A 144,179-nucleotide genomic window follows, 5' to 3' on the forward strand; every position below is an offset into this window, starting at 1 on the left:
ATCCTTTTACGGACGGAACCGTGAAACGAGGTCAAGATGTGTCGAAGGAAGGAGTGAGTACTTCGACGACGGTAGGAGGCGCGTCTGAGAAAAATGTTAGAAAGATGTCTATGGCGGTAAGAGCTACATGTAAGGAAAACATTAGTAAGAGGTTGATGAGTCCCACAAAGGAATGGTGTAAACGTTGCTGCATAGAAGGAGAAGATAGTTAACGGAAAAATTTGACTAAAAGAAGCGATCGGTTGACATGACATACCTTGATGAATCAAGGAATCATTAATTTAGTGTTGGAGGGAAAAATTGGGGGGGGGCTGAAGTGGGAGACCAAGAGATGAAGACAGCAAGCAGATTCAGGAGGATGGAGGCTGCAGTAGTTATGTCGAGAAACAGGTTTTCACAGCATAGAATACTGTGGACAGCTTCATCAGACCAATCTGCAGACGAAAGACAACAAGTGGTGCTACGAAATGGAGCAATAACCTACTACTGGCGAATTACAAACCAATGAGAGATGCGATGAACAATTGTTACTTGAAGAAATGTTGCATTTAGTCATTTTTGGTACTGCTTTATTTGATGCAAGCATTTCGGACTTTTATTCATCTGCAAATTACATAATACATTTAGGATTTCACCACTATGAAGTTTTTCTTGGCTACATTTTGAATTCTGCAGGCTGCCTTGTGCAAAACAGCATTTTGTTCAGATTCCAGGCTTTACTAATTGTCTATTTGTGTTTACTTACTAGGCAGATGCATTTTCTTTTGTTGTGTAAGAAGTGGCTCCACTGATGCAATGACACAACACAGCATTCGGCATGTGGATGATGAAGATCTAAATGTATTACGCAACTTAAAGATGGCTAAAAATCTGAAACCTATCTTTGCATAAAACTAAATATAAATAAGAGGCTACTTGCTGTAGTTCTTGAAGTAATTCAGCCCTCAACCAACCATCATTAACACTGGTTATTTAATAATCTATGTAACCAACTACCTAATTAAAATATTAAATTATAACTGCGAATCTAAATGTCTGATTTCAAGATCAATGAAAGTGGGGATCCTGTATGCTAGAGATGACGCAGCTTTGCATGTAAGTAGATGTAAGGGGCAACTTCAAAAGAATGCAAAACAATGAGGATATAAATTAATAAGGGATCTTATAGAAATTATTCAGCTGGCATTTACTGGAAAGAAGAAAACGCCTTCTTTCCTCTTACTGGCAACCAACCCCAGATTAACATCGGTCTACTGTTGCAACACGAAGTGTTACTTAAGGCTGGGTTGCCTACAACACTGTGTAATAAAGGAAAGTAGCGCTAGAAACAAACTATGCAGGAACTGCTAGTGTTTTTGGGTGGATATTCAGAGACGACGCTTTGAAGGGTACTGCTCTGAAGGTGAGTAATGTTTCCACTAATAACTCAATCAATTCATAATGAATTTTGTTATATATTCAACAATTGTTACATTCCATCCTGGATTTTCCATTGTTTGTTATATATTCCAATTTCATACGTTAATGACTGTGTGCGAAGGTTGTTTCGCCAAAATTTGCAGGCCAGAATCTGCTTTTGGTCACGCTGAGTTAGAAAACCCTCACTAGATAGTATTACTGCATACTTTCGTCAAAAGCTCTTTTTCTGCATTAAATGCCCAAAATATCGTCAATCTCAAGCACCTCCTACAAAAGTGAACAGGCACTGCTTTACTTAAATAAAACTTGTTCTGAAGTGTATAATGTTAGATACGTCTTGCGACGACCATTTTGTTTAAATTCTACAGCGTGGAGTGATTCTGTCACACCTAGCGCTGACCCACAGGCGCATAGTGAAAAGCACAAGGAGTGAACTACTCAAAAGGCCAAATTCTATGTGGCTGGTCTCAAATTTGGTCAGACCATAAGTGCTTATGTTTCTTTCAGTTTGGGGTTAAACCAGCAATGCCACATTAGCAACACACTGTATTCTGTTGCAAAATAAAGATGAACTTATTGTACATCAGACTACTTTGAATGGCATGTAAACAAAGGAAAATTCACTTTGTTGTCAGTAGAAACGAAATATACAAGAGCTACAAGTGTTTTTGGGAATCTATTGGCTGATGAATAAAGTAAAAAGTAAAAATAAGCAGATTACAATATAACTGGAAAAATCTTTGCTCCATAAAAATGGCAAAAAAAAAAAAAATTCTCGTCGAGAACTCGCTTCCAAAGTGCTGCCCCTGAAGCTTAAAGTGACAATAAACAAACTGAAGCCGCTCCAAATCGGTGGAAGAGGAGCTGTCGTTCAGTATTAATGTTTACCCAGACGGTGGCAATGAACTCGTTAATCTGTCGTATGTAACTATCTAACTAAGCTGGCCAGGAACTGCTCGACTCAGTTACGATGCAGAACCCTCACTACAAAACTGCATGTTTATTTCAGAAGAACTGTAATCGAAACTTCTTTCTCAACTACACAATGCTCGAGCTTATCGCTAATCTCACGCACAGTTTACAGTTCTGAATAGACAATGTGCTACTTAAAAATAAGTAGTTTTTATGGGTACAATATTATAGATGTCTTACAAGGACCATGTTCTTTTGTTTTAAATCCCACAACGTTAGATGTTTTGCTGTACCTAGCGCTTACCTGCAGGCGGCTACTCAAAAGCCCAAAGAAGACCTCCTTGAAATGTCTGCTTTTTGCAGCTATCAGTAACAAAAAAGAGCACGGAGCATTTACTATAGTTAGATGACTTCAATGACAATCTGATACTTGCGTACATACATATGTAGCTTCCTGTTAGTTGGGATCAAATTTAGATCTATGGTTAAATGAGCTAGCAACACTGTTTAGAGGCAAGACGTTGCACGCTGGAAACGACTGAAGGATCAACCGCACGATTTTCAAGAAATAGAGTAATCTGTAATGGCGAATTGAAGTGTAACAGCCATTAACCAACAGGCTCTTCTGCTACCAAACGGCTCATCTCGACGACGATTTCGGCGTGATTGCTAACAGCTGTCGCCCAGCCTTCGCTGCCCATGATGGGTACGAGATGGCGCTTCACGAAGCTGATGACCGACCGCTTGAGGACGTCGCAAGAGTGGCTCAAGGCGATGACAGCGGTAGCGGCAGCGTTGTCCACGGTGAGGTTCTTGGCCAACTCCACCTCGCAGAGTTCCTTCAGTTGGGGCAAATCGTATTTATCAGCCGCCACCAGCAGCCTGTCAGCCATCTTCTCCAGGAGAGGGGTGCTGTCGGTGTAGATGAACCGCAGGACCTCACTCAGGACGTCCGCCTCGACATCCTTGACGTGGACGCTGCCCGTGCGGGCCTCCTGGGTGTCATGCCGCAGCATGGCGGAGAAGACGGGGCTGCGCGCGCACAGCACGGCCCTGTGCGCTTGGAACTCGGCGTCACCCGCCCACAGCTTCACGTCAGACAGCTGGCCCGACTCCAGCAGCGCTGCCAGGTCGTCTGTGACGCTGCGCCGAGGCCTCTGCAGGGCAACGCTGCGGTACGGCTCTGTTATCACGCACGGCGTGCTCACCTCTCCCAGGAACTTCAGCACGTTATTGAAGCCGTTCTCCGCTTCGAAGCAACCACTCACGCACCTCCACACCGTCTTCTTCGGGGCATCGAGACAGACGAATTCCGACGGGTAAACCTCGTACTTTTTACCCCTGCTCGAAACTAGCGACGCTTTTAGCCTCGCTCGCACGGTAGCGTCTTTCTGAGAAGACAGCAGCTGGAAGCAGAGGTACCAGGCGCCTCTCTCTTTCGACAGCACCATACACCACTCGCTGGAACTGCAGTGCCAGAACTTGGGTGACTTCACTTCGTCCACCCCTTGAGGCCAATTGTTGTAGTCCAAGATGGTCCAGCTGCAGACGACTTTGTCGGTTCCGAACCTCACGCTGCCCAAGTCGCAGACTGTGTCCTCGCCTGCGGCCAGCGTCGGAGACGGTGGGATGTTGTCGGCAGACAAAGGAGACAAGTCCGTACTCATCTCCCTTTCTTCGAATCGACTCAGCCTGAAAACAGAATAAAAGGACATGTATAATGTTGTTCATAATTAGTTAGTATAGGTACGGCTATAGCCGTAACTTAGACTGTCTGCCGTATAAACAAGCATTACGAATGGGATGTGTAATGAGGATCTGCAGAAATGAAATTAGTAATAAACTTAACAAACAAATCGGAGGTCAAGAAGTAGACGAAGAAAAGTAATCCTGCTAGCTTGGAGGTCAAATAACACTTTACAGACGAAGCAAAGTGGACATAAACAGCAGGCTAGCACATACAAAGAGAGCATTTCTGACCAAAGAAGTCTACTACTATCAAACACAGACGATAATTTGAGGAAGAAATCTCTGAGAATATATGTTTGGAGCAGAGCATTGTTTTAAAGTGATCCTGGACTGTGGGGAAAGCGGAAAAGAAGAGGATCGAAGTGTCTGAGATGTGCTGTTATAGAAGAACGTTTATAATAAGGTGGGCTGATAAGACAAGGATGCAGAGGTTCTCCGAAGAATCGTCTAAAATACGAACATACGTAAAACATTGACTAAAAGAAGTGACAGGACGTGCAATAATCCCGGGATAAAAGCTTTAGAGGAAGGCAGAGACTGGAATACATCTTACAACACTGAGGACATTGGGGGCAGATGAAGAGGTTGTCGCAGAGGACAATTCGTGATGGGCTACATCAAACGTATACATATTAGCAAGAGAAGAATGCACCCAACGAGTCACCAGTTTTATTCATCTTTCACGCGGTTATAGTACATACTGAGATGTAACTGATGCCGCTGTAGTGCGATATGCGTCTCAAGGGCTTTCGACGTTCAAACTTATTGAATATTATGCGAACGTGCTAGCCGTCGGGCAGTGGCGTTAGGGCAACAGGGTAAGACTAGACACTAGTGTTGCAACCTTCCACGTTTGAGCGGTTAGGATTCGTCTGCTGAAGCGGTAGACAGAGCTGCCATTGGCCGATCCCATATGACTGCTCGGTCCCATACTACCTCCATGTCTGCTATCGGGACTACGAATATGCGAATAACCGAGTGTGAGCGGTCTTCGCCGTGGTCACACTGAGCACCAATTCTGATTGACGCTTTATTGTGTCACGACCGATTTCGTTCTTTAGAGCATCACAGGCTGCCTACGAGTTGTGCCAATGTCATCGCATAAACAACTCGCAGGCATCCTGATGATGTTCATAAGAACTAAAACTATCTTGACACAATAAAAATGCAATAGTACAGCTGCGGTGGTTTCCATTAATCATTAATATTTTATCTTTTCCTCGCCAGCCCGTACTGCACGTCGAACGACTCTCTCATCCTCCCTTCCTTCTCCCCCTCTTTTTCTTTACTACTTTTCCTGAATCTCTCTTTTTTTGACACAAATATAACGTTTCCATGAACACTTCGACATTTAAGTACAAACACAAAAAAATATAGGACTCGTTTACAAACATACGATTTATTTTGTTTGTCATTAATATAAAATTACTTATACATTAAATAAACACTAACACTGAAATCTGGGAAATGACTTCGTTATAAAGACAACACTTGTTTGTAAGAGAAGAAAGTTAATGTTGTTCAGCAGTAGTTCGCTGGCGCGCATTGAGGTTTATTGGTTACGGCGATTTGTTAAGAACATGCCACTTTTACTAAAGCATCGTTCACTGGGTGCGCCTGTTGTTCAGATGCATAAAATTCTTTTTGCAGTTGCAGTCAGACCTGGTACATCCTTCACATGTGTCCACCACCACTTCAAGATACGGTAATCATCTCCGGGAAGCATGTGCTGCGGAGAATTTGTTATTCTTCCAATCCTTGAAACAATCTCTCTATGTGGTGTCATCTGCGCTTGAAGGTTCTAATTTAACGAGCAAAGGAGCGAGAGAGGGAGAGAAGTCATACAGAACTGACCTGGAAATCATGAAGGCTTACCTCGAAAACATGCAGTAACTGTGTGAAAACTATTACATTAATTATTGCATGTTGTACGTCCATACTTTGTACACAATTGTAGCACACAGCTAAGAATTCTCCGATTTTCATATTCTCCGATTTTCGTTTATGCCAAGCTTACTGAGATCGCGGGAAGACGGCTGAAGGAACGCAGGAATTTTGTTTGGAAGTAATTACATCTCTGTTACATAGAAAAGTAAGTCAGATGTCTATCTTTAATCCTTTGCACCTCCTGTTGAACAATACTTATTTAATACTACACTTCTATTACGGTATCTTTTCTTCACATCAAAATGATACCGTATTTTTACCTTTAGTAATTGAACTCGCTACACAATCATTTCTATTGACACTGCAGATTTGCTGACGCTTGTTAAAGCCAAAAAAACTAACTAGATTGTAGATTCTTTTTCGCCTATTAATCAGGTGTAGCCACTTAAATGGTTTAAAGAAATCCACAATTCTTCCTGGAAGTTCATTGTCAGATCGCTGCTGTCTGTAATTGGAATTCCGTTCCGTCAGTAAAGCAGACCTCTCGTGGACCAAAGTTGAATTCAAACACGAGCAGAAGCCATTTTTCTTCATGTACTGCACAGCGCATTTTGCTGTAGTTATTGTTTCTGCGATATTCGGGGCGTCATTTAACAAGAAGCTATCTTCATGGAAAATGTGACTAAGCGCTATATTAATACAATGAGAAGCGCAAGGAATCCGTCCGCGATTTTCCAAAGCTTTTATTATATTGTTATCCTGGTCGGAGACAAAAACAGAATTATTCAACATGTCTTGCGAAATGCTCCGGTCAGTTATCCTCTACTTCAATCTCTTTTATAATATTTACTGGCACTTTGATTGTCATGAGGGTCTTCGGCCCGGTGTGGTGCGGAAGCACTAAGCGGTTGGTTTGAGGAGTGCGGAGTGACTGTGAAAGGGGGGGAGGGGGGGGGGGAACGGCGGTCTGCCACGAGCTCATGAACAAGAAAAGCCTGGACTACCTGTCTACCGCCTGCTAAGGTTAGCTGAAGGGAAGACGGGAAGTATCCCGTGGTAGTGATCTGACTACTGGCCACGTTTTCTGCAGCGGCTTCCTGGGTGGGAATCCCGATTAGCGCCTACTGCTGTATGAATTGTTTTTATCTGGGACACATTGGAATATTACAATCATCAGCCAGTACATTTGACCACCAACCTAACAGCCGGTACGTCCACATTTGGCACGGATAACAGCGGCGAGGTCGTGCGGTAGCGTTCTCGCTTCCCACGCCCGGGTTCCCGGGTTCGATTCCCGGCGGGGTCAGGGATTTTCTCTGCCTCGTGATGGCTGGGTGTTGTGTTAGTTAGGTTTAAGTAGTTCTAAGTTCTAGGGGACTGATGACCATAGATGTTAAGTCCCATAGTGCTCAGAGCCATTTGAACCATTTGAACAGCGGCGATGAGTCGTGACATGGAAGTAATGAGGTCTCAGAAGGTCGCTGGAGGTCGTTGGCACTATATCTGCACACAGAAGTTTTCTAATTCCTATAAATTCCGGGGAGGGGGGGGGGGGAGATGAAGTCTGCCGCCACGTTCAATCACATCCCAGATGTGTTCGATTGGGTTCAGATCTGGCGAGTTGGGAGGCCAGCACATCAACTCAAGCTCGTCGCTGTGTTCCTCAAACCACTTAATCACACTCTTGGCCTTATGATGGCGCATTATCTTATCGAAAAATACCACTGCCGTCGGGAAGCATAATCTTCATGAAAGGGTGTACGTGGTGTGCAACAAGTGTACGATACTCCTTGGCCGTCATAGAGCCTTGGACGAGCTCCACTGGATCCACAGATGCTGACGCGAATGTTTCCCAGAACATAATGGAGCGCCGCCAGCTTGTTTCTGTCCTGCAGTACAGATGCCAAGGAGCGAATTCGCGCCCCCCGTAGGCTTAATGAAGAAGATATCGGAACTCATCAGACCCTATAACATTCTGCCACTGCACCAATGTCCTGTGCCGATGGTCATGTGTCCATTTCCGTCGCAGTTGCCGATATCGTGGTGTTACCATTGGCACATGCATGGGTCGTCGGCTGCGGAGGCCCATCGTTAGGAGAGTTCTGTGTACACACACACACACACACACACACACACACACACACACACACACACACACTACTTGTGCTGTACCCAGTATTAAAGTCTCACCGAGCGGGGTGGCGCAGTGGTTAGACACTGGACTCGCATTCGGGAGGACGACGGTTCAATCCCGCGTCCGGCCATCCTGATTTAGGTTTTCCGTGATTTCCCTAAATCACTCCAGGCCAATGCCGGGATGGTTCCTCTGAAAGGGCACGGCCGACTTCCTTCCCAATCCTTCCCTAATCCGATGAGACTGAAGACCACGCTGTCTGGTCTCCTTCCCCAAACAAACCAACCAACCAACCAACCAACCAGTATTAAAGTCTGATGTTAGTTCCGCCACAGTTCGCCGCCTATCCTGTATTACCGTTCTGCCTAGCCTGCGACATCCGACATCTGTAATGAGCGATGCTCGCCCAACCCCACGACAGACCACACGCTTTCCCCATTGTACACATGGACAGCACGCTCACTGACACTACATGCACCGTGCGTGTGTCTGACTAGCAGTCATTCCTCGCCAGGTGACGCTGCTATCGCCTGGACGGGTCTATATTGATACCAGGTCGATGGTCATAATGTTCTGGCTGATCAGTGCATATGAGTACGACTGAACTTCCAGGCGGCGACTGGCGTATTTCCTTTGGTGTTTCGGCAGATATTTGCAACTTAACTTATGCAACATGTAGCTGGTGTCACCCCAAACGAATCCTGTTCGCAACGTCTTTCATGAGACAGCTAGCGTCGACGGAAAGCGTGGGTTTGTTTCCCGTTGCAAACAATATTACTTTTAAAACGGAATTTTACATGAGTATTCTATAGAGCGCTCCCAGATTAGTCTGGAGCGCTATTCATTTGATCGAGATCTGTTAAGAAGAGCAGTAGAACACGAAGGATAAGCAATATTCCAGCAGCGTCTGAGCAGCGCGCTTCTGTATGTTGGTAGCAGTAAGCACAGGCCAGGACGGTGTTGTCGCTGCTAGAGTACTCCTTATTCCTCAGATATTACTCCTCCCGTTAACCTATATCGGTAAAACGAATAGCTCTCTGGACTAATCTGGGAGCGCTCTGTCGAGTGGACACGTAAGATTCTTATTTCAAAATCATTTTGCGTGTAACGAGAAACAAACCGATGGTTTCCCTCGATGGTGAGAGTCAGATGAAAGGCGTGATGAGCAGCATTTGTTTGCGCTGACTACAGATACACGTTGCAGGAACAAAATTTCAAATATCTGCCGAAACAATAGAGGGGCATCGCCTGACGACACTTATGAGTGACACCCTTTATAGCGATTCTCAGTATGAAATGAACGAAAGACAGAAAAATAGAAAACGTTTCGGTGTTTGCAGATGTCAAGCTGTAGAAATGTATGGTAAACAATAGAACTACCAGCATACACAAATAATAGCGTCATGTCAGGTAATGAACAAAGAGACAGGGTGATTCTAAATTCCTATTACAGGTATCTAGGCGCTGTAGAAGGGTTAGACGAAGTTTCGATACGAATCCCATGCCCCGAAATGTACCGTTTGGATGTCAAATCAGACGGAGAATCGGATCACTTTCAAATCCCCAGCTTCACAGTAAACACACAGCGAATCAGTGAGATTTGACTTGTGGGCTGTAGCTACACACTGTAGTGTCACAGGCTATTTTGTAGGAAATACCATGTCACAGTCAGTGTTTAACTTAGCCGACGAAATATGTCGGAAGTATTCTTAAAGTGTACGTTTCGCAAAAAGATCGGCCAGCCCACAGTGTGGCAAATGTGGGAAATGCTGTGCAGAGACGGAATAATCCATGGATGCCATGTTGTATTGGTACGGGTCTCCAAACATTGCCACCTGCTGTGCTGTGTGGCCGATTACTCCGTGCTGGTGCCGCGGCAGAGACGAGCTCGGCTCACGGAATAGCACTGCGGACGACAATGCGCGACCGGCTTCTTCTCTGTGCAGAGATATCAAATGGTGTTGATCTGGACCTCGGGTGACGATCTGTCACATAGAGAACATTGTCTGCTCTGGCAGCTGTTGTATTAATCTGGTATTCTGCAATATGTTAATGTGAACTGTTGTTGAAGAATATATCAGTTACACAGAAGTCCGAGTATTTGTTGATTTGGTGAAGTTAGTTGGAGAACAGCCTCCACACATAACTGCCAGCTGAGGAAGAACAATTAGCACGGCACACCGGAACAGAGTAGCGCGTCCGATCCCTACTGCAAACGGGAAATCGTGAGTATTCAGAACACCAGACGAGACGGCGTACGCACTGGTGCGCTCTACATACGTAAGTACAAGCATTAGTCAGGCCCTCGCGACACCGCAACATGGCATGAGCAATGTATCTCTTCCACGTGATGACGGACGTCCGCTTCGAAGTCGAGAGGGCTGCGCGTCCGTGGAGCACCAAAGCAAACTCTTCTAGTTTCGAACGTGCCAGTTTCTTGCTGTCACTGGCGTAGTCGGAAATAAGAGTTACACAGTGTCATAAATACAACAGGAGCATACTACGACGGTGACCTCTTCTCAGCTTGTGTGCGTTCCCGGATGTGGGAGATTTGAAAGTGATCTGCATCTGATCTTCAAACTTATTTTATATTGAGACGGCACATTTTCGGACATGGGTTCCTTGTGAAAATTCATCTCGCTCCCTCTGCAACGCCTAGAAATCTGTAATAGGAATTTTGAAACACCCTACATATCTGTGTTGACTCCAAATTTAGAATCCTAGACCTAAATCTTTAAGCATAGCGCAAGTGGACAACTTACAATGTCTCAACTCGGTGACATATGCCTTACTGTTTACCGAATGTAAACTAATGTAACGTATTTGACACCTCATAGTCGTTCCCTTTGAAAATGTAAATACTTTTGAGTCAAAAAGTTGTGCCACTACACAAGAGGCTGACATGTAACAACAATTTTGTGCGGTCTAACGCACGGCTTTCCGGGCGGGAAGGAGCGCCTGGTCCCCGCCACGAATCTGCTCGGCGGATTTGTGTAGAGGTCCGGTGAACTGGCCAGTCTGTGGATGGTTTTTAGGCGGTTTTCCATCTGCCTCGGCGAATGCGGGCTGGTTCCCCTTATTCTGCCTCAGTTAAACTATGTCGGCGATTGCTGCACAAACAAGTTCTCCACGTACGTGTACACCACCATTACTCTACCACTCAAACATAGGGGCTACACCCGTCTGGTGAAAGACGTTCCCTGGGGGGTCCACCGGGAGCCGAACCGCACAATAACCCCGGGTTCGGTTCGGGGCGGCGGAGGTGTGAAGTGGACTGCGGTAGTGGTAGTGGGGTTGTGGACCACTGCGGCTGCGGCGGAGATGGAGCCTCTCCGTCGTTTCTACGTCCCCGGTTAACATACAGTACAATACAATACAACAACAATTTTTCAGAAAGAAAACAAAAAATAAAATCTCACTGAAGATTGCACATAAAGTGTTGAAACATATTTGGGTAACAGCAGAACTACAAAACGCTGTCTTCCATGAGATGATTTGGGTAACAGCAGAACTACAAAACGCTATCTTCCACGAGATGAAATTCCTTTCCTGCTTTTCTTAGCAAGCACAGAAAATAAGAAGAGCTATGATATCCAAAAGAGATTATTGCCAAACATTTGACACAACAATTATCTTTTCACCGAGCGAAACGATGTAGTAGTTTAAAGCATGGGAGTGGATTTAGGCTCTCCGTGGTGCCCTGCAATCATTTCATGTGAACGCTGTCTGTCAATAATGGTACTTACGTCTTCTTGATCTACCTTTGTTCATCTTAGCTAGTACCTCATCTTGTCTCCGCTGTCGAAGAGACATGAAATCAGAACCTTTTTTGTTATCATCTGAGGTAACGCAGCCGCCCAATAGAGTGCCGAACTTAGTTTCATCTGTACGATTATACACCGTATAGCCACAACGTTATGACCACATACCTAATCGCCAGTATGTCCACCTTTGGCACGTATAATAGTGGCGACGAGTCGTGGCATGGAAGCAGTGGGGCCTTGGTAGGTAGCTGAAGGGGGTTGACACATCTCACGCACAAGTCACCAACTCCCGCAAATTCCGGGGATGGGGGGCGATGAACTCTGACGCCAAGTTCAATCACATCCCAGATATATTCGATAAGGTTGAGATCTGGCGAGTTGGGGGGGGGGGGGGGCAGCATATCAATTGGAACTCCCCACTGTGTTCCTCGAACCACTCCATCACACACCTGACCTTGTGACATGGGGCATTATCTTGATGAAAAATGCCACTGCCTTCGGGAATCGTGATCATCATGAAGGGATGTGCGTGTTCTGCAACCGGTGTGCGATACCCCTTAGCCGTCACGCTGCCTTGCATGAGCTCCACTGGAAACATGAATACCCACGTGAATGTTCCCCAGAGGATAATGGAGCTGCCACCAGATTGTGTCCTGCAATACAGGAGTCAAGAAGATTCCCCTGGAAGACGAAGGATTCGTGCCCTCCCATCGGCATGATGAATGAGATATCGGGATTCACCAGACAATGCAACGTTCTGCCACTGCGCGAATGTTCACTGCCGATGGTCAAGTGCCCGTTTCAGTCGTAGCTGCAGATGTAGTGGTGTTAACACTGGCACTTGCATCCGGGTCATCGGCTACGGAGGCCCATCGTTAGTGGTGTTCGGTGCACTGTGTATCCAGACACACTTGTACTGTGCCCACCATTAAAGTCTGATGTTAGTTCCGCCACAGATCGCCGCCTGTCCTGTTTTACCGGCCTGCCCAGCCTACGACGTCTGACATTTGTAATGTGGGATGGCCACCCCACCCCACGACGTCTGGACGTGGTTTCTCCTCGAACACCCGACGAGTTGGCCATTTCGGAAATGCTCGTGCCGAGCCTCCGTTCAAATGGTTCAAATGGCTCTGAGCACTATGGGACTCAACTGCTGAGGTCATTAGTCCCCTAGAACTTAGAACTAGTTAAACCTAACTAACCTAAGGACATCACAAACATCCATGCCCGAGGCAGGATTCGAACCTGCGACCGTAGCGGTCTTGCGGTTCCAGACTGCAGCGCCTTTAACCGCACGGCCACTTCGGCCGGCCGAGCCTCCGTGCCACCTCAATCTGCCTTCAGTCAAACTAAGATATGTCGCGCGCCTTACCCATTCTTCACACGGACAGACGGACAGCACGATCACTGTTAGTACATGCAGCGCGCGTGTGTGTCTGACTAGCAGTGATTTGCTGCCAGGTAACGCTACTATCGCCTGGATCGGTTTATAACGATAGTAGGTCGGTGGTCATAATATTCTGGCTGATCAGTGTATTGTGAGGAAACGTTAGCGACATTTGCACAAGCCCCGACCATTTACCCCCTTCCCCCCCCCCCCCCTACTCCCCGCAACACCAGCCAAGAGCGCATCAATATGATCTTTGGTAGTCCTCGTCAATGTCGTTTTTTTGTTCGTCGTTTTTTGTTTTACCGCGGTTGTTCATACTAGCAGTGTTGTGCTGTTAGTATTTCTTAGCAGTTTGTGTAATACTGTCAAAATGAAACATAGATATGCACGCTCAATAAAGTTATCATACACAAGCTACCTAATCTTGACTGTTGTGGCCAACTGTTGTCAAAACTGATATCTAACAGACATTAAAGTACGATAAGATGTGTTGGAATGACACTGACGAAATTATGTACATATGTTTAACAATAGGCAGCTCTAAAGCTCTCAAACACTGAAGAAGAACTCAAAGTAATCTCGTGTCTGCTATAAGCAAGCAGTCGTAAGAGTTCACAAGCAAAAATTCACCCATTACACAGGCAAATATTAATCAAGAATGTCATTGTATAAATATCTGACTGCTTGCATTACGCATTTCTACATTGTCCCACTCTTATATTCTTTAGTCTTAATGAGGTAATTAGAAACAAACCAAGACATCGACTTTGCCTTGTTTATGCACAACATTGACTTTAGACAATCGAGATAATGGACAGCATCCTTCGCGATACCACCAATTAATATTTCCCAACAGAATTTCTTACACTACGCGATGTGAAGGAAATTTGCGCTCACTGCAGTTAACAAATATAAGACTTTTTGATATAGTGCAGATGAAAGCTCATGAAATAAAAAAGGCAGTGTGGATACCATTTTTATTTTTCTTTCTTATTGATGATTTTTCAACTCGCATATTCAATGAACATATTTCTAATTCTTTTCACAATGGTACCGGAAAAACTGTATTTCGTACTAACAACTGATTTTCTCCCTTGTTTTGACTGGCATATCTGTGATACGAACAACTTTGATGTTGGAACATGCGGCATATCATGGGCGGAGCTTAGGATATGGATTGGTGTGCAGGAGGGTGATTGGGCGGGACTTGTGCACCGTTCGGGGCTGTCGCTAACGTTACGTGTATTGTGCTGCCTTCGAAAAGAGTCTGTGAGAGAAGATTATGAGTAGTAAGCAGTATGATGATAAACCAGAAAGCTCTGTCTGGTATCACCTTCAAGAACGAATTTCCCAGTCTGCTGCTCAATGTTCTGATAAAAACATTTGACAGATCAATATTTTGAGCCGGACCGGCAAATGGTATTTGACTGGGCACTGCTGCAATCGACTGACACACAAGCACACGACATAAATGTCTCAGAAAGTTTAGAGAACTTTGCCTGACCTATCCGCTGAGTTAAGGCTTGTCAAAATTTGAATCTGCATTTACGATATGGAGCCAATATTTCCTTGATAATGTCCAAATTGTTTAAGTTAGATAAGTGTTCCAGGCTTATCGCAGAAGAGTGTTGCGTTGCGAGTAAACATTTGTTCTCTCATTATGGCAATCAGCCGGTACTGCGCCTCAAGGGAAGATGAGGCTTACGCAAAAGACGAGACTGAGCTGTTCTGGCTATTTTACGGATATTTCTGATTCAGCATTTTTGTTTAAATGTATCTGCCTTCCCCTATTGTTTTTAGACTTTTTACCTGCGACGTCGGTTGACATACGCCGCGCTTACGAAGTTTTTCGCACCGTGGAAGGAACGCGAAATAGTATCTGGCTTCAGTCATGTCATAACACAGGAAAACTGCCAGCATATGTAATTAACTCGGCGGAAGAGAGAGTAAAAGACATTAGTGGGTGACTGGGTGTCACATTTGGCATGAGCATGAGAAAAGTTAGACACGAAATAAAAGCTTACTCTGGCTAGGATGGAGCAGAAAATCTGCTACGACCTTCCTGGAAAGCACCCCGTATTCGCCTAAGTGATCCCGGGCACTGAAACAAGAATGGTCGGCGAAGCATTTGAACCATGTTCCTCTACAATAAAACTTCTAATGGCATAACCACTGCGGTAAATGAAGTACCAGCTAAGCTAAAATTAACAGAAAACGTAAAAAGAATAAAGAAAGAAAAATGCAGCCGTAAGATATTTTTATCAGCAAAGAAAAAATGCCGGTATAGCGCATTTTCACGACACGCAAGCACATCAGTTCAATATAAACATTAAATGCAGTTAGTTTAACTTAATGATGGAAAAACTAATTCACTGTTGCTAGTTGTGAATTTCAACCACCTCGCTCGGTCAAAAAGATAGTTGTCATATCAGATACAGAACCGAGCAAGGTGCCGCAGTGGTTAGCGTACTGGTCTCGCATTTGGGAGGAGGATGGTTCAATCCCGCGTCCGGCCATCCTGATTTCGGTTTTCAGTGATTTCCCTAAATCGTTTCAGGCAAATGCCGGGATGGTTCCTTTGATGGGGCACGGCCGACTTCCTTCCCCATCCTCCCCTAATCCAATGAGACCGATGACCTCGCTGTTTGGTCTCTTCCCCTAAATCAATTGAATCCAAAAAAGTCAGATACACAGCTCAAATCGAATATCGTAACAAGTACAATACCTCAGTACAAACTGCGCATTACTGGACTTGCATTCGGGAGGACAACGGTTCAAACCCACATCCTGTTATCCTGATACAGTTTTATTGTGGCTTCCCAAAATCGCTTCTGGCAAATGGTTCTTTTGAAAGGGCACGGCCGATTTCCTTCCCATTACAAAACAGAGGCGTGTTCCAAACTTTTACTGACCTTCAAAGTAGCGTTGCCACCGATGTGGAAGTCGTAGGATACTCTTAGCAGTGCCCGTTGTGTTGACAGAGCGGGGCGGTCTATTGCCCTACGAATTTGTAGCAGATCTGAAGCGAATGTCGTGATGTGTTTCCTTCAGTTTAGAAATCAAGTTAAACTCACGAGGGCTTAGATCAGGGGAGTGCAGTAGATGGTATAGCACTTAGCAGCCCCATCAGTCAAACAAATCAGAAACAGCTTACACTGTACGAGCTTGAGTACTGTCCTGCAAAATGATGGAGAGGTCGGGTTCGATTCCTGGCTAGGTCGGAGATTTTCTCCGGTCACGGACTGGGTGTTGCGAGGTCCTAATAATCATCATTTCATCCCCATCGACGCGCCAAGTCGAGGAATTGGCGTCAAATCGAAAACTTGCACCTGGCGAACGGTCTACCCAACGGGAGGCCGTAGTCACGTGACATTTACATTTTTATGACCAGGTCCTGCAAAAAGTGTCATCACTTCTGTCTCTATGCTGGAACACAACCAACGACTAGCTTAGAGACAGAAGTGATGACACTTTTCTGCAGGACCTGACCATCATTCCGTAGGACAATGCTCAAGCACGCTCAGTGCAAGCTGCTACTAATTTGTTTAACTGATGGGGCTGCTAAGTGCTATACCACCTACTGCACTCCCCTGATTTAAGCCCTTGCGAGTTCAACTCGCTTTCAAAACTGAAGGAAACACTTCATTCCACGTTATTCGCTTCAGAACCGCTACAAATTCGTCAGGCGATAGTCCGCGCCGTTCGAACTCTCAACACAACTGTCGCTGTTAAGAAATGGCAAATGGCTCTGAGCACTATGGGACTCAACTGCTGAGGTCATTAGTCCCCTAGAACTTAGAACTAGTTAAACCTAACTAACCTAAGGACATCACAAACATCCATGCCCGAGGCAGGATTCGAACCTGCGACCGTAGCGGTCTTGCGGTTCCAGACTGCAGCGCCTTTAACCGCACGGCCACTTCGGCCGGCCCGCTGTTAAGAGTATCCTTGGACTTCCACATCGCTGGCTACGGGTTATACACAATGCTGGTGCCTGCTTTGAAGGTTAGTAAAACCTTGAAACACGTATCTATTTTGTACTAGATGTAAATAAATAATTGCCAGTATTAAAGTTGCAACCCACGTATAACGTTAGAGAAGGGGACCTAATCAGCATCTTTCTACTGGTCCACGGAAGGAGCTGCGATTCAGCAGCGAACACGCAGTTAACCACAACATTTTTAAATTCATGTGATAAATGGGAAATGTGTCTCATGTATCAACTTTCGCTGTATTTGAAAGCCACATACTGCCGCACTTTCAGCTGTGCCAACAAAACATTTTCACGAGCTGCCATAGTGGTCCCATCTACCTCTGTTGAAATTCTGTCCATTAGAAAGGTGTTAGTAGTGACTAGAAATGCACGACGTGCGACCGTGTTCCTGCAATTGCCCTCACTGTACTGAACCTGTGTTCCCAGAAACCTTCATACGATTTGACCCCCTGCGAACAAACAAATAACAAATGGCTCTGAGCACTATGGGACTTAACATCTATGGTCATCAGTCCCCTAGAACATAGAACTACTTAAACTTAACTAACTTTCGGACATCACACAACACCCAGTCATCACGAGGCAGAGAAAATCCCTGACCCCGCCGGGGGTCGAACCCGGGAACCCAGGCGCGGGAAGTGAGAACGGTACCGCACGACCACGAGCTGCGGACAACAAAAAACATACGAACGACCTGTATCTTGTGGGGAGTCCATGTGAACAGTGTAAAACATATATGTAATGGGATTCTTCATTCATAAATGTAGAAGTTCAGCTATGATATGAGTTTAAACACTTTTATAAACATCGTAGAACATTACCAAAGTAGCCGCTACTTTTGGAGTCACAAGGCACGTGGTATGTGTAGCAAGAAAAGTTAAAGACCGTAGCGGTGCAGCTGCTTCTCCAGAACGCATGAGACTTCAGAACAAATTAACCTGGAAATGTGAAACAAGACGTAGTACAGAAATGACAATTTTTAAAACTTTGCGTAGGAAGGAAAGATTATGTTTACGTCATGATAGATAACAAGAAGAATCTCATACAAAAAAGACCTATTTTAATTCGTCTGAAAGCGTTTTATACAAAATACAGGGCGTTAATATGTTCTTTGTTTCTTCGCTGGTGATCAGATACGAATGCACAATGTATTTCTAGTCACTGCTATACACCCTTCTAATGAAGAGACTTTCAGCAGATGCAAATGGGACTACTGTTGCTACGGCCGCTCGTGAATATGCTTTATCGGGACAGCTGCAAGTGGGCAGTATGTGGCTTTCAAATACGACGAAACTGGCACATAGGACACATTTCCCAGTTATTAAATGAATTTAAAAATGTTGAGATTGACTACATGCCTCCTGCTGAATCACAATTCCTTCCACGGCCTAATAGGAATGATGCTTTTTGGGTCCCCTTCTCCAGTGTTATATGTAAGGTGTATGCCGTATCATTAATAAGCCACAAAGCACACTTGTATAAACTCCACAATAAGTGTCATGAAAAGATCCTATCTCTTACATTAAGTGAACTTGTTACGTTTTTTGGTCAAGATGTCACAGAAAAAAATGTTTCTCGCAAGGTGGAAGAGTTTTAAAAATATAATTTACTTCTTTACATTTGAATTTGTTTATGAAACTGTTCTTCACAGAATTTTTATGTCTATATACACCGGAGTATATGTAAAACAGGCATAGATGTAAACGCGCCCTCATGAACCTCGGATCTTGCCGTCTGCGGGGTGGCTTGCGTGCCTCAGCGATACTGATAGCCGTACCGTAGGTAAAATTACTACGGAGGGGGTATCCTTTGAGAGGCCAAACAAACGTGTGGTTCCTGAAGAGGGGCACCAGCTTCTCACTAATTGCAGGACAACAGTCTGGGTGATTGACTTACTGGCCTTGTAACATCATCCAAAATGGCCTTGCTGTGCTGGTTCCGCGAACGGCTGACAGCAAGGGGTAACTAAAGTTGTAATTTTTCCCGAGGACACGCAGCTCTACTGTATGGTTAAGTGATGATGCTGTCCTCTTGGGTAAAATATTCCGGAGGTAAAATAGTTCCCCATTCGTATCTCCGCGCGGGGAAAAAATGTTCAAATGTGTGTGAAATCACGTGGGACTTAACTGCTACGGTCATCAGTCCCTAAGCTTACACACTACTTAACCTACATTATCCTAAGGACGAACACACACACCCATGCCCGAGGGAGGACTCGAACCTCTGCCGGGACCATCCGCGCGGGGACTGCTCAGGAGGATGTCGTAATCAGTAGAAACAAAACTGGCATTCTACGGATCGGAGTTTGTAATGTTACATCCCTTAATCGGGCAGGTAGGTTAGGAAATTTAAAAACGGAAATTGATAGATTTAAGTTAGATATAATGGGAATTAATGAAATTCGGTGGGGTGCGTGACAGGTACCTCCACGAAGATTGCAATAAAAGAGCAAGTAATGAGTAGCAATCGAGTTTATCTCGGACAAAGTCACAAGACGCTAAGAAGTGCGCTGACGTCAGATCCTTTCACAATCGGTCTCCATTCAAACGGACTGCATTCCGCCCGGTCTTTCTCAAGACCGTTTGTTCTTATTTCCATAAACATGAACGGATTTTCTCGAGAGAAAGAAGTTTTAGTAGCAAATTTATGTCAAAAATATACATGTGACATTCCGTTAGTCCAGGAAACACACGGGGAAGTACTAAAAAACGTCCAAGAATTGCTGGTGTGGAATTAACACTGGAAAGGCCTCACGACAAATACGGCAGAGTCATCTTTGCCAGACCTAACGTGAATATCACATTCTTCTGTATAATGTAGGTCTACAAACCACCCGATGCCAATTTCAGCATTAAAACACCAGCCAACTTCAACGATGTGGACGTGAACTTTGTCATAGGTGATTACAATCGCAGAAGCACATCATGGGGATACCCAGATACCGACACAAACGGAACGAGTTAAGAAACGTGGAATGAGGCTAATGACCTACATATGATCCATATCCGAAGCTCCCACCTTCTTTTAACAGTGGTAGGTGGAAAAGAGGGCACAACCCAGACAACATCTTTGTTTCTTCAAAGGTAGCTGTACAATGTATGAAGACTGTAGGAGAGCCCATCCCCCGTACAAATACAGACCACCTGTCATATGCGCTGAATCCTGTAGTAGCGACTGAAGAGGTATCATTCAAAAGGAGATTTAACTTCAAGAAGGCTGACTGACAGAAGTTCAGCGAAGAGCTTGACTCAAAAGTGATGAACATTTCACCGCAACCTGAAATGTACGAAACCTTCAACAAACGTGTCCAACAAGCTTCGAGGAAAACTGTTCCGAGAGGATGCTGAACTCAGTATGTTCCAGGCATGTCCAGTGACGAAAACTCTTCTTATTAAGATACCAAACTCTCTATGAAGAGGATCCATTCGCAGGAGAAACGAGTCAAGCTGGTGAAATATTGCTGAAAGCCATTTCAGCAACTCGCAAGGCCAAGTGGAGTACCTGTTAGAGAACCTCGACATGAAGCTGAATAGTAGACAAGCCTGGAAACTGCATACAAACCTGAGCCGCGACCTTGGAAAATGACAACTTTGCGAGTGTGACTCCCGATAAAGTGGCAACCCAGCTCCTGCAGAGCAGCAAAATAAAAGGAAGGACGCCCAAAAAAGCTCTTCAGGGCGACCCAGAAACAGAGCATTATTTCCTTAGGGATCCCTTCTCCATGGCTGAACTCGAAGCTGCCATCTTCAGTTTGAAGATGGATAAGGCTGCAGGTGTCGATGACAGTTGAACAGATAAAGAACTTCGGCTGTAAAACGATGGAGTGGCTACTAAGCCTAATGAAAACGTGTCGCCAAACTACACATCCCCAAAATGTGGCGGAAATCTCGCATCATTTCAATACTTAAACCTGGAAAGGAACCAAACGATCCAAACAATTTTCGACCAATCTCCCTTTTATGCCCCAAAAAAAAAGGCAAATGGCTCTGAGCACTATGGGACTTAACATCTGAGGTCGTCAGTCCCCTAGAACTTAGGACTACTTAAACCTAACTAACCTAAGGACGTCACACACATCCATGCCCGAGGCAGGATTCGAACCTGCGACCGTAGCGGTCGCGCGGTTCCAGACTGAAGCGCCTAGAACCGCTCGGCCACCCCGGCCAGCTTTTATGCCACACCTTCAAGGTATGAGAACGGTTGGTACTTAACCGAATCAGTGCCACCCGATAAGTGAAGTATATCCCACAACAAGCAGGCTTTTATGCTGGAAAATCATGCGGTAGTCAGATCTTGAATCTAACCCAGCACATCGAGGACGATTTTGAGCGTGGTGAGATTACTGGAGTCGCTTTTGTTGCTCAAACAGCTGTATACGACACTGTGAATCATAGGAAACTGCTAAAGAAAGTGTATGACCTTGCTAAGGACTACAACTAACATCCCTTATTAGCACCTTCCTTCAGAACAGAAGATTCCAAGTTTCGTTACAGGATAAGAGGAGTAGATGGCGAACGCAGAAGAACAGTCTCCCCCAAGGCACTGTACAATATCTAAACAAATGATCAGCCAATACTAGCAATTACTAGGCTCTTCATCTATGCCAATGACACAGCAGTAGCTGTTCAGAGGCCAACCTTTAAAGAAATAGAGGGAAATCTGTCTCTAGCAATGGATGAACTCTCCAAGTACTATGATGCCAACCACCTGAAGCCCAATCCCAGTAAAACTCACGTGAGCGCCTTCCACTTACGAAACAGGGAAGCGCAGCAAAAGCTCGACATCACATGCCGAGGAGAGCAATTGAAACAATATCCAACACCAGTCTACTTAGGTGTCACACTGGACAGGGCACTAACGTACAGGCAGCAATGTCTAAACGTGAAACAGAAAATTATTGTTCGCAGTGGGATACTTAAGAAGCTTGCAATTGTGTTTTGTGTATCAGCCGCTGAGTACGCTTCTCCTGTGTGGAACGCTTCAACTCATGCTAAGCAAGTCGATATTGCGGTCACGATACACCAAGGATCATCTCAGGATGCTTGAAGCCAACACCAGCGAAGAAATTGTATCCGATTGTTGGAACAGCCCCACCCAATATCCGGAGGGCCACTGCTGCTGACAATGACAGATACAAGCAGGAGAATGACCTTAGACATCCTCTGTATGGTCATCAGGCAGCAAGATCCCGCCTTAAATCCTGCAAGAGTTTCCATGCTAGGACTGCGCCACTGGAGGGAGCCCCAGAGGCAATTTGTCCTGCAACATGGAAGAGCTCACTGCCCGTAGACATACCACCAAGAGAAGAACTAGTTCCTGGCGCAAACCTACAGTACCCTGTATGGAGCTCCATCAAACGCCTAAGAGTGGGCGTCACCCTATGCAAGACCAGCCTGAAGGAATGGGGAATCCTTCCAGCGAATGCAGACACTTCTTGTGACTGCAGGGCTGAAGAAGATCCAAGCCACCTACTCGTATGCCCCCTCCTGGACAACCCGCGCGCAATACAAGATGTTTACGAAGGAAATGACAAAGCTATCGCAGCTGCTATTTTTTGGAAGTGCTGACCGGACATGGTAATGAAATGAATGAATGAAATTCGGTGGCAGGCGAACAGGGCTTCTGGTCAGGGAATACAGGCTTATCAATACTAAATCAGGCAGGGGTAAAATAGGAGTAGGTTTAATAATGAATAAGAAAATAGGAATGCAGGTAAGCTCCTACAAACAGCATAGTCAACGCATTATCGTAGACAAGACAGACACGAGGCCCACGTGTACCGTAGTAGTAAAAGTTTACGTGCCAACTAGCTCCGCAGATGATGAGATGCAAGAAATGTATGATGCGATATAATAAATTATTCAGGTAGTTAAAGGAGACGAAAATTTAATCGTGATGGGTGACTGGAATTGGACAATAGGGAAAGGAAGAGAAGGAAAAATAGTAGGTGAATATGGACTGGGGGAAAGAAATGAAAGAGGAAGCTGCCAGGTAGGATTTTGCACAGAGCATAAATTAATCATAGCTAACACCAGGTTTAAGAATCAAGAAAGAAGGTTATATACGTGGAGACCTGGAAACACTAAGGAGGTTTCAGATTGATTATATAGTGGTAAGGTACAGATTTCGGAACGAGATTTAAAGACATTTCCAGGGGCAGATGTGACTGTGACCACAATTTATTGGTTATGAACTGTAGATTACAACTGAAGGAATTGGGAAAAGATAGGAAATTAGGGAGATGGGACCTGGATAAGTTGAAAGAACCAGAGGTTGTTGAGAACTTCACAGGGAGCATTATGCAACGGTTGACTAGTATAGGGTGAAAGAATACAGTAGAATACGGATGGATAGCTTTAAGAAATAAAATAATGAAGACAGCTGAGGATGAAATAATGAGATAGTGAATTTAACTGATGAAAGGAGAAAATTTAAAAATGGAGTAAATGAAGCAGCGAAAAAGAATACAAACGATTAAAATATGAGGTTAACAGAAAGTGCAAAATTGCTAAACAGGAATGGTTAAAGGACAAACGTAAGGATTTAGAAGCATATTTCACTACGGGAAAGATAGATACAGCCTACAGGAAAATTAAAGAGGCCTTTTGAGAAAAGAAGTTGTATGAATATCATCACCTCAGATGGAAAACCAATCCTAAGCAGAGAAGGAAAAGCTGAAAAGTGTATAGAGCGTCTGTACAAGAGAGATAAATTTGAAAGCAGTATTATAGAAAGGAAAATGGTAGATGAAGATGATATGGGAGATTTGATACTGCGAGAACAGTTTGACAATGCTCTGAAAGATATAAATCGAAACAAGGCCCCGGGAGTAGACGAGATTTCGTCAGAACTACTGATAGCCTTGGGAGAGCCAGCCATGACAAAACTCTTCCATATTGTATGCAAGATGTATGAGACAGGTGAAATACCCTCAGATTTCAAGAAGATTGTAGTAATTCCAATTCCAAAGAAAGCAGTTTCTGACAGGTGTGAAAATTACCGAACAGTCAGTTTATTAAGTCATGGTTGCAAAATAATAACACGAATTTTTTTATAGAAGAATGGAAAAACTGTGAGAAGCAGACGTCGGGGAAGATCAGTTTGGATTCCAGGGAAATGTAGGAACACTTGAGGCAATACTGACCCTACTTCTCACCTTAGAAAACAGATTAAGAAAGGCAAACCTACACTTTTAGCATTTGTACACTAAGAGAAAGCTTTTGGTAATTGTGGTGTCACCGCCAGACACCACACTTGCTAGGTGGTAGCTTTAAATCGGCCGCGGTCCATTAGTACATGTCGGACCCGCGTGTCGCCACTGTCAGTAATTGCAGACCTAGCGCCACCACATGGCAGGTCTAGAGAGACGGACTAGCACTCGCCCTAATTGTACGACGACTTGGCTAGCGACTACACTGACGAAGCCTTCTCTCATTTGCCGAGAGACAGTTAGAATAGCCTTCAGCTAAGTCCATGGCTACGACCTAGCAAGGCGCCATTAACCATATCTGGAGAGAGTCTCATTTGTATAGTCAAGAGCGATGTACCACAAGGATGAATTAAAGTTAAGTAAACAGACGCTACGTACTTTTCTTTAGTGCATTAATAACGTATCCTGTTCCAGACCTCACGCCCGTCTGCGTTAGATTATAGCGTGCATTTAGGCCTCCTCTATCTACAAGGTGTTGGCACATTTGCTAACACATCATTGGCGACGAGGATAAAGCATTCGATTCTTCCGAACTTGATTGCATGTTCATTGATGCGGAAACCGATGACGTGGTCGAATCGTTTCCGATTGATTTTCGTCGTGTAGCTACAGCCACAGCTGCTGACCCTGTCCTTGCTACCGTTTTGCGTTTTGTTGCTACGCAATGGCCCTTGTCGAAGTCACGGATCGAGGATCCGTTGGTTCGCCGATTTTTTGCTCACAAGGAGAGACTTTTTGTACGACGTGGTGTTTTGCTGTTGCGTTCTGATATTGATCAGTCTACGGTCGTGGTCCCACGTTCGTTACAGTCCTCTGTCTTAAAGCTTCTCCGTCAAGGACATTGGGGTATAGTGCGTACGAAACAACTTGCTCGTCAGCACTGTACTTGGTTCGGAATCGATGCTGCGATTACGCATATGTGCTCTTCTTGCATGGCGTGTGCCGAACAACAATCCGCACCACCGCGGAAATTCTTTGCATGGCCAAAAGCCACTTCCCCTTGGCAACGCTTACACATCGATTTTGCTGGTCCATTCTGGAATGCTCGATGGTTGGTACTGGTCGATTCCTTCATTAATTTTCCTTTTGTTGTCCGGATGTCTTCCACGACGTCATCTGCCACAATCCAAGCGTTGTCCGCTATCTTTTGCATTGAAGGTCTACCACAGACTATTGTTTCCGACAATGGCCCACAATTCATGTCCGCAGAATTTCAGTCATTCTGCAAGGCCAATGGTATTCAACATCTGACATCCGCGCCGTTTTCGCCTCAGTCAAACGGTGCCGCTGAACGTTTGGCCCGGACTTTCAAGTCACAGATGTTGAAGTTGAAAGAGTCACATTCTCGGGAGGACGCGTTATTGCTCTTTTTGTCCTCGTATCGCTCTCATCCCCGGGATGGTCGCTCGCCGGCTGAGTTACTCCATGGTCGTCCTCATCGAACCTTGATGTCTTTGCTGCATCCGCCGCATCAGGTTCCTGTGCAGCGGCAGACTCCTGCTTTTGCTCCAGGCGACGTTGTATTCTATCGCAACTATCGCGGTTCACGGCGTTGGCTCGCAAGGCGCATTCTTCGCTGCCTCGGTCGCGCGGTGTATTTGGTTTTGGGGGCCTCTGGTGAGGTGCGTCGGCATCTCAATCAGCTGCGCCTCTGTCGTCGCACGGGTTCTGCCGCTCCCCGTCTGCTTTCAGCGACGGAGCCGTCCGGTCAGCGCCCTGGGGACTCATCTACTGGCTCGCCTCATCCCCAGGTGTTACCGACGATGCCTTCCATTTTGCCCCATGGCGTCGCGCCGCCGCCGCAGCCGCCGCCGGCGCAGCCCGCAGAGGACGCTTCGCTGCAGCCGCCAAGCGCCTCCCTGGGTCACGCGCCGCCGATCGCTTCCCGTGACCAGCTGTCCTCCGCCATGGAACTCTTGCCCGCTCCGGACCACATGGCGTCAACGCGCGTCGGATACCCCGACGCAATGGAGGCCCCTCCTGTCTCTTTACGGGCGCATTCACCGCATGTTGACGTGCACCCTGGAGTAGGTTTCCAGGCGTTTCCTAGCTCCCCTCGGACCGAATGGCCGGGTGCGGGTGGCACAGCCTCGCCTGTTGTTAGGCTCCCCACCTCATCGCATACGTCAACATGGGGCCCTCCCCACGGCGGGCGGAAGCCTTATAACACGACCGTTCACCGATTTGCGGGGGAGGAATGTGGTGTCACCGCCAGACACCACACTTGCTAGGTGGTAGCTTTAAATCGGCCGCGGTCCATTAGTACATGTCGGACCCGCGTGTCGCCACTGTCAGTAATTGCAGACCTAGCGCCACCACATGGCAGGTCTAGAGAGACGGACTAGCACTCGCCCCAGTTGTACGACGACTTTGCTAGCGACTACACTGACGAAGCCTTCTCTCATTTGCCGAGAGACAGTTAGAATAGCCTTCAGCTAAGTCCATGGCTACGACCTAGCAAGGCGCCATTAACCATATCTGGAGAGAGTCTCATTTGTATAGTCAAGGGCGATGTACCACAAGGATGAATTAAAGTTAAGTAAACAGAGGCTACGTACTTTTCTTTAGTGCATTAATAACGTATCCTGTTCCAGACCTCACGCCCGTCAGCGTTAGATTATAGCGTGCATTTAGGCCTCCTCTATCTACAAGGTGTTGGCACATTTGCCAACACATCAGTAATATTGACTGGAATACTCTGTTTGAAATTCTGAAGGTAGCAAGGGTAAAATACAGGAAGCGAAAGGCTATACACAGCTTTTACAGAAACCAGACGGCAGTTATAAGAATCAAGGGGCATGAAAGAAGGAAAGCAGAGGTTGAGAAGGGAGTGAGACTGGGTTGCAGCCTATCTCCGATGTTATTCAATATGTAACTGAACAAACATTAAAGGAAACCAAAGAAAAATTTGGAGTAGGAATTAAAGTTCAGGGAGAAGAAATAAAAAATTTAAGATTTACCGGTGACATTGTAATTCTGTCAGATACAGCAACGGACTTGGATGAGCACTTGAACGGAATGGATAGTGTCCTGAAGGAAGCATACACGATGAACATCAACAAAAGCAAAAGAAGGATAATGTAATGTAACCGAATTAAATCAAATGACGCTACGGGAATCAGATTAGGAAACGAGACACTTTAAGTAGTAGATGAGTTTTGCTACTTGTGTGATGGTCGAGGTAGAGGGGATATAATATGAAGAGTGGCAATGGCAAGAAAATCGTTGCTGATGAAGAGAAATTTGTTAACATCGAATATACACTCCTGGAAATGGAAAAAAGAACACATTGACACCGGTGTGTCAGACCCACCATACTTGCTCCGGACACTGCGAGAGGGCTGCACAAGCAATGATCACACGCACGGCACAGCGGACACACCAGGAACCGCGGTGTTGGCCGTCGAATGGCGCTAGCTGCGCAGCATTTGTGCACCGCCGCCGTCAGTGTCAGCCAGTTTGCCGTGGCATACGGAGCTCCATCGCAGTCTTTAACACTGGTAGCATGCCGCGACAGCGTGGACGTGAACCGTATGTGCAGTTGACGGACTTTGAGCGAGGGCGTACAGTGGGCATGCGGGAGGCCGGGTGGACGTACCGCCGAATTGCTCAACACGTGGGGCGTGAGGTCTCCACAGTACATCGATGTTGTCGCCAGTGGTCGGCGGAAGGTGCACGTGCCCGTCGACCTGGGACCGGACCGCAGCGACGCACGGATGCACGCCAAGACCGTAGGATCCTACGCAGTGCCGTAGGGGACCGCACCGCCACTTCCCAGCAAATTAGGGACACTGTTGCTCCTGGGGTATCGGCGAGGACCATTCGCAACCGTCTCCATGAAGCTGGGCTACGGTCCCGCACACCGTTAGGCCGTCTTCCGCTCACGCCCCAACATCGTGCAGCCCGCCTCCAGTGGTGTCGCGACAGGCGTGAATGGAGGGACGAATGGAGACGTGTCGTCTTCAGCGATGAGAGTCGCTTCTGCCTTGGTGCCAATGATGGTCGTATGCGTGTTTGGCGCCGTGCAGGTGAGCGCCACAATCAGGACTGCATACGACCGAGGCACACAGGGCCAACACCCGGCATCATGGTGTGGGGAGCGATCTCCTACACTGGCCGTACACCACTGGTGATCGTCGAGGGGACACTGAATAGTGCACGGTACATCCAAACCGTCATCGAACCCATCGTTCTACCATTCCTAGACCGGCAAGGGAACTTGCTGTTCCAACAGGACAATGCACGTCCGCATGTATCCCGTGCCACCCAACGTGCTCTAGAAGGTGTAAGTCAACTACCCTGGCCAGCAACATCTCCGGATCTGTCCCCCATTGAGCATGTTTGGGACTGGATGAAGCGTCGTCTCACGCGGTCTGCACGTCCAGCACGAACGCTGGTCCAACTGAGGCGCCAGGTGGAAATGGCATGGTAAGCCGTTCCACAGGACTACATCCAGCATCTCTACGATCGTCTCCATGGGAGAATAGCAGCCTGCATTGCTGCGAAAGGTGGATATACACTGTACTAGTGCCGACATTGTGCATGCTCTGTTGCCTGTGTCTATGTGCCTGTGGTTCTGTCAGTGTGATCATGTGATGTATCTGACCCCAGGAATGTGTCAATAAAGTTTCCGCTTCCTGGGACAATGAATTCACGGTGTTCTTATTTCAATTTCCAGGAGTGTAGATTTAAGTGTTAGGAAATCTTTTCTGAAGGTATTTGTCTGGAGTGTAGTATGGAAGTGAAACATGGACAATAAACAGATTAGATTAAAAAAAAAGGATAGAAGCTTACGAAATGTGGTGATACAGAAGAATGCTGAAGATTAGGTGGGTCGATAACGTTACTTCTGAATAGAATTGGGGATACAAGGAATTTGTGGCAAAACTTGACCATAAGAAGTGATCAGTTGATAGGACACATTCTGAGACATCAAGAGATGATCGATTTAGTTGGTTGGTTGGTGGGTTGGTTTGGGGAAGGAGACCAGACAGCGTGGTCATCGGTCTCATCGGATTAGGGAAGGATGGGGAAGGAAGTCGGCCGTGCCCTTTCAGAGGAACCATCCCGGCATTTGCCTGGAGTGATGTAGGGAAATCACGGAAAACCTAAATCAGGATGGCCGGACGCGGGATTGAACCGTCGTCCTTCCGAATGCGAGTCCAGTGTCTAACCACTGCGCCACCTCGCTCGGTGATCGATTTAGCATTGCAGGGAAGTGCGGGTGGTAAAAATCGTAGAGGGGAACCAAGAGATGAATACAGTAAGCAGATTCAGGAAGATGTAGGTTACAGCAGTTATTCGGGTATGAAGAGGATCGCGCAAGATAGAGTAGCATGGAGAGCTGCATCAACCAGTCTTCCTACTGAAGACCATAACAACAACATATGTAAAAGCGCCTGCCGGTGTGGCCGAGCGGTTCTAGGCGCTACAGTCTGGAACCGCGCGACCGCTACGGTCGCAGGTTAGAATCCTGCCTCGGGCATGGATGTGTGTGATGTCCTTAGGTTAGTTAGGTATAAAATGTTCTAAGTTCAGAATTTAAGTCCCATAGTGCTCAGAGCCATTTGAACCATTTGTCCGAACAACATCGCTTTTGTTCACTCCGAGACGCCTGGGCACTTCTCTTGTTGAGAGCCCTTCCTGGCACGAAGTAGAATGCGGACGCGGTCGAACCGCGGCATTGACCGTCTAGGCATGGTTGAACTACAAACACGAGCCGTGTACCTCCTGGTGGAATGACTGGAACTGATGGGCTGTCGGGCCCTCTACGTCTAATGGGCGCTGTTCATGCATGTTTGTTTACTTCTTTGGGCGGTTTTAGTGACATCTCTAAACAGTCAAATGGACCGTGTCTGTGATACAATACCTACAGACAACCTTCAGGAGTTCTGGAAACCGGGGCGATGCAAAACTTTTTTGATGTGTGTATATCCTTACATTTAATCTGTAGCCATTCCCGCTTGGCCATTTTGCCCTCGTCTTTTTACCTACTTGATCCTCTGATGCTTTCATTATTTTATCTCTCAAAGCTACCCATTCTCCTCCTACTATATTCCTTTCCCCTGGTATTGTCAGTCGTTCCCTAGTGCTGCCTCTGAAACTCTCTTAAACATCTGGTTCTTTCAGTTTATCCAGGTCCCATCTCCTTAAATTCCTACCTTTTTGCAATTTCTTCAGTTTCAATCTACAGTTCATAACCAGTAAATGGTTATAAACAAAAGTGATAAAGTAAACAAAATGTATACTACCAAATTAAATAATAAAAGCAACAAAATAGACAAAGAAATCAACAAGAAAAGAAGAACTAGAAGAAACGAAATACATTACTCTACCTTATTATAGCGCCATAGCAAACAGAACAGCTGACAATTGTTGTAAAACTAATGTACGAATCGGGTTCCGCACGAACGACAAAATAGGGTCAATAATCAAACACACAACCCACAAAGCAAAACCATTTACACAATCAGGGAATTATAAAATTAAATTTAATGAATGTGAAAATTTCTATGTGGGGCAAACAAATACACGTTTCTCCACCAGATTCAGAGAGCACACAAACACCATCGCAAACTGTAAATCCCCATTTAGTGCGCATCTGTGAAACTACAATCATAGCACCAACAGCAGCGAGGAATCTATAGATGTACTACACAGAGAAACGCAGATTAACGGACGCTCCACAAGAAATTGAAATTTATAGCGTCTTCAAAGAAGAACATCAATAGATACTCAATGGAGAAACAGCCCTCAGAAATAAAAATTTTATCGACTGGTTTAGGCATTTACCCCAATGTATTGCTAAGTGCACACTTATAAATGTGTGATGTATACAATACACTCATAACCGCAGCACATAAAATGGAATACCGAATAATATCGCCTACTAGTTGTTCTTTAGTGTACAGCTGTGCGTATTACATTGTTACCTATGCTTACATGCCAAAAATCTTGCAAATGCGGTATATGCATGTCAGAAAACTATAAAATTGAATATACGTACTGTTAATGTAAAACTATTATGTTTTGGAGATGCTTGAAAATGGCTTTTTAAGGCCGAAACTGTAACCGCAAAATAAAGTTCTATCAGCTGAAAGCAAGATGAATTCCTTTAACAAATTTGTAGAAGCTCTGCACCCATTCTATAAGAAAATAATTTACTAACGTCTGTGTTCCGTTCCTGATTCTTTTTACGAAAAATAAATTTTGGTAAGTCTATTTTAGAGCTACTCTCCCCAGAGACGATGTACTTATATTTCAGTACTGTAGTTATGTAGCACATTTTAATCCATAATTAAACTTTGAAACATATATGCATATACAGACTAAAAAGTTGCCACGCAATTTAAATTTTTGTGCGATTCAGATGTATCCATATACATACACAAGAACGTCTTGCCATTTTCAACTGCTATGATAATCACATCCGTATGAATATGACGATTACATGGAAGGTGCTGTCGTCATTCATTAGTGCACAGAAACGAAATGGCAGGGAAATTTTAATGATTTGAAGCTAAAGCTGTAATTATATCACAGGTAGGGTTACTTACATGTGTGCAATATATCCTGGCTCGTAGAAGCCCCTCCCGCTTTCTGAACACATCCTTTTTAGAAGTTTTTGCTCCAGATAGACACAAATATCACAAAGATGTTATATACTTGAGTAAAGAGCATAAATAAATAGTGACTCCAAGGATATGGGTCAACTGAAGAATATAGTACTGATGGTAACGAAGACGAAAAAATCGACGCATATTGTACCTCAGTTGAACTACACGAAGGCGAAAAAAAAGCGACATACATAAAATTTGTATCAGGTCAACTGAAGTATGGGATACACATTGTTTTTCGCCTTCGATACTAAAAGTATCGACTGAAAATTATCGTAGTAGTACTAGCGACGGCGAAAAAACCTACAACAGTAAAATTTGTATCCCGCACCTTGATACTAGTGCTAGCGAAGTCGAAAAACTCGGCATAGGTAAAATTTGTATCCCGTTCTTCAGTTGACCTATATAGGTACACTGAAGAAAGGGATACTAGTGCTAGCGAAGGCGAAAAATAGCGACATATGTGTCCCATACTTCGGCTGGCCTGTACAGGGTGTTACAAAAAGGTACGGCCAAACTTTCAGGAAACATTCCTCACACACAAATAAAGAAAAGATGTTATGTTGACATGGGTCCGGAAACGCTTAATTTCCATGTTAGAGCTCATTTTAGTTTCGTCCACCTACGATCAATGGAGCACGTTATCATGATTTCATACGGGATACTCTACCTGTGCTGCTAGAACATGTGCCTTTACAACTACGACACAACATGTGGTTCATGCGGGATGGAGCTCCTGCACATTTCAGTCGAAGTGTTCGTACGCTTCTCAACAACAGATTCGGTGATCGATGGATTGGTAGAGGCGGACCAATTCCATGGCCTCCACGCTCTCCTGACCTCAGCCCTCTTGACTTTCATTTATGGGGGCATTTGAAAGCTCTTGTCTACGCAACCCCGGTAGAGACTCTTCGTGCTCGTATTGTGGATGGCTGTGATACAATACGCCATTCTTCAGGGCTGCATCAGCGCATCAGGGATTCCATGCGACGGAGGGTGGATGCATGTATCCTCGCAAACGGAGATCATTTTGAACATTTCCTGTAACAAATTGTTTGAAGTCACGCTGGTACGTTCTGTTGCTGTGTGTTTCCACTCCACGATTAATGTGATTTGAAGAGAAGTAACAGAATGAGCTCTAACATGGAAAGTAAGCGTTTCCGGACACATGTCCACATAACATATTTTCTTTCTTTCTTTGTGTGTAAGGATTGTTTCCTGAAAATTTGGCCGTACCTTTTTGTAACACCCTGTATAGGTCGACTGAACAACCTTTTTAGTTTAACTGGGCTACAGGATTCCAATGTTACATATGTTGCTTTTTTCGTCTTTGCTAGCACTAGTGTCCTATTTTCAGTTGATCTATATAGGTCGACTTAAGTAAGGGGTACAAACATTTCGTTAGTCGATCTTTTCGCCTTCGATAGTACTAGTATCGACTGAACAGTAACAGTATTGCTAGGAATGACGAAAAACGCGAGAACTGTAAAATTTGTATCCCATACTGCAGGTTACAAACCCTGCTTCAAGTCTTCCACATTCATACGAATAGATGAATCCATAGAAGACAGATAACATAGACTGCGCCTGACGTCATTACACTGAAACCAACATCTAAGTCACGTGACTCGAGGTAGGACGCCGAGTTTCTGTTATTACGCACTGTGTGGGGTGGGGTTGACACAGTTTTTCTCATTTATAACTGAAATGAAGCACTGATTTGAACAAGAAAATAATCTGCCATATTGCTATTACACATGTAAAGTGCAGTTAATCTGGTTCCTCCGAAATTCCTAACATTAATGCGATGTTTACCCTTTTTACGTGTGGCTAGTTGAAACGTACTGGCAGTTCTGTTTACAAGCAACAAAATAACAGTTACAAACGTAGGCTTCCGCGGATATTTTTACATTCAATAAAAATTTTCTGGGTTTGTGACGGCATTGTCAATATATATAAAACTACCGACGTTTCGGTCCCTGTTACAAGGTACCCTGAAGAATGCACCTTGCAACAGGGACCGAAACGTTGGTAGTTTATATATATTGACAATGCGGTAACAAACCCAGAAAAATTTTATTGAAAATATTAGTCCTTCAATGAATATATGTCCAGAGAAGTCTTGTTTTGACCCTACACACTTCACAAACTGATGAAAATCTCATTTGTGAAAGGGAACTATTTCAAAATACTTGCAGAGGAATTTCCGTGAGTTGAAAGTTAGGATAGCTGCAGGTCCTTGGACGCAAAACTTGATGAATGACTAAGATTTAAAGACGACATACTGTTAACATGTAGCTCACTACACAAGTATAATCAACGTTTTGTAATATATTACGCTTTCTATCTTGATATCGTTTCGGTATCTGTACTGAATTGAGAAAGAGTCAGAAGATCTATATGCCTAAATACCTAAAATTATTCACATAAACAAATTTCCTTTCTTACAAAAGCATATAACATTTCACACGCATTCTTGTGGAATAGCTACAAAACTAATGCAGCGTGCGGAATTATTATGTTCTCTTCTACTCCTGTGGAAGTGTTGAACTACAAGAATTAACAGTGCCAAAAAAAGAGTATTCACTTAACAATAATTAGCCTGTCGCTTGTTAAAAAGAACTGTCAATACGTTTCAACCTGACCACATGTAAAAACAATAGCTTTATTACCAGGAATTTCGGAGAAACTACGTTTAGTTGAATTGTCAAAATCAGTACTTGATTTCAGCTATAAATGGGAAAAACTGTAACTGTCAGCTCCACTTCACACACGGCTAAAGACAGGAAGTCTGCTTTCTGCCCCGAGTCACGTGACTTAGATGTTGGTTTGAAGCCTTAACACGCCAGAGATAGAGGCATACACGGTCTATGGATACATCCATACCTACGTAAAAAAAAAAAAAAAAATCGAAAAGTAAAGACCGTCCAGAATGAAAAACAATTCTTTCAAAATGCCTCAAACTCACTATGAATGAAAATAAGTACCGAATGAATTGGAACGAACAAATGATTTAACACAAGCGACAAAAATCGTGCACAATGTCTAGCCCTGTCTTTTTAAAACATTTTCATTTATTTCAGTTTACAATAATCACGCTACGTCAAAGAGGATAACACCTTTATTATCTACGGCTCGAAAATAAAGGCGTTAATATCTATGACATCATTGGTCAAACACGACGTGTTGTATCCCATTCTTCAGTTCACATTTGATTCAATGTGCAGCTGTTTTAATTTGTTTTTTTTTTTTTTAAGAAAAAGCTGATAGGGAATATAACGGTTATATATTCAAGTATCTTTTTCGGGATAATGTATTTACTTGAGCAATAATTATTGTATCTCATTTTGGGAATTTTATAATCACTAAGATTCGAGCCTGTTACCTCTGAGCGAAGCACCCTTGTATTAATGTGCCTCAAATGGTTCAAATGGCTCTGAGCACTATGCGACTTATGAGGTCATCAGTCACCTAGAACTTAGAACTAATTAAACCTAACTAACCTAAGGACATCACACACATCCATGTCCGAGGCAGGATTCGAATCTGCGACCCTAGCGGTCGCCCGGTTCCGGACTGTAACGCCTAGAACCGCACCGCCACTCCGGCCGGCTAATATGCTTCATCTAACTAGGCTACACCGAGCGAGATGGCGCAGTGATAGAAGACACTATGCTACACGGTCCAGTCACGTTAGTGTGGCCATAGCCTGTGTGCGAAGTCAACGTGCAATAACCACTCACAGGCGGCGGGTGGTAGTATTGGCAGTGGAGGGTATGTAAAGCATGTCTGGGGTACGCGGAAAATAGTGCAAATGTACCGAAACGGAGCGATTTACCTGATGTCCAAAAAGGCATGGTTATTGGTTTTCGGGCGGAGGATGGAAGCATTTCCGTAACGTCTAAGTTTGCAAACCTTTCGCGTGCCGCTGTGGTTCAACTTTATCGTGGATGGCAACATGGCGCTATCCAAAGCTGACGCTGAGGTAACTGTGGTACATTGGATTGGATTGGATTGTTTGGGGGAAGAGACCTAACAGCGAGGTCATCGGTCTCATCGGATTGGGGAAGGACGGGGAAGGAAATTGGCCGTGCCCTTTCAAAGGAACCATCCCGACATTTGCCTGGAGCGATTTAGGGAAATGACGGAAAACCCAAATCACGATGGCCGGATGCGGGATTTAACCGTCGTCCAGTGTGCTAACCACTGCGCCACCTCGCTCGGTAACTGGTACACCATGGGCCATAGATGAAGGGGATGAACGACGGCTGCAGAGATGTGTGCGGGCGAATAGGGGTGTAACTGTTGAGCAGTTATTGGCCAGATGAACCAAAAACGTTGCTGCGTATGGGCTTCTGCAGCAGACGTCTGGTTCATGCACCCATGCTGACCGCTGTTTATCGGCGACGAAGGCTGGAATTTGCACGCCAACACTGCAACTGGACGTCAACCAGTGGCGAGAAGTGGCCTTTTCGCAGTCACGTTTTATAATTCATCTGACAGATGGCCGTTGGCGTGTACGGCGTGAAACGTCTAAAAGCAGACACCCCGCGTGGTTTATGGCCTGGAGAATGTTTTCGTGGCATTCCCTGGGTGATCTCATCATTCTGGAAGGTACAATGGATCAATACAAGTATGCATATATCTTTGGGGACAATGTCCACTCCTGCATGTAGTCTGTTTTCCTTGGCACGCAGCTCACAGTGTACTTGCGTGATTCGAAGACCCCAAGATTACCGTATTCCACTGGCCATCAGACACCCCTAATTTAATCCCAGTCGAGAATGTGTGGGATTACCTCGATCGGGCTGTTTGCGTCATGGATCCTTGACCGAGAAACCTACCTCAGCTGGCCACGGCAGTGAGATCGCCATGGCTACACATCCCTGTCGGTACATTCCACAACCTCTTCCTGCACGTCCCGCTGCGGTCCGATTTGCAAAGAGTGGTTCTTCATGGTTTTTTCGCGTGGACGACATCTTTACAAACCCCGTGCGTCCACAACAACAGAAAACCAACGGTAATTGATTGTAGTCAAATCAGGCGACGCTGAGAGAAATAGATCAGAAAATGATACACCGAAAGTAGTAGACAGGCTTTGCTAATCAGATAGAAAGATAACTGAAGGTGATGAAAGTAATGAGAAAATAAAACGAGGCTGGTAATAACAAAAAAGCGTTTCTGAAAATGAGGATTTATTTAATATCGAACATAAACTTAACTGACAGGGAAGTCTTGTTGTTGTTGTTGTTGTTGTTGTGGTTCTCAGTCCTGAGACTGGTTTGATGCAGCTCTCCATGCTACTCTATCCTGTGCAAGCTTCTTCATCTCCCAGTACCTACTGCAACCTACATCCTTCTGAATCTGCTTAGTGTATTCATCTCTTGGTCTCCCTCTACGATTTTTACCCTCCACGCTGCCCTCCAATACTAAATTGGTGATCCCTCGATGTCTCGGAACATGTCCTACCAACCGATCCCTTCTTATAGTCAAGTTGTGCCACAAGTTCCTCTTCTCCCCAATTCTATTCAATACCTCCTCATTAGTTATGTGATCAACCCATCTAATCTTCAGCATTCTTTTGTAGCACCACATTTCGAAAGCTTTTATTCTCTTCTTGTCTAAGCTATTTATCGTCCACGTTTCACTTCCATACATGGCTACACTCCATACAAATACTTTGAGAAACGACTTCCTGACACTTAAATCAATACTCGATGTTAACAAATTTCTCTTTTTCAGAAACGCTTTCCTTGCCATTGCCAGTCTACATTTTATATCCTCTCTACTTCGACCATCATCAGTTATTTTGCTCCCCAAATAGCAAAACTCCTTTACTACTTTAAGTGTCTCATTTCCTAATCTAATACCCTCAACATCACCCGACTTAATTCGACTACATTCCATTATCCTCGTTTTGCTTTTGTTGATGTTCATCTTATATCCTCCTTTCAAGACACTATCCATTCCATTCAACTCCTCTTCCAAGTCCTTTGCTGTCTCTGACGACAGAATTACAATGTCAACGGCGAACCTCAAAGTTTTTATTTCTTCTCCATGGATTTTAATACCTACTCCGAACTTTTCTTTTGTTTCCTTTATTGCTTGCTCAATATACAGATTGAATAACATCGGGGATAGGCTACAACCCTGTTACACTCCGTTCCCAACCACTGCTTCCCTTTCATACCCCTCGACTCTTACAACTGCCATCTGGTTTCTGTATAAATTGTAAATAGACTTTCGCTCTCTGTATTTTACCCCTGCCACCTTCAGAATTTGAAAGAGAGTATTCCAATCAACATTGTCAAAAGCTATCTCTAAGTCTACAAATGCTATAAACGTAGGTTTGCCTTCCTTAATCTTTCTTCTAAGATAAGTCGTATGGTCAGTATTGCCTCACGTGTTCCAACATTTCTACGGAATCCTAACTGATCTGAAGGTATTTGTCTTGAGTGTAGTCTTGCAATGAAGCGAAACATGAACAGTGGACTAAGAAGAGTATAAATTTCTAAATCTGCTGATACAGAGAACTGTTGAAAATTGCGTGACTAGATCAGGCAAGTAATGAAGCGGTACTGAATCAAAGCGGGAAGAAAAGAAATATATGACACAGTTTGCCTAAAAGGTGGCACTGACTCATAGCACACGTGCTGAGATGTCAAGAGACCGTTAATTTGGTAACGGCGGGACTTTGGGTGGGGGGTGGGGGAGGGGGGAAGGGTGAATTATTGAGAAAGACCAAGGCTTCATTACTACTTGCACCCTTTTACATGGCCCTTGCCGATCGGTAAAAGTTGGATAGCTTCCGACCGCTCCGGAATATTTGTAGTCACTGCAAATGTAAGCTACGTAACAATATTGTGCGCCGTATGGCAACAATAAGGAGCCATTGTATGAATAGTGTTGTATCGAGCGCGGTGTTGTGCCTAGTGTTTGTCACCATTATTTACAAAAATGAATGGAAAGGCTTTAACGATACTTGGTCCTCCTAGCGACTCATCATCAACTTGAGCCTCCGTACAGGGGCCAAGTAGAAGTGTGTGGTTAGTACAGAAAGCAGTTTTGAACTGATGTAACCCGCGGTAGTTTTGCAGAGAAGCAAAACTACAACAGCAGCGACATATTTAGAGCAATACTTATTAGTTCATCTAGCGAAAGCTTTAATACTGCACTCGGTGCCTCCAAAATAACTGCTTCACTGGAAAAGCTAGAATTGATAATTGTTACGGACGCAGATTAATTTTTGCGCTAATGTACATGACATTCATGCACTGCATTTAATTATTCTTGCTTATGAGTCTCGACGAGAGCCTGTCTATTAAGAGCACTGGAATAAACACCCAGCTATTAGTCAAATCACATGCCCTTGCGTAATAAAGGAAGAAAGGAGTGTAGTTTAACGCACCATCGGCTAGGGACGAATCTCACTCGAGGTTCACCCAGAGAACGTCGACAGTGCTACGTTCTCTGAACGTGAAGACTGTACTGCTAAAGATCACAAACATGAAATCAAAGTAATCTCTCAGTTTAAGCCCATACGCCTGCCTGAGATAGGACTCGAATCAGCGATCTTTCATGGTATGCGTTGGCGGCCTTACCCCGAGATGACTTGAGGCCAGCGTCCAGACACTTCTTAAAAGTCTGATAACTTGCTATAAAATCTTCTCGTGTTACTGTTTAGTATAAACTCCAGTTTATGTGGAATAATTTATACTGCTGCAGTAACTTTTTAATAATATTTTATTAGCACAATGCATCTCGGCAGCATGCTGCCATCATCAGGTGCATAATACAGTTACTTCGGCTGATAGGTTATGTACATTAGCTGTGTGTGCCAATGGGGTTAGGAATCGAAAAATAGACCTGTGTCGAAGGATAAATCTGTTACAGTGTGTACATTATGTGAATAGCATGATTACGTAATATATTACATGTTTGTAAAAATGCTAAGTTGTGATTTACCTGTTGCTGTGCTCTGTGTGCCAGAAAATGAGATCGCCAATGGAAATGTAAGTAAACGTATTAATATATTACCTAATCATGCTATTCACATAATGTACACACAGGTTTATTTTTCGATTCGTAACACCACTGGCACACACAGCTAATGTACATAACCTATCAGCTGATGTATAAGTAATTGTATAACGCACACGATGAAGTCAGAATGCTGCCGAAATGTATTGTGCTAATAAAATATTAGTAAAAAGTGACTTTAGCAGTATAAACTATTCCACATAATTTAGTAATACAGTCACAGATCTCAAACAACATCCATATAACATGGATAAATTTAAATTCCAGTTTACCATCAAATCCGTCGTCTTTGAACACTGATGTATCGACATGGTGACTATCTGCAATATGTATATAACTGATACGATGATAATGTCATATTGTAATGAATGTTAAAAACCTGCAAAATACCGAGGTGGCGTGCAAAATAAGAGAATTTTTTATGCTTAGATTGCTCTCGTTAAACATAAAATGCTGTGAACCATGATGGTGGTTGATTTGAGGGAGGGGACCAAACAGCTAAGTCATCAGTCCCATTGCGTTAGGGAAGGATTGGGAAGGAAGTTGACCGTGTCTTTTCAAAGGAACCACCCTGGCATTTGTCTGAAGCGATTCAGCAAAATCATGGAAAACCTAAATCAGGATGGCTGGAAACGGATTTGAAAAGTCGTCCTTCCAAATGCGAACCATGATATATACAGTATACTACACAGTATAACTCTTTAATTACTGTAATTCTCGCGGGGAAATAGGGGTTCGCGGTGGAGAGATTATTGTTACTTGCAAATAAAAAGAAAATGAAATACAAACAAAACAAATAATTTCGGCTGAGAAACTGAAGCTGTGTCCCAGAAATGTCGTGGTAGACTTCGAAGGGTTTAAGAGCGTGTCTTGAGGAACAAGTTGAGGATAGGAACCTGTGTGTGGAAACGTCATCCAACGACGAAGGGTCGAAGTTACAGGCTCTACCACTACACCACCCCATCGCAGAAAATGACTTTGTACGCTGACGGACCGTGGGCGAAACGTCTCGCAGTGTTGTTTGTTATTTAATGATAGCTAGCTTCTACGTAGACAGGCCTAGTCTGCTGTCACTGAGAAGTCCTGTTGCCTCGGTGGATGACGGTTTCAGACACATGTTTCCATTTGCAGTTAATTTTCCCCTGTAACCCTACTCCAATGCTATTCGGTGTAAAGAAGAAAAATAAACAGCATACGGAAGCCAATGTAACAGAGTATCGCATTTATAGAAGGCGACATCTGTCTACACACTAGTTAGCACTGGTGATTCTGGCAATCAGTCGCGATCGCTAAATAACGCAAAACATTATGAGACGTTCCGTCTAAGGTCCATTACCGTACAAAGTCATGTTTGCCACCTAGGGGTGCCTAGTAGAGATGGGCAAAACTGTTCTTTTCAGAGATCGGATCAGAACTGTTCACTCCCTGAAATGAATTAGCTCTTTTTCATGACTCACCACTCATTTACAATAGAAAATAAATGGAAGGCACATTGCCCTTTAAACTTGGTTTATTCCAGTACTATACCTGTATTTTGATCTTATTTGATCCTATTTTGAAGTAACACAGATAATGAGTAAGAATTTTGTATTGTTTATTGAAATTTCCACGATATGACAAAGTTTTTGATTATTGATTTATTTTGCACTATCGTGGTTTTTTGGGTGATCGGAAAATGTTGTAACTTGAGATTTACATTAACAATGTATTTGGCTATAATGTATTAAAATTTCATTAACCTCATACAAATACATCGCAAGCCATATATTTTTAAAGTGAACGTTTCCTTCCGAAGACGCCTAAAATCGCAAAATCCGTACCAGAATAAGAAAAAAAAATATAAATTTGACTGTAAAACGAAAGTGCTGCATATAGCCTTACGCAGAATAAAACAAGGAAAATATTGGTGTATCACATTTTGCGATACGTTTATCGGTTCGCTCGTAATTAAAGCGTAAATTCGAGTGTCCATAATAAAAATTTTATAGTAAGAGGAGTCATCAGGAACCTAATCTGATCAGTTTAAACAAATAAAAATAAAATAAAAACAAATGATGTATACATAACATAATAATGTAATATACATAGTGGTATTACTACGAAGAACAATATCCAGTAGAGACAAACTCCGAGGCAGAAGCACTGAGTCGAGCAGGTCGAGCCGCGAGCTGTATTACTGTGTGAGCTAAGACCGCAGAGACCAGAGTGACACCTGAGTTGCTTTGCTCAAAGCTCTGGCTAGAGTCGAGAACGGTGGGGTGAGCGTTGAGCGGGCGAGTTCCGAGGGTGGGGGGAGCAGTGAACGGCCACCACTCACCCGCTCCGAGACAAATCGTCCGTTCCCTTGCGAGCGGGTTGTTGCAAGTAGTTCCTATGTTATCCGCTAGGTGGCTCTCTGTCCTGTTGCTCGCATCAACTGCCCAGAGGGCAGGACGTGCAACTGAAACGATCGCCAACAGAGTGCGATGCGAAGTTGAGCTGCACCAGACACTGCACGCGGCAGACGATGCACAGAGACGGCACGGCATATGTGAAACACAAAATCCAATGGGGCACTGCACAATGCAGGCAGCCAAGGTAGAAGCAGGGCAGAGGCCGGCGCTGGCTGTGTTGTGTGGCGTGCACTGTGCTGTGACCAGCAGAGGCGCTGCTGATATGCTCCGTCTCTCTCTCTCTCTCTCTCTCTCTCTCTCTGCCGTGGGAAATGTTTGGAGCTACCGTTCTTTTTTTCTGAATCACTGATTGTTCACTCCTTTGAAAGATTCAACTCTATGAATCAGTTCAAGAGTGGATCCCCCATCTCTAGTGCCTAGTGGCAAGCGCCGGCTGCTATAACATCGACGCTCTGTAGCGTCGTTGGATGATGTTTCCGGACACGGGTTCCTATCCTCGATTTGTTCCTCAAAGCACTCACTACAACGCCTCAAAGAAGTTTATCGCACCATTTCTGGGGTACTCTCTATAGCTCAAATACATAATGTGACACACGTCAACTTACTGAAAAATCAGGTTAGATTAGTTGCACGAGGGTCACTCCAAAACAAATGCACACAATTTTTTTAAATCCATCTTTTATTCTACATGTTTGAAAGTTTTACAGTGTGTAGATACATCCTTTAGGAACAATATTTTCATTTCTCCACATAATTCCCATCCCTCTCAAATGCCTTACGCCATCTTGGAACCAGCGCCTGTATACCCACACGCTAAAATTCTGGACCAACCTGTTGGGAGCCACTGTTTGGCAGCATGCACAAGGGAGTCATCATCTTCAAACCTTGTTCCACGAAGACAGTCTTTCAGTTTCCCAGAGATTCAAAATGGTTCAGATGGTTCTGAGCACTAGGCGACTTAACTTCTGAGGTCATCAGTCGCCTAGAACTCAGAACTAATTAAACCTAACTAACCTAAGGACATCACACACATCCATGCCCGAGGCAAGATTCGAACCTGCGACTGCTACGGTCGCTCGGTTCCAGACTGTAGCGCCTAGAACCGCATGGCCTTTCCCAAAGAGATGATAGTCACATGGAGCCAGGTCAGGACTGTAAGCCAGGTGTTTCAGTGTTGTCTATCCGAGTTTTGTGATCGATTCCATGGATTTTTGACTGACATGTGGCCGTGCATTGTCATGCAACAGCAAAACACCCTGCTTTTGCCGATGTGGTCGAACACGACTCAATCGAGCTTGAAGTTTCTTCAGTATCGTCACATATGCATCAGAATTTATGGTGGTTCCACTTGACGTGATGTCCACAAGCAAGAGTCCTTCGGAATCGAAAACACAGTAGCCATAAATCTTCAGATCGACAGCAGTATCTCCATACACATTTTTCAATCTCTTGTGGAGGTGGAGGGGTGTTTCCCACTGTCTCGTTTCACAGCACAGGAATTCTATGACAGCACGTTGCTTCTGACGAAAGTCAAGTGTAGCAGCCACCTTGAAGACATGCTGTGACGGCGCCACTCCCGGGAACAGGTTGAACTAAGTTTGAAAACAAGCGGGAAGGATGTATCTACACACTGTAAAACTTTCACACATGCAGAATGAAAACTGTATTTTTACAAAAATAGTGTGCATTTCTTTTGGAGTGACCCTCGTACTTCTTGTTCCACGGATCCATCGCTAGGAGATTCTCAAGAATGTCGAACATGTCACTGAACAAGAATACGTAATACATATTTACAACAACAAAAAATATGGTGTGTGATAACTTTTGGGCTACGGAAGCCACGTATTATCGAAGAGGAAATCAGTCTACGACACTTATTTACAATGATCATATTACTCTGCTGAAGATACACGGAAATTTGATTTTACATAACAATCACATTATTTGATACTTTCGGTAATATATCCACAACAATCGGTCATTCCAAGACACTGGATAATATAGTAGAAGCGTATTAACCACTTTCTAGGAATGACCGTTTGTTGCGGATATATGGTACAAAGTACAAGGGTCCCCCCCCCCCCCTCCTCCCAGCCCGTGAACCATTGACTTTGCCGTTGGTGGGGAGGCTTGTATGCCTCAGCGATAAAGGTAGCTGCACCGAAAGTGCAACCACAACGGAGGGGTATTTGTTGAGGGGTCAGACAAACGTGTTGTTCCTGAATAGGGGCAGCAGCCTTTTCAGTAGTTGCGGGGATGATTGATTGATCTGGCCTTGTAACTTTAACCAAAACGGCCTTGCTGTGGTGTTACTGCGAACAGCTGAAAGCAAGGGGGAACTACAGCCGTCATTTTTCCCGAGGGCATGCACCCCTCCTGTATGGTAAAACCATGATGGTGTCCTCTTGAGTAAAATATTCCGGAGGTAAAATAGTCTCCCATTCGTATCTTCGGGCGGAGCTAATCGGGAGGACCTCGTTATCAGGTGAACGAAAGAAAAATGGTGCAAATGGTTCTAAGCACTATGGGACATAACATCTGAGGTCATCTGTCTCCTTGACTTAGAACTACTTAAACCTAACTAACCTAAGGACATCACACACATCCATACCCGAGACAGGATTCGAACCTGCGACCGTAGTAGCAGCGCGGTTCCGGACTGAAGCGCCTAGAACCGCTCGGTCAAACGGCCGACGGTGAAAGAAAACTGGCGTTCTGCAGATCAGAGCGTGGAATGTCAGATCGCTTAATCGGGCAGGTAAGTTAGAAAATTTAAAAAGGGAAATGGATACGTTGAAGTTAGATATAGTGGGAATTAGTGAAGTTCGGTGGCAGGAGGAACAAGACTTCTGCTCAGGTGAATATTGAGTTAAAAATCCAAAATCAACTAGGGGTAATGCAGGAGTAGGTTTTTAATGAATAAAACATATAGGAGCGCAGGTCAGCTACTACAAACAGCATAGAGAACGCATTACTGTTGCCACGATAGACACGACGACCACGCCTACCACAGTAGTATAAGTTTATATGCCAACTATCTCCGCAGATGATCAAGAGATTGAAGAAATGTATGATGCGATAAAAAAAATTATTCAGATAGTTAAGAGAGACGAAATTTTAATAGCCATGGGGGACTGGAATTCAATAGTAGGAAAAAGAAGACAAGGAAAAATAGTAGGTGAATATGGACTGGGGGTACAGAATGAAAGAGGAAGCCGCCTGGTAGAATTTGGCACAGAGCATAACTTAATCATAGCTAACACTTGGTTTAAGAATCATGAAAGAAGGCTGAATACGTGGAAGAGGCCTCCAGACACTGGAAGATTTCAGATAGATTACATAATGGTAAGACAGAGATTTAGGAACAAGGTTTTAAATCGTATAACATTTCCAGGGGCAGATGTGGACTCTGCCCAAAATTTATCGGTTATGAACTGTAGACTGAAACTGAAGAAACTGTGAAAAGGTAGGAACTTAAGGAGATGGGACCTGGATAAACTGAAAGAACCAGAGGCTGTAGAGAGTTTGAGAGAGAGCACCAGGGAACGATTGACAAATACAGGGGAAAGAAATACAGCAGAAGGAGAATGGGTAGCTTTGAAAGATGAAACAGTGAAGACAGCAGACGGTCAAGTAGGTAAAACACGAGGGTTCGTAGAAATCCTTGGGTAACAGAAGAGATATTGAATTTAACTGATGAAACGAGAAAATATAAAAATGCAACAAATGAAGCAGGCGAAAAGGAATACAAACGTCTCAAAAATGAGATCGTCAGGAAGTGGAAAATGGCTAAACAAGGATGGCTAGAGGACAAATGTAAGCATGTAGAGCCATATATCACTAGGGCTGAGATAGATACTGCCTATAGGAAAATTAAAGATACCTTTGGAGAAAAGAGAACAAACTGCGTGAATATCAAGAGCGCGGACGGAAAACCAGTCCTAAGCAAAGAAGGGAAAGCGGAAAGGTGGATGGGGTATATAGAGGGTCTACACAAAGGAGAGGTACTTGACCAAATTATGGAAATGGAAGAGGACGTAGATGAAGATGAAATTGAAGATATGATACTGCGTGGAAAATTTGCCAGAGCACTGGAAGATGTAAGTCAAAATGGGCCCTGGGAGTAGACAACGTTCCATTAGAACTACTGATAGCCTTGGGAGAGCCAGCCCTGACAAAATTCTAGCATCTAGTGAGGAAAATCAAGCACAGTCAGGTCAAAAATTCTCAGATTTCAAGAAGAATATAATAATTCCAATCCAAAAGAGAGAAGGTGTCGACAGGTGTGAAAATTACCACGAATTCTTTACAGACGAATGGAAAATCTGGTAGAAGCTAACCTCGGGGAAGATCAGTTTGGATTCCGTAGAAATTTTGGAACACGCGAGGCAAAACTGACCCTACGACTTATCTTAGATTGAGGAAAGGCAAACCTCCGTTTATAACATCTGTAGACTTAGAGAAAACTGTTGACAGTGTTGACTGGAATACTCTCTTTCAAATTCTGAAGGTGACAGGGGTAAAATTCAGGGAGTGTAAGTCTACTTACAATTTGTACAGAGACCAAATGGCAGTTATAAGAGTCGGGGCCCCCCCATGAACCATGGACCTTGCCGTTGGTGGGGAGGCTTGCGTGCCTCAGCGATACAGATAGCTGTACCGTAGGTACAACCACAACGGAGGGGTATCTGTTGAGAGGCCAGACAAACGTGTGGTTCCTGAAGAGGGGCAGCAGCCTTTTCAGTAGTTGCATGGGCAACAGTCTGGATGACTGACTGATCTGGCCTTGTAACAATAACCAAAACGGCCTTGCTGTGCTGGTACTGCGAACGGCTGAAAGCAAGGGGAAACTACAGCCGTAATTTTTCCCGACGGCATGCAGATTTACTGTATGATTAAATGATGATGGCGTCCTCTTGGATAAAATATTCCGGAGGTAAAATAGTCCCCATTCGGATCTCCGGGCGGGGACTACTCAAGAGGATGTCGTTATCAGGAGAAAGATAACTGACGTTCTACGGATCGGAGCGTGGAATGTCAGATCCCTTAATCGGGTAGGTAGGTTAGAAAATTTAAAAAGGGAAATGGATAGGTTAAAGTTAGATATAGTGGGAATAAGTGAAGTTCGGTGGCAGGAGGAACAAGACTTCTGGTCAGGTGACTACAAGGTTATAAACACAAAGTCAAATAGGGGTAATGCAGGAGTAGGTTTAATAATGAATAGGAAAATAGGAATGCGGGTAAGCTACTACAAACACCATAGTAAACGCATTATTGTGGCCAAGAAAGATACGAAGCCCACACCTACTACAGTAGTATAAGTTTATATGCCAACTAGCTCTGCAGATGACGAAGAAATTGAAGAAATGTATGATGAAATAAAAGAAATTATTCAGATAGTGAAGGGAGACGAAAATTTAATAGTCATGGGTGATTGGAACTCGAGTGTAGGAAAAGGCAGAGAAGGAAACGTAGTAGGTGAATATGGATTGGGGCTAAGAAATGAAAGAGGAAGCCGCCTGGTAGAATTTTGCACAGAGCACAACTTAATCATAGCTAACACTTGGTTTAAGAATCATGATAGAAGGTTGTATACATGGAAGAACCCTGGAGATACTAAAAGGTATCAGATAGATTATATAATGGTAAGACAGATATTTAGGAACCAGGTTTTAAATTGTAAGACATTTCCAGGGGCAGATGTGGACTCTGACCACAATCTATTGGTTATGACCTGTAGATTAAAACTGAAGAAACTGCAAAAAGGTGGGAATTTAAGGAGATGGGACCCGGATAAACTGAAAGAACTAGAGGATGTACAGAGTTTCAGGGAGAGCATAAGGGAACAATTGTCACAAATGGGGGAAAGAAATACAGTAGAAGAAGAATGGGTAGCTTTGAGGGATGAAATAGTGAAGGCAACAGAGGATCAAGTAGGTAAAAAGACGAGGGCTAGTAGAAATCCTTGGGTAACAGAAGAAATATTGAATTTAATTGATGAAAGGAGAAAATATAAAAATGCAGTAAATGAAGCAGGCTAAAAGGAATACAAACGTCTCAAAAATGAGATCGACAGGAAGTGCAAAATAGCTAAGCAGGAATGGCTAGAGGACAAATGTAAGGATGTAGAGGCTTATCTCACTAGGGGTAAGATAGATACTGCCTACAGGAAACTTAAAGAGACCTTTGGAGATAAGAGAACCATTTGTATGAACATCAAGAGCTCAGATGGAAACCGAGTTCTACGCAAAGACGGGAAAGCAGAAAGGTGGAGGGAGTATATAGAGGGTCTGTTCAATGGCGATGTACTTGAGGACAATATTATGGAAATGGGAGAGGATGTAGATGAAGATGAAATGGGAGATACGATACTGCGTGAAGAGTTTGACAGAGCACTGAAAGACCTGAGTCGAAACAAGGCCCCCGGAGTATACAACATTCCATTGGAACTACTGACAGCCTTGGGAGAGCCAGTCCTGACTAAACTCTACCATCTGGTGAGCAAGATGTATGAAACAGGCGAAATATCCTCAGACTTCAAGAAGAATATAATAATTCCAATCCCAAAGAAAGCAGGTGTTGACAGATGTGAAAATTACCGAACAATCAGTTTAATAAGCCACGGCTGCAAAATACTAACACGAATTCTTTACAGACGAATGGAAAAACTAGTAGAAGCCGACCTCGGGGAAGATCAGTTTGGATTCCGTAGAAATACTGGAACACGTGAGGCAATACTGACCTGACGACTTATCTTAGAAGAAAGATTATGGAAAGGCAAACCTACGTTTCTAGCATTTGTAGACATAGAGAAAGCTTTTGACAATGTTACTGGAATACTCTCTTTCAAATTCTAAAGGTGGCAGGGGTCAAATACGGGGAGCGAAAGGCTATTTACAATTTGTACAGAAACCAGATGGCAGTTATAAGAGTCGAGGGACATGAAAGGGAAGCAGTGGTTGGGAGGGGAGTGAGACAGGGTTGTACCCTCTCCCCGATGTTATTCAATCTGTATATTGAGCAAGCAGTAAAGGAAACAAAAGAAAAATTCGGAGTAGGTATTAAAATCCATGGAGAAGAAATAAAAACTTTGAGATTCGCCGATGACATTGTAATTCTGTCAGAGACAGCAAAGGACTTGGAAGAGCAGTTGAACGGAATGGATGGTGTCTTGAAGGGAGGATATAAGATGAACATCAACAAAAGCAAAACAAGGATAATGGAATGTAGTCGAATTAAGTCGGGTGATGTTGAGGGTATTAGATTAGGAAATGAGACACTTAAAGTGGTAAAGGAGTTTTGCTATTTGGGGAACAAAATAACTGATGATGGTCGAAGTAGAGAGGATATAAAATGTAGACTGGCAATGGCAAGGAAAGCGTTTCTGAAGAAGAGAAATTTGTTAACATCGAGTATTGATTTAAGTGTCAGGAAGTCATTTCTGAAAGTATTTGTATGGAGTGTAGCCATGTATGGAAGTGAAAGATGGACGGTAAATAGTTTGGACAAGAAGAGAATAGAAGCTTTCGAAATATGGTGCTACAGAAGAATGCTGATGATTAGATGGATAGACCACATAACTAATGAGAAAGTATTGAATAGGATTGGGAAAAAGAGAAGTTTGTGGCACAACTTGACCAGAAGAAGGGATCGGTTGATAGGACATGCTCTGCGGCATCAAGGGACTACCAATTTAGTATTGGAGGGCAGCGTGGAGGGTAAAAATCGTAGGGGGAGACCAAGAGATGAATACACTAAGCAGATTCAGAAGGATGTAGGTAGGAGTAGGTACTGGGAGATGAAGAAGCTTGCACTGGATAGAGTAGCATGGAGAGCTGCATCAAACCAGTCTCAGGACTGAAGACCACAACAACAACAAGAGTTGGGGGGACGAAAGAGAAGAATTGAGTGAAAAGGGAGTGAGGCAGGGTTGCAGCCTATCCCTGATGTTATTCAATTTGTATATTGAGCAAGCAGCGAAGGAAACAAAAGAAAATTTTTTAATTGGAATTAAAATCCATGGAGAAAAAATAAAAGCTTTGAGGTTTGCCGGTGACATTGTAATTCTGTCGGAGACATTAAAGGACATGGAAGAGCAGTTAAACGGAATGGACAGTGTCTTGAAAGGAGGATATAAGATGAGCATCAAGAAAAGCAAAACGAGGCTAATGGAAGGTAGTCGAATAAAATGAGGTGATGCTGAGGGTATTAGAATAGGAAACGGGACTCTTAAGGTAGTAGATGATTTTTACAATTTGGGGAGCAAAATAACTGATGATGGTCGAAGTTTAGAGAATATAAAATGTCGACTGGCGATGGCAAGGAAAGCGTTTCTGAAGAAGAGAAATTTGTTAATATCAAGCACAGATTTAAGTGTCAGGAAGACTTTTCTCAAAGTATTTCTATGGAGTGTGGCGATGTATGGAAGCAAAACATGGGCAATAAATGGTTTAGACAAGAAGAGAATAGAATCTTTCGAAATGTGCTGCTACAGAAGAATGCTGATGATTAGATGGGTAGGTCACCTAACTAATGAGGAGTTGCTGAACAGAATTGGGGAGAAGAAGAATTTGTGGCATAACCTGACTAAAAGAAGGGATCGGTTGGTAGGACACGTTCTGAGGCATCAAGAGGTCACAAATTTAGTATTGGAGGGATGTTTGGAGGGTAAAAGTCGTAGAGGGAGACCAAGAGATGAATACACTAAGCAAATTCAGGATGTAGGTTGCAGTAGTTACTCGGAGATGAAGAAGCTTGTACAGTATAGAGTAGCATGGAGAGCTGCACCAAACCAGTCTCTGGACTAAAGTTCACAACAACAGTAGAAAGGTGCTGGCTGCCAATAAATCCTTTAGGCTCATTTTACGTTGCACTTTATTAGTAGTTGAACTTTTGATGCCTTTTCGCAAGTTAACTGAAAATTTGTGTTCCTGAATAACGAACATCTTTATGGGCCGAAACAAGTGACTTTCAGTCATTATGAAGATTATTCTTTCTTATGGTGTTGATTCCATGAACTGAACTGTTAGCTCGACTTTGTCGTAAATATCATATGACAAATATCACAGAGGAAAAAATGTATTGAGGAACAGTAGTCAGAACTCTCACTTCCTTGAACAGGCCGCTGCAGGACGATCTTAAGTGTTCACCACAAATAATTCGTGTTACACGCTCCTGGAGCCGGCAAACTTTACTTTGGATTGATGCATTACTCAAAAATGATCCCGTATGTCACTGTAGTGTGAAAAGTAGCGAAATATGCAAGCCTTTATTTTTTTTAAAAAAGTAATCTATGTCTGCAATACAATTAAAGATTCATGCAGGTGCTTCAGCGGTTGTTTGGTATCCTCATTTAAGTTGACCCGACAGAGTACATCCCTGTCTTCTATGCTTCCTAATCGAGCATTTCATTCTTGGTCTTCCGTTCTCATTTGTCCCTAACTGTTTTGTACATATTGTACAGTACCCCTTTTTTCCCTATAGCTTCACCTATTTTCCTGAAAATTTTGAACATCTGCACCATCTTACAGAATTGAATGTTTTTTCTACATCGACAGATCTTGTTAACCTGCTTTCGTTCTTCTTGATTCCTGCTTCCCTTATCAAGTGTTCCCTTATCAAGTGTTCTTTTCTTTTCTAAAACCAAACTGTCATCTAACAGATACTCAAGTTTCTTTTCCATTCTTCTGTAAATTATTCCAGTCAGCAACTTGTATGCGAGAGATGTTAAACTGACTGTGTGATGGTTCTCGCACTCACAACAGACAATTCCTCTCTCTCGCAGAGACCTTCAGTGTACTCTTTCGATATATCTGCTCTCTCCCCTGCGTTTAACAGCTGTATTCCTCTTGTGCTCATAATGTTGACGCCTTCCGCCGGCCATTTATTTTCTAATTTCTTTGGATTTTTCCTGAAGCATTTAGCCTTGAGTTCCTTGTACTTATTATTTATTTCATTCCTAAATGATCTAACTTTTCCCAGATCTATTCGCAGTTATCTTTCTTGTAATAACATTTGTCAGTCCAAATTCTGTGATAGGCGTTTATCGCGATATTCATTTTTCTTTAGCTGAATTGTTTGTCTGTTGCGGTATTTATTACCGCAGTATCTACATCCCTGGAGAATTTCAAACGCACCGCTTGATTCCTCAGTATTGCAGTACCCCATTTCTTTCCACACTGAGTCTTCCGGACGATTTTCTACTGTCCATCGTTACTAGAATGTGATCTGAGTCCATATCTGCTCCTGGGGAGCGTTACTATCCAGTTTCGAAATCTGTTTTCGACTATGAAGTAATTCACCTGAAATCTTCCTGTGTTCCCAGGTTTTTCCAAACATACCTTCTCCTCTTGTGAATTTTTTAACAGTATCCGATGTTACTAGCCATAATTTATTGCAGAGCTCAATTAGTCTTTCTTCTCTCTCATTCGTACTCCCTAGCCCAAATAGTCCCGTAACTCTGTCTTCTATTCCTTCCTCCGATCCAGCGTTCCAATCGACCATGATTATTATATTTTCATCTCCTTTTAAGTACTGTACTATACGTAATTATCCTCATATGCTTTCACTATATCTTCATCCTCTGCGTGTGACGTCTGCAGGACTGCAATACACCCTTACCTCAACCAGTAAATTTTGTTCACCAATACTGTACAGTATACAGTAATCTGAACTTGAGCAGCAGATCTAAAGTTCAGGATAAGATGCGCAGGTTGATACTACAAAAGAGAATAATATACTTCGAGAATAATTCGAGATATGCTATCAGGTCCCAAACTAAACACAATCTCAGAATAAGCGACCTTTCTGAAGGAACCACAAAAGGACACGGCATTCATCATACTAATTACCAATCCATGCAATGCTAAAAGATCCATATACAACATCCATGAAGGAAATTTCCACGTATTCGAAGGAACTATTTAAACACGCCTTCTTTTGAAGCGAATACTGTACCAGCACACAATGCCGGTCCGTAAATTTTGCTCATCACGAAGCATTTAGGACTTCGGCAAGAAAAGACAGAAAATCTCAATCCTGAATATGAAAACATTCAAAAATAATTACACAAAATACAAAACAAACAAAAAATATAAACCAACAAAAACAAGAAAATAGAAGTGGAAGAAACTCTTTTCCGATGCATCCCCCTGCCCCTCCCCGACATTTTCAGAAAAATAACAGTGAATTAGTCGGCTACAAGATTATTGCACCGGGGAGTGAAGGTGCTTCGGCCAGCTCATCGTTGAGTTTCAATCGTGATATCTCACGATGACACGCTGAAACACTTAATGATATACGCACAGCTGTCTTGAAATCCTTCACAGTGCGGTGTGGTTTCGTTAGTCTCCGCTGCATTCGTTTACTGTAGCGTCCTCGCATGTTCCCGACATCGGCCAATACGCGTGTTTCCGACAACGACCGTACGAGATTTAAGTCCAACACTACCGTTGCGGAGTAGTACTTCTTTTCCGTTTTTTCCCAACTGTTCCAAAAATACTACGGATAAACGACGATTAGCTGGTACACTCCATCTCCACTGTATTCGTCGAAATGAGACAGTAAATAACTCAGCCGCTGTCCATCTCTTCCAATTACACAGTGAGGTAACAAAAGTAAGCGGTTCCTCCTAATATTGAGTCGGACCTCCTTTTGATTGGCTTAGTGCAGCAGCTCAATGTGGCATGAACTCAACAGCTCATTGGAAGTTTTGAATCTGTCTTGTGACTGGTTTGATGCGGCCCGCCACGAATTCCTCTCCTGTGCCAATCTCAGAGTACCACTTGCAACCTACGACCTCAATTATTTCCTGGATGTGTTCCAGTCCCCGTCTTCCTCTACAGTTTTTGCCTCTACAGCTCCCTCTAGTACCACTGATGTCTTAACGGATGTCCCATCATTTTGTCCCTACTCCTTCTCAGTGTTTTCCACATATTTCTTTCTTCTCCGATTCTGCGCAAAACATCCTCATTCTTTACTATGTCAGTCCACCTAATTTTCTACATTCGTCTGTAGCACCACACCTCAAATGCTTCATTCTCTCCTGTTCCGGCTTTCTCACAGTCCATGTTTCAATACCATACAACGCTGTGCTCCAAACGTGCATTCTCAGAAATTTCTTCCTCAAATTAAGGCCTATGTTTGATACTAGTAGACTTCCCTTGGCCAGGAATGCCCATTTTGCCAGGTCTAGTTTGCTTTTGATGTCCTCCTTACTCCGTCCGTCATTAGTTATTTTGCTGCCTTGTTGGCAGAATACCTTAACTTCATCTACTTCGTGACCATCAGTCCTGATGTTAAATTTCTCAATGTTCTCATTCCTGCTACTTCTCATTACTTTCGTCTTTCTTCGATTTACTCTCAATACATATTCTGTACTCATTAGACCGTTCACTCCATTCAGCAGAACTGGTAATTCTCCTTCAGTTTCACACAGGATAGCAACGCCATCAGTGAATCGTATCATTGATATCCTTTCGCTTTGAATTTTAATCCCACTCCTGAACCTTTCTTTTATTTCCATCATTTCTTCTTCGATGTGCAGATGAAGAGTAGGGGCGCAAGACTACATCCCTGTCAATACACTTTTTAATCCGAGCAATTCGTTCTTGTCGTCAACTGTTATTATTCCCTCTTGGCTCTTGCACATACTGTGTATTACTCTTCTCTCCCTGTAGCTTAGCCCTATTTTTCTCAGAATTTCGAACACCTTGCACCATCTGTCACTGTCGAAAGCTTTCTCCAGGTCGACATGTGCAATGAACGTGTCTTAATTTTTCTTTAGTCTTGCTTCCATTATTAACAGCAACTTCAGAACTGCCTCTCTCGTGCCTTCACCTTTCCTAAAGCCAAACTGGTCGTCGTCTAACACATCATCAATTTTCTTTTCCATTATTCTGTATATTATTCCTGCACGTAACTTTGAAGCATGAGCTGTTAAGCTGATTATGCGACAATTCTCGCACTTGTCAGCTCCTACAGTGTTCGGAATTGTGTGGATTAAATTCTTCCGAAAGTCAGACTCATACATTCTACACACCAACTTGAATAGTCGGTTTGTTGCCACTTCCCTCAATTATTTAAGAAATTCTGATGGATTATTATTGATCCCTGCTGCCTTATTTGATCTTTTAAGTCCGCCAAAGCTCTTTTATATTTTGATTCTAATACTGGATCCCCACTCTTCTAAACAGACTCCTGTTTCTTCTCCTACATCAGACAAATCTTCTCCCTTGTAGAGGACTTCAGTATACTTTTTCCTTCTATCTGCTCTCTCCAATGCATTTAACAGTGGAATTGCCGTTGTATTCTTAATGTTAACACCCTTGCTTTTCATATCACCGAAGTTCTTTTGTCTTTCGTGTACGCTGAGTCAGTCCTTCCGACAAACTTTTCTTTTTCGATTTCTTCACATTTTCATGCAGCCATTGCGTCTTAGCTTCCCTGCACTTCCTATTTATTTCATTCCTCAGCTACTTGTGTTTCTGTGTTCCTGAATTTTCCTGAACATTTCTATACTTTCTTCTTTCATCGATCATCTGAAGTATTCCTTCTGTTACCCATGGTTTCTTCGCAGTTACCTTCTTTGTACCTGCGTTTTCCTTTCCAACGTCTGTGATTGCCCCTTTTAGAGATCTCCATTCCTCTTCATCTGTACTGCCTACTGAGCTCGTCTTTATTGCTGCGTCTATAGCCTTAGAGAACTTCAAGTGTATCTCGTCATTTATTAGTTCTTCCGCATCCCAATTCTTTGCGTATTGATTTTTCCGTATAATCTCTCAAACGTCAGCCTACTCCTCATAAAAAAAAATGGTTCAAATGGCTCAGAGCACTATGGGACTTAACATCTGTGGTCATCAGTCCCCTAGAACTTAGAACTACTTAAACGTAACCAACCTAAGGACATCACACACATTCATGCTCGAGGCTGGATTCGAACCTGCGACCATAGCGGTCACGCAGTTCCAGACTGAAGCGCCTAGAACCGCACGGCCACACCGGCCGGCTACTCTTTATCACTACTACATTGTGATCTGAGTTTGTATCTGCTCCTGGGTACACCTTACAATCCAATATCTAGCTGCGGAATTTCTGTCTGACCATGATGTAATCGAACTGAAATCATGCCGTATACCCGGCCTTTTCCAAGTATACCTCTTCCTCTTGTGATTCTTGAACAGAGTATTCGCTATTACTAAATGTAATTTATTACAGAACTCAGTTAGTCGTTCTCCTCTCTCGTTTCTTGTGACAAGTCCTTATTCTCCTGCTACTTTTTCTTCTAGCCCTTCCCCTACAATCTGCGTTCCAGTCCCCATGACTAAGATTTTTATATCCCTTTACGTACTGTATTACCCTTTCTATGTCCTCATATACTTTCTCTATCTCTTCATCTTCAGCTTTCGACGTCAGCATGAGTGCCAGAACTGTGGACCAGTGACACGGCATATTGTCATCCATAAAAAAATGGCTCTGGGCACTATGGGACTTAACTTCTGAGGTCATCAGTCCCCTAGAACTTAGAACTACTTAAACCTAACCAACCTAAGGACATCACACACATCCATGCCCGAGGCAGGATTCGAACCTGCGACCGTAGCTGTCGCAGACTGTAGCGCCTAGAACCGCTCGGCCACTCCGGCCGTCCATCCATAAAAAATCCGTAGTTTTTTGGCAACATGGAGTCCATAAATGGCTGCAAATGGTCTCCAAGTAGCGATTTCCGCTCAATAACCGGTACAGTTGGACCAGAGGACTCAGTCCATTGCATGGGGGCTAAATTAAATATTAATGAAAATATTTTTAGTAGCTGTATGTCCGATTACGCAAGTCTCGTAAACGGCTGGCCCTGACAACTAATTGTTACGCTATCTGACTGCATAGAATGACAACAAAGAATGTAAGAAAATTTCTGTTAACACAATTAACTAATTAAGTCCCCAGCAACTATAAAATCTACGAATCCAACAAAGCACAAGTGTAGCTGTTCTGTATGTGGTAGTATGACTCAACGCACATCTGGCACGGTTCTTCTTCAACAAGACAAGAATTTTTAAATATCATTTATACTGACGTGATAAAAGAAAATTAGAAATACTATAATTGTGCAAGAAACCCAGAATTACACTCTAATACAAGAACACAAGTCAGATGCTTTGTTGACTGAACCTGTAATGACACATTATTCAGGACACACAAATAAATAGACAACATAATATTTATTACCTTCATATATATTGACGAAAAGCACTCTGACCATTACAATATCTCCATTGGAATAACATCTGCTATCTCTCCCATCACATAGCTGCATAAAACATCGAACAAACACTCACTACTACCCCATCTCATTCCAACTTTAGCTACAAGCAGTGTCCACCACAACTTCTCGGCAAGAACTGCCTGTCGCTGCGTCTCAATAATCACTGCCAGTGGAGGCGGCGGAACAATACTCTCTGGCGCGATTTTTGGCGCTGTGGCTCAGTGTAGCTACCTTTCATATGCCCTTCCTCCACGGGCTAGAATTTGATGGTATTTTTGCCAGCATTGGTGGTGAAAATACCACCAAATTCGTCAAAAAAAAATACAGACAAAAATAAAAGATAATATTAATACGTAAATATCATATAACTAGATAAAATTTTGGCTTTGCACTGACCTTTCAATAGCCTAATATACAAAATACACTAAGCAATACAAATTCGTTCATACATGTGACTTTACATAATACACTCCTGGAAATTGAAATAAGAACACCGTGAATTCATTGTCCCAGGAAGGGGAAACTTTATTGACACATTCCTGGGGTCAGATACATCACATGATCACACTGACAGAACCACAGGCACATAGACACAGGCAACAGAGCATGCACAATGTCGGCACTAGTACAGTGTATATCCACCTTTCGCAGCAATACAGGCTGCTATTCGCCCATGGAGACGATCGTAGAGATGCTGGATGTAGTCCTGTGGAACGGCTTGCCATGCCATTTCCACCTGGCGCCTCAGTTGGACCAGCGTTCGTGCTGGACGTGCAGACCGCGTGAGACGACGCTTCATCCAGTCCCAAACATGCTCAATGGGGGACAGATCCGGAGATCTTGCTGGCCAGGGTAGTTGACTTACACCTTCTAGAGCACGTTGGGTGGCACGGGATACATGCGGACGTGCATTGTCCTGTTGGAACAGCAAGTTCCCTTGCCGGTCTAGGAATGGTAGAACGATGGGTTCGATTACGGTTTGGATGTACCGTGCACTATTCAGTGTCCCCTCGACGATCACCAGTGGTGTACGGCCAGTGTAGGAGATCGCTCCCCACACCATGATGCCGGGTGTTGGCCCTGTGTGCCTCGGTCGTATGCAGTCCTGATTGTGGCGCTCACCTGCACGGCGCCAAACACGCATACGACCATCATTGGCACCAAGGCAGAAGCGACTCTCATCGCTGAAGACGACACGTCTCCATTCGTCCCTCCATTCACGCCTGTCGCGACACCACTGGAGGCGGGCTGCACGATGTTGGGGCGTGAGCGGAAGACGGCCTAACGGTGTGCGGGACCGTAGCCCAGCTTCATGGAGACGGTTGCGAATGGTCCTCGCCGATACCCCAGGAGCAACAGTGTCCCTAATTTGCTGGGAAGTGGCGGTGCGGTCCCCTACGGCACTGCGTAGGATCCTACGGTCTTGGCGTGCATCCGTGCGTCGCTGCGGTCCGGTCCCAGGTCGACGGGCACGTGCACCTTCCGCCGACCACTGGCGACAACATCGATGTACTGTGGAGACCTCACGCCCCACGTGTTGAGCAATTCGGCGGTACGTCCACCCGGCCTCCCGCATGCCCACTATACGCCCTCGCTCAAAGTCCGTCAACTGCACATACGGTTCACGTCCACGCTGTCGCGGCATGCTACCAGTGTTAAAGACTGCGATGGAGCTCCGTATGCCACGGCAAACTGGCTGACACTGACGGCGGCGGTGCACAAATGCTGCGCAGCTAGCGCCATTCGACGGCCAACACCGCGGTTCCTGGTGTGTCCGCTGTGCCGTGCGTGTGATCATTGCTTGTACAGCCCTCTCGCAGTGTCCGAAGCAAGTATGGTGGGTCTGACACACCGGTGTCAATGTGTTCTTTTTTCCATTTCCAGGAGTGTAGTTTACACAAGTATTATGTCGTTAAACAGTTCAATCAATAGCGTCAGCAATGACGAATATGTACAGGTAAGAGTCTCATAACTTTTCACAAACAGTAATACACAAAAAATCAGTTTATACAAATATTCACTTAAAATGTTTACACAACAAGTGGTTGACAGTTCCAGCAGTAGCACCCAGCAATGTTGAGTAGGTGCAGACTCCAACAGGTGACATCATTTCAGTAGAAGCAGTCCATCAGTGGCACCCAGCATTGTGGAATAGGTGCAGACTCCAACAGATGACATCATTTCAGTAGAAGCAGTCCCTCAGTGGCACCCAGCATTGTGGAACAGGTGCAGACTCCAACAGGTGACATCATTTCAGTAGAAGCAGTCCATCAGTGGCACCCAGCATTGTGGAATAGGTGCAGACTCCAACAGATGACATCATTTCAGTAGAAGCAGTCCCTCAGTGGCACCCAGCATTGTGGAACAGGTGCAGACTCCAACAGGTGACATCATTTCAGTAGAAGCAGTCCATCAGTGGCACCCAGCAATGTTGAAGAGGTACAGACAGCAAGAAGTAACATCATTTCAGTAGAAGCAGTTCCATTTGTGGTACCCAGCAATGTTGAAGAGGTACACACAGCAACAAGTCACATTTCTCAGTAGAAGCAGTTCATCAATGGCACCCAGCATTGTTGAGTAGGTGCAGACAGCAAGAAGTAACATCATTTCAGTAGAAGCAGTTCCATTTGTGGTACCCAGCAATGTTGAAGAGGTACAGACAGCAAGAAGTAACATCATTTCAGTAGAAGCAGTTCCATCTGTGGTACCCAGCAATGTTGAAGAGGTACAGACAGCAAGAAGTAACATCATTTCAGTAGAAGCAGTCCATCAGTGGCACCCAGCAATGTTGAACAGGTGCTACAGCAACAAGTGACACCATTTCAGTAGAAGCAGTTCCATCAGTGGCACCCAGCAATCTTGAACAGGTGCAGACACCAACAAGTGACATTATTTCAATACATGCAGTCCATCAGTGGCACCCAGTAATGTTGAACAGGTGCAGACACCAACAAGTGACATCATCTCAGTAGAAACAGTCCATCAGTGGCACCCAACAATGTTGAACAGGTGCTACAGCAACAAGTGACATTATTTCAATAGATGCAGTCATCAGTGGCACCCAGCAATGTTGAGCAGGTGGAGACATCAGTCCATAATATTCACTATCACTAATCACACTGTTGATCAGAGTTTATCAGCAGAAATGAAACATGTCCTAGTGATACCAATCACGTAGAAAATGTGCAAGTAACAGTCCATAATATTCACTATCACTAATTAGACAGTTCATCAGCAGTAATTAAACATTTCCAGGTGGCACCCATTATGTTGAACAAGTGCAGGTAACAGTCCATAATATTCACTATCACTAATCAGACAGTTCATCAGCAGAAATTAAACATTTCTAAGTGTCACACGTCAATTTGAACAGGTGCAGGTGTGAACAACAGTTTGAATGCACACACAATCGCTTTTACAAAATTATTATCAATGCTCTTACACTAAACATACAAATCATAACAAACACATATGATGTCAGATAATTGTCATATTAACTATTACAAGTACACAAACATCAGTAACCTATAATATTTATGGGTGTCAGTGCAAGCCACTACAAACAAATAAAATAATATTTAGGAGATAGGTGGGTAGGATTAGGAAAGGAAAACGCACAAAACACACTCACTCATCTTTCATCCACATTAAGTACTACTGTGTAATTGAACAGTGTTAACTGTGTACATGCACTTCTGTCAAAATTTCATGTTCATCATGTGTATCAAGTAATAGTGGCAGCAATGTATAACAGTCAATAATAGTTAAGTCAACGTCATAGTCATCATGTCAAGACCAATGTTTGCCGAGCCAGATCAAAATGTACGGTTGCTGAACAACTGTCAGTGTGCCAAGATATGCAACTTCCTCTCTCCAAAAAAAAAAAAAAAAAAAAAATACATACTGCTTAGTGATTTAACAAAGTGTGTGTAGACAATCTTCCTTCCATTTTAGTGTTCTAGTCTGCTATCTTCATCCTCCTTGTTCCATATAGACCAACAACAAAACAAAACAAAAAATATATGCACCTCACTTATTTTACCTCTTATACACCATAACTCCAATCAACTTCATATAATCTCAATACCTCCATAATATCTCTTCAATACGTCGATACATATAAACCTTATTGCCAGTATCATTTCACTTCCATAACAACTCTTTCCTCTAGTCAGTCTCCTCGATCGAGTACAGATAAAATCCTAATGCAAACCTCCTCATCCCATACAATCCGAAGACACACTGTCAACACACAACCTCTGTGTAATCCATTTGACCAAAATCTACTCATTATGAATTATAAACAAAGAATGCATACATGACCTCTAACAGACTTAGTTCGAATAACTCTCAGTAATTAAGTACGATTACGGAGTGTGAATGATCCTAATATTTCACAGTGTGTACACCACTTCAAGAATTATGGCAAACAGAAGCAAACATGTGGAGTATTTCTTGTCAAGTGTCACTTCCTATTTCAATTGCTCACGAAAAATGCAGTGTAATAACTGTGTTGGTATGTCATGTCGTTAGCTTCCTTCCTATTGGCATACATTTATACAGCTTTCATAAAACCTCCAGCTCATGTGACTTCTATGAAGTTTCTTGTACTAATGTCGTTCGTCGAATTATAGCAGTTCATTTTCTTATCTTAAAAATATAAGGCACTGAGCGTAAGCAAGGCCAGCAATAGCGAGTAAATATACCAGTAGTGAACAGAATGTCAACAAGTGGATGCAGCACAATTCTTACAACGAGGCTCTGCCAAGCGAACAATCTGTAACTAGTACCATAGTGTAACCTAAACTCTATGTTTGTACACTGTACATCAGCATTGCTATATACCAAATTAAAGTATAGTTGTGACAACAAGCAGAAATGTGTAAATGTGCAATCCATACGCATAGCAGTAAACATATATCTTATGTACTAAACAGGTCATTAGCATCGTATCTTAATAAGTAAACATGAAGGCGCAAGCAGATAAATCACAAAGTATAACTTACATACCTAACCACATCAGCACAATTAATCAGGTGACAATTATAATTTAAATAAATAGGCACAGCAGGCACATAATTAAAAATATGACATCAGTGAAAAAGCAGTGCAGCCAAGCGATGCATAATATACACAAGTAACAATCCAGTTCATTAATAATCATTGTCAAAATCAGTTAACGTACGCAAGCACGTCGCTTCACAAGTAATTTCATAGAACATGTAATTAGCACAAAGTATGAATCACGTAATCGCGAGCAGCAAATTACGTCTAAAGTACGTACCTAAGTGGAAATATGTTACCTGAAAAATAAACTCAATTAATAATTACCTTTTTAGTTTATTACTTTCTTCTTCGAAATGACATTTTTCCTGAAATTTTCTCGATAGCAAGTCGTCTTAACATCGGATACACACAGAATTTACCTGAAGTTCTTAAATATTTTATAGAACCGTATCCTGAAAAATACTGAATGTTAATAACAGAATTCATCAAGTCACTATAGCTTTATACTGAATTTAGTCGGAGAAATTAGACTGTGTATTTATTTACGGCTGTCAGTGCATTCGCACTGAGCGCTCAATCAGCTGTACGCGCGTGACGTAGGAAGTGATTGTTTGCGGTCAACGACTGCCTTGTGCGGCGCGCAGACTTGACTGTTGCTTTGAGTATATGCCGCCGCCAAAACACAGCGCGGTATCCTTGTACTCTCCGTGTGTTTACATACAACTGTTAGTTTCTCAAAAGTATGTCATTCCTAAAAAATTTTTCAAAAGTATATCATTTCACAAAAATTTTAACGTTAGATATATGACGTATTCCCTTAGAGCGTCGTGATTTAAGAGTTTCTACTTCGACAGTGTTATCATGAATAATTTTGCGAATTCTATATGGACCGTTATAAAGCAGAAAAAATTTCCGACACAAGCCTTTTCCTTTGTGAGACAAACGATGAGCCTTAATTAACACCTTCTGACCAACTGACAAGATTTTTAAACGACCAGGACGCTTAGCTGATTTCTCTCTTCTAGCATCCGCAGATGCAATATTTTGTAGAGCCAGGTTGACAACTTCAGAATGCCGCAGTTTCCGTGTAGGCGGAAAAGGAACGATTTCAGAAATGCGATTTGTCGGTGCTTGGTTTTTTAATATGAGTATAGGTGGTAAAGAAGTTGAGTCGTTAGGAAGTTCATTCAGAATGTTTTGAAAAATATGAAGATACTGATCCCAAGTTCTGTGATTCTGATGACAATAGAGACGACACAATTTATTGATTTCCTTCATCCATCTCTCTGAAGCGTTAGATTGAGGGTGAAAAAGTGAAATGAAAATTGGTTTAATTTTACGACGTCGTAGAGTACGAAGCCAAATTTTAGAACGAAACTGTGATCCATTATCTGATATAACCTTATCAACATGACCCACTTCTTTAAGAAAATGTTTGATGAAAGCGTTAGATACTGAACGAGCTGTTGCTTTGCGTAACGGTGTAAAACACACATATTTTGATGTCAACTCCACTGCTACGAAAATGTACGCAAAACCATTAGTAGATCGAACCACTGGACCGAACAAATCGACTGCAGCCATGTCCTTTAATTTTGCTGGAATGGTAGGAAACAATGGTGCTCTGTGAGAAACTGTCGGCGGCTCAGCCTTTTGACATAATTTGCATTTGGCAAGAACAAATCGAATACGTTTTTCCATATTATTGAAGTAGCAATTTTCTCGTAATTTATCAAAGCATTTTCTGGGACCAAAGTGTGCATAACTGAAATGCGTATAGCAAATCAGCTTATTAACCCACTCATCAGGAATACAAACTAACCAAACAGAGTTGTCGACCGATTTTCGTTTAAAAAGAATGTCATTGCGAACTAAATAATGCTGTCTAATCGCTACGCTTTCCTTTCTCTTCCACTTCTCCTTAATGTCTTTCCAGATTGGATCCTTATTTTGCTCCTTAGCAATGTCCTGGAGCGAAGACGAAATAAAGTTCTCAAACGCAACACCTTGAATATACATCAAACAATAATTGTTTTCCTTGCAGTCCTCTTCAGCACTTTGTTTCAAACCCATAGGTGCACGTGATAAAGCATCAGCAACAATATTTGAAGAACCCTGTATGTAAACAATACTAAAGTCAAATTCCTGTAAGTACAACGCCCATCGTGACAATCTGCCATGAGTTAATTTTGTCGACATAAGAAACTCAAGAGCTCGATGATCGGTGAAAACCTTAGTATGTCTGCCAAACAAAAATGTGCGAAATTTTGTAAAAGCCCAAACAACAGCCAAAGCTTCAAGTTCCGTAATCGAATAATTCTTTTCTGATTTAGAGAGAACACGACTTCCAAATGCAATAGTCTTTTGTACTACAACGCCGTTTTCTTCTATCTCTTGAAATAAATGTGCACCTAGTCCTTTGTATGATGAGTCCGTCGCCAAACAAAAATCTTTAGATAAATCCGGGTGTGAAAGAAGTGGAGCACCAACTAAAGCATCACGGAGTTGTTCAAATTCTGACTGAGCTTCCTCATCCCAACACCAATTAGATTTCTTTCCAGATAGTTCACATAAACGAGGTGTGGCCAAATCGTCCAATCTAACAAAGCGTCTAAGAAAATTACAGACACCAAGAAAACTACGAACATCACGTTTTGTGGTTAGGTAGGAACAGCATAGTAACGAATAGCGTCTAATTTCTCTGGATCAGGAAGAATACCTTCTGTAGAAATAATATGACCGAGAAATTTCACCTGTGAACGACCAAATTCAGATTTCTCCAAGTTCACAGTAATGCCAACTCTTGCAAAGATACGTAACAATGAATCCAAAATTTTGTTGTGCTCACTCCAAGAATGTTTAGCAATAAGAATGTCGTCAACATATGAAGTAATATTGTCACGAAGATAAACAGGTAAAATTTCGTTTAAACTACGAATGAATGCTGCTGAAGATACCGTAAGTCCAAACGGTAATTTCCGAAACTGGTAACAGTTACCAAAGGCTAAAAAGGCAGTATATTTTCTACAGTCAGGGTGGAGTTCTATTTGCCAAAAACTTGCGCGCATATCAATCGTGGATAAGACTTTAATTCCATGGAAATTTTGAAGAAGTTCATCTAAATTTTGTGGACGGTCAGTTTCAGGAATGATGATATTATTTATCTGTCTGGAATCCAGAACCAAACGAATTGATCCATCCTTTTTAAGAACAACGTGTAATGGGCTAGTATAAGGACTGACTGCAGGCTCAATAATGCCCTGATCTAACATGTACTGAAGTTCATTCTTAACCTTGTCTCTCTAAGCCAAAGGAATAGCGTACGTTTTCCCGCGAAATGGTGTGTGTTCCTTTACTTTAAATAAATATTGTAAGCCTTGTATAGTTCCTGTGTGATGACTAAATACTGTAGCATGTGAAGTCAAAATGTGGTGCAGCTCTTCTCTTGCAACGTCATCTGGCACTTCAGCTTTCTTAACCTTTTCATTAATTAATTCTTCGCTATTAATTATATCATCCATCGCGTCTCTGTATCTATTGTCATTGTCATGAATAAACACATTGTCGTCATAATGCTCAACGAAAACATCAGAAGTAAGAAACCTTAAACATTTTGTATCTGACTCGGATATTGTTAAACACTCGAAAAATTTCAAACTTTTCGGCATTCCGGCAATAGTCAAATTCACACTTCCTTCTTTAAAGTTCAAAATTGCCTTATGTGCGTTAAGAAACTCCATACCTAATATACTTTGTGTATTGAGTAATGGAACAATAATAAAATTAGCAGAAAATTCGTATCCTTGACAATTGAAATTTAGGTTGGTCTGTTGTTTAACTTCTACACCTTTTCCAGAAATCGCTCCTCGAATTGTAGTTTTAGAAATAGGTAACACAGGACAGGCAATAGTCATTTCACATATACGAAAAACTGATTCACTAATGACGTTCAATGGGCTCCCAGAATCTAAAACTGCAGTGAACTTATTCTTACCCACACATACTTCAATAACAGGATGTAAAAATGCGTCTACATTATTTTCCTTTTCGTCTAACAAAATGTCTCTCATGCCTTCCAGGCGTACGTAGTGTAAAGCCGTAGTGTCATTACTTTCTGAACCGTCTATATTGCTGCCAGAAGCCGAAGCTGCTAGTCATTGTCGATTGTTTGCGTCACGTCTTTGATTATTCGCGTCATTTCGCGGATCCATTTCTACGATTTGCACTTGTCTCTCTGAAGTTCTGTCACGTGGAGGATGCCAATGAGGTCCCTCCCTGCTATCTGTTAGATACAAATTCTTGGTTGTGTCTGTTATTAAAATTTCTGTTTTCCTGTCTGTCTGCATAACTACTTCTTGTGTAATTTCGACTGTCACTTCTGAAATTATTGTGGTATCTACTACCCTGATTATTTCTGTAGTAAGAATTTCTATTACTGTTTGAACAATTTCTGTCTTGATAATACCGATTACTGTTTCCGTATGATTGATCATTCCGGTACGAATTACCGTTATTATAATTGTCTGTGTAATTTCTGTTAGAACGTCTGTTATGCTGGTATCTATTGTCCTGTCTGTTACGTCTGTCATTGTCAAAATTACCCATATAACGCCCGTTCCGATCACTATCTCTTTTCTCTGAAAATCTATTGTAATTACTGTTACTGAAAAAGTTACAAGAAGTCCCGTCGTCGTTGTCATACTCAAGTTCTTGCAACAAAGTCTTAAAAGTCTCGATGTCGTCTTTACATCTTCCAGCTAAAGCAATTTGTCTTATGGATTGTGGCAGCTTAGTTAAACAAATGCGAATTAATTCAGTCGTGCTATAAGGGTTGGAAAGGAACTGATTCTTTCGAATCATGTCTTCAAAATATTCTGCTGGCGTGCGGAACTCAGACTGTTTGAAATTACGCTGCATAATAAGACTGTGTTTGACTCTGTCTTGCGTGTTTTCGGACCAATATGCCGATAGAAATGCATGATAAAAATCATTTAGGCTATTACAATCTCTAATGAGTGCGCGCATCCGCGTCGCCGGTTCGTTTTCTAAATATCCACACATAAATTCCAGTTTGTGACTTAGTGGCCAATTTGGTGGGAGTGCGTACATAAATTGATCTAACCAAGAACATGGATGTATGTCATTCTTAGAATTGCGGAAGATCTTAAATTTCCGAACAGTCAAAAAGTGTTTATAGTCAAAGTTTTCGCCTCTTGGCGACAAAGACCTACCGCGTCTGTCCCAGTCCGAATGTCGATTATTGTAAAGTTCGCGCGCCTGGCGCTCTCTTCTTGCATCCCGTAAATGAAACAAATTATTTTCTTCAAAGCCCTCTGCTATCTGTGATTCTAGATTTCTTCTGCTGTCTTTTCCTACGATTTCGCCTTCAATTTGTTTGACTTGCTTTTTTAATGCCTCAAATTCCCTTTTCACGCGTTCATTAAATTTTCCTTGATTTTCAACATGCTTATTTATATTCTGGTACTCTTCGGTTTCTGCAAATGGTAATGGTGCTGTATCATCTGAATCTCTGTCCTCATTTAAACTAAGATTTGTCAATTTGTCAGAAATCTCCTCAACTCTTTCCGATAAATCACCTATTTGTTCTTTCTGTTTATTTACGTCTTCCGTAAGTGTCGCGATTCGGGTTTCAGTATTAACACATTTAGTAGTTAATTGTTCATACTGTTGTGTTAGGTTATTTAGTCTGTCATTTGGTACGGATTCCTCGATTCTCTCAAATATTTCTTCCTTATCTTTTGCACGTTGTAAATTTAACTCTGAAAATTTCTGTACTATCACGCGATCTCTTTCTTCCTGTTCTCTATCCTCTTCCCTTTGTCTAATCTCTACTGCAACTAATCTATTATTGTGAGCATTCAAAATCGGTTGTACTTCTTCTCGAATTTCTTTCTTTAATTCATCTTTCATGTTTTTGAAACATGTCCCTATTCGTGAGTCTAACCGTGTTTCCAAAGTTCCAATCTCTGTTTTAAATTCAGATCCTAACTGTGATCCCAATGAGTCTAACCGTGTTTCCATTGTTTCCCTATCTGTTTTTAATTCAGATCGTAACTGTGATCCCATTGTTCCCATCTCAGTTTTAATTGTTACTATTTGTGAGTCTAACCGTGTTGCCACTGTTTTTAATTCAGATCCCAAATTTAATATTGCACTCATCAACTGCTCCGTGTTAAGTTGTTCGAAATTCTTTTCGCCCCTAACATTTCCCACAAAACTAACTTCCTTCTGCATAGCCATAAAGCTATCTGTATTCGATACTATTCCAGAATCTTCTGTCGTTAATCTCGGGTTCTGTGAATTTTCTGATTGAGAAAAATTTTGAAATGGTTCTGGACTATTTTCCCGACTTATTACATTGTTTTCCACTTCATTATCCATCATACTGTTTTCCTCTGTTGGCGAGTTCGCCATGTTAACAATTTCGTCATTCTCACTATTCATCATTTTTGCCTTTTTCATCGATCACGTAATCATTTACAAAACATACAAAACTCGTCACTATATGAAAATTACACACAATGACACTTTATCACCAACAATATCAATCACACGAAATGCTTCCTTCAAACACGATTAACGAACAATAGAAGAATGACAATTACCAATCTACACATGCAAAATAGACTACAATTACTAAACTACAAATTACAACTACAATACTACTGTCTACTATTTTTACAATCAGAAGATTCCAAGGGACGATCCGAAGCAGCGGTCGCCACGTGCATGGGGGCTAAATTAAAATTAAATATAAATGCAAATATTTTTAGTAGCTGTATGTCCGATTACGCAAGTCTCGTAAACGGCTGGCCCTGACAACTAATTGTTACGCTATCTGACTGCATAGAATGACAAAGAATGTAAGAAAATTTCTGTTAACACAATTAACTAATTAAGTCCCCAGCAACTATAAAATCTACGAATCCAACAAAGCACAAGTGTAGCTGTTCTGTATGTGGTAGTATGACTCAACGCACATCTGGCACGGTTCTTCTTCAACAAGACAAGAATTTTTAAATATCATTTATACTGACGTGATAAAAGAAAATTAGAAATACTATAATTGTGCAAGAAACCCAGAATTACACTCTAATACAAGAACACAAGTCAGATGCTTTGTTGACTGAACCTGTAATGACACATTATTCAGGACACACAAATAAATAGACAACATAATATTTATTACCTTCATATATATTGACGAAAAGCACTCTGACCATTACAATATCTCCATTGGAATAACATCTGCAATCTCTCCCATCACATAGCTGCATAAAACATCGAACACTCACTACTACCCCATCTCATTCCAACTTCAGCTACAAGCAGTGTCCACCACAACTTCTCGGCAAGAACTGCCTGTCGCTGCGTCTCAATAATCACTGCCAGTGGAGGCGGCGGAACAATACTCTCTGGCGCGATTTTTGGCGCTGTGGCTCAGTGTAGCCACCTTTCACCATTCCATGTAAACACAGCACATACCATTATGGAGCCACCACCAGTTTGCACATTGACTTGTTGACAACCTGAGTGCATGACTTCGTGGGGTCTGCGCCACACTCGAACCCTACCATCGATTCTTACCAGCCGAAATCGGGACTCATCTGACCAGGCCGCGGTTTTCCAGTCGCCTAGGGTCCAACCGATATGGTCACGAGCCCAGGAGCGCCGCTGCTGGCGATGTCGTGCTGTTAGCAAAGGCACTCACGTCGGTCGTCTGCTGCCGTACTCCATTAACACCAGATTTTGCCGCACTGTCCGAGAGGATACGTTCGTCACACGTCCCACACTGGTTTCTGCGATTATTTCTCGCACTGCTGCTTGTCTGTTAGCACTAACAACTTCACGCAAATGCCGATGGTCTCGGTAGTTAAATGGAGGCCGTCGGCCATTGTGTTGTACGTGGTGAGAGGTAATGCCTGATATATTCTCGGCACGCTCTTGACACTGTGGATCTCGGAATATTGAATTGCCGAACGATTTCCGAAATGGAATGTCCCATGTGTCTAGCTCCAAGTACCATTCCTCGTTCAAAGTATATTAAACCCGATCACATCGGAAACCTTTCAGCATAAATCACCTAAGTAAAAATGACAACTCTGTCAGTGGACTGCGCTTTTATACCTTATGTACGCGATACTGCCGCAACCTCTATATGTACTTATCGTTATCCCATCACTTTTGTCACCTCAGTGTACTTTTAACTGCGCGTCATGATTCCTATTCAGTGTTCGCACAGGTATCAATTTCCATACCGTGGTTTATGTGTCAATGATTGGAACCCATTCTGTCTAGACCAGTGGATCCCAATCTGAGGGTAATTACCCCCTGACGGAAAAATGAAATTTTCTGAGAGCTACAATCAAAAGCGTTCCATTGTGTTTCGGTTACGAAATTAAATTATTTTTAAATGATCATTACAGGGTGATTCTTATTAATGTTTAAAAAACCGCGAAGCGGCGGTGATGACGCTAAGACAAGTAATTTAAGACACAAGGGACCGCAAATGTCTGGAAGTACCTCAGAAGTGGATGGCAAATGTTGAACATCTGACGTCACCAGATGACACTCAGCAACACGAACAGCGGTTGAGACTACTGGCATGATGCACATTATCTTCCCAACCCAAGTCTTCACTTTGGTGTTCCTCCGGCCCTATGTGCTAGACTTCAGCCTGTGGGGTTCAGGGTTCGAGTCTTGTATCTGACAGGCAGTGTATTTTTTCATTCCATTACACAGTAAAGTGTTTACATGGAGGTAAGATTTGTTACTCTGTTTACCGGTCTCGCGGTCACCGCTGGTTATTTGCAAAGTACAGTACAACAAGAACCTACCGTACTGTGTCACAAGTAAATGACTAACAGCTTCCTAATTGCGTCGTTACCAGTAAATGGCCAATGTTTTCTTTGCCGTATAATGTCTGTAAACAAAAACAAAAGGGACAAAAAGAAAAACACACAAAATAAGAACAGCTCTTCCTTGGGTACAGCGAGGACAATAATTTTGTAACTTCTACGTTTACAACAGATCACAATTACAAAAGGTGTTCGAAATTTGCACTATTTGGTTGAATGGAAGTATTGTATTACTCAAACAACCCTTCACGCAGTTACTCGAAAACACCCTCCATATTTTGGATTTCTGCAGTGACAATGGCTTATGGGCTATGTGGTCCATTTTCTCTCTAATGGGGTGCTGTAAACTAACTCCTTCATACGCCACCTAGCGGGGCGATGTGTAGCACTGCCCCCAACGGGCGGTGTAGGATCGACATTCCCAGCCACTGCACGTGCGGCGGGGTACCTCATCTGGTTGCGTCACATGTTCAGCATTTGTCATACACTTTTGGGGTATTTACCAAATTTGCTGCCTCACGTGTCTTTCGCTAAATTACTTGTCTCAGCGTCACCTACGTCCCTTCGAGGATGTTTGAACGTTAACAAAAATCACCCTGTGCAACTATTACATAAGACTTTAATAATGATTACGTAAGTTACCAATAATTACATTTTTCCCAAATTCTAGCATTAATGTGTGACACAACTTGCTGGAGATTACAGCTTGTGTAACGAATGTATGAGCAACATCTCCTTCACATAATCCACCAATTACACACAACTTTGTACCACAGATCTATGACAGTAAAATTGAGGCATATACGTCACGAGTGATTGAATGTCCCACGAAAATGCATTCTCCGAGTTGTAGGGAGTTCCCGCAGCTGACCATATATTGTTTCATTATTCACTTCGCAAGCGAACTAATCGACAGCACAACACAACAGTAAGTATGTAGTGGCTTCTAATGCCACAAACTGTGCGGCCCCTCCCGCCGGAGGTTCGAGTCCTCCCTCGGGCATGGGTGTGTGTGTCGTTCTTAGCGTAAGTTAGTTTAAGTAGCGTGTAAGTTTAGGGACCGATGACCTCAGCAGTTTGGTCCCTTGGGAATTCACACACATTTGAACATTTTTGAGTGGCTTCTACACTTCTGTAGGGCCTACACAGATATTATTGTTATTAGTTGCAGCGGTCAGACACAAAGCATTGGCTACCTGAAGTCTTCCAACTTCTGTCAGTTCAGAAGTAAGGAGTCCAGCAACCAAGTGATTTACTAACAATAAGTAAAGTGCACATATTTTAACTTGTTTGATTTTAGAAGGCGGTGCAGGGTACGGGTGAAACAAGAGTCTCTATTCAAAGATGCGCTACAGAGGAAGCATATTTTGTAACATGCGTCTACCTCAATGTGGATAATCAGCTTTTTTTTCTGAGAAGGAATCGTATTTAGCACTCACGACGCAACAAAAGCTGCTTAATCATTCTACGATGCGTGTTTTTTAAGTAAGGTCCGTTTGAATATACGTACACAACGAAAGGTTATTTCAAAAAGGTAAATTTATTTTCAGAAAGCACATACTTCACTCTAGTTTTCGACATAGCTGCCAAGTTTGTTCAAACACGTATCATACCTCTCAACCAATTTTAAAATACCCTCTTCAGCAAAACTTGCCGCCTGCTCCGATAACCAAGAGTTCACTGCTGTTTTCACGTCCTCGTCATCATTGTAACAATGGCCACTGAGGTGTTGTTTGAGGTGGAGGAACAGATGGTAATCGCTCGGCGCAAGACCAGGACTGTAGGGTGGGTAGTCTAAAACTTCCCAGCCAAAACTGTCCAATAAATCGCGGGTCTGACCTGCAGTGTGAGGTCTTGCATTGTCATGTATAAGGACAATTCCCTTTGTCAGCATGCCGCATCTTTTGTTTTGAATCACTCTGCGTAGCTTTCTCAGGGTTTGGCAATATGCTTCTGCATCGAGAGTGGGTCCTCGTTGCATGAAGTCGACCAACAAAATACCATGCCTATCCAAAATCATCGACGCCATGATTTTGCGCTGGGACAGAGTCTGTTTGGCCTTCACCTTTACAGATGAGTGTGTGTGTCTCCATTCCATGCTCCGTTGCTTCGATTCGGGCGTGATATGCGAAACCAATGTTTCGTCTCTAGTTACGATCTGACTGAAAAATCCGCCACCTTCTTCGTGATAACGAGTCAAGAACTTCATCGCACACTCAAATCTTTGGTTTTCCTGGTTCTCTGTTAGGAGTTTTGGGACCCAACGGGAGCACAGTTTCCTAAACTTTAGGTAGTCAGAAACAATGTTGTAAAGCACTGATCTCCACACGTCAGGAAATTCGCCTGAGAGACCTGTTACTGTGAAGCGCCTGTTCTCACGAATCATCGCTTCAACTGAAGCCACCAAATCGTCTATAATCAAAGAAGGGCGACCGGAGCGGTCCTCATCATGGACGTTGTCACGGCCATCTTTCAATTCTCGTACCCACTTATGCACTTTCCTTTCAATCATGACAGTATCACCTTACACTTCGCAAATCTGTCGATGAATTTCTGCAGCAGACAGGTCCTTGCTGACAAAAACCGTACTACTGAGCGAACCTCACACTCGGCGGGCGAGTTGATAGTCTTAAACGTTTTGAAAGCACAGAACAGAATCGTATAGGTTAGCTACATAGCTGAAACTGAGCACAATTTATCCCGACGGACGCGGGTACACGACGCACGCGCTCGTTGCGGTATGTGCGCGAACTACTAGTGTCTACAAGGAAACGGACCTTACTTAAAAACACGCCTCGTATACAGGGTGAGTCGCGGAAGACGTAACACCCCCATTATTCCGTTGGCGATTGCACGAATCGACAAGCGGTGTTCGGCGAATCATAGCCGACTATGCGGCACATACTTTGGTACATGCACAATAATCACAACGTTTATATTGACCGAGATAATGAGGCAAGTACATGTTTTTTTTTAAATGGGACGCTATACTTTATTACCATCACTCGAACGCTCCGGAAAAGACGCGTATAGTGATGTAACGCATGTTGCTATTGTGATTCAAACTTCGCTTAAAAGACGCTGTGAAATATTGTACGATTGAAGGTCGAGGCGGTCGGAAGCGACTGCAGACTGTAAACACGCCTCGCGCGACCCGCAGGCCAAGTTGCCGCGCTCTATGCAGCCTGCACGGCCTACGCTACGTAGGTAAATCCTCATCCACCCTCTTTTAAGCAAAGTTTGAATCACAATAGCTACATGCGTTACATCACTATACGCGTCTTTTCCAGAGTGTTCGAATGATGGTAAAAAAAGTATGGCGTCCCATTTAAAAAACATGTACTTGCCTCATTATCTCGGTCAATATAAAAGTTGTGATTATTTTGCATGTACTAACATATGTGCCCCATAGTCCGCTATGATTCGCCGAAAACCGCATGCCGATACGTGCAATCGCCCCCGGAATAAAGGGGGTGTTCCGTCTTACGCGACTCAACCTGTATATAAAAAAAAAAGCTGTTAGAAATAAGCAGTACCGACTGTCTCATTGACTGATTAGATGGCTGTTAAATAAAACACCTACAAATATAAATACACTCCTGGAAATGGAAAAAAGAACACATTGACACCGGTGTGTCAGACCCACCATACTTGCTCCGGACACTGCGAGAGGGCTGTACAAGCAATGATCACACGCACGGCACAGCGGACACACCAGACACCAGGAACCGCGGTGTTGGCCGTCGAATGGCGCTAGCTGCGCAGCATTTGTGCACCGCCGCCGTCAGTGTCAGCCAGTTTGCCGTGGCATACGGAGCTCCATCGCAGTCTTTAACACTGGTAGCATGCCGCGACAGCGTGGACGTGAACCGTATGTGCAGTTGACGAACTTTGAGCGAGGGCGTATAGTGGGCATGCGGGAGGCCGGGTGGACGTACCGCCGAATTGCTCAACACGTGGGGCGTGAGATCTCCACAGTACATCGATGTTGTCGCCAGTGGTCGGCGGAAGGTGCACGTGCCCGTCGACCTGGGACCGGACCGCAGCGACGCACGGATGCACGCCAAGACCGTAGGATCCTACGCAGTGCCGTAGGGGACCGCACCGCCACTTCCCAGCAAATTAGGGACACTGTTGCTCCTGGGGTATCGGCGAGGACCATTCGCAACCGTCTCCATGAAGCTGGGCTACGGTCCCGCACACCGTTAGGCCGTCTTCCGCTCGCGCCCCAACATCGTGCAGCCCGCCTCCAGTGGTGTCGCGACAGGCGTGAATGGAGGGACGAATGGAGACGTGTCGTCTTCAGCGATGAGAGTCGCTTCTGCCTTGGTGCCAATGATGGTCGTATGCGTGTTTGGCGCCGTGCAGGTGAGCGCCACAATCAGGACTGCATACGACCGAGGCACACAGGGCCAACACCCGGCATCATGGTGTGGGGAGCGATCTCCTACACTGGCCGTACACCACTGGTGATCGTCGAGGGGACACTGAATAGTGCACGGTACATCCAAACCGTCATCGAACCCATCGTTCTACCATTCCTAGACCGGCAAGGGAACTTGCTGTTCCAACAGGACAATGCACGTCCGCATGTATCCCGTGCCACCCAACGTGCTCTAGAAGGTGTAAGTCAACTACCCTGGCCAGCAAGATCTCCGGATCTGTCCCCATTGAGCATGTTTGGGACTGGATGAAACGTCGTCTCACGCGGTCTGCACGTCCAGCACGAACGCTGGTCCAACTGAGGCGCCAGGTGGAAATGGCATGGCAAGCCGTTCCACAGGACTACATCCAGCATCTCTACGATCGTCTCCATGGGAGAATAGCAGCCTGCATTGCTGCGAAAGGTGGATATACACTGTACTAGTGCCGACATTGTGCATGCTCTGTTGCCTGTGTCTATGTGCCTGTGGTTCTGTCAGTGTGATCATGTGATGTATCTGACCCCAGGAATGTGTCAATAAAGTTTCCCCTTCCTGGGACAATGAATTCACGGTGTTCTTATTTCAATTTCCAGGAGTGTATAATTCACGCATGTATGCATGGCAGAAAGAACACTGCTACGCACTTCTGAACATGGACACTGCAATACTCTTTATCCACCGACACTGGGCATGCGACTTTCCGTTAAAATGTCTCCACTGTACGGAAATGTACTTAATGGATGAGCGAGTGCAAGTTGTACACACACGGTTGACGACATACTGAAAGTCTGCGTCTGGCCGTGGGGCGTACTCGGATAGCGTAATACTAAGGCGGGAAATCCGGGTTTGAGTCTCAATCCGGCACAAATTTTCATTGTCGTCATTCCATTATACAGCTGATAGTTGTCATATTCGCAACTACGAATGCATTTCATAAAGGTGAATAATGTCGTCTGTTTCATCCAAACTGTGTTAATTAGCACTCTCAGGTGAAATACAGGATGCGTCAAAAAATGTATACACACTTTGAACTGTCACAGACAATTTATTTCCCGTTCTACAAAGTTAAATATTTGTGAGAAAGTAATGTTATGTTTCTTCAACAGGTGGTAGCAGTGGCAAGGAAGTAACTGCAACATGGCGGACGTGCGTTTGAGCTTTGAAGCGCGGAAGCAGATAATTAAGTGGTACTGGAAGTTTGAGAATGTAGCTGCGGTTCGAAGACAGTGGAGAAGTAAGTATGGTACAGAACCACCTTCAAGGTTAACAATTACACGTCTACGAGACAAATTCGAAATTCATGGAACAGTGTGTGATGTGCATAAAGGTCGATCAGGGTGACCTCGTACAGCTACAAGTGATGATTCCACAACTGCGATCTTGGAACTATTTCAGCGTTCGCCTCAAAAAACGTACCTAACAGTGCTTGTTGACTCCATATTCCCTGCCATTCGTGCATCATAAGGTAATGATGAGTTTTATTTCCAACAAGATGGCGCCCCGCCGCACTATCTAGGGACGTACTAGCATACCTGGATCACAATGTGCCAGGCCAGTGGATAGGACGCAGGGAACCAATCGAGTTTCTGCACGCTCTCCAGACCTCACGCCGCTGGATTTCTTCTTATGGGGCACAGTAAAAGTTGAGGTGTATAAACGTAAACCACGTAATCTGGACACACTTTGGAATGAGATTCAGGCGGTGTGCGCAGAAATCTCATTGGACACTTTGGTACGATGTACGGAATCAGTGGTGACTCGTACTCAGAAATGTATTGATGCTGAAGGCCACCAGATTGAACATTAATCACATTTTCAAAGTACATTTATTTTTCCAATTGGACTTTAAGCTTTCCATTTCCAGAAATTTAACATTGTAGAACGGGAAATAAATTTTCTATGACGCTTCAAAGTGTGTATACATTTTTTTGACGCACCCTGTGTGTTTTTTTCTTAATTTTAAAAATAAAAGTGTTCAAAGTGAATTCTTTTTCGTTCTAAAGCTTAGTCTGGCACTTATGTTGACGATAGTGGGGAGGGGGGGGGAGGGGGGGGGTGGAAAGGGGACGTACAGTAGCTAATTTCTGATTACACCCATGGGTAACGGTTTCACAAACATTGAACAACCACTGATGTTCACACTCTTAACGCACACAACCATCTAAAGTAATAGTGGTCCTTTGTGCAATATATTTATCATAAACATATACATAGTTATATCTGCAGTTTTCCGGCCGTGGTGGCCGTGCGGTTCTGGGCGCTTCAGTCCGGAACCGCGGGACTGCTACGGTCGCAGGTTCGAATCCTGCCTCGGGCATGGATGTGTGTGATGTCCTTAGGTTAGTTAGGTTTAAGTAGTTCTAAGTTCTAGGGGACTGATGATCTAAGATGTTAAGTCCCATAGTGCTCAGAGCCATTTGAACCATATCTGCAGTTTTCCAACAAAACAAACATATCACAAACGTCAGTGGACCCTACTAACTGATGCGGTTAGAAACCCGAGAAACCTGTGTGCAACGACGTACCACGTACACCATCTGCTCACGTTTAATACTCGCTTTGGCAGGGAAAGTGTTTTGCCGGCACGTCTAGGGTAAAAATGGGTGAATAGTGCCTGGAAAAGATGTAATGTGATGAACACCAATACAAATATAGCCAGGGTAACGTAAAGCAGGCGAATTAAATTCGATGATGCTGAGGGATCTGGTCGAGGAAATGCGACAGTAAAAATAAAAGTTGAATTTTGCTATTTGGGCTGCAAAGTAATTGAAGATGGCCGAAGTAGTGAGGAGATAAAATGCAGTCTGGCAATAGGGAGAGAAATCATATCTCGGAAAAAGAAATTATTAACACTGAATATAAATCCAAGTGTTATGAAAGCTTTTCTGAAGGTATTTTTCTGGAATGTAGTCTTGTAAACAAGTGAAACGTCGACGATAAACAGTTCAGACTGAGGGTGTGATGCTTAGATGGATAAATAGAATAATTTATGAGAAGGTGCTGAAGCAATCTGGGGAAAAAAGATGTTTATGCCACGACTTTACTAATAGCGGAGATCGATTGATAGGACACATTCCGAGAGATCAAGGAATCGTCGGTTTGGTAACAGAGTTAAGATAAAAACTGTGCAGTTTGCAGCAGTTGTGCAAAGAGGAAGACTCTCGTACAAGAAAAACTAGGGTGGAGAGCTGCATCAAATCAATCTTCGGATTGAAGACAACGACGTGTTAATTTTGCTGCCATAAACCAGCGTTTAACTTAAATTCGGTGGTATTCTCTATTAGTTTCGATCGAATATACCAACGCACTTAGACGTTAACAAAAATAAAATCATCAACCAACTTAGCCGTATCTGATAATAAGACTTCAGGCGCACCGGTGTAACATCACATACGCTCGGCTATCTCACCGCTACGTAATTTGGCCCCATTTTAACGTATAGTAAGTACAATAACTCATTCCTTTCATTTCCGTCAATTAAATTTGTCGTTTTTTTTTAATTGCCAGAATAAACTACTTATCACATACGAACGAGACAACATTAAAAAAAAGCGAACTATACTCGATTTTCACGCAAAAATGAGACATAAGAGTTTAAACGCCCACTTGTTTGTTTCGACGAAATATGGACGGCGATGACACGTGTATTTTCAAATAAAAGTGATGGTCGGTTGTTTAATTGTTGTGTAATGCAGGACTTTGGCGTATGGACGTGTAGCATTGTGGCCTCTATCTGAACGAAGTCTATGGAGGAGTAATTTCTCTTTGTCTTGTCTCTGGAAATGACGTTTCTGAAACGGCTAAACCTTTCCGCTGCACTTTTAGAGAGACAAATCCTATCATAGATAACAGCGTATATAGCGGACGACTGGTACAGAGCCCAAGGAACAATTGAGATTATCAACTTATATAAGAAATCAACATAAAGATCGTTGGTAGCAGTAAAATACCGGTTGTCGCAGATTACTAACATTCACAAGGTATAAAATATGACACATAGACAAATACTTTTTACCTTGAATTGCATATCTACATCCATATTTACCGTTACTTTGTTACAGGGCCCAATTACGTAACAAAAGAGGAATCCGACACCCGGTTGCAAACAGTACGTAGCAACAAGCACCAATGAACGACACTGCAGCATTACGGCGTCGAATTGCTGACGTCATAACATCCATTCCTCACGAATTGTCGATCAACATATGTGTAGAATTGGAATATCGCCTGGATATCATTCGGGCAACGAATGCAGCACACATCGAAATTTATTGTGTTTATGTAAGTCAAAAGTTGAATATTTTACCAGCATTTCAGGACAAAAGATGTATGTCATTGTGTCATATTTTTCGCCTTACGTATGTTTGTAGTCAGGGCCATCCTGCTTTAATTCCACAATCATTTCGGTGTTCTATACACTACACGATGGCATATGAAGAAAAGAATATGATTCATGATTATTTGTCAATCGCGAATTAATTTATTCTTAAGTAATCAAAATGTGTACGCGCTGTAGGATAGGCAACGCTGAGAAGCACTTCACGCGACAACCAGACACAGATGCTGTTGGTTTTCAGATCACGAACATTCACCTTCACAGTCGAGGTCAATTTGATTACTCGCAGTCTACATCTCTGACGCGTTTGGTCACTTAATTTGTCGCTTTGGGCGCTAAGCTGAGAGGGGCCCAGGGACACGAGTGTGCAAGATTTGTCTACAGCGTGTATCGCAAATAGTAGTGACAACCTAAATGGGTGAAAATGTACGATGGAAGAGGGCACCAAATGAAAAACAGTTTGCGAGAAGAAATGTCATCGAACCGGCCCTGGATGGCAGTGCCGGGCATACGGTGTACTTTTAGGAGACGGTTGATGCTAAACGAAAGGGACCATCCAAGGGTTAAAGTGGCAAGAGGCAAATATATTTTATAAATTCATAAATCACTGTTAATTCAGCAACATAAAAGTCAGTTATTCGAGGACGTGTTCTCAAATTATTAGCAATCATTCTATGATACGATGGTGGAAATTTAGAGAGAGCGTAGACTTTACAACAGACGCGCATATGTGTATGTACTCTTTGAAGAACAGAAGTCTTCGTTTTGTTGCAAAATTCTGAAAAAAGAGTGGCACGCGACAAATATTCCCCAACAAAGTCGTAACAAGTATTATATCCATCGACACAGAAGGGAGAACTATAATAAAATTCGTCATCGCTTTTCGATCGGTCTTTACATCAGTCTTTACAAAGGACCAGTCCTCCTTTACGTCTCTTTTCCACCCCTCCTGTTGTCTTCGATCAATTGGCTTCATTCTGAAATTAATTCTCAAGGTTTCTTCTTTTGCGTTCATCGCTGGAGCATGCAAAGAATGACTGTTTGATTAACTTTGTGCGAGTTGATGTTTTGTCTAATTTTAGCGTCATGTTCATTGAATGAGCGACATGAAAGCAATGAAGAATTTTCTTGGCTTCCACTCTAAAACAGTATCTCCGTATTTTGAAAGTATCTTTTCGCGAGCTGCAACATTCTAGCAAGTCCTCTGTAGGCGTTCAGTGTCTCATGTGGGTCAACCCCTACATGAATACCACAAAGCTGTAGCAGTTTTTGACGTATGCCATACATTTGCGTAAAAAGTTTAATCTGAACACAGATCTCACTTTCCCAGTATCCTGTTAACGAATCAAAACTTTACCTACATTTGAAGCTACAGGATTGTTTTACAATTTCTCCTCACGTTTTGTATGGCTGTATTCATTTAACAGTGAGACCAACGCCAACTACTATTTTCTTACGTCTTACGAAGTTCACAGTGATAACCTGACATTTCTAAACATGCAGAGCAAGATGCCTATTACTGCTCCAGGCTATTACGAAATCTGAGGACTGCAACAACTATTATTGGAGTATTTTTCTCATAAATAATCCGCAATACATGGAAATTGTGACTGTTGCTGATAATAATCATTGAAATACCCATTACAAGCAATGGGCGTCATGAAATCATGCGCATCAATAAGTCTGTGCGAGAGAGGGCACCTGCCACGGGAAATTATGCCTTTTATTGGGGGCGGTGGTGTGCTCGTCGCATTGTCTCGCATTCAAGGCGGATATGTCGACCTACAGAACACTGCCAAAATACAGTCCCCCAAAAAACTCTGTACCTTCCTCGCACACTCCTTATCGAGCTCCAGAAAGGGAGTATTCCAATAGTACTGCGCGCCTATTCAAAAATGGTTCAAATGGCTCTGAGCACTATGCGACTTAACTTCTGAGGTCATCAGTCGCCTAGAACTTAGAACTAATTAAACCTAACTAACCTAAGGACATCACACACATCCATGCCCGAGGCAGGATTCGAACCTGCGACAGTAGCGGTCGCTCTGCTCCAGACTGTAGCGCCTAGAACCGCACGGCCACTCCGGCCGGATGCGCGCGTATTCCGGTTCATATTCTCATCATAAACTGAACATGACTGCAATATAGCTACCCAATACCCTTCCCAAAACGTCACTCCCTCTTCCTACAACACAACTTAATCGCACCCTACCATTTGCTTGTGGCCAAAGAAGACCTGCCACGTCTTGCTGATACCACATTTTCACACAATAGAAGCTCCAGACTGGAATATCAACAATATTAGTAAAAGGATAACGACTACTCGCCATAAAGATGACCCGTTAGTTGCAGACAGGTACAACGAAAAGCCTGTTACACATTACAGGTTTCGGCTAGAGCCTTCTTCAGCACGGAAAACACACACACATTCACACAAGAAAGCACACCTCATACACACAGTACTGCTACCACATGCAGCTCTGACCGGAACTGCGACGAAAACTGAAATGGGTGAAAGTGTACGAGGGAAGAGGGCTCGAAATGAAAAGTAGCTTTGTGAAAAAATGTTCTCTGACCTGCCCTGAATGTCATGGACGGGTATATGGTGTACTTAAGGAGACGCTTGTTGCTGATTCCGTTCAGAGCTGCCGGTGATAGCAGACATATGTGCATGAAGTGTGGCCTTGCTTGTGCGAATGTGTGTGTGTTTCCCTTGCTGAAGAAGGCTTTTTCCAGAAGCTATAATGTGTACCAGTATTTTCATTGTGCAACTCAACGGGGCAGCTTTACGGGGAATAGCAGGCTATCCTTTTCCTGATACCATATTTCGTTTTTCAATCGCAGAGTGACTGTAGACGACTCTGAAGATCACGGTCTTGCTATACTGTAGGTGCGTTTTTCTGTACTGTTAAGACCAGAATGCATCAATCAAAAATTTAAAAAATAACATTTTTTGCGCTGGAAGAGAGGAGAAAAAACTGTGAAAAATAATGGTCGAAAAGACCTCCATTTCAAGAAGTGGAATCCTTTCCAACTCAACGGGGTGCCACAAAACGTAAGATGCAAAGACAGAATTATGAATTCACCTGTGCAGTTGGTATGGATGCGAAATAATGTGTCAAACTTAGGGATGCGGGAAGGGGGGGAGGGAGGGGGAGGAATGCCGCTTTCGAAATATAATTTATTAATCTTCAATTATGCCAGTCAATTTTTTTAAAAAAGTAGGGAAAAATAATACAATAAACTCATTAACATGATAAGACGTTAAGTTTTGTAAGCAAACAAAAGTCGAATAAGTATTTTTAAAGTTTATTTCCTGTTTTTCACTTTGAAGACTACTAATCAGAGGCTATTTGTTAATAATCAACAGAAATTTCTCAATTTTCTGATACAAAAAGTGACTTTTTGAATCATGGCCTCTAGTGCATAAATTTCTGCGGGCGCCCACGCACATATCACTCCCTTGGGCCAGTCTGAAATTGCCTCTACATAGTGCATGATGCTCCATCGCGGATAATGTGCTACGTTTTGCCTATCCTAGTCCTCAATGTTACCGCAAATCTAAGACAACGCGAAGGTAATTTTCATATGAGTAAGCATAAGAACAGCAATGAAGCAGACTATTACTTATTCATTTTTATGACAAGTGACTTGCTTCGTACATTTTGCAGAAAATAATCAGTCCTATATTCGCACGAATCGTTTTTTTTTTCACTATACAGTGTACTCGGCAAGTCATAACTCGAGTACCGGTAATTTTTTTCGTCGAGCTTTTGGAATGAAGAAGAAGTCGTAGACTGTTGTATTTAAGTGTAGGATAATATAAATACTGCATACACTAAAAATGTAGTTATTGGCGAATAACAAGTCCTTAGGCACAGTTTCAGTACTGTCTGTTGCTCGCTCGTCAATTGTTTCAATTTATGATTTCTTTTTATACACATGGAAACATTTCTGTTTTGTTGATAATTCTCAGAAGAATTCTGCGTTAATTTTACTTTATTCATTTCAGATCAAACCAAAACAATACAACAGAGAAAAAAACAAATATGAAGGTATTTGATTATACAGATCCGTTCCTTGTTGCCGACTGGAACGTGTAAGGTTCATTGAGAATTACTTTGATTTAACGAGGTGTGATTTGCTGTGGGTAGCCTAAGAAAGTTGTGGAGCGGTTTCGTTCCTCGAAGGTAGAATACAACAATTATATCTGATTAGGGATACAAATATAGGCAAACTATCTCTTATTGCAACAGCTGTTACTAAATGGCAAGGAATCTTCGAGACGTATTGTTCTGACTTTGGGTTTGGGGGCTATAATTCTGAAGTTGATAAGTTTATTTTATTTGGAGAATTTGAATGCACTAGGTGCAGGCAATAGGCTGCCACTCATGCGACTCGTTGAAGCTATGCCTGTAACTGTGAATGTAACAAACCAGACCTCACGAGTATGCTTAGAAATTTGGTGATTTTCGTGTCCGACGAAATGGCAATCGGAGACGAAGCTCTATTGTCATGTTTACTGATGGTACATGCGGATTGTCAGATTTCTCATTGTCGTTTTATAAAGGAGAAGACTGACACCTCGGAGGCGTGCGGGGATCAAGAGGCACAGACCTGTTCTGTGAGGAGGCTATGGAGGAGTCGTAGGAATGTTCGCCTGACTTTGCAGATTCTTAGACGAATGTGTAAATCCAAGGCACAGTTTACTAAAGCATATTTAATGTGGAGTTTCTATATGGGGTGGGGATCCCGAGGGTTGCAACACCAGACGATGTCAAAAGTCGTAAAGAATATTTAGCTTATGATAAAACTGCGAATTATTGTTAAATCTCAGTTCAAATGAATATGCTTGAAATCACTTTAAACTATTGCATATTGGCCCTAGTAAAAAGAATGATTTCGTTAAGAGTAATTGGAACAACACTGCACAAATGCTGAATAGCTCACATAGTAAAATGTGAGACGCTGGTGAATGAATGACATTAATATTACGCGTTTCGAGATAACCAATCATCAGGTATCAGATACATCGAGTTGTACCAATGAAATGAAGTTATAAGTTACCTAAAAAACTGTCAGAGGTCGACTGTGTTATCTATGTATATATGTAGGTATGTGACATTTTACTTCAGTTCATCTGCACTGTTTGATGTATCGGATGATGAGTTATCCCAAAACGCATAATTCACCAGCTGATGGCGTTTCACGAACTGATCTATTCAGCATTTGTGTAGTGATGTTTCAGTTATACAATATGGTCGCATGCTTCTTGTATGACGTCTTGTCGCATCTCAGTTAACACTAAATGGTACACGGAATATCCCAGTGCATTGTTGGAGCAGCGTCAAAACTTAGTTTGAAAAACAAAGTGCTTTGCTGCGCTAAATAATTTGGTTATTACCAAATACCGATAGGTCGTGTAAAAGCTTAATTTCACTCGGACTATAAATCTTTGCAAAGAAATTAGGAAATATCACAGTGGAATTTCATGCATTTATTTACCTTTGAAGCCGTATAAAAGGAGCGCTCTAGGCTCCCCCTGTGTCTGTCTCCCACCGGATGCCTGTTATATACAGACAGCTAGCTCCGTATTAATAACTAGGTTGCTGACGGCGATGTGTACACGATTCGTAGACGATTTACTAAGAACGTCACTTCACTTTTCACACACTGTATTATCACAAATCTGTCCGTAACACGAGCAATGAATGCCACATCCAACATCCGTACAGTCAACGAGCTGCGTACCGGATATTGAACCACTCTGCGCATGCGCAGGTCTCCTGCCTGTGTAGGGGGAACGGGGAACTGTGGTGGGGATGCGTCCGAAGCAGAAGATGAGACTGCGTTCTATAACCGTTGGCTCCTTGCGTTGGCTGTTATTCAGAGAGACGGCGCGTTAGCGTACGGTGGGCAAGCCGTATGCAACTTACCCAAGAACAGCTAGTCACTCGCATTTAATTTTAATCAATGTATGATATTTTCTGTACTGTGAAGTAACAGTTATTTGTTTTCATAGGCGAAAACAGGGGACAGAAATACAAACAGTTTCTTCCTCTTTATAACTGTAGTAATGCGCCAAAATCAAGTCCCATTGCGAAGTGGTACCACGATAAAATCTCTTTGAGCGTTGCTTCGAGAGGAATGCGATACAACTCTGAGTAATCAACTCAACAGAAAACACCAAATTTATACCAGATATTTCAGAAAAAAGGTACAAGTAAAATATTCGGAAATAACAAAGACTGACAACCAGATTCCCCGAAATGCATAATAAATTACAATGACCAGCTTGACGATCCAATGTCACAGAAAACGCAAGTAGCCGTATGACGTCATGTTACGTGTAAGTTCAGTCCAATAGAACTTCGGAAAACCAGACTTGGCGTTACTTCACGCAAACCGCAATATTTCGAACAAACAATAACTCGCAACAGAAACTGAAATTCCGTACCTGGAAATACTGAAATACTTTTCAATTCAAGATGATGGCATTAAATAGAAAAATAGGAATACACCGAGATAACGATAAGCTTAGTTGTGGAGATATAAGAAAAAAATTATCACTTTTGTAATTTATCTATAGATATCTTTTCACCTAAGCTACAAATGGCTAACACTGATAGTAACAGGCGATCAAATATTAAGGTAACAGAACATTATTGTAAACAAGACCTTTCTTATGACGTCACACCAAGCTGCTACGTACTTTGGCAAAAACCACTCCTATTTCTCTTGTACAATTCAGCAGTTATTTATACGTAAAAAATGACAGGTCTTTGCCTCTCTGAAATATAGGACCAAGAGTGTGTTAGATAACAACATTCTACTTTACTCCTCTCACGTCCCTAGTGCAGTAAAGTTTCGTTGAGAAAATAACCACATCATTAAACAACAGCAGTTAAACGGCAGGAATCTACATTTACATCTACGTGATTACTCTGCTATTCACAGTTAAGTACCTGGCATAGGGTTCAATGAACCTCCTTCAAGCTGTCTCTGTATCGTTCCACTCTCGAACGGTGCGCGGGAAAAACGAGCACTTAAATTTTTTTGTGCGAGCCCTGATTTCTCTTCTTTTATCGTGATGATCATTTCTCCCTATGTAGGTGGGTGCCAACGGAATGTTTTCGCAATCGGAGGAGAAAACTAGTGATTGAAATCTCATTAGAAGATCCAATCGCAACTAAAAACGCCTTTGTTTTCATGATTGCCACTCCAACTCACCTATCATGCCTGTGGCACTATCTCCCCTATTTCGCGATAATACAAAACGAGCCGCCCTCCTTTGAGCTTTTTCAATGTCTTCCGCAAGTCCCACCTGATACGGATCCCACACCGCACAGCAATACTCCAGAAAAGGGCGGATAAGCATGGTGTAAGCAGTCTGTTGCATCTTGCTCTACCCACAACATTATCCATGTGACTGTTCCAATTTAGGTTATTTATAACTGTAATGCCTAAGTATTTATTTGAATTTACAGCCTTCAGATTTGTATGACTTATCACGTAATCGAAATTTAGCGGATTTCTTTTAGTACTCATGTGAATAAGTTCACTTTTTTTTTGTTCAGGGTCAATTGCCACTTTTTGCACCATACATATATCTTATCTAAATCATTTACATGTCGTTTTCGTCATCTGATAACCTTAAGAGACGGTAAATGACAGCATCATCTGCAAAGACAGCTGCTCAGATTGTCTCCTATGTCGTTAATATAGATCAGGAATAATAGAGGGGCTATAACACTTCCTTGGGGAACGCCAGATATTACTTCAGTTTTACTCGATGACTTTCCGTCTATTACTACGAACTGTGTGACCTTTCTGACAGGAAATAACGAATCCAGTCGCACAACTGAGACGATATTCCATAGGCACGCAGTTTGGTTAGAAGACTATCTGTGAGGAACGGTGTCGAAGGCCTTCTGAAAATCTAAAAATATGGAGTCAATTTGACATCCCCTGTCGATAGCAGTCATTAATTACTTCATAAGTATAAAGAGGTAGTTGTGTTCCGCAAGAGCGATATTTTCTGAATCCATGCTGACTATGTGTCAGTAAATCGTTTTCTTTGAAGTACTTCATAATGTTCGAATACAGTATATGTTCCAAAACGCTACTGCAAATCGACGTTAGTGATGTGGGCCTGTAATTCAGCGGATTACTCCTATTTCCCTTTTTGGGTATTGGTGTAACTTGAGCAATTTTCCGATCTTTAGGTACGGATCTTTGTGTGAGCGAGCGGTTCTTCTGCCAATAAAGGCGTTTCGTTCTGTAAAGATGTAAATCACGTCTTGCTTATTCTTATATTGCTTCTTACTTGACTATGCTGTTACTGAGACTGACGGAAAAAGTCTTGTGGCTGGTTTTCCCCAATTGTCTCTTTGCTTCTTGAACATTAATGTAAAAGGAGTAGGTATTTTAACAAAAGAATGCGGTTCACACCAACGTTTTGTACCTCGTCAATTTTTCTCGTATATTATATATATATATATATATATATATATATATATATATATATATATATATATATATTTATATTATATATATTATTATATACTATATATTATTATATATTATATATTAATTATATATTATTATACATATATTATATATATTATTATATTTGCGTCCGCTGTATTCCACCGCTATCAAGAGAAGACAAAAACGATATTGCACTGTCTGCGTTATTCCGAATTACAATACGCGTGCAAAGGATCTTTGCATCGTAATTCGATGTAACAGAGGCGCGACAGTGTCGTACTACGCGCCGACACTGGACAAGAGACATTCAAGTAAAATTTCCAGCTTGTACGGGAGTATACATAATGGATGTACGACTACAGGTTGTATACACATGGCTGACTACATATGGAAGTTTGGGTGTGACCGTGACTTGTGCTCGAATCGCCTAATGATAAAGCGACCTCTCGCAATAAATGGGAAATTCGGGTTCGAGTCCGCGTGCGGCACGCTTTATACTGTCATTCCATTCTACAGCTGATGGTTGTCCATTTTCGCAGTTGGGAATACATTTAATGTACTTCATAACGGCTGTAGTCGCCGCAGTACCTGTTCAGGAACTTTGCATAGTAATTCGGTATAACACAGGCACTGTAATATCGTATTTACCCGCCGACGCCGGGCAAGCGACTTTCAAGTAAAAACAGGGAACGGATTGAAGTATAATTAAGAACTGGGACAATGTAATGTAACAGTCAAGAAATAAAACAATCAGAAGTTAAAGCAAATATCAACATAATAATGGTCATATTAATGGTGGACATAGGCGTGGATCTTAGTCTCTGTGAATTTATTTTGCACGCTGAATGAAAGCAACAAAATTTCAACATTGTCAGTCTGTGTTGTGAAACTGAAAGGAGCTGTTGGAATGAGGACCTAGTCTATTAAACCTTAACGTCCCAGGTGCGTCTCACAGACCGTTGGCATTTATTGTTACACTGTTGCTAATGGATAGAGGTGGGGTAGGTGATTAAAGCGTTGTCTACTTGTTCTTTCCGAAGCTGTCATAGTTTCCTTTGTCAGTGGCCACTTAACGTGACGTGAATCGATACTCTTACTGCTTCCTTCCTGCTAGCGGTCTCTGAGATCGCACCTGCGACTTCGGCGTTATGGATTCAGTAGCTCTCCTTTTTGTCTACTGTTTGTGTTGCAGACCCTGACTTCGAGGATACTGTTTTAAAATGGTCTGAGGACAGTTCAGGAAGTGATGTTGGATCAGACAGTGACAACGAAATTGAAAGTGATTACAACTCAGAACCGAAACAGTGTGAAAGCGAAGACGAATTTGGTTTGCCACCTGTAAATTCCCTGAATGACACACGTGATCAGAGTGAAGAGGACAAAAACGTTGAGACTAAATTACAGCTAAACATTCTGCTAGAAATGTATTTTGTAGTCAAAGCGTCTTCTCAAGCGATCTCGTGTTCGGCAGCAAATCATTCGTTTGCCGGCATTGCGAGCACCTGCTTAATTGGGTAATAATCCAGGTACTCTTACCATCTGGAATTTGCTTATGACTGTATTCTGAGTATCATACTGAAATGGAGTAATGTAAAAATAAAAAAAGAAAAGCCTGAAAATAATCCAAATGTTTCGTATGAAGCTGATTTATGTGAACTAAAATCATTCTTCGGGTTACTAGTTTAGCTATTTTCAAATCCAGCAGAGAATTTTACAAATCATTTCATGCCACAAATGGTACTGAACGTGATACACAATGAAGCACCAAAGAAACTGGTATAGGCAGGCGTATTCAAATGCAGGGATATGTAAACAGGAAGAGTACGGCGCTGAGGTCGGCAACGCCTATATAAGACAAGTGTCTGGCGCAGTTGTTAGGACGGTTACTGCTGCTACAATGGCAGGTTATCATGATTTAACTGAGTTTGATCGTGGTGTTATAGTCGGCGCACGATCGATGGGACGCAGCATCTCCGGGATAGCGATGAAGTGGGGATTTTCCCGTACGACCATTTCACAAGCTTACCGTGAATATCAGGAATCCGATAAAATATCAAAACTCTGACATCGCTGCAAGAATGGGACCAACGACGACTGAACAGATTCGTTCAACATGACAGAAGTGCAACCTTTCCGCAATTTGCTGCAAAATTCAGTGCTGCATCAACAAGTGTCAGCGTGCGAACCATTCAACGGAGCCGAAGGCCCACTCGTACACCCTTGATGACTGCATGACACAAAGCTTTACGCCTCTCCTTGGCCCGTCAACACCGACATTGGACTGTTGATGACTGGAAACACGTTGCTTGGTCGGACGAATCTCGTTTCAAATTGTATCGAGCGAATGGACGTCTACGGGTATGGAGACAACCTCATGAATCCAAGGGTCGTGCATGTCATCAGGGAATTGCTCAAGCCGGTGGAGGTTCTGTAATGATGTGGGAAGTGTGCAGTTAAGTGATATGGAAACCCTGATACGTCTAGATACGACTCTGACAGTTGACACGTACGTGAGCATCCTGCCTGATTACCTACATCCATTCATGTCCATTGTGCATTCTGGCGGACTTGGGCAGTTTAAGCAGGATAATGCGACATCCCAGATATCCATACTTGTTACAGAGTGGCTCCAGAAACACTCTTCTGAGTTTAAACACTTCGGCTGGCCACCCGACTCCCCAGAGATGAACATTATTGGCCATATCTGGGATGCCTTGCAACGTGCTGTTCAGAAGAGAGTCCACCCCCTTGTACTCTTACGGATTTAAGGACAGCCCTGCAGCATTCATGGTGTCAGTTCCCTCCTGAACTACTTCAAACAGTAGTCGAGTCCATGCCACGTTGTGTTGCGGCACTTCTGCGTGCTCACATGGGCCCTACACAATATTAGGCAGGTGCACCAGTTTCTTTGGCTCTTCAGTGTACTTGATAGGTTATATCCAAAAACCAGTTTTGTGTACATCTAACAAGTATGTATGTGTAGAACTGGGGACCTAGAAACCACGGAGAGGCCTCGTCCACACTGTAGCCCTCAGTGGTTCACAACCCCACAACAGGCTACAGCAGTCTACTCACCCCACCGAACCCATGATCATTGTGGGGTTCGGTCCCCAGTCGCCCCCCCCCCCCCCCCGGGAACGTCTCATACCAGACGAGTATAGCCCCTAACTGCTCCGACATAGTGTAACTGAGGCGGGATAAGGGGAACCAGCCCGCATTCGCCGAGGCAGATGGAAACCCGGGACCTCGACACTAATCCGCCGGGTGGATTCGTGCCGGGGACCGGCACGCCTTCCCGCTCAGGAAGCAGCGTGTTAGACAGCGCGGCTAGCCTAGAGAGCTACAACTAACATGCTTCGTATTCGGTAACCCTGCAGCCTGTTTTAAACGCAAGCAAAATGATCCTTTGGCTTCAGTGTCATAAATTTTTTCAAAAGTTATTGACGACTGTCAAATATTGTACAGTGTTGGAGAATGTGCATGTATCGATGAAATGCTGGTATTATTTCATGGCAAATTCCGAACAAACCACGCAATTATGGCTTCAGAGTTATGTCTCCTACTGACGCTCGCACTGGTTATCTGTTTAATGCATATGTTTACAGAATAAGAGATTCAGACGTACAAAATCTAAGCACTGTAGAAAAAAAGTTCCATAGGCCAACACATGCTTTGATTAAAGTAGCTAAATCAATTGAACAGACTAACCTCAATATTACTGCGGACTGCTCAATCGAGTTAGCAACAAGTCTCAACCAAGATGACCAACGAATGAGGGAACATTGAAAAAAAAAAAGGAGAGAGAATTACCAGAAGAATTCTTACTGTGAAACACAAGGAAGTCGGTTCTCCAATGTACGCATTCGTGCGTGTCTAACTCTAGTTTTATTTATGCCGAAAAAGAGTAGGTTAGTCATTCTAATATTGTCTATGCATCATGATGCCTGTAAAGATAGTGATACAGGTAAAGCAGAAATAATTTACACAATAATCACACTAAGGATGATATTGATCCCTTAGATGAGAAGAGTACCAAGTATTAAACTGCACAACGTACCCAACGATGGCCAAAATCATTGTTTTTCTGCGTGTTGGACATAAGTGGGGATAATGTCTTTGTCCGTCACAACTTTGGGAAATACAATATTCAAATCAGCCGCTTTCATTTTTTGAAGAATCTTGCATACATGTTCGTGAGACTACAACTGGAAGAGCGAGTCAACAACTCTCACATATCTCGTGAACTGCGTGCAGCCATTCGATTCGTTTTGGATGTAGCAGAAACAAGAGCAGAAGTCGCCGCAGAACGACTGGAAACATGCAAAACATGCTCCACCTGCGACCCAAAAAAGAAGAGGAAGAATTCTTTCTTACGTTTGCCATTGCTGCAAGGAGCCAACCTCTCTTAATTGCTCTACAAAAATTTGCAGAGCGTGCAGAAAGCACTTCTCGGTAGCAAAATAAAAACCAAAAAAAGTACAAGTCTAATTATTACTTTTTCAAATTTCGTATGGGAGTCTCTTATGTTTTTATTATTAGATTATAATAAACTTCTACATCTACATCTACGTGATTACTCTGTTCTTCACAATAAAGCGCCTGGCAGAGGGCTCAATGAAGCACCTTCATGCTGTCTATCTACCGTTCCACTCTCGAACGGTGCGCAGGAAAAACGAGCACTTAAAATTATTCAGATGGCTCTGAGGACTATGGGACTCAACTTCTGAGGTCATCGGTCCCCTAGAACTTAGAACTACTTAAACCTAACTAACCTAGGGACATCACACACATCCATACCTGAGGCAGGATTCGAACCCGTGAGCGTAGCGGTCTCACGGCTCCAGACTGTAGCGCTTAGAACCGCACGGTCATTCCGGCCGGCAAAACGAGCACTCAAATTTTTCTGTGCGAGCCCTGATTTCTCTTATATTATCGTGGTGATCATTTCTCCCTATATAGGTGGGTGCCAACAGAATGTTTTCGCAATCGGAGGAGAAAACTGGTGACTGAAATTTTATGAGAGGATCCCGTCGAAACGAAAAACGCCTTTGCTTTATTTAATATTGCCACTCCAATTCACGTATCATGTCTGTGGCACTATCTCCCCTATTTCGCGATAATACAAAACGAGCTGCCGTTCTTTGTACTTTTTCGATGTCTTCCGTAAGTCCCACCTGATACAGATTCCACACAGCACAGCAGTACTCCAGAATAGGGCGGACAAGCGTGGTGTAAGCAGTCTCTTCAGTTGATTTCTTGCATCTTCTAAGTGTTCTGCCAATGAATCGCAGTCTTTGGTTTGCTCTACCCACAACATTATCTATGTGACTGTTGCAGTTTAGGCTATTTATAACTGTAATGCCTAAGTATTTAGTTGAATTTACAGCCTTCAGATTTGTGTGACTTATCACGTAATCGAAATTTAGCGGATTTCTTTTAGTACTCATATGAATAACTTCACACTTTTCTTTATTCAGGGTCAATTGCCACTTTTCGCACCATACAGATACCTTATCTAAATCATTTACAATTCGTTTTCGTCATCTGATGACTTTACGAGACGGTAAACGACAGCATCGTCTACAAAAAACCTAGGCGGCTGCTCAGATTGTCTCCTATGTCGTTAATATAGATCAGGAACAATGCCTATAACACTACGAACTGTGACCCTTCTGACAGGAAATCACGAATCCAGTCGCACAACTGAGACAATATTCCATAGGCACGCAGTTTGGTTAGAAGACTATTTGTGAGGAAAGGTGTCGAAATCCTTCTGTAAATCTAAAGATATGGAATAAAATTGACATCCCCTGTCGATAGCACTCATTACTTCATAATTATAAAGAGCTAGTTGTGTTTCACAAGAACGATATTTTATGAATCCGTGCTTACTATGTGTCAATAAATTGTTTTCTTCGAAGTACTTCATAATGTTCGAATACAGTATATGTTCCAAAACTCTACTGCCAATCTACGTTATTTATATGGGCCTGTAATTCAGCGGATTACTCCTACTTCCCTTTTTGGGTATTGGTGTGACTTGAGCAATTTTCCAGTCTTAGGCACGGATCTTTCTGTGAGCGAGCGATTGTGCATAACTGCTAAATATGGAGCTATTGTTATCAGCCTACTCCGAGAGGAACCTGACTGGTATACAATCTGGACCGGAGGCCTTGGCTTTATTAAGTGATTTAAGCTGCTTTGCTACACCGAGGATACATGCTTCTACGTTTCTCATCTTGGCAGTTGTTCTTGATTGGAATTCAGAAATATTAACTTCGTCTTCTTTGGTGAAAGAGTTTCGGAAAACCGTGTTTAATAACTCTGCTTTAGTGGCATTGTTATCAGTGACTTCACCTTTGTTATCGCGCAGCGAGGGTATTGATTGCGTCTTGCCACTGGTGTGCTTTGTGTACGACCAGAATCTCTTTGGGTTTTCTACCAGATTTCCGGACAGGACTTCGGGGTAGAAATTATTAAAGCATCTCTCATTGAAGTATGCGCTATATTTTGAACCTCTGCAAAATTTTGCCAGGCTTGGGGATTTTGCGTTCTTTTAAATTTGGCATGCTTTTTTCGCTGCTTCTGCAACAGTCATCTGACCCATTTTATATACCATGGGGGATCAGTACCATCACTTATTAATTTATGTGGTATATATCTCCCAACTGCCCGCATCTCGTGGTCGTGCGGTAGCTTTCTCGCTTCCCACGCCCGGGTTCCCGGGTTCGATTCCCGGCGGGGTCAGGGATTTTCTCTGTCTCGTGATGGCTGGGTGTTGTGTGCTGTCCTTAGGTTAGTTAGGTTTAAGTAGTTCTAAGTTCTAGGGGACTGATGACCATAGATGTTAAGTCCCATAGTGCTCAGAGCCATTTGAACCTTTTTTTTTTATCTCCCAACTGCTGTCGATGCTATCTCTTTGAAATCATTCTACAACTTTTCTACGCTTATATGATCAGATCGGAAGGAGTGAAGACCCTCTCTTAAAAAGGCGTTAGAGCATTTTTATCATTTTTTTAAAATAGATATACTTTACGTTTCTTTTCGATGGTTGGAGGTGTCACGGTATTCAGCCTAGCAGCAACTGCCTTGTGGACGCTAAACCCTGCATTCGTCACGATACTCACTATTTGTCCAGGATTATTTGTTGCTAAGTGGTCAAGTATGCTTTCTCAACCATTTATGCTTCGAGTGGGCTCATGAAATAATGGTTCAAAATAATTTTCTGAGAAAGCATTCAGTACAATTTCGGATGACGTTTTATGCCTGCCGCCGGCTTTAAATGTATAATTTTTCCAGCACACCGAGAGTAGATTGAAGTCACCACCGACTATAATTGTATGAGTGGGGTACCTCTTTGAAATGAGACTCAAGTTTTCTTTGAACTGTGCAATAACTATATCTCATGAGTATGGAGGTCGGTAAAACGATCCAATGAATAGTTTACTCCGATTGTCAAGTATAACCTCTACCCATACTGTTTCGAAGGAATTATCTACTTCAATTTTACTACAAGGCAAACTTCTTCTGACAGCAATAAATACTCCACCAACAACTGTACTTAATCTATCTTTTCTGAACGCTGTCAGATCGTTTGAAAAAATTTCGGCAGAACTTATTTCCGGCTATAGCCAGCTTTCTTTACCTATAACTATTTGGGCTTCAGTGCTTTCAATTAGGGGCTGGAGCTCTGGTTCTTTCCCAACACAGCTACGACAATTTACAACAATAACAGTGTAACAAAAGGTAAAATTCTGAGTGCAGAGTATTTGAGTTTTAATAGCTTTAACATTAATAGGTAATATTACGTTCATTTTGTGCAGTTTTCTACTTAAATGTATTCTTTTTTTTTGTAAAAATTAAATTTTTTTGTGGTATTAATTAACATTTTACATAAAAAGCTGAACTGTCTCACTAATACAGCTGAATGCAATTTTTGGCTCAAATGGCTCTGAGCACTGTGAAACACGCATACGTGATAAACGGTGTGCGCCATACACGTCTTTGAGTAAAAGGTAGTTTTCAGTACCAGTTTTTTCCAAGTTTAAGGGGAAACTTCATGACAGTTCATTGCTCTGTTATTACACTTTTCTTTTTTTCTGGCAAAACAAAATAACAGCTCTTACACAAACTAAGGCCACGGCCACAATAATTTGTGTACAAACATCATTCACAGCTATTGGTCGCTCATCTTTGGCGCATGCTTATTTACTATGTGGCAGCACCAGTCCCATTATTTTATAGCTAAGCCTCCTATAAATATATTCCTTGTTTCGATTCAATAGGTTGTTGTTTTTTTTTATGTCAGCACTGTCTTTTTAAAAGCTGGACAAGTTACAGAATGTAACAGTAACTATCTAGCAGTAGCAGAATCGGTACGTACATTTAATTATTTCAGTAGAAACTAAAACCATACCACAAAGACGCAGCGTAAACGAGCAGCCCGACTTTTGTAACGTTGTCCCCGTGGTAGAGACAGCACCCGAGGCCCACGAGGACAAACCGCGGCCCGTGCGTCACGAAGGTAGGTTGAGCCAGGCTGAGCTCGCGCGCCCAGCTCGGCAGTCAAGCTATCCTTCTACACCTGTTAACTCGTAACTCGGTGTGTAAGTATAAACGAGAATTGCATCTTCTATTGGAATCCGCTATTATGGAGTCTTGCTGTTATTAGTTCTACAGTGATTGGAGGTCTATAGGCCTACTTATAATTTGTTAAGACTGTTCTGGGGTACAATAAAATTAAAATAATGCCAAAATGATTGTCAGTCGCATGAGGCACCACCTCTTGTATGAAATAGGACTGTTAAGCCGAAGAGACTAAATGCTATAAACCAGCTGATATACCATTTATATCGAGTATTATTCTTAAATTTTGTTGTAGTACTGTTAATCAGTAAGACTTCATAATAAAAGATTCCAGTAGAAGATGCAATTCTCGTTAGTACGTACACGCCCAACTGCGAGTTAACAGGCTTAGAAGCCCATTTCGCCTGCTGAGCGAGCGAGTGAGTTCAGGTCTACCTTCGTGACGTACGGGCCGTGGCCTGTCCTTCTCGTGGGCCTCGGCTGCGTCTTAGTGACGTCACTACGGCAGCCAATAGCAGCACAGAACGCTTACTGTTCAACGGAACTTTTCTATCGAACTTGACTACGGTATTCTATTGTATTTGTATTTTAACCGGGGACCTAGAAACGACGGAGAGGCTCCGTCCCCGCCGCAGCCGCACCGGTGCACAACCCCGCGACGACTACCGCAGTCCACTTCAGCCCTCCGCTGCCCCACACCGAACCCAGGGTTATTGTGCGGTTCGGCCCCCGGTGGACCTCCCCCCCCCCCCCCCGCCCTACGAACGTCTCACACCAGACGAGTGTAACCCCTATATTTGCGTGGTAGAGTAATGGTGGTGTATGCGTACGTGGAGAACTTGTTTGCGCAGAAATCGTCGACATAGTGTAACTGAGGCGGAATAAGGGGAACCAGCCCGCATTCGCCGAGGCAAATGGGAAACCGCTTAAAAACCATCCACAGACTGGCCGGTTCACCGGACCTCGACACAAGTCCGCCGGGCGGATTCGTGCCGGGGACCAGGCGCTCCATCCCGCCCGGAAAACCGTCTTGGCTACTGTACTGTTGGTCTCCAGCGTCTGCGAAAAGTTGTCGAAGCGAGTAGGCTGTCTGACCAAAGGCTTCCAATTATTTCCATTTTCTGCTGATTGAGGACTGAAGCGATAGTGTTTGAGCTAGAACGGTTCAAAGTGTTTCATAGAATAATAACGTAATGGAGGACAGCTGCCACATCATTTCATCCGACATTTTACCGTCAGGAAACGCCCTAAATGAGAACTATTTGTTTTACCCTGACAAATGTACAGCTGATGCCAAACACAGCAGGACTATCTATAAAGTGCAGCTAGGGCCTAAATAGTTGCTCTGAAGGTCCAAGTGGAAGTGCTAATGAACATAGCTTTGAGAATATTTATGACAATCGTATTGAATGCAACCTCTTGTGAACGTAGTGTAGCACATTAAAGATGGTAAACAGCTTGTCGATGAAAGCACACTGTCCAGTTCAGCTTGTCTCGCCCATTGCATACGACACATTTGCTATAGACTTCGCTGAAACAATCAATGAATGTTTCGTTCTAAGCGAGGAAATGCAAAGAAAAATTGTAATGAAAAAGACTATTCCTGGAAAGTTTTAGTAATTTATGAGGAGAAAATAAAATTAGACCTTTATTAGGCCTGCGCATCACACTAAGACCAGTGTACTGTAGCTGCCATAAACAGGGGATGGAAAGCGCAGATTTGACAGTTTTGCCAAGGGCCAGCTCGGTATGGCTGTGTGGGTTATCAGATGTCCATTGAAAATTTAAGCGGAATAAGCCCATACAAAATAATTACATCGATCTGTTATAGGAGTGTATTAGGACCCGCCCCACAGTATTAAAACAAAAATAATTGTTATTTTAAATTTTGTATTGTGAACCTTGACAACGAGTACAGCGGAATGTACCGGTAACAGTCAAAGGCTTTGGTGGGCAACGTTGTAGCCAAGAAAAGGCAATGTGTATAACTGAGATAGTTTTATTGGAAACGAAGTCAGCGTCGGGAGGTGCCCAGTTGAGGAGCGCCGGAACAAAATCCGATAAATCCACATTTGCTGTTAATATAGAAAGTAACAAATAGTGATCTCTGAGTGGTTGCACAAGCTATGGAAAGAAGAAACACACCATGATGCAGTAACAGGTAACACAATTCAGAGTGTCCAATCGATTACCAGGTTTCTGTTTCTATTACCCAGCTATTAAACGCAACGAAAGAGAGATATCTGGTTGTGATCCTTTCCCCTTTCTATTACCCGGATATTAAACGCAACAAAAGGGAGATATCTGGTTGCGATCCGACCGCTTGGAATTATCGGATCGTGCTCCGACCGCATTGGATATATTGGGTTTTGTGTAGGCAACGTAGTTCGATGCTATCGTACTGCGACTAAAGGAGTGTTTCGACACTAGTCATTTGCTGCCAGTCAAGTGAGGCAAACATCCAGACAGTATTACGGCTCCGTCATAACTACACATAACACGTTGGGGTTGTGGTATTGTGGGGTGTAAAATGGATGAAGGAAGCGTAGTCAAAGATATTAACATACGCGTGCGGCGACCCAGAAGACGAGAAACGATAACAGCAGTGGAACGAGCAAACCGAACCGGTATGTACGAGACGTAGGCGGCAGAGGGGCTACAGAGGTTCGTTCAGCACTCCTGCATTACTTGGATTCGTTGTCATTGGATTGAACAAGAATGTTGAGATTATTCTGTGATGAGTATGGAGGTCAAAACAAAAATTCCCACATCGTACACACCATAATGTTTTGGCTTGTCAACAGATAACCTGCACAATTAGAGGAAATCAGTTTGACATTTCCAGTAAGAGGCTATAGCTTTCTCCCGGCAGACCATGTGTTGGGTTTAATTGAGAAGCACCTTAGGACAACGCCGGTTATTACACAAATTTGACGAATATCAAACAATATACAAGGAGTATAGCACTGTACGAACCTTAGGACAGGACTATGTCTTACAAAATATTAAATCCCTTGGAGAATCCTACAAAAAGGTCTCAGGATTAAGGGACATAAAACGATGTAACTTCAAGAAATACATCGTTATTCAGGGAAAAGGACAGAACAGACAGGCAAAAACATTATTCCAGTTAAAATGCTACAGGAATTACAAGTATGAAGTGTTGCGGAAAGGAAGAGGTTCTGTATTTTAAAGGGCCGCAGAAACCGTCCACAGACATTGGAGACCATACGTGTACGGCGTAGTCTGACGGAGGCCAAGAAACATGATGAGCGAAGTTTGCTGGTCAAGCAGTTTGGAAGGGACTGGGCAATGCATGCTCGTTTCCTATGGTTCAAGAACCTCCTTAGTGACAGTGAAATCCACGAAGAAGATGCAGATGAAGAAACAGAACCCGCAGATGAGCAGTGTGATTGTTTGGCAGATGAAGTGACATTGCCATAAAACCTGCCTTGTGGTCTCAGTAGTGTATTCCTTGCTGGACTACTCCAGGGCGGTCGGATCAAAGTCCGATAATTCCGAGCTGTTGGACCAAAACCAGACATCTCCACATGTTTTCACTAAATGCCCTGGGTGTTGCATAAACATCTATTGAAGGGACTACAATGTTCTACATCGTACTTTCTGCGCCTACGTTGTGGTATTGTACCACATTCACCACTAGTGCAACCGCAGAGTTAAGCGTTGTTTCCCGAGCGTCAAATAAGTGCTTCCCGGGAGTTACCGGATTTTGATTCAGTTGCGTTTTTCAGTTTGCGAGATAAACACTTGATGTCGCGTTGTGCTGACTATTATTTTGTGGTAGCATGTATTACCCCCGTATCCCCCCCCCCCCCCCCCCCTGCAGCCCAAACATGCGAATACAGCAAAAGTGGATTTATTGGGTTTTATTCCGGCGCTCCTCAGTTATTTTTGTCAGAGGCAGAGATGGAGACGCCACGTACGTAATGATCTTTTTTATGTGGTTGCAGCACTGTGTAAAATTGTTGGTTTATTTAGTAAGGTACTGTACACAACAAGATTGTTGTTGTTGTGGTCTTCAGTCCTGAGACTGGTTTGATGCAGCTCTCCATGCTACTCTATTCTGTGCAAGCTTCTTCATCTCCCAGTACCTACTGCAGCCTACATCCGTCTGAATCTGCTTAGTGTATTCGTCTCTCGGTCCCCCTCTGCGATTTTTACCCTCCGCGCTGCTCTCCAATACTAAATTGGTGATCCCTCGATGTCTCAGAACATGTCCTACCAACCGATCCCTTCTAGTCAAGTTGTGCCACAAGCTCCTCTTCTCCCCAATTCTATTCAATACCTCCTCATTAGTTATGTGATCTACCCATCTAACATTCAGCATTCTTATAATCTTATGTAGCACCACATTTCGAAAGCTTCTATTTTCTTCTTGTCTAAACTATTTATCGTCCATGTTTCACTTCCATACAACAAGATTAGATTCGTATAAATTACTTGTGTACCAGTAATTAACCTTACAAGAAGTCATGCTAATACTAGTTTCGAAAACGTGGGAAGCAGCACTGATACATAAGATAAGTCAAAACAAGAGATGCTTGAACTAACATGTTATAATGTATAAATAACTGTAGCTTTGCATCCTCTTAGTTTGTCCCTTAACAGGGTCGCATATTAATCCTCATCCATTGAAAAATCGAACACTTGCAACAGAATCCGCAGGGGAGACAAATAACGTCGTTCGATAGATGGGTATTTAAAACTTACTGTTGACTTTTCACTATGCCAAAATATAGGATTAATTACGAGCACTTTTCAGGCTCAGGAGTGGATGATACTTGTAGACAGCATCACACAAGGAGCACTTAAAGTCTGTCTTTAAGGCTGCCCTTTCCAAGTTACAATGTGGATGCTGAATTCATATATCATAGTACAATATTCCGATGTTTCTGGGAACACTCGTGAATACTTAACCTAACCTTCGTATTTGCCTTTCGATAAACAGTTGGTGTAACGCTTTAAAAAAATATATAAAAAAAACTTTTCCTGTTTAAAACATGGCTACAAAATTTGCCTTGACAAACTGAGGTAATAAGTTTAAATAGTCAGTAATTCGATATAATTACGTTTTCACATCGTAATTGCATGAAATGCTCTCTGTAAGCAATTTCCGCGGTTTATTTGTTAAATGCATTCTAATTACAGGGTAACTTGCAGTGTTAACAAGTTTTCAGCATTATTTTGTTGCATATCTCACATACAGTTTTTGCTTTCTCCCCTGTGAAATAGATGTATTACAAATTCACTGTTTGTTTATGTTATGAAACTACTAAATATCTTCACGATATTATATTTGCATAATCACAATCAGATTAAGTTCCAAGCGGTGAATTACACCATAAAGTATGTCCTTCATGTCAGTGACATTGATACAAAACGTATAAATGGAATGTACTTTACATGTGCAGCAAGTTAGGTAGGGTGTGTCTAAAATGAATGCAGAAAACGAGAGCGCTGGTAGAGTGGGTCATATCAAGCATATTTCACATAGCAACCTATGTCCGCATCCCTTAGCGTAGTACGGTGGTAGGCGTCGTTGAACAGCATTGCGCGCCGCTGGGAGGGTAGGCACACAACATGACATCCGAGCAGGGCAACGTTTTCAATGTATTAGTAGCATCAAGGTAAGTGAGAAGTCAGTGTGAAGTTTTATAACGTTTATTTGAAAACAGTTACAAAAAAAATGTTCGATATTATGCCTGCCTGCTTGAATGCACTCCGTGCAATGAGACTGAAATGACTGTTGTGCTCTTTCAAACATTCCTGGCAAAGTGGAGATTGCATTGGAGGCTACCGTAATGCATGCTATGAGCTTTTCATTAGTCTCAATGGGTTGTTCCATAAGCTGGGGGATCGTGCATGCTGTGCAAGCATCCCACCACGCCTAGCCAGTTCTCACCAAAGGTTTCATGTGCATGTGTGAAGTGCACAGGGGAACCATCGTGTTGGTACCACATTCGTTCTCGCACATTGAATGGAAAAGTTCCAATGGCAGAGTTTGTCAAAGAAAAGATTAAGCATCTGTTTGCGTTCAGTCGTCGGGGGAACGTGAATGTGCCGACCAGATTATCGCCTACCAAGCCAGTCCAAATGTTGACAGCGTTGCAGTCTTGGTGACCACAACCGTGTGTGACATGTGGATTTTCCCCGTGCCCGAATTTGCTGAAGCTGGCTTTTGAACAAAGCTTCCCATGTAAAGGATGCCTCATCTGTAAAAAGTACACAGTCTGGAAAGACCGGTTGAATGGCACACGTTTGAAAAAAAACAATGGAGAATTTAATTCGACGTGGAAAATCGTCTGGGTTAAGGACGTGAAACTTACTCAAGCAGTAGAGGTGCAAATCATCCTCAGACACACATGCCAAATTGTGGAATGGCTTACATCCATTTGTTGTGTAACATGCTGTGAGCTTGTTGAAGGTGTGTTTACTAGCAATGCTAACACCTCCTCTTCAAGCCCTGGTGTATGCATTGTGGATTGACAACCACATCCATCAGGCCTCTGTACTTGTAAGACAAAATGAATGCACCGGGTTTCAAAGTAGGCCTTAAATGCACATGTGCAATGAAGAGAACATGCCATTGGGAAACGTACCTCAAGTGAACCTGTTTCTCAAAAAAATGGTTCAAATGGCTCTAAGCACTATGGGAGTTAACATCTAAGGTCACCAGTCCCCTAGACTTAGAACTACTTAAACCTAACTAACCTAAAGACATCACACAAATCCATGCCCGAGGCAAGGTTCGAACCTGCGACTGTAGCAGCAATGAGGTTCCGGACTGAAGTGCCTAGAACTGCTTGGCCACAGCGGCCGAAACCTGTTTCTCATGGGGAATGTGAATGGCAGTAAATGTGTGTGGGTCTGGCACTCAGTGATTAGGAAGGAGCTGACCATATAAACGTTGGGCAGAATGATCATTTCCATCCACTGCCCCATAAGCACAGTGCACATCTGCCGTGTCCTCGCAAGAATAACACTCCATTTCTGCCGTGTCCTCGCAAGAATAACACTCCATTTCCTGTCTGCTCCACATAGTAACAGACAGGAGAGTGTCCCTGTTTGAATACAGACTGACCCATGGCAAAACAGACTCCACAGTGTGCACACATGCTGCCCTCTATGCAACACATACCAAACATGCATTTTCCCAGCCAGCAGCAATGCATCCATGTACCAGTATGAAGCATAAAGCCCATAACGTTGTCCTGCCTGGAATATCCACAGCTATGTTGACAACAGTGTTGCAACTTAATGGGATGTTTCTTTTATCTTGATGTCACAAATACACTGAAATCTTGTGTCCTTGCCCTCTGGCAGTGCACAACACTGTTCAATGACGCCTACCTCCATATGCCAAGGGATGCAGATGTGGGTTGCCATGTGAAATGTGTGTGTTCTGACCCACTCTATCAAACCTCTCATTTTCTACATTCATTTCACATTCACCATGTAGAGGTACTGCAGTTTGTGGCAAAGGTAGTATCAATCTGTTCTTAATGTATTGTCTCATTCTGCTACATGATGTACCCTCCCATCAAAGTATCACACATATAGGTGAGATTCTACCAAGACATGCTTGCATCAGAGTAGCAAATTTCTTACACAATGTAATTCTAATGTGTTTTTCTGTTTGTGAGATAAAGTGGTGGACAGTAACTAATGTATTAATCTTATTATGTAGAGACTGGTATAAAATTTAAGTTACTTAGTAGTAGAGTATGTTTTCCTTACAAATCAGTTTACTCAAATGCATTAATTGCCATTAGTAAAAGGAATTCATAAAACTGTACTAACAACATTACTTTATGTATATATCCTTCAGTTATGTTGTATCATATTCTTGCTAGTTTTCATTTCTCAGAGTCCACATATGATAATTTGTTTAAAATACAGAGAGTATTAATTTTTTTTAAATGTCTCACAGCAGATCTCCTTTAGCTGAAAGAGCTCGTAAACATGTCCAGACTTCAGGAGTGTGAAGATTCACCAGTTATTGTCCCATTTCGCATTAATTTTGCTCAGGCACTTTACATCTCAACTCACCTGGTAGTCTCTGAAGTACCCAGAGTTCGGAAAAATATATGTTCAAAGTTACTAAGTTGTAGTTAAAGTCACTTCCCTGGAAAAGTAACTTGGTCACGTTTATAGTTACTACACATCAAAACTAACAGTATTGGTTTCAGCTATCATTACAGTTACTTTTAAAAATTGTAATGCAACTCATCTTTAAATAAATAATGAACCCTGTTCATCTAGAAAGGAAATAACCACAATGTTAATCAATAATTAAATACATTGGCTACAATTCTTTCTCTCTCAGTTGAACTGCTCGTTCATTTTCAACAAAAGATGTTTTTCAAATGTTTTGTCTCCCAATTAGCCCTCCCCCCGCCCCTCCACCCATTGCCCTCAGAATAATACCATCTATACTAAAAAGTCTCTCTACAGCTGCAGTAGTTGCTGCACCTGTATTATATGTAATGAAGGAGGCCTTGATTGTGGGGAACACATTGAGGACCTGTGCTGTGTATGTGTTGTACAGTTTAATAACAATTGTTCAAGTTCCTGTTGCGCATGATGGGTAAGTGTATTTTGTCTCTCAAAGCAGAAAAATGCACTGCCTCTTGCTCCAGTACTTCTGCTTCTTCCCTGACAGTGTCTCTTATGGCCTTCCAGCATAAAACCCTTGGCTACACATGTATGTGGTTGATCCATCCAAGTAGTTCTAAATTTTGGGTGGAAGCACACACAGACCAGATTAAATCTGTATTTTCAAATGCATGTTTGCACCTGTTCTGCAACTCCACATCAAGCAGAAGTCTGCACAGTGTCAGTTTATGGATAAGTTATTCAGCTTTCATTTCAAAGCAGTATAATCTATATTGTCACATGACATGTTATATACAATCATTTGATTGAAACATTGGTGACTCATCAATGATTACAGCTGCATGTCTACAAAGGTATATATAAAAACAACATACATTAAAAGAAGGTGGTACGCATGTACACCAAGCATGTTACAACATAAAAAGCTAAATAATTGTTAATAGTTTGTAACGGAACATATTAAAGGCTTTACTATACCGAAGTATGCGATACCCTCCAAATTCAACCAGTTTAACGAGTATTTATGATTATAGAAAAGTTATTGTGTATGTTAACAATGATTGCATAACATGTCTGCATAAACAGTAAACCCATTAAATTATACTGAGTAACTGACCCACACAAAAGTTTATATCACTTGATCACTGATACAGCAAATGTCATCATGTAAAAACACTAAGTTCATCTTAAATAATTAATATGAAGTACGAAAACTAGTGGCCAACTTAGGTATTTTGGATCTCCTTAAATAAAAATCACCCAGGGAAACCTATTTGTTCACTAGGAGCGTTTTCACTCACTATTCACAAAATCAATCCTATTTTAGACGAAAACCAATGTAATTCTTAATAATTCATGTAATTTACTTATTTATGCAAATTAGAGAAGTCAATTGACAAACTTCTAAAAAACGGCCTTTTTGTAACAAAGAATTATTCTGTCAAGTCAACAAATCTGTCTGTCATTTTAATAACATGTTAAATTATGTCACTCGATGCAAATTAATAACTTTTCTGCACAAATTATGATAACAGATGTACATGTGACTTGTAAACTATATCTCTTTTTAGTAGTTCTTTGACAATGTTATAAATACAAGCAGCAAGAACGGTCGGGAGGCAGTCGGAATGTCACTTTGGTACAGTGTGTTTGTGTGTTATTGTTTGAGGTGGATAAACAATGCAAAGAACATGTAAAGGAAGTTGTGTTGTGTCATGGTCTTTGGTGGACAGTGGAATTAAGATGGCCACCAGAGTAATAAATATTTGAAGTTTACATATTTGTTGGTTTCTCTCGTTCTTTATCATCAAAAGCACATAAAAAACACGGGACCTCATGATTTTAACCCTAGACAACCAGATTTAGAGCCAGCATCAACATCGAGACACAGCAGCGATCCAGCAAGTAGCAGCGATTACCACAACACAATGCATTTTAATGGCGCCAACCTAACATCAAGTGCTAACAAGCTCCGTAAATGGGAGTGAAATAGTGCGATTATAGCAATTAGCTATATCTACGACAAGGCGACCATTACAAGTTGTTACATTCCTTCCTCTTTCTTAAATTTTTCCAATCTGTTTTTTCTAACTATTTTTCATTTTTTGTTTTTATAGTATATAAATATGGGCATATATAAAAAAACACATAGCTCCATTAAAAGAAACATACACATACACACACAAAAAATGAGATTATAGCTTAGAAAAACAAGGAACAAATTAAAAATTTATTATCTGCTACATGTCTTCCTCATTCATAAAATCTTCTGTGCTGTAATATCATTTTATCATCATCATCATTATCATCAAATATGTGATTGAGGACCCTGTAGATCATGCGCTGACTTCACAATGCTCCTCCATAGATGGTGATCTTGTGCACTTTGGATCCAGTTGTCACGGACTCCTAGCTGGCAAAGGTCTTTCTGTAGCTCATCCTCCCATCACTTCCTGGGTCTTCTGATTGGATGGGTACCAGGTATTCCCATAAGTATGGCTTTTGCCTGAGAGGTGTCTGGTCTCCTAGCAATGTGGCCTGCCAAGCTTATTCTCCACACTTTCAGGTTTTGAACGATGTTCGGTTGCCTCATTAGCTCATACAGTTCTTGGTGTTTTCTCCGTCTCCACAAGCTCCCTTCCTGGAAAGGTCCAAAGGTCCTTCTCATAATTTTTCTTTCAAAGACAAACAAGTTTTCTTTATGCATCTTTGTTGGGCTTAGGCTTTCTGTCCCATACAATACTGGCACTATCACGGCATTGTATGCTTTAAGTTTGGTCTTAATTGACAGATTCTTACGTGACATTATCTGCTTTAGACTGAAATAAGTTTTAGACCCATTCACAATACATTGATTTATTTCCTGTTTTAAATTATTTTGCCTGTTGAACCACGTACTATTTAAAATTTTCCACTTTAGCAAATTTCCATATCCCTACCTGTAATGGGATGTCATTAGGGGTTTCTATTGATACCTCCATTACCTTGGTCTTTTCCGATTAATCCATAAACCAATCTTACTTGCATTTTGCACTAGGTCCTCTACATTTTCTGCCACCTCTTCCTCTGATTTTGCTAGAACTGCCATGTCGTCTGCATAACCCAATAAATCTGTCCTACCATTTAGCGTTACCCCTTTGTTTTCTCTTTTCATTTCCCAGATTGCTTTCTCTAGGAACAAATTAAATAACAGTTGTGAAATAACATCACCTTGTCTCACAACCGTTCTGATATGGAATTCCTTGGAGAGCTCCCCTTGGAGAGCTCCCCTTGGTATTTGAAATTGGCTGTTGTCTCCACTGTGCACACCTTGACCATATTTATTAACTTTATTAGTATACAAAGCTCTCTCTGGATGTTGTACGTACTTAATCTGTGGATACTGTCATAAGCTTTTGAGAAGTCCATGAATGTCACCAGAAATCGATGGTTGAATTCCCAGCACTTTTCCCAGATTTGCCTCATGGTGAAAATTTGATCAATGGTTGATCGTCCTTCCTGGAAGCCTGCCTGGTACTCTCCTATAATATCTTTTGCAAATGGCTTAAGTTTTTCAAGTAATATTAAAGGTAGAACTTTGTAATGTACACTTATGAGAGAAATGCCTCTGTAGTTGTTACAATTCCTATTACTGTTCTTTTTATGCAGTGGGATAATGGCAGCTGATTTTCACTCATCTGGGATTTCCTCTTTTTCCCATATTTCTTTTATGAGATTGTATAGCTCTTCCTGAAGTGTTTCTCCTCCTGCCTTCAACATCTCTGCTGTTATCCTATCCTCTCCTGGTGCCTTAGTATTCTTTAATTTCCTCATTGCTCTTTCTGCATCTTGTTGAGTCACTTGAATGTTTGCGGCTTCTCCTTCACCCTTCCTCAATCATATTATTCATGAACTTTCTTTTTTCTGTTCTCAGAATCCTATTTGTTTTTCTTCTTACGGTCTTGAGTGCTTCCTGTTGTACCACACATTGTCTGTCCAGCTATGCACCACCCTTGCTCTCTTCCTGGCCTTCACAGCTTGTTCACATGTCTCATTGAACCATTTCTTCTTCGTTGTTAGCTTTTTCTCTCCTAGAATTTCTTCATCTGCTTCAGTGGCAGAGGTCCTTATTTCTTCCCATTGCTTGTTAACACCTATTTCATCAGCATGGTCTGATGCCAATACTTCAATCTTGTTACACACTTTAATGTTATACTGCTGGCATATTTCTGGATTCTTCAGCGTCTCAATATCAAACTTTCTCTTGGTCATGTTGTTCTTTTTCATGTTATAGCACAGCTGTAACCATAATTTGGCTGTGACTAGGAAGTGGTCTGGGTCTGCATCTGCTCTTCTGTACGAACTCACATCCATCACACACTTCTTGTGCCTCTCATAGATTTTTCAATGTTTACCTCTATGGTTTCTACCTTTCAGTTCTTGAATTTGGACCATATTTTAGTGCTAACCTTCAAAGCCACATAATATGGGGTGCTTTCAAATAAGCTATGCATATGAGAACGTAAGAAGTAATCTGATCCATGCCCTGTTTCATAAACATGTTTCAAAGTACAGTATCTTCTCTGAAAAGATGCAGGTGTTTTAGCTCAAAGAGGAGTATTTCATCTACAAACATAGAAGCAACTGCCACTAAGTCAAGGCTTAAGAATAGAGGTTCGCATGACTGCCTATTGTTTGTTCCCATCCTAGCTGTGATGATATCCTTCTGTAGCTTGAACACTGAGGAGGTTTGCTTTTGCAACACTCCAAAAAATTATGCCATTTCTTACAACTAATATAAAATATGCATGATAAATAATTTTAAGGGCTGATTGAGTTACTTTATTTTGAATCCTCATTTCATAAACAAAACTGTTTAATCGCAACACTAAGCAATCTATGTGATCAGTACATGACAGTTCTGTGCCCTCATAACTTAACTGTGACATATGTTCAGCAGTATGTTTGGTCCTGAAATGTGCAATTTGTGTTTTTGTAAGGTTCAGTTTCACAAAAGATATCAGTTGCTTGTTGTCAAGGCATTGGCTTATTTCAGTGATAAGTTCAGTAACAATGTGCACAGTGCTTTGCCCATTTATAAATGCATATTGATTATCAATAATAGTGTTATGAGTTTCGTTACACTATCCTAATTGATTGCACACTGTTCACTCAAATATTTTAGAAAAAATTGATAGCACTGATATTAGCAGTCTGCCCTTTATGTAGGTAGATCAAACTTCCACATGTTTCACCCTCCCTGGGAAGCAGACCTCATCAAATGATTTAGTTACTATGTGGTAGAGTTGGGGTGCAATATTATCGCATCCTGCCTATATTATTTTTGTGGGAATTTCATCCAACCAACTAATTTAAGATTTTCTAATTCTAGCCACTTCATGGCAAGATACAGAAGTAAATTTAAGTTCTCTCAGTCTGTGTTGTATTACAGTATGATTTATGTGAGGAGGAAGGCAATAATCTATTTTGTTTGAAGTCATGAATTACCTGTTGCATTATTCACAAATCTGTCTGGAGTTCATAACAGTTTCCCTATTAATTTCTAATGTAAGGTTAAAATGATTCATTTTCTCAGCACCTATTTCAGCCTGAACATCTTTTGATTTATTTATGGCATTTGAGATGTATTTACTGTTTGCCAATTTGTGTTACTACTTTGTCACATGTTCTTTTGTATTTATTTACATGGATGACAAACTTCACACCATCCTTTTTAGTTTCCGTGTGTAGTTACCTCTTTCTAATACTAGAGTTTCTGATATCTTCAGCTACTCATGAGTTTGTTTTACTGTATTTATTGTGAAGGGGAAACACCCATTGATAATACTCATGAAATCTGATACAAAAGCAATATAGTTACACTGCTTGCTGAACAGCCAGGAGTTTCATTTAGTTTTGAGACAAATTGATTCACATCTTACTGGCTAAAGTTCCTGACATATTTCACTGTGTGTGCTTTACAAAAAATTGGGAACGATATAAAAAGGGGTGAATGGTCAGATATCCCAATATCGAACATGAATTTCCTGTAGCACCATTTCCAATACCACAAACAGCATTATTTATATACATTGCAGAAGAAAACCCATGAACATGTTGTGTTCACCTTGTAGCAAGTTCAGATCCTGTGTCAGTGTATTCATTATTTCACAGTATTCTCTCAGGAAAGTAGCTTATCCATTTTCTAGTCTTGGCAATGAACAAAAATTCATACCACTATCAAAAAATTTTTTGTCACTATACATCAATTTGCAGATTTTTTGAACAGCTTCATACACTGAGTTCCACTTTGTAATTATGGCCATGAACAAACAGACACCAGAACTGTTTTTGATGTGGCCTGCAACTTGTGTTGGCTGATTCTATTTGTTCCAAAGATTGGGGCATTTTGTCATGGAGTTCTTTGAATTTTTATTTAATTTCTTATCTTCAATGTTCGTAATTTTCCACAGAAATGACATTTAATGTAGAACTTGCACAGAATTGGTGAGGAGCGGTTAAAATCTCTTCTTCAGCACTTTGCTTCACTTACAGACTCATATATATATATATATATATATATATATATATATATATATATATATATATATATATACCTAAAAACAAAGATGTGTGACTTACCAAATGAAAGTGCTGGCAGGTCGACAGACACACAAACGAACACAAACATACACAAAATTCAAGCTTTCGCAACAATCTGTTGCCCCATCAGGAAAGAGGGAAGGAGAGGGAAAGACGAAAGGATGTGGGTTTTAAGGAAGAGGGTAAGGAGTCATTCCAGTCCCGGGAGCGGAAAGACTTACCTTAGGGGGAAAAAAGGACGGGTATACACTCGCACACACACACATATCCATCCAAACATATACAGACACAAGCAGACATATTTAATATATATATATATATATATATATATATATATATATATATATATATATATATATATATATGGTTATAATAGAAGGAAACATTCCACGAAGGAAAAATATATCTACTCATATATATATATATATATATATATATATAATAGAAGGAAACATTCCACGTAGGAAAAATATACCTAAAAACAAAGATGATGTGACTTACCAAATGAAAGTGCTGGCAGGTCGGCAGACACACAAACGAACACAAACATACACACAAAATTCAAGCTTTCGCAACAAACTGTTGCCTCATCAGGAAAGAGGGAAGGAGAGGGAAACACGAAAGGATGTGGGTTTTAAGGGAGAGGGTAAGGAGTCATTCCAGTCCCGGGAACGGAAAGACTTACCTTAGGGGGAAAAAGGGACGGGTATACACTCGCACACACACACACATAACCATCCACACATATACAGACACAAGCAGACATATTTAAAGACCCATATATGTCTGCTTGTGTCTGTATATGTGTGGATGGATATGTGTGTGTGTGCGAGTGTATACCCGTCCTTTTTTCCCCCTAAGGTAAGTCTTTCCGCTCCCGGGACTGGAATGACTCCTTACCCTTTCCCTTAAAACCCACATCCTTTCGTCTTTCCCTCTCCTTCCCTCTTTCCTGATGAGGCAACAGTTTGTTGCGAAAGCTTGAATTTTGTGTGTATGTTTGTGTTCGTTTGTGTGTGTGTCGACCTGCCAGCACTTTCATTCGGTAAGTCACATCATCTTTGTTTTTAGGTATATATATATATATATATAAATAGAGGGAAACATTCCACGTGGGAAAAATATATCTAAAAAGAAAGATGATGAGACTTACCAAACAAAAGTGCTGGCAGGTCGATAGACACACAAACAAACACAAACATACACACAAAATTCAAGCTTTCGCAACCAACGGTTGCCTCATCAGGAAAGAGGGAAGGAGAGGGAAAGACGAAAGGATTTGGGTTTTAAGGGAAAGGGTAACAGGTGAGGTATGAGCGGCGGCAAATTGAAATTAGAAATTAGCGGAGATTGAGGCCTGGCGGATAGCTAGAATAGAGGATGTGCTGAAGGGCAAGTTCCCATCTCTGTAGTTCTGACAGGTTGGTGTTAGTGGGAAGTATTCAGATAACCCGGACGGTGTAACGCTGTGCCAAGATGTGCTGGCCGTGCACCAAGGCATGTTTAGCCACAGGGTGATCCTCATTACCAACAAACACTGTCTGCCTGTGTCCATTCATGCGAATGGACAGTTTGTTGCTGGTCATTCCCACATAGAAGGCTTCACAGTGTAGGCAGGTCAGTTGGTAAATCACGTGGGTGCTTTCACATGTGGCTCTGCCTTTGAGCGTGTACCCTTCCAGGTTACAGGACTGGAGTAGGTGGTTGTGGGAGGGTGCATCGGACAGGTTTTACACAGGGGGGTGGTTACAAGGGTAGGAGCCAGAGGGTAGGGAAGGTGGTTTGGGGATTTCATAGGGATGAACTAAGAGGTTAAGAATGTTAGGTGGATGGTGGAAAGACACTCTTGGTGCAGTGGGGAGGATTTCATGAAGGATGGATCTCATTTCAGGGCAGGATTTGAGGAAGTCGTATCCCTGCTGGAGAGCCACATTCAGAGTCTGATCCAGTCCTGGAAAGTATCCTGTCACAAGTGGGGCACTTTTGGGGTTCTTCTGTGGGAGATTCCGGGTTTGAGGAGATGAGGAAGTGGCTCTCGTTATTTGCTTCTGTACCAGGTTGGGAGTGTAGTTGCAGGATGCGAAAGCTGTTTTCAGGTTGTTGGTGTAATGGTTCAAGGATTCCAGACTGGAGCAGATTCGTTTGCCACGAAGACCTAGGCTGTAGGGAAGGGACCGTTTGATATGGAATGGGTGGCAGCTGTGATAATGGAGGTACTGTTGCTTGTTGGTGGGTTTGATGTGGACGGACGTGTGAAGCTGGCCATTAGACAGGTGGAGGTCAACATCAAGGAAAGTGGCATGGGATTTAGAGTAGGACCAGGTGAATCTGATGGAACAAAAGGAGTTGAGGTTGGAGAGGAATAGGTGAACCTACACTCCTGGAAATGGAAAAAAGAACAGATTGACACCGGAGTGTCAGACCCACCATACTTGCTCCGGACACTGCGAGAGGGCTGTACAAGCAATGATCACATGCACGGCACAGCGGACACACCAGGAACCGCGGTGTTGGCCGTCGAATGGCGCTAGCTGCGCAGCATTTGTGCACCGCCGCCGACAGTGTCAGCCAGTTTGCCGTGGCATACGGAGCTCCATCGCAGTCTTTAACACTGGTAGCATGCCGCGACAGCGTGGACGTGAACCGTATGTGCAGTTGACGGACTTTGAGCGAGGGCATATAGTGGGCATGCGGGAGGCCGGGTGGACGTACCGCCGAATTGCTCAACACGTGGGGCGTGAGGTCTCCACAGTACATCGATGTTGTCGCCAGTGGTCGGCGGAAGATGCACGTGCCCGTCGACCTGGGACCGGACCGCAGCGACGCACGAATGCACGCCAAGACCGTAGGATCCTACGCAGTGCCGTAGGGGACCGCACCGCCACTTCCCAGCAAATTAGGGACACTGTTGCTCCTGGGGTATCGGCGAGGACCATTCGCAACCGTCTCCATGAAGCTGGGCTACGGTCCCATACACCGTTAGGCCGTCTTCCGCTCACGCCCCAACATCGTGCAGCCCGCCTCCAGTGGTGTCGCGACAGGCGTGAATGGAGGGACGAATGGAGACGTGTCGTCTTCAGCGATGAGAGTCGCTTCTGCCTTGGTGCCAATGATGGTCGTATGCGTGTTTGGCGCCGTGCAGGTGAGCGCCACAATCAGGACTGCATACGACCGAGGCACACAGGGCCAACACCCGGCATCATGGTGTGGGGAGCGATCTCCTACACTGGCCGTACACCACTGGTGATCGTCGAGGGGACACTGAATAGTGCACGGTACATCCAAACCGTCATCGAACCCATCATTCTACCATTCCTAGACCGGCAAGGGAACTTGCTGTTCCAACAGGACAATGCACGTCCGCATGTATCCCGTGCCACCCAACGTGCTCTAGAAGGTGTAAGTCAACTACCCTGGCCAGCAAGATCTCCGAATCTGTCCCCCATTGAGCATGTTTGGGACTGGATGAAGCGTCGTCTCACGCGGTCTGCACGTCCAGCACGAACGCTGGTCCAACTGAGGTGCCAGGTGGAAATGGCATGGCAAGCCGTTCCACAGGACTACATCCAGCATCTCTATGATCGTCTCCATGGGAGAATAGCAGCCTGCATTACTGCGAAAGGTGGATATACACTGTACTAGTGCCGACATTGTGCATGCTCTGTTGCCTGTGTCTATGTGCCTGTGGTTCTGTCAGTGTGATCATGTGATGTATCTGACCCCAGGAATGTGTCAATAAAGTTTCCCCTTCCTGGGACAATGAATTCACGGTGTTCTTATTTCAATTTCCAGGAGTGTATTAAACAACCTCGTAGGCTGGTTCTAACAACTTTTGCTTTATTCCCATTTCCGTTTTTCTCACACCACTGATCATTTTTAGCCGCTTCCCACAGGTTTTAACGTCATTATTTCTTCATCAGACAATTGTTAGCCTCATTTCCAAAATCTTCCACCACCATACCACTCCTTTTAATACATCTACACGTAGTTTTTTCGAAATTTTCCCGAATTTCTCCACCCTTTACTGTGTTTTGGCGGCAACACAACCACCTAACCTTTATGCACATCGTTCACCACAGGATCAACATAGCCCAGCTCTCGCCAACACTTTTTCGCCTTTTTTCACACCAGATCTCCATTTGCTTTCTAGTTCACCTTTATCTCTCCCCATATATTTTATATTTATTTTCATTTCATTTCAGCCTCACATTACACTTTTCACCTTCTAATAGCATGTCACCCTCACAACACCTCCACAAAGACCCCATTAAGTTTTATTTACATTCCCTCCTCAAACATGCCTTTGCCCTAGCCAGATTACACTCCCATATTTTATTTTCTCGGGCTTGTCTGACATTTGGCATCACCCCCAAAGGCCTCACACTTAAAGTTCCCATCTCTGGCTGCAACCCTTCTTTCCATCAGTCCCTATACCAGTTCCAAACTGAACAATCCATTGCCCTCACCCACCTAATCCTTCACCTACACATCAACTCAGCCAATGAACACATCCGTCAACTCCTATCCTTAATAAAAGTCCTCAATATTTCCTCTCCCACATCCACACCGGCTGTTCAGAGCATCCTCCTACAGGCCAACCGCAAATTAGAACATCATGCCGCCCTCCACCTTAAAAAACTATCCAATCTCCTGGTTTCCCACCTCCGGAAAGGCAACTCACTCACCCTTCACAACCTTTCCAGCAAACCTCAACCTCCTCTCATTGCACACAAACCCAGTCTCTCCCATCTACTCAATCTCCCACTTCCAGCTCCACTCCATCCAAAACCTCAAAATTCCAATCAACACAATCTGGAACCACAACACCCTAATTCAGTAGTTAACCTTTCCTCCAAACCTCTCTCCCAATCCTAAACCTCTGTCCTACCCAAAGGCCTCACCTTCAGCCCCACTCCCAGATTCAACCAAACAGCCCTCGTCAAAGATTTACTGTCCTACACCCGTACTCTCTGCTGGAAATATCACTTTGCCATGAAGAAAAATGATCCTAATCCTACTCCTAATGATCCAAATCCCCAAGACACTATCCAAATTGAACCCTGCCTGGAACAGTTCCATCCTCCGTCACAGCGGGACCCACCTCCTCCTCCTCAAAATCACCCTCTCCAAACCTTCCAGGAATTTCTGACTTCCAGCCTTGCCTCTCAATCCTTCTTAAAAAACCTAAATCCTACTCCCAACATCACCACTGCTGAAGCCCAGGCTATCCGTGATCTGAAGGCTGACCGATCCATTGTCATTCTTCCGGCAGACAAGGGTTCCACGACCGTGGTACTTGATCGTCGGGAGTATGTGGCTGAGGGACTGCGTCAGCTTTCAGACAACACTACTTACAAAGTTTGCCAAGGTAATCCCATTCCTGATGTCCAGGCGGAGCTTCAAGGAATCCTCAGAACCTTAGGCTCCCTACAAAACCTTTCTACCTTATTCCTAAAATTCACAAACCCAATCATCCCGGCCGTCCCATTGTAGCTGGTTACCAAGCCCCCACAGAATGCATCTCTGCCTACGTAGATCAACACCTTCAACCCATTACATGCAGTCTCCCATCCTTCATCAAAGACACCAACCGCTTTCTCGAATGCCTGGAATCTCTACCCAGTCTGTTACCCCCAGAAACCATCCTTGTAACCATTGATGCCACCTCCTTATACACAAATATTCCGCATGTCCAGGGCCTTGCTGCGATGGAGCACTTCCTTTCACGCCGATCACCTGCCACCCTACCTAAAACCTCTTTCCTCATTACCTTAGCCAGCTTCATCCTGACCCACAACTTCTTCACTTTTGAAGGCCAGTCATACCAACAATTAAAGGGAACAGCCATGGGTACCAGGATGGCCCCCTCGTACACCAACCTATTCATGGGTCGCTTAGAGGAAGCCTTCTCGGTTACCCAGGCCAGCCAACCCAAAGTTTGGTACAGATTTGCTGATGACATTTTCATGATCTGGACTCACAGTGAAGAAGAACTCCAGAATTTCCTCTCCAACCTCAACTCCTTTGGTTCCATCAGATTCACCTGGTCCTACTCTAAATCCCATGCCACTTTCCTTGACGTTGACCTCCACCTTTCCAATGGCCAGCTTCACACGTCCGTCCACATCAAACCCACCAACAAGCAACAGTACCTCCATTATGACAGCTGCCACCCATTCCACATCAAACGGTCCCTTCCCTACAGCCTAGGTCTTTGTGGCAAACGAATCTGCTCCAGTCCGGAATCCTTGAAACATTACACCAACAACCCGAAAACAGCTTTCGCATCCCGCAACTACCCTCCTGACCTGGTACAGAAGCAAATAACCAGAGCCACTTCCTCATCTCCTCAAACCCGGAACCTTCCACAGAAGAACCCCAAAAGTGCCCCACTTGTGACAGGATACTTTCCGGGACTGGATCAGACTCTGAATGTGGCTCTCCAGCAGGGATACGGCTTCCTCAAATCCTGCCCTGAAATGAGATCCATCCTTCATGAAATCCTCCCCACTCCACCAAGAGTGTCTTTCCGCCGTCCACCTAACCTTCGTAACCTCTTAGTTCATCCCTATGAAATCCCCAAACCACCTTCCCTACCCTCTGGCTCCTACCCTTGTAACCGCCCCCTGTGTAAAGCCTGTCCCATGCACCCTCCCACCACCACCTACTCCAGTCCTGTAACCCGGAAAGCATACACGATCAAAGGCAGAGCCACGTGTGAAAGCACCCACGTGATTTACCAACTGACCTGCCTACACTGTGAAGCCTTCTATGTGGGAATGACCAGCAACAAACTGTCCATTCGCATGAATGGACACAGGCAGACAGTGTTTGTTGGTAATGAGGATCACCCTGAGGCTAAACATGCCTTGGTGCACGGCCAGCACATCTTGGCACAGTGTTACACCATCCGGTTTATCTGGATACTTCCCACTAACACCAACCTGTCAGAGCTCCGGAGATGGGAACTTGCCCTTCAGCATATCCTCTCTTCTCACTATCCGCCAGGCCTCAATCTCAGCTAATTTCTAATTTCAATTTGCCACCTCTCATACCTCACCTGTCTTTCAACAACATCTTTGCCCCTGTACTTCCGCCTCGACTGACATCTCTGCCCAAACTCGTTGCCTTTACAAATGTCTGCTTGTGTCTGTGTATTTGCGGATGGATATGTGTGTGTGTGCGAGTGTATACCCGTCGTTTTTTCCCCCTAAGGTAAGTCTTTCCGCTCTCGGGATTGGAATGACTCCTTACCCTCTCCCTTAAAACCCAAATCCTTTCGTCTTTCCCTCTCCTTCCCTCTTTCCTGACAAAGCAACCGTTGGTTGCGAAAGCTAGAATTTTGTGTGTATGTTTGGAGAGGGGAACATTCCACGTGGGAAAAATATAGATGATGAGACTTACCAAACATAAGCGCTGGAAGGTCGATAGACACACAAACAAACACGAACATACACACAAAATTCTAGCTTTCGCTGTCTGCTTGTGTCTGTATATGTGTGGATGGATATGTGTGTGTGTGCGAGTGTATACCCGTCTTTTTTTCCCCCTAAGGTAAGTCTTTCCGCTCCCGGGATTGGAATGACTCCTTACCCTCTCCCTTAAAACCCAAATCCTTTCGTCTTTCCCTCTCCTTCCCTCTTTCCTGACGAGGCAACCGTTGGTTGCGAAAACTCTTTGCCTCTGTATATGTCTGCTTGTGTCTGTATATGTGTGGATGGATATGTGTGTGTGTGCGAGTGTATACCCATCGTTTTTTCCCCCTAAGGTAAGTCTTTCCGCTCCCGGGATTGGAATGACTCCTTATCCTCTCCCTTAAAACCCAAATCCTTTCGTCTTTCCCTCTCCTTCCCTCTTTCCTGATGAGGCAACCATTGGTTGCGAAAGCTAGAATTTTGTGCGTATGTTCGTGTGTCTATCGACGTGCCAGCACTTTCGTTTGGTAAGTCACATCATCTTTGTTTTTAGATATATTTTTTCCCACGTGGAATGTTTCCTTCTATTTTATATATATATATATATATATATATATATATATATATATATATATATATATATATATACACTTTTTATCTTTCACTGACAGTTTTTCTTGATACAACTGACAAAGACTTTAGCAAACCAGATGTATCAAATCTTGATCTTGAAATGATGGCTCGTCTGCTATGAGGCATGGCTGAACGACATCTAGGATTGAGTACTTTACTCTTTTGTCAACCATACTTTGGGTTATGTATTGTGTAGTTGAAGAGTTTCCTCAAGAGTTATGTGTTGTTTGTTTTGAGGTTGAACCTGTTATGGTACTGCTGGGCATTATTCTCATGTCTTCCACTTTATTTTTTAAATTTGTTTTACAGAATATGGGTATTAGTTCTAATCTAAAGTGAGAATTCAATATATTAGCTTTTTCAGGTTTATAGTTTTAAATATTGAGAATATTTCCTATTTAAATAAAATTATGCTATCAATCACATTTTTATTTGAGTACATAATGCTGACAGCAAGCAAAAACCTTACCTTTATGTCTGTTTATAAGTTTGCCGTGGAGCTCCAACTGTTTTGTATTCTTTTCTCATTAGTGCACAGCTTGCAAAGAAAGGAATCATTTTGTCCATCTGACATCGAAAACTGAAACACTTCAGCAAAGCTGGACAAGTATGTGTCTGCTTCCTTCATAAAAATGTGATGGATCAATGAACAAGAATTAAACACAATAACAGCACTAAAAATTATAGTTCAGACATGAGTCATTTTATTTATATTTTGTAATATAATGCACATTTGACAACACTTAATAAATAGCAAGACATATTGGTGAGCAAGTGATGTCAGGAGGTAAAAGATGGTGAAGCACGCACAGAAACAAAATGCTGATAAGGTAAGGTATTTATCTCTGCTTTCATCTACATCTATATTTACATGAATACTCAGCAAACCACATTTAAGTGCCTGAAAGAGGGTTCATTAAAGCACCTTCACAGTTCTCTATTATTCTAATCTTGTGTGTGAAAAGAACAAACATCTATATCTTTCAGTACAAACTCTTATTTCCCTTATTTTATCATGGTGAACACTTCTCCCTACGTAGGTCAGCGTCAACAAAATATTTTCACATTCGGAGGAGAAAGTTGGTGACTGGAATTTCATGAGAAGATTTCACTGCAAGGAAAAACACCTTCATTGTAATTATGTCCACCCCAAATCCTGTATCATTTCAGTGACACTCTCACCTCTGTTTCATGGTAATACAGAACAAGCTGCTCTTCTCTGAACTTTTTCGATGTACTCCATCAATCTTGTCTGGTAAGGATCCCACACTGCACAACAGTATTCTAAAAGAGGACAGACAAGCTTAGTGTAGGCAGTTTCCTTAGCAGGTCTGTTACATTTTCTAAGTGCCATGCCAATAAAACGCAGTCTTTGGTTAGTCTTCCCCACAACATTTTCTATATGTTCCTTCCAATGTAAGTTGTTAATAATTGTAATTCCTAGATATTTAGTTGAATTTACAGTCTTTAATGTGGACTGATTTATCATGTAACTGAAGTTAAATGGATTTCTTTTAGCACTCCTGTGGATGACCTCACACTTTTCGTTATTTAGGGTCACGTGCCAATTTTCGCACCATACAGATATCTCTTCTACATCATTTTGCAGTTTGTTTTATTATGCTGATGATTTTACTAGTCAATAAATGACTGTGTCATTTGCAAACAACTAAAGATGGCTGCTCAGATTGTCTCCCAAATCATTTATATAGATAAGGAACAGCAAAGGGCCTATAACACTACCTTGGGGAATGCCAGAAATCACTTCTGTTCTGCTTGATGACTTTCCATCAGTTACTACGAACTGTGTCCTCTCTGACAGGAAATCATGAATCCAGTCACATAACTGAGATGATATTCCATAAGCACGCAGTTTCACTACAGGCCGCTTTTGTGGTACAGTGTCAAAGACCTCTCAGAAATCCAGAAATACAGAATCAATTAGAAATCCCTTGTCAGTAGCACTCAACACTTCATGCGAGTGAAGAGCTAGTTGTGTTTCACAAGAATGATGTTTTCTAAATCCGTGTTGACTGTGTTTCAATAGACCATTTTCTTTGAGGTAATTCAAAATGTTCGATCACAATATATGTTCCAGAATCCTACAGCATATCGACGTTAATGATATGGGCCTGTAATTTAGTGGATTGCTCCTACTACCTTTCTTGGATATTGGTGTGACCTGTGCAACTTTCCAGTCTTTGGGTACAGTTCTTTCATTGAGCGAATGGTTGTGTATGATTGTCAAGTATGAAGCTATTGCATCAGCATACTCTGAAAGTAGCCTAATTGGTATACAGTCTGGACCAGATGACCTGCTTTTATCGATTTAAGCTGTTTCACTACTCCAAGGATATCTGCTTGTGTGTTACTCATGTTGGCAGCTGTCCTAGATTCAAATTCTTGAATATTGATGTCTTTAATTATGTTTGGCAGAAAATCACAGAGCGAAATATAGTATACTGGAGTAAAAATATCTTATTGCTCCTTTCTTTATTGCAACAAAAGTTACACTGTAACCATAACAACAACAAAAAAGAACAAAGATATAAGTTTATAATGTCACAGAACATGGCTGCACACAGAATGAACATAAATATCTGGTGCACTCATACCACGAAATCTGAAAATGAAGCCACTAAAGAAAACTCAATACAACAAGCTAACTGCTGTCAACACTCCCTTTCTTGTTTTATTGAATTTGTTTTGAGATCATTGACAGAACTTTTCTGTTTGATATGAATTTGTCTCTAGTTAAAGGTTTTGTGAATAAGTCTGCCAACTGTTTATTGGAATAAACATAATAGACTTCAATCTCATTATCTTCAACATGTTCACATATATAATGGTATTTAATGTCAATGTGCTTGGAGTGTTTGTGATATTCTGTGTTTTTAATCAGGCAAATAGCACTTTGACTGTCAACATGGAGTGTTGTTGGTTTGTCTGACTGAAAACCAAGTTCACTGAGAAAACTATGCAACCAAACAACTTCAGTAGCAGCATCTGAAGCTGCTATGTATTTGGCCTCTGTTGTTGATCTGCTCACACTTTTCTGCTGACATGAACACCGTGTCACAAGCACACCTGCTAATAAACTCAAATAGCCTGTTGTTGACCGACGAGTGTCACAGTCACCATCAAAGTCGGCATCTGAGTAGACCATCAGTCCAGTAGAGTCAGTTTTGTTCCTTATGCTCAGGTCCCTGGTCCCCTGTAGATGCTTCATCATCCTTTTAACAGCATGCCAATGATCAAGACCCAGATTATCACTCCCCATGCCCACAGCAAACATGCTGTCTGGCTGTGAGACAGTTGCTGCAAACATAAAGCTACCAACTGCCTGCCAATAAGGTTTGCTTTCCATCTCCTTTACCTCATGTTGGTTTGCAGTAGACTGCCCACTGTGCAACGTGGTTACAACATCAAAAGGAGTGGAGTTGGTTTTGAATCATCCATGTTGAACTTCTGAAGTAAACAATTGATGTATATTTGCTGGTCTATATAGATTTATTTTGTAGAAGGGCTGTGTTCAGTTTCCAATCCACGGCATCGATGATTTCAGCCGTAAATAGGAATATTAAAAAGGGTTGGAAGATTTTTCTGTTTAGAAAAAGTGACAAAAAGCAGATTTCAGAGTACCTGTTGGCTCATCACAAAAGTTTTGTCTCAAGTACTGATAGTGTTGAGGATCAGTGGACAAAGTTCAAAACCATCGTACAATATGCGTTAGATGAGTATGTGCCAAGCAAGATCGTAAGAGATGGAAAAGAGCCACCGTGGTACAACAACCGAGTTAGAAAACTGCTGCGGAAGCAAAGGGAACTTCACAGCAAACATAAACATAGCCAAAGCCTTGCAGACAAACAAAAATTACGTGAAGCGAAATGTAGTGTGAAGAGAGCTATGCGAGAGGCGTTCAATGAATTCGAAAGTAAAGTTCTATGTACTGACTTGGCAGAAAATCCTAAGAAATTTTGGTCTTATGTCAAAGCGGTAGGTGGATCAAAACAAAATGTCCAGACACTCTGTGACCAAAATGGTACTGAAACAGAGGATGACAGACTAAAGGACGAAATACTAAATGTCTTTTTCCAAAGTTGTTTCACAGAGGAAGATTGCACTGTAGTTCCTTCTCTAGATTGTCGCACAGATGACAAAATGGTAGATATCGAAATAGACGACAGAGGGATAGAGAAACAATTAAAATCGCTCAAAAGAGGAAAGGCCTCTGGACCTGATGGGATACCAGTTCAATTTTACACAGAGTACGCGAAGGAACTTGCCCCCCTTCTTGCAGTGGTGTACCGTAGGTCTCTAGAAGAGCGTAGCGTTCCAAAGGATTGGAAAAGGGCACAGGTCATCCCCGTTTTCAAGAAGGGACATCGAACAGATGTGCAGAACTATAGACCTATATCTCTAACGTCGATCAGTTGTAGAATTTTGGAACACGTATTGTGTTCGAGTATAATGACTTTTCTGGAGACTAGAAATCTACTCTGTAGGAATCAGCATGGGTTTCGAAAAAGACGGTCATGTGAAACCCAGCTCGCGCTATTCGTCCACGAGACTCAGAGGGCCATAGACACGGGTTCACAGGTAGATGCCGTGTTTCTTGACTTCCGCAAGGTGTTCGATACAGTTCCCCACAGTCGTTTAATGAACAAAGTAAGAGCATATGGACTATCAGACCAATTGTGTGATTGGATTGAGGAGTTCCTAGATAACAGGACGCAGCATGTTATTCTCAATGGAGAGAAGTCTTCCGAAGTAAGAGTAATTTCAGGTGTGCCGCAGGGGAGTGTCATGGGACCGTTGCTATTCACAATATGCATAAATGACCTGGTGGATGACATCGGAAGTTCAATGAGGCTTTTTGCAGATGATGCTGTGGTGTATCGAGAGGTTGTAACAATGGAAAATTGTACTGAAATGCAGGAGGATCTGCAGCGAATTGACGCATGGTGCAGGGAATGGCAACTGAATCTCAATGTAGACAAGTGTAATGTGCTGCGAATACACAGAAAGATAGATCCTTTATCATTTAGCTACAAAATAGCAGGTCAGCAACTGGAAGCAGTTAATACCATAAATTATCTGGGAGTACGTATTAGGAGTGATTTAAAATGGAATGATCATATAATGTTGATTGTCGGTAAAGCAGATGCCAGACTGAGATTCATTGGAAGAATCCTAAGGAAATGCAATCCGAAAACAAAGGAAGTAGCTTACAGTACGCTTGTTCACCCACTGCTTGAATACTGCTCAGCAGTGTGGGATCCGTACCAAATAGGGTTGATACACGACATAGAGAAGATCCAACGGAGAGCAGCGCGCTTCATTACAGGATCATTTAGTAATCGCGAAAGCGTTACGGAGATGATAGATAAACGCCAGTGGAAGACTCTGCAGGAGAGACGCTCAGTAGCTCGGTACGGGCTTTTGTCAAAGTTTCGAGAACATACCTTCACCGAAGAGTCAAGCAGTATATTGCTCCCTCCTACGTATATCTCGCGAAGAGACCATGAGGATAAAATCAGAGAGATTAGAGCCCACACAGAGGCATACCAACAATCCTTCTTTCCACGAACAATACGAGACTGGAATAGAAGGGAGAACCGATAGAGGTACTGAAGGTACCCTCCGCCACACACCGTCAGGTGGCTTGCGGAGTATGGATGTAGATGTAGATGTAGATGAAGTATTTTCCATCACCCACAGTAATTTCAAGCATTGATCCCAGTGCTGTCAAAACATTTTCCAGTATTTTTGGAGACTTACAAATAAGCAAGCCATTCATCCACATAAAGTGCCAGGTAAACATCAGTGTCATCTCTTAAAGCATGGAAAACACATTTGTCTACATTTAGTTGCACAAAGCCAAACATTGTCAGAAATTGTACAATTTTTTTATTTCAGCAATAAGGTGAATGTTTGAGTCCATATAGACTCTTCTTTAGTTTGCAAACATTGTTTGAGCCTTCTAAAACAAAACCTTTTGGTGTGTTCTATTTGCCTGATTAAAAATACAGAATATCACAAACACTCCAAGCACATTGAATCATATCGGACCACAGGAGAGAATGTCTCTTCATAATCAATGTCCTCTTGTTGTGAATAACCTTTTGCACATAATCTAGCTTTAAAGTGGTCCATTATTCCTTCAGAATTCTGCTTCACATGATAGACCCACTTACATCCAACTGCCTTGCAGTTGTGTGGTAATGTTACTAGATCCCAAGTTTTGTTCTTCTTCAAGGATGTCATTGCTTGTTTCTACTTTGATGGCTCTTTCGATGCCATTGCTTCTCCAAAAGTTTGAGGTTCAAAGATAATGGCCGAACAAGCTATATCTTGATACCAAAAATAAGCAGGTGCTCGCAGATGAGACCGATCTCTCAGATTCACCCTTTGATTTTCTTTCATTTGTTCACCAGTATCATCCTCTTCAGATTCTTGTCAAACATCTTTTTGATTTTCTTTCATTTGTTCACCAGTATCGTCCTCTCCAGTATATCTTTGTTCTATGTTTAAGCTATGGGTTTGTTCTTCATTGAAAGAGACTTTGCGGGAGATTGTAATTTTCTTTGACTTGGGATTGTAGAGGCAATAATTGGTACTATACCCATCATAGCCAACCATGATCAGTTTCTATGATTTACTATCCCATTTTGATCTAAATTTATCAAGAACGTGTATGTATGCTGCTGATGCAAACTTCCTCTTGCGTCCTGAAGAAGGAGGTTTTCAAAACCATTTTTCATATGGCATACATGGTCATTTGCCTTACATGGTCAGTGATTTAAGATATATGCAGCACGGTTTACTGCCTCAGTTCACAATTTGTCAGACAAGTACTTAATAACATATTGCATGCATACTCAGCAACGGATCTGTTTCCTCATTCAATTTGGCCATTCTACTATGATATATAGGGACTTGTTTTCTCATATATTATACCATTTTGCTTGAATAATCTTCAAATTAATTATTTATGAATTCAGTCCCGTTGTCACTTCTCAGAACTTTGATTTTGTTTCCAGTTTGTCTTTCAATCAGTCTCTGAAATTCCAAAAACACAGGGAAAGTATCATGTTTACTCTTAAGAAAATACATGACCCTGTATGAAGTGCAATCATCCTTGAAAACGTTGTACAATTGTGCACCTCCAAGAGACAGTTTTATCATCCATCCACTCAAATTGGCATGACTAAATTCAGCATGAACTTATGATCTGGATTCCAAATTTGAATTAAAAGATTTTCTTTTCATCTTGCCATACTGACATGGTTCACAATGAAGATTTTCAACTTTCTTCATAAGAGGTGCATTCAAGTTCTAAGGCCTCCGATTTTTTTTCTCCGGACTGGAAAGAGATAGAAACATGCGCATTGTTTTAAAATGAGGCTGCATTCATTGTCAATACGTCCCAGAGATGGCAGCACCGTACGGCAGATGGAATTTTACCGCCAGTGGTGAGAATGAGAACTGTTTTAAATACTTAAAATGGCGACGTTTTCCTTACTTGAACAGCGTGCAATCATTCGTTTTCTGAATTTGCGTGCTGTGAAACCAATTCAAATTCATCAACAGTTGAAGGAGACATGTGGTGATGGAGTTATGGATGTGTCAAAAGTGTGTTCATGGGTGCGACAGTTTAATGAAGCCAGAACATTGTGTGACAACAAACTGAAACAACCTCGGGCTTGCACAAGCCGGTCTGACGACATGATCGAGAGAGTGGAGAGAATTGTTCTGGGGGATCGACGAATGACTGTTGAACAGATTGCCTCCAGAGTTGGCATTTCTGTGGGTTCTGTGCACACAGTCCTGCATGATGACCTGAAAATGCGAAAAGTGTCATCCAGGTGGGTGCCACGAATGCTGACGGACAACCACATGGCTGCCCGTGTGGCATGTTGCCAAGCAATGTTGACGCACAACGACAGCATGAATGGGACTTTCTTTTCATCGGTTGTGACAATGGATGAGACGTGGATGCCATTTTTCAATCCAGAAACAAAGCGCCAGTCAGCTCAATGGAAGCACACAGATTCACCGCCACCAAAAAAATTTCGGGTAACCGCCAGTGCTGAAAAAATGATGGTGTCCATGTTCTGCGACAGTGAGGGCATTATCCTTACCCATTGCGTTCCAAAGGGCACTACGGTAACAGGTGCATCCTACAAAAATGTTTTGAAGAACAAATTCCTTCCTGCACTGTAACAAAAACGTCTGGGAAGGGCTGCGCGTGTGCTGTTTCACCAAGACAACGCACCCGCACATCGAGCTAACGTTACGCAACAGTTTCTTCGTGATAACAACTTTGAAGTGATTCCTCATGCTCCCTACTCACCTGACCTGGCTCCTAGTGACTTTTGGCTTTTTCCAACAGTGAAAGACACTCTCCGTGGCCGCACATTCACCAGCCGTGCTGCTATTGCCTCAGCGATTTTCCAGTGGTCAAAACAGACTCCTAAAGAAGCCTTCGCCGCTGCCATGGAATCATGGCATCAGCGTTGTGAAAAATGTGTACGTCTGCAGGGCGATTACGTCGAGAAGTAACGCCAGTCTCATCGATTTCGGGTGAGTAGTTAATTAGAAAAAAAAATCGGAGGCCTTAGAACTTGAATGCACCTCATATTGAAACCAGGTATTAAGTTCAGATCAGCTATATTCTTGAGATCACTGAAATTAATGTGCCCAAGTCTCTCATGCCAGATCTTGGTGGAATTCAGGGAAGCAACATTTGCCTGTAATTTGGACATTTAAACATTTGATAACACTGATTGTCCATCTTAATTCCTGCTTCAATTAGACCTGAACTGTGAAATTCCATTCTCTTGTTGTCAAAAATAACTTTCATTCCTCTTTTTGTCATTGTTCCCACTGAAAATAAATTTTTCTTTGGCTTAGAAATATATAATGTGTTTTCCAAAGTGCGAGGTTGCCATTTGCCCTCAAATAATGACAATACTACAATTGATCCAATGCCTTCTTCTTTGACGATTGAGTTGTCTACACTTTGATCAAATCAGTCATCTGACTGAATTGGCTTAAATTTTTTGAACCACGCCTTGTGTGATGTCATATATTTTGATGCAGCAGTGTCAGCTAACCAAATGTTTTCACAACCTGGAGCAAAAACATACGAATGTTCTACACTCAAAGCTTGGTGCTCAGACGTATCAGTTTTCGTATTAAGTTTTGCTAAAAGTTTTCTGCACTCAGATTTAAAATGTCCCTTTTTGTGACAGTAATAACATTCAATAACTTTTCTACTGACCATGTTAGATGCACCGGTATTTAAACTAAACTTGTATGTTTTGTCCACATTAACTGCTGCGATTTTGGAAGGCATTTTGTAAGGCTGTGTTTAGTAACTCTGCTTTAGCAACACTGTCTTTGATAGTATCTCCATTGCTATCATTCAGGGAAGGCATTGATTATGTCTTGCTGCTAGCATATTTCACACATGACCAGAATCTCTTTGGATTTTGTGCCACGTTTTGAGACAAAGTTTCATTTTAGAAACTATTATAAGCATCTCACATTAAAGACCATGCTAAATTTCGAGCTTTAGAGATCAGTAACCTTGGAGATTTTGCGTCTGTTTAAATTTGGCATGTTTTTTCCATTGTTTCTCCAACAGTGTTCTGACCCGTTTTGTGTACCAATGAGGATCAGCTCCATGGTTTGTTAATTTATTTAGTATAAATCTCTCAATTGCTGCCAATACTATTTCTTTGAATTCAAGCCACATCTGGTCCATACCCATATTTTTAATTTGGAAGGAGTAGAGATTGTCTCTCAGGAAGGTGTCAAGTGAATTTTTATATGATTTTCTGAATAGGTATATTTTTCGTTTATATTTGGAGGATTTGGGGGTTACAATATTCAGTATTGCAACAACAACCATGTGTTCATTAATCCCTGTATCCATTTTGATGCTCATTATTAACTCAGGGTTACTTGTTACTAAGTGTTTCCACAAGTGTTTACTGTCGGGTGGGCTCATGAACTAACTGCACGAAATAATTTTCTGAGAACGCATTTAGTTCAATTTTAGATGATGTTTTAGGTGTACCTCCAGAATTAAAAATGTATTTTTGCCAATAAATTGAGGGTAAATTAAAGTCACTACTAACTATAATTCTATGAGCCTGGTACGTGTTTGAAATCAAACTCAAGTTTTCTTTGAACTTTTCAGCAATTGTGTCATATGAATGGGGAGGTTGGTAAAAGGATCCAATTATTTATTTATGACCTCTGCCCACACTAACTCACAGGAACTATCTACTTCAATTTTGCGACAAGATAAACTACTTCTAACAGTAAGAAATATGCCACTGCCAACTGCATTTAGCCTATTCTTTTGGAACACTGTTAGGTTTTTTGCCAAAATTTTGGCTGAACTTGTCTCTGGCTTTAGCCAGCTTTCAGTGCTTATAACGATTTGAGCATCAGTTCTTTCTATTAGTGCTTCAAGCTCTGGTACTTTCCCAACACAATTATGACAGTTTACCACTGTTAACCTCTGCCGCCATGAACCATAGGCCTTGCCGTTGGTGGGGAGGCTTGCATGCCTCAGTGATACAGATAGCCGTACCGTAGGTGCAACCACAACGGAGGGGTATCTGTTGAGAGGCCAGACAAACGTATGGTTCCTGAAGAGGGGCAGCAGCCTTTTCAGTAGTTGCAGGGGCAACAGTCTGGATGATTGACTGATCTGGCCTTGTAACATTAACCAAAACGGCCTTGCTGGGCTGATACTGCGAACGGCTAAAAGCAAGGGGAAACTGTGGCCATAAATTTTCCCGAGGGCATGCAGCTTTACTGTGTGGATAAATGATGATGGCATCCTCTTGGGTAAAATATTCCGGAGGTAAAATAGTCCCCCATTCGGATCTCTGGTTGGGAACTACTCAAGAGGACATCATTACCAGGAGAAAGAAAATTGGTGTTCTACCGATCGGAGCTTGGAATGTCAGATCCTTTAATCGGGCAGGTAGGTTAGAAAATTTAAAAAGGGAAATGGATAGGTTAAAGTTAGATATAGTGGGAATTAGCGAAGTTAGGTGGCAGGAGGAACAAGACTTTTGGTCAGTTGAATACAGGGTTATAAATACAAAATCAAATAGGGGTAATGCAGGAGTAGGTTTAATAATGAATAAAAAAAAATAGGAGCGCAGGTAAGCTACTACAAACAACATAGTGAACGCATTATTGTGGCCAAGATAGACACGAAGCCCACGCCTACAACAGTAGTACAAGTTTATATGCCAACTAGCTCAGCAGATGACGAAGAAATTGAAGAAATGTATGATGAGATAAAAAAAATTATTCGGATAGTGTAGGGAGATGAAAATTTAATAGTCATGGGTGACTTGAATTCAATAGTAGGAAAAAGAAGAGAAGGAAACGTAGTAGGTGAATACGGATTAGGGGTAAGAAATGAAAGAGGAAGCCGCCTGGTAGAATTTTGCACAGAGCACAACTTAATCATAGCTAACACTTGGTTCTAGAATCATAAAAGGAGGTTGTATACATGGAAGAAGCCTGGAGATACTGACAGGTTTCAGATAGATTATATAATTGTAAGACGGAGATTTAGCAACCAGGTTTTAAACTGTAAGACATTTCCAGGGGCAGATGTGGACTCTGACCACAATCTATTGGTTATGAACTGTAGATTAAAACTGAAGAAACTGCAAAAAGGTGGGAATTTGAGAAGATGGGACCTGGATAAACTGAAAGAACCAGAGGTAGTAGAGAGTTTCAGGAAGAGCATAATGGAACAATTGACAAGAATGGGAGAAAGAAATACAGTAGAAGAAGAATGGGTAGCTTTGAGGGATGAAGTGGTGAAGGCAGCAGAGGATAAAGTAGGTAAAAAGACGAGGGCTAGTAGAAATCCTTGGATGACAGAAGAAATACTGAATTTAATTGATGAAAGGAGAAAATATAAAAATGCAGTAAATGAAGCAGGCAAAAAGGAATATAAACGTCTCAAAATTGAGATCGATAGGAAGTGCAAAATGGCTAAGCAGGCATGGCTAGAGGACAAATGTAAGGATGTAGAGGCTTATCTCACTAGGGGTAAGATAGATACTGCCTACAGGAAAATTAGAGAGACCTTTGAAGAAAAGAGAACTACTTGTATGAATATCAAGGGCTCAGATGGAAACCCAGTTCTAAGCAAAGAAGGGAAAGCAGAAAGGTGGAAGGAGTATATAGAGGGTCTATACAAGGGCGATGTTCTTGAGGACAATATTATGGAAATGGAAGAGGATGTAGATGAAGATGAAATGGGAGATATGGAACTGCATGAAGAATTTGATAGAGCACTGAAAGACCTAAGTCAAAACAAGGCCCCAGAAGTAGACAACATTCCATTAGAACTACTGACAGCCTTGGGAGAGCCAGTCCTGACAAAACTCTACCATCTGGTGAGCAAAATGTATGAGACAGGCAAAATACCCTCAGACTTCAAGAAGAATATAATAATTCCAATCCCAAAGAAAGCAGGTGTTGACAGATGTGAAAATTACTGAACTATCAGTTTAATAAGTCACAGCTGCAAAATACTAATGTGAATTCTGTACACATGAATGAAAAAACTGGTAGAAGCTGACCTTGGGGAAGATCAGTTTGGATTCCGTAAAAATATGGGAACACGTGAGGCAATACTGACCCTACAACTTATCTTAGAAGCTGAATTAAGAAAAGGCAAACCTACGTTTCTAGCATTTGTAGACTTGGAGAAAGCTTTTGACAATGTTGACTGGAATACTCTCTTTCAAATTCTGAAGGAGGCAGGGGTCAAATACGGGGAGCGAAAGGCTATTTACAATTTGTACAGAAACCAGATGGCGGTTATAAGAGTCAAGGGACACGAAAGGGACGCAGTTGTTGGGAAAGGAGTGAGACAGGATTGTAGCCTGTCACTGATACTATTCAATCTATATATTGAGCAAGCAATAAAGGAAACAAAAGAAAAATTCAGAGTAGGTATTAAAATCCATGGAGAAGGAATAAAAACTTTAAGGTTCGCCGATGACATTGTAATTCTGTCAGAGACAGCAAAAGATTTGGAAGAGCAGTTGAACGGAACGGACAGTGTCTTGAAGGGAGGATATAAGATGAACATCAACAAAAGCAAAATGAGGATAATGGAATGTAGTCAAATTAATTTGAGCGATGCTAATGGAATTAGATTAGGAAATGAGACACTTAAAGTAGTAAAGGAGTTTTGCTATTTGGGGAGCAAAGTAACTGATGATGGTCGAAGTAGAGAGGATATAAAATGTAGACTGGCAATGGCAAGAAAAGCGTTTCTGAAGAAGAGAAATTTGTTAACATCGAGTATAGATTTAAGTGTCAGGAAGTCTTTTCTCAAAGTATTTGTATGGAGTTTAGCCATGTATTGAAGTGAAACATGGACGATAAATAGTTTAGACAAGAAGAGAATAGAAGCTTTTGAAATGTGGTGCTACAGAAGAATGCTTAAGATTAGTTGGGTAGATCACATAACTAATGAGGAAGTATTGAATAGGATTGGGGAGAAGAAGAGTTTGTTGCACAACTTGACAAGAAGAAGGGATTGGATGATAGGACATGTTCTGAGGCATCAAGGGATCACCAATTTAGTATTGGAGGGCAGGATGGAGGGTAAAAATGGTAGAGGGAGACCAAGAGATGAATACACTAAACAGATTCAGAAGAATGTAGGCTGCAGTACGTATTGGGAGATGAAGAAGCTTGCACAGGATAGAGTAGCATGGAGAGCTGCATCAAACCAGTCTCAGGAGTGAAGACCACAACAACAACAACCACTGTTACACCGATGGTTCTTGTATCTATATTCTTCCTGTGTTTGGCTCGCACCCTATGTGACTGAAGCCCTCTTTGCTTTTTCTGAGACCCTCTAAACTAAAAAACTGCCCAGTCCATGCCACACAGCCCCTGCTACCCACGTAGCTACGTCCTGCGCGTAGTGGACTCCTGACCTATTCAGCGGGACCCAAAACTCAACCACCCTATGGTGCAAGTCGAGAAATCTGCTACCTACACGGTGGCAGACCCTCTACTCATTTCTGTACTAGAGGTCCACAATTGGTCCTGTTGACTATGCTTTCATCTCACAAGCAACACTGGCAGCCTTTTCCACTTCTCTTAGCTGTTCAAAACAAGAGAGAGAATGTCTTCTGATCTTGGAAAGGAAATGTGCCAATGGCAGCCTCAGTGATGTATTTCATTGAGATTCTCACAACAAAATATGTTATGTATAACAAAAGAAGTAATGATATTTTCATTAAAATGTTAATGATAAAAGTATCTTAGTTACAGTTAAAGATACTTAGTCATAGTAACAAGTTACTTTTATCAGTAATGAGATTTTATGAAAATAATAATATCATTGCTGATCATTGCCTTTGAATATTAATTGTTACTAGTAACAGCATTACAAGATGTGTGTTACTCCCAAAGTCTTGAAGCACTACATTGTCTTCATTACCAAGAGTTCACGCAGAGCATAATTACAGAAAAACATAAGCTACATCAAGTTATTTACATGCATGGTTCTTAATATCACATAATTAAAGGAATCCAACTTTATGAAAATGATAAAAAATTAATTATCACAGGCAGTAACATCATCAAAAAGCACAAGTGTGTAGCTAAATTGTGGATGTTTCAAATAGGAAAAGTCATTCACAAATACAAGTTCTTATTAATTTCCTTCTCTAAATATTGATTAAATTATTACAGTACACTTCATTTCAGCAGTGGGGATGCATGCGGTAGATGTGAGCCAAGATTTCTAAAATAAATGTTTTTTAAATGTTTTAGTAACAAAAATCAAGAATAAAACCTAAAAACAAAGATGATGTGACTTACCAAATGAAAGTGCTGGCAGGTCAACAGACACACAAACGAACACAAACATACACACAAAATTCAAGCTTTTGCAACAAACTGTTGCCTCATCAGGAAAGAGGGAAGGATATATATATATATATATATATATATATATATATATATATATATATATATATATACTCCTGGTAATTGAAATAAGAACACCGTGAATTCATTGTCCCAGGAAGGGGAAACTTTATTGACACATTCCTGGGGTCAGATCATCACATGATCACACTGACAGAACCACAGGCACATAGACACAGGCAACAGAGCATGCACAATGTCGGCACTAGTACAGTGTATATCCACCTTTCTCAGCAATGCAGGCTGCTATTCTCCCATGGAGACGATCATAGAGATGCTGGATGTAGTCCTGTGGAACGGCTTGCCATGCCATTTCCACCTGGCGCCTCAGTTGGACCAGCGTTCGTGCTGGACGTGCAGACCGCGTGAGACGACGCTTCATCCAGTCCCAAACATGCTCAATGGGGGACAGATCCGGAGATCTTGCTGGCCAGGGTAGTTGACTTACACCTTCTAGAGCATGTTGGGTGGCACGGGATACATGCGGACGTGCATTGTCCTGTTGAAACAGCAAGTTCCCTTGCCGGTCTAGGAATGGTAGAACAATGGGTTCGATGACGGTTTGGATGTACCGTGCACTATTCAGTGTCCCCTCGACGATCACCAGTGGTGTACGGCCAGTGTAGGAGATCGCTCCCCACACCATGATGCCGGGTGTTGGCCCTGTGTGCCTCGGTCTTATGCAGTCCTGACTGTGGCGCTCACCTGCACGGCGCAGAACACGCATACGACCATCATTGGCACCAAGGCAGAAGCGACTCTCATCGCTGAAGACGACACGTCTCCATTCGTCCCTCCATTCACGCCTGTCGCGACACCACTGGAGGCGGGCTGCACGATGTTGGGGCGTGAGCGGAAGACGGCCTAATGGTGTGCGGGACCGTAGCCCAGCTTCATGGAGACGGTTGCGAATGGTCCTCGCCGATACCCCAGGAGCAACAGTGTCCCTAATTTGCTGGGAAGTGGCGGTGCGGTCCCCTACGGCACTGCGTAGGATCCCACGGTCTTGGCGTGCATCCGTGCGTCGCTGCGGTCCGGTCCCAGGTCGACGGGCACGTGCACCTTCTGCCGACCACTGGCGACAACATCGATGTACTGTGGAGACCTCACGCCCCACGTGTTGAGCAACTCGGCGGTACGTCCACCCGGCCTCCCGCATGCCCACTATACGCCCTCGCTCAAAGTCCGTCAACTGCACATACGAATCACGTCCACGCTGTCGCGGCATGCTACCAGTGTTAAAGACTGCGATGGAGCTCCGTATGCCATGGCAAACCGGCTGACAGTGACGGCGGCGGTGCACAAATGCTGCGCAGCTAGCGCCATTCGACGGCCAACACCGCGGTTCATGGTGTGTCCGCTGTGCCGTGCGTGTGATCATTGCTTGTACAGCCCTCTCGCAGTGTCCGGAGCAAGTATGGTGGATCTGACACACTGGTGTCAATGTGTTCTTTTTTCCATTTCCAGGAGTGTATATAAACAAAGATGATGTGACTTACCAAACAAAAGCGCTAGCACGTCGATAGACACACAAACAAACACAAACATACACACAAAATTCTAGCTTTTGCAATCAACAGTTGCCTCGTCAGGAAAGAGGGAAGGAGAGGGAAAGACGAAAGGATGTGGGTTTTAAGGGAGAGAGTAAGGAGTCATTCCAATCCCGGGAGTGGAAAGACTTACCTTAAGGGGGCAAAACGGACAGGTATACACACGCACACACACACATATCTATCCGCACATACACAGACACAAGCAGACATTTATAAAGGCAAAGAGTTTGGGCAGAGATGTCAGTCGAGGCAGAAGTACAGAGGCAAAGATGTTGTTGAAAGACAGGTGAGGTATGAGCGGCGGCCAATTGAAATTAGAAATTAGTGGAGATTGAGGCCTGGCGGATAACAAGAAGAGAGGATATACTGAAGGACAAGTTCCCATCTCCAGAGTTCTGACAGGTTGGTGTTAGTGGGAAGTATCCAGATAACCCGGACGGTGTAACACTGTGCCAAGATGTGCTGGCCGTACACCAAGGCAGGTTTAGCCACAGGGTGATCCTCATTACCAACAAACACTGTCTGCCTGTGTCCATTGATGCGAATGGACAGTTTGTTGCTGGTCATTCCCACATACAATGCGTCACAGTGTAGGCAGGTCAGTTGGTACATCATGTGGGTGCTTTCACATGTGGCTCTGCCTTTGATCGTGTACACCTTCCGGGTTACAGGACTGGAGTAGGTGGTGGTGTGAGGGTGCATCGGACAGGTTTTACGCAGGGGGCGGTTACAAGGGTAGAAGCCAGAGGGTAGGGATGGTGGTTTGGGGATTTCATAGGGATGAACTAAGAGGTTACAAAGGTTAGGTGGACGGCGGGACGACACTCTTGGTGGAGAGGGGAGGATTTCATGAAGGATGGATCTCATTTCAGGGCAGGATTTGAGGAAGTCGTATCCCTGCTGGAGAGCCACATTCAGAGTCTGATCCAGTCCCGGAAAGTATCCTGTCACAAGTGGGGCACTTTTGGGGTTCTTCTGTGGGAGGTTCTGGGTATGAGAAGATGAGGAAGTGGCTCTGGTTATTTGCTTCTGTACTAGGTCGGGAGGGTAGTTGCCATCCATTCCACATCAAACGGTCCCTTCCCTACAGCCTAGGTCTTCATGGCAAACGAATCTGCTCCAGTCCGGAATCCCTGAACTATTACACCAACAACCTGAAAACAGCTTTCGCATCCCGCAACTACCCTCCCGACCTGGTACAGAAGCAAATAACCAGAGCCACTTCCTCATCTCCTCATACCCAGAAACTCTCACAGAAGAACCCCAAAAGTGCCCCACTTGTGACAGGATACTTTCCGGGACTGGATCAGACTCTGAATGTGGCTCTCCTCAAATCCTACCCTGAAATGAGATCCATCCTTCATGAAATCCTCCCCACTCCACCAAGAGTGTCTTTCCGCCATCCACCTAACATTCTTAACCTCTTAGTTCATCCCTATGAAATCCCCAAACCACCTTCCCTACCCTCTGGCTCCTACCCTTGTAACCGCCCCCTGGTGTAAAACCTGTCCGATGCACCCTCCCACCACCACCTACTCCAGTCCTGTAACCCGGAAGGCGTACACGATCAAAGGCAGAGCCATGTGTGAAAGCACCCACGTGATTTACCAACTGACCTGCCTACATTGTGAAGCCTTCTATGTGGGAATGCCCAGCAACAAACTGTCCATTCGCATCAATGGACACAGGCAGACAGTTTTCATTGGTAATGAGGATCACCCTGTGGCTAAACATGCCTTGGTGCACGGCCAGCACATCTTGGCACAGTGTTACACCGTCCGGGTTATCTGGATAGTTCCCACTAACACCAACCTGTCAGAACTCCGGAGATGGGAACTTGCCCTTCAGTATATCCTCTCTTCTCGCTATACGCCAGGCCTCAATCTCCGCTAATTTCTAATTTCAATTTGCCGCCGCTCATACCTCACCTGTCTTTCAACAATAACTTTGCCTCTGTACTTCCGCCTCGACTGACATCTCTGCCCAAACTCTTTGCCTTTACAAATGTCTGCTTGTGTCTTGTGTATATGCGGATGGATATGTGTGTGTGTGCGAGTGTATACCTGCCCTTTTTTCCCCCTAAGGTAAGTCTTTCTGCTCCCGGGATTGGAATGACTCCTTACCCTCTCCCTTAAAACCCAAATCCTTTCGTCTTTCCCTCTCCTTCCTTCTTTCCTCATGAGGCATATATAAAATAGAGGGAAACATTCCACGTGGGAAAAATATAAAGAGGGAAGGAGAGGGAAAGACGAAAGGATTTGGGTTTTAAGGGAGAGGGTACGGAGTCATTCCAATCCCGGGAGCGGAAAGACTTACCTTAGGGGGAAAAAAGGACGGGTATACACTCGCACACACACACATATCCATCCACACACATACAGACACAAGCAGACATATACAGAGGCAAAGAGTTTGGGCAGAGATGTCAGTCGAGGCGGAAGTGCAGAGGCAAAGATATTGTTGAATGACAGGTGAGGTATGAGTGGCGGCTACTTGAAATTAGTGGAGATTGAGGCCTGGTGGATAACGGGAAGTGAGGCTATATTGAAGAGCAAGTTCCCATCTCCAGAGTTTGTATAGGTTGGTGTTAGTGGGAAGTATCCAGATAACCCGGATGGTGTAACACTGTGCCAAGATGTGCTGGCCGTGCACCAAGGCATGTTTAGCCACAGGGTGATCCTCATTACCAACAAACACTGTCTGCCTGTGTCCATTCATGCGAATGGACAGTTTGTTGCTGGTCATTCCCACATAGAATGTGTCACAGTGTAGGCAGGCCAGTTGGTAGATCACATGGGTGCTTTCACACGTGGCTCTGCCTTTGATCGTGTACACCTTCCGGGTTACAGGACTGGAGTAGGTGGTGGTGGGAGGGTGCATGGGACAGGTTTTACACCAGGGGGCAGTTACAAGAGTAGGAGCCAGAGGGTAGGGAAGGTGGTTTGGGGATTTCATAAGGATGAACTAAGAGGTTAAGAATGTTAGGTGGACGGCGGCGGAAAGACACTCTTGGTGGAGTGGGGAGGATTTCATGAAGGATGGATCTCATTTCAGGGCAGGATTTGAGGAAGTTGTATCCCTGCTGGAGAGCCACATTCAGAGTCTGATCCAGTCCCGGAAAGTATCCTGTCACAAGTGGGGCACTTTTGGGGTTCTTCTGTGGGAGGTTCTGGGTTCGAGAGGATGAGGAAGCTGCTCTGGTTATTTGCTTTTGTACCAGGTCGGGAGGGTAGTTGCGGGATGCGAAAGCTGTTGTCAGGTTGTTGGTGTAATGGTTCAGGGATTCCGGACTGGAGCAGATTCGTTTGCCACGAAGACCAAGGCTGTAGGGACGGGACCGTTTGATGTGGAATGGGTGGCAGCTGTTATAATGGAGGTACTGTTGCTTGTTGGTGGGTTTGATGTGGACGGTAGTGTGAAGCTGGCCATTGGACAGGTGAAGGTCAACATCAGGGAAAGTGGCATGGGATTTGGAGTAGGACCAGGTGAATCTGATGGAACCAAAGGAGTTGAGGTCGGAGAGGAAATTCTGGAGTTCTTCTTCACTGTGAGTCCATATCATGAAGATGTCATCAATAAATCTGTACCAAACTTTGGGTTGACAGGCATATATATATATATATATATATATATATATATATATATATATATATATATATATATATATATATATATATATATATATATATATAGTTGTGGTCTTCAGTCCTGAGACTGGTTTGATGCAGCTCTCCATGCTACCCTATCCTGTGCAAGCTGCTCCATCTCCCAGTACCTACTGCAACCTACATCCTTCTGAATCTGCTTAGTGTATTATTCTCTTGGACTCCCTCTACGATTTTTACTCTCCAAGCTGCCCTCCAATACTAAATTGGTGATCCCTTGATGGCTCAGGACATGTCCTACCAACTTATCCCTTCTTCTAGTCTAGTTGTGCCACAAACTCCTCTTCTTCCCAATTCTATTCAATAGCTCCTCATTAGTTACGTGATCTACCCACCAAATCTTCAGCATTCTTCTGTAGCACCACATTTCGAAAGCTTCTATTCTCTTCTTGTCTAAACTATTTATCGTCCATGTTTCACTTCCATACATGGCTACACTCCATACAAATATTTTCAGAAATGACTTCCTGACACTTAAATCTATACTCGATGTTAACAGATTTCTCTTCTTTTGAAACACTTTCCTTGCCATTCCCAGTCTACATTTTATATCCTCTCTACTTTGACCATCATCAGTTATTTTGCTCCCCTAATAGCAAAACTCCTTTACTACTTTAAGTGTCTCATTTCCTAATCTAATTCCCTCAGCATCACCTGACTTAATTTGACTACATTCCATTATCCTCATTTTGCTTTTGTTGATGTTCATCTTATACCCTCCTTTCATGACACTGTCCATTCCACTCAACTGCTCTTCCAAGTCCTTTGCTGTCTCTGACTGAATTACAATGTCATCGGCAAACCTCAAAGTTTTTACTTCTTCTCCATGGATTTTAATACCTACTCCGAACTTTTCTTTTGTTTCCTTTACTGCTTACTCAATATACAGATCGAATAGCATTAGGGAGAGGCTACAACCCTGCCTCACTCTCTTCCCAACCACTGCTTCCCTTTCATGTTCCTCGACTCTTATAACTGCCATCTGGTTGCTGTACAAATTGTAAATAGCCTTTTGCTCCCCATATTTGACCCCTTCCTCCTTCAGAATTTGAAAGAGAGTATTCCAGTCAACATTGTCAAAAGTTTTCTCTAAGTCTACAAATGCTAGAAACGTAGGTTTGCCTTTCCTTAATCTTTCTTCTAAGATAAGTCGTAGGGTCAGTATTGCCTTATGTGTTCCAACAATTCTATGGAATCCAAAGTGATCTTCCCCAAGGTCGGCTTCTACCAGTTTTTCCATTCGTCTGTAAAGAATTAGCGTTAGTATTTTGCAGCTCTGACTTATTAAACTAATAGTTCGGTAATTTTCACATCTGTCAATACCTGCTTTGTTTTGGATTGGAATTATTATATTCTTCATGAAGTCAGGGAATTTCGCCTGTCTCATACATCTTGCTCACCAGATGGTAGAGTTTTGTCAGAACTGGCTCTCCCAATGCTGTCAGTAGTTCTAATGGAATGTTGTCTACTACCGGGCCCTTGTTTCAACTTAGGTCTTTCACTGCTCTGTCAAACTCTTCACGCAGTATGATATCTCCCATTTCATCTTCATCTATATCCTCTTCCATTTCCCTGTATAGACCCTCTATATACTCCTTCCACCTTTCTGCTTTCCCTTCTTTGCTTAGAACTGGCTTTCCATCTGAGCTCTTGATATTCATGCAAGTGGTTCTCTTTTCTCCAAAGGTATCTTTAATTTTCCTGTAGGCAGTAGGGGTAAGATATTACCCCTTGTGAGATAAGCCTCTACAGCCTTACATTTGCCCTCTAGCCATCCCTGCTTAGCCATTTTGCACTTCCAGTCGATCTCATTTTTGAGATGTTTGTATTCCTTTTTGCCTGCTTGACTTACTGCATTTTTGTATTTTTTCCTTGCATCATTTAAATTCAGTATCTCTTCTGTTACACAAGGACTTCTACTAGCCGTCGTCTTTTTACCTACTTGATCCTCTGCTGCCTTTACTATTACATTCCTCAAAGCTACCCATTCTTCTTCTACTGTATTTCTTTCCCCTATTCCTGTCAATTGTTCCGTTATGCTCTCCCTGAAACTCTGTACAACCACTGGTTCTTTCAGTTTATTCAGGTCCCATTTCCTTAAATTCCCACCTTTTTGCAGTTTCTTCAGTTTTAATCTACAGTTCATTACCAATAGATTGTGGTCAGAGTCCACATCTTCCCCTGGAAATGTCTTACAATTTAAAACCTGGTTCCTAAATCTCTAGCTTACCATTATATAATCTATCTGAAACCTTCTAGTATCTCCAGGGTTCTTCCATGTATACAACCTTCTTTATATATAATAGAGGGAAACATTCCACATGTGAGAAATATACATAAAAAACAAAGATGCTGTGACTTACCAAACGAGAAAGGGCTGGTGGATAGACACAATAAAAAAACACACAAATACACACACAAATTTCAAGCTTTTGCAACCCAATATCGCCGTTCTTGGAGTGTTGAAACCACTCACGGCATGTTCTTTCACTAATAGCGTCCTTGCAATCAAAACGGACAATGGTTTTGTGTCCCAGTAAGTAGTTTCTAAGAAGCCCAATGGGTCACTAAAAGTTCTTTCTCAGTCAAGATATTGTTGCTTTCGTTTTTCTGTACTACAAATATACAATTATTATACAGTAATTCATTTCTAGAACTCTCTTTTCACTATAGTGATTGAGAAGTGAAATTTCTTTAAATGGGATGTGTTTGTTTATGTAAATTGTTTCCTTAATCCTTACTTTGCATCCTACAATATTATAACTGTTTGCTACTGTGTAGTCATACTGTTTTTGATAATTTACTGATAATATTTAGGACACAGCTGTTGCACGTGTCACAACTGCTCATTTAAAAATATCAGTAATAACTGAAATTTATTTGTAAGATAAATTTTATTTGTAAGATAAAGCATATGCGTCATCATATATCATTGTTTACTTTTTTCTTTGATTGGTGGTTGCATTTCACTGCTGTGCAGAACCAGTATCAAATACTTCACTGCTCGTAAACCTATTCTAAATGTGCATCACTAAATAATATTCCTGGTTGTTTCAGGCAAATCCAACATGAATAGGCTTGTTCAATCTCTATAATTCCCCTTCTGTTGGTAATGAACTAAGTATACTGTACTGTAGCAGCAGTCTCCCCCCCCCCTCCCCCCATGAACCATGCCGTTGGTGGGGAGGCTTGCATGCCTTAGCAATACAGGTAGCTGTACCGAAGGTGCAACCACAACGGAGGGGTATCTGTTGAGAGGTCAGACAAACGTGTTGTTCCTGAAGAGGGCAGCAGCCTTTTCAGTAGTTGCAGGGACAACAGTCTGGGTGATTGACTGATCTCGCCTTGTAAACACTAACCAAAATGGCCTTGCTGTGCTGGTACTGCGAATGGCTGAAAGCAAGGGGCAACTACAGACGTAATTTTTCCCGAGGTCATGCAGCTTTACTGTATGGTTAAATGAGGATGGCGTCCTCTTGGGTAAAATATTCCGGAGGTAAAATAGTCCCCCATTTGGATTTCCCGGTGGGGACTACTCAAGAGGATGTCCTTATCAGGAGAAAGAAAACTGGCATTCTACGGATCGGAGTGTGGAATGTCAGATCCCTTAATTGGGCAGGTATGTTAGAAAATTTAAAAAGGGAAATGGACAGGTTAAAGTTAGATATAGTGGGAATTAGAGAAGTTCGGTGAC

The 144,179-nt window shown here is 42.6% G+C and overlaps 2 protein-coding genes across 2 annotated transcripts; both read right to left on the reverse strand.

The window, feature by feature from the left end:
* Positions 1 to 585: 585 nt before the first annotated feature.
* On the reverse strand, positions 586 to 86,168 carry LOC126187595 (speckle-type POZ protein B-like). Its single transcript, XM_049928781.1, has 2 exons — positions 85,922 to 86,168; positions 586 to 4,023 (listed from the first exon to the last, which is right to left on the reverse strand). The coding sequence occupies exon 2, from the start codon at positions 3,996 to 3,998 to the stop codon at positions 2,940 to 2,942; it is 1,059 nt and encodes a 352-aa protein (XP_049784738.1). The 5' UTR covers positions 3,999 to 4,023; positions 85,922 to 86,168; the 3' UTR covers positions 586 to 2,939.
* A 36,782-nt stretch (positions 86,169 to 122,950) lies between these two features.
* On the reverse strand, positions 122,951 to 123,625 carry LOC126188660 (uncharacterized). The gene has a single exon (XM_049930264.1). It carries the CDS (start codon positions 123,623 to 123,625, stop codon positions 122,951 to 122,953), a length of 675 nt encoding a protein of 224 aa, XP_049786221.1.
* Positions 123,626 to 144,179: the final 20,554 nt, after the last annotated feature.

This window comes from Schistocerca cancellata, chromosome 5 (genome assembly GCF_023864275.1).
Source record: "Schistocerca cancellata isolate TAMUIC-IGC-003103 chromosome 5, iqSchCanc2.1, whole genome shotgun sequence".
NCBI lineage: Eukaryota > Metazoa > Arthropoda > Insecta > Orthoptera > Acrididae > Schistocerca > Schistocerca cancellata.

What these genes read in the sequence shown, in the direction of transcription:
- LOC126187595 (XM_049928781.1), bottom strand. Translation starts at nt 3,998, where the DNA reads ATGAGTACGGACTTGTCTCCTTTGTCTGCCGACAACATCCCACCGTCT.
- LOC126188660 (XM_049930264.1), bottom strand. Translation starts at nt 123,625, where the DNA reads ATGGAAAGCAAACCTTATTGGCAGGCAGTTGGTAGCTTTATGTTTGCA.